Source organism: Colias philodice, chromosome 21, assembly GCF_061535455.1.
Source record: "Colias philodice isolate Cphi_HAF_F1 chromosome 21, ilColPhil1 Martin Lab GWU primary, whole genome shotgun sequence".
Classification (NCBI taxonomy): domain Eukaryota; kingdom Metazoa; phylum Arthropoda; class Insecta; order Lepidoptera; family Pieridae; genus Colias; species Colias philodice.
In genome coordinates this window covers 7,090,099-7,234,277 of record NC_143106.1, presented here as the reverse complement: position 1 = coordinate 7,234,277, position 144,179 = coordinate 7,090,099, and the positions used below count along the sequence as shown (strand labels likewise).

The 144,179-nt window shown below is 35.6% G+C and overlaps 5 protein-coding genes and 4 long non-coding RNA genes across 9 annotated transcripts; 5 read left to right on the top strand and 4 right to left on the bottom strand.

Moving 5' to 3' along the window:
- Nucleotides 1-4,840: 4,840 nt before the first annotated feature.
- Nucleotides 4,841-5,887, bottom strand: LOC149479031 (uncharacterized). The gene is made up of 3 exons (XR_016317367.1): nucleotides 5,640-5,887; nucleotides 5,318-5,498; nucleotides 4,841-4,975 (listed from the first exon to the last, which is right to left on the bottom strand). It is a non-coding gene; the product is annotated as an uncharacterized LOC149479031 (long non-coding RNA).
- A 54-nt stretch (nucleotides 5,888-5,941) lies between these two features.
- On the top strand, nucleotides 5,942-6,942 carry LOC149479030 (uncharacterized). The gene is made up of 3 exons (XR_016317354.1): nucleotides 5,942-6,162; nucleotides 6,315-6,491; nucleotides 6,830-6,942. It is a non-coding gene; the product is annotated as an uncharacterized LOC149479030 (long non-coding RNA).
- A 16,126-nt stretch (nucleotides 6,943-23,068) lies between these two features.
- Nucleotides 23,069-29,237, top strand: LOC149479029 (uncharacterized). Its single transcript, XR_016317377.1, has 2 exons — nucleotides 23,069-23,436; nucleotides 23,519-29,237. It is a non-coding gene; the product is annotated as an uncharacterized LOC149479029 (long non-coding RNA).
- Nucleotides 29,238-41,350: 12,113 nt separating this feature from the next.
- Nucleotides 41,351-45,826, top strand: LOC149479028 (uncharacterized). The gene is made up of 2 exons (XM_089708966.1): nucleotides 41,351-41,718; nucleotides 41,801-45,826. The coding sequence occupies exon 2, from the start codon at nucleotides 41,888-41,890 to the stop codon at nucleotides 44,021-44,023; it is 2,136 nt and encodes a 711-aa protein (XP_089565092.1). The 5' UTR covers nucleotides 41,351-41,718; nucleotides 41,801-41,887; the 3' UTR covers nucleotides 44,024-45,826.
- A 203-nt stretch (nucleotides 45,827-46,029) lies between these two features.
- Nucleotides 46,030-47,519, top strand: LOC149479027 (uncharacterized). The gene has a single exon (XM_089708965.1). It carries the CDS (start codon nucleotides 46,209-46,211, stop codon nucleotides 47,241-47,243), a length of 1,035 nt encoding a protein of 344 aa, XP_089565091.1. The 5' UTR covers nucleotides 46,030-46,208; the 3' UTR covers nucleotides 47,244-47,519.
- Nucleotides 47,520-55,683: 8,164 nt separating this feature from the next.
- LOC149479026 (uncharacterized) lies at nucleotides 55,684-57,891 on the bottom strand. The gene has a single exon (XM_089709093.1). It carries the CDS (start codon nucleotides 57,889-57,891, stop codon nucleotides 55,684-55,686), a length of 2,208 nt encoding a protein of 735 aa, XP_089565219.1.
- Nucleotides 57,892-64,863: 6,972 nt separating this feature from the next.
- Nucleotides 64,864-89,747, top strand: LOC149479025 (fatty acid synthase-like). The gene is made up of 40 exons (XM_089708806.1): nucleotides 64,864-64,992; nucleotides 65,352-65,544; nucleotides 66,456-66,576; nucleotides 66,909-67,112; nucleotides 67,605-67,721; nucleotides 68,066-68,244; nucleotides 68,927-69,069; nucleotides 69,404-69,607; nucleotides 69,798-69,984; nucleotides 70,176-70,338; nucleotides 70,578-70,747; nucleotides 71,064-71,215; nucleotides 71,658-71,841; nucleotides 72,173-72,321; nucleotides 73,019-73,200; nucleotides 73,346-73,465; nucleotides 73,992-74,101; nucleotides 75,357-75,547; nucleotides 75,939-76,102; nucleotides 76,446-76,691; nucleotides 76,928-77,045; nucleotides 77,125-77,367; nucleotides 78,292-78,708; nucleotides 78,856-79,005; nucleotides 79,087-79,199; nucleotides 79,459-79,609; nucleotides 81,038-81,209; nucleotides 81,495-81,607; nucleotides 81,717-81,881; nucleotides 82,036-82,208; nucleotides 84,193-84,342; nucleotides 84,506-84,712; nucleotides 84,902-85,010; nucleotides 85,703-85,841; nucleotides 85,923-86,073; nucleotides 86,281-86,428; nucleotides 87,028-87,201; nucleotides 87,565-87,630; nucleotides 88,223-88,256; nucleotides 88,736-89,747. The coding sequence occupies exons 1-40, from the start codon at nucleotides 64,864-64,866 to the stop codon at nucleotides 89,323-89,325; spliced, it is 6,891 nt and encodes a 2,296-aa protein (XP_089564932.1). The 3' UTR covers nucleotides 89,326-89,747.
- A 3,229-nt stretch (nucleotides 89,748-92,976) lies between these two features.
- LOC149479024 (fatty acid synthase-like) lies at nucleotides 92,977-118,578 on the bottom strand. Its single transcript, XM_089708902.1, has 39 exons — nucleotides 118,354-118,578; nucleotides 117,620-117,812; nucleotides 117,192-117,315; nucleotides 116,717-116,920; nucleotides 113,107-113,223; nucleotides 112,758-112,936; nucleotides 109,019-109,161; nucleotides 108,721-108,924; nucleotides 108,340-108,526; nucleotides 108,057-108,219; nucleotides 107,726-107,895; nucleotides 107,452-107,603; nucleotides 106,999-107,182; nucleotides 106,585-106,733; nucleotides 106,245-106,429; nucleotides 105,690-105,809; nucleotides 105,364-105,473; nucleotides 105,000-105,190; nucleotides 102,968-103,128; nucleotides 102,521-102,763; nucleotides 102,207-102,324; nucleotides 101,888-102,130; nucleotides 101,201-101,626; nucleotides 100,744-100,893; nucleotides 100,508-100,623; nucleotides 100,149-100,299; nucleotides 99,686-99,857; nucleotides 99,313-99,425; nucleotides 97,835-97,999; nucleotides 97,360-97,532; nucleotides 96,664-96,813; nucleotides 96,284-96,493; nucleotides 96,079-96,187; nucleotides 95,709-95,859; nucleotides 95,256-95,406; nucleotides 94,947-95,094; nucleotides 94,337-94,516; nucleotides 93,873-93,975; nucleotides 92,977-93,592 (listed from the first exon to the last, which is right to left on the bottom strand). The coding sequence occupies exons 1-39, from the start codon at nucleotides 118,489-118,491 to the stop codon at nucleotides 93,015-93,017; spliced, it is 6,924 nt and encodes a 2,307-aa protein (XP_089565028.1). The 5' UTR covers nucleotides 118,492-118,578; the 3' UTR covers nucleotides 92,977-93,014.
- Nucleotides 118,579-139,551: 20,973 nt separating this feature from the next.
- Nucleotides 139,552-141,713, bottom strand: LOC149479023 (uncharacterized). The gene is made up of 2 exons (XR_016317316.1): nucleotides 141,129-141,713; nucleotides 139,552-141,090 (listed from the first exon to the last, which is right to left on the bottom strand). It is a non-coding gene; the product is annotated as an uncharacterized LOC149479023 (long non-coding RNA).
- Between the last annotated feature and the right edge of the window lie 2,466 nt (nucleotides 141,714-144,179).

Genomic DNA, 144,179 nt, shown 5'->3' with positions numbered 1-144,179 from the left:
ATCCCCATGAGAAACTGGATCGATTGGCATCAAAAAAATTTTTTTTGAAAACTGCCGATTTCCTTGCTGACCGTACATTTTTTCAAAAATCTGTGAATGCAGATATTAAAATTTCTCAAGAATTTAAGGATAGTCTCCTAAGATCGTTTTCATGTAGCTACAACGGTTAAGGTACCTGCCCTTCATGCCCCATCTTAACCTTCCACCCTGTATATTATTTCCTTGGTGATATCGGCAGTATGTAATATAAATAGAAGTGGACCCAAGATAGAGCCCTGTGGGACTCCTCTGGTAACATTTCTTTGATTAGAATATACAACCGAGCCATCCTCCTTGCGTATTGCTACCGTCTGAGAGCGATTGCTGAGATAGCTATTGAACCATCCAACCGTTTCCTTGCCAAAACCATAAAACGACATCTTAGAAAGAAGCAATGGAATGTTAATCGTGTCAAAAGCTCTGGTGTAATCAAGAAAGACGATAACAGTGCTCATGCCCGAATCTTGCGCTGTCAAAATGTTGTCGACAACTTCAGTCAAAGCAGAGACAGTACCACGACCTTTCCTAAAACCGGATTGTAGGTCTGGTAATATTTCGTTCTGCTCCAAATACTGATAGAGGTGGTCGTGTACTATCCTCTCTATAACTTTTGACAGGCATGGGAGAATACTAATTGGCCTGAGATCCTTTGTCGTAACTGGATTTTAAGAATAGAATAAGAATAAGAATAAAATACATTTATTAGGATCTCCAAAGTACCACCACCACATAAAAAAACAATAACAAAAGCACTCTTAAAGACTATAGAAAATAAACAGGGATAAAAAAAAAAAAGAAAAAATTAAGAGCTAAAAATCTATTATAAATATTTGTGTGGCGACTGGTGACCTAAAGGGTAAGGCCACTCAGCATATGCTACGCCGCACCACGGTCGGCATAGCGCTGGTTTTCAGGGCCCAACCAGACAACAGACGCGTAAGTCTAAAGTGTCCCGAATAATAAAATATAGTTAAATAACATAAAATAAAATGAAATACAATAAAACAAACTAGAAAAAATTAAATTAATAAATAAGTGTTTTTACTATTTATATAATATTAAAATCTACAAATTAATGAAATAAACATCAATACCTATATTACATAAATAAATAATGATAAATTATATTACATATATATATTGAATGCATATTATATACAACGCAACTAAGGCTTCCCGACGAATTCGCTAATGAGGTGTGTTTTATACTTATACTTAAAAGAGTGTTTGGAAATCGACTCACGTAGTATTTTCTTTTTTTGGTATTGGCTGCACAAGCGCTCTTTGCCAAAGTTCAGGAAATTTGTTTGTCCTAAATGATGTGTTTATAATGTGCGTTATAGCTGGCAGAGTTTTGGAAATCGTGAGTTTTATCATATCAAGCGATATGTCATCTACTCCTACTGCTTGTGATTTTAAGGTTTGTAAAGCCTTAACCCTTAACACGGCAAGCCCTGAAATAATGTACCCAGATATGACCTGAATTGGTTTTAGTGATAGTAATTGATTAAAAAATACTATAGTAGAGAAAAAAATAAAACAAATTTTCCGTAAGTAGGTTTTTCAGGATGTCCGTTAAAACGGCCTTTGCCAAGAACCCTGTCTTCATTGCTGTCTCAAAAAACGGACAACGCTGTCATACAGCATATAAAATAAGAATGAAAAAAAATAAAATTCACTTTATATAACACCATTGAAAACAATTTCAAGTAGCATTTTATTGTTTTATTGTATCACAGTATTTTCACTATCTATTATAACAAAAAATTCTTCAATTTTAACTAAATACCTAACAAATTATTCTTGAGCCCTCTCGAGCTCAATCACACTATTTAGTTGTGTGGAATGTTAAATAACATTTATTATTTCGTGTCAAGCAACCTTTGGTTTCATTTAATACAAAGAATAATGGTTTTTCTAAAATGTGAAGTGATATTTGGCCGATGATTAGGACATTTAGACGAAATGCATGTGGAGGTCGAGGAACTCCCGGTTCTATTGTAGACCCAACAGATTAAACTGGTCTTAGATTATATTCGTCATTTTGAACTTAATTAAAAATAATTCTACATATAATTAAAGACTCTAAAGCAAGAAAATCCCATAAAAGTGATATTTTATTAAAGTGCGAATCATGGCAACGTCCGTTTTTTGGGACATGCCAATGGGTTCTTAGTTACCTGTATCTACGGCACTGTCCCAAAAAACGGACCAGCTATATTTCGAATATTTTGTAATAGAATTATTTGAATATTTCATAATCTTTAGAGCAAAAACAAGAGTTTATTTCACCTGAAAGTTAAATCAATGGCAATCAAACATGGAAACTATTTTATTAAAGCTATATTAACCAGAAACACAAACCATCACTAATTCCGGGAATCCCTAAATTCAACAGTCACCTAGCACACGAATCAAATGTTCTCTATAATTGGCATGTAGGAGAAAAATAAAGGATTGTTATGGTACTTTCTCCAACGTAGTCAATTTCCTAGATTTTTTGGAACGTTCAAGATTTACACGGCAATAAGTACATGTACTAAAAAAGTGACAGAAAAGCTTTAAGGGTTAAGAACAGTATTTTCAGTTACAGATTTAAATTTAAAACTGGACGTAGCGTCGCTGTATCGATGAAATTCATAGTAGGTAAGGCTTGAAAGGGCAGGTTGACTGTTTCCAGGAACATTAAGAAAATCATCATTTAGTTGATTGGGATCATTGAAATGTGGTGGTAGCTTGTTATCCTGTTTAGGCTTAATGACAACTTGTTCTTTAATATGTTTCCAGAGTTTTGGAGGATTGTTGATGTTATTATTAACATAAGATTGTTGATGTTATTATTAATATTAGTATCAAAGTAGGATTGTTTCTCTCTATGCAGGGCACTACTTACCAGTTTTTTTAATTCTCTGTAATATTCCTTATGTTTTGTGTCCTTACTTCTCCGGGCTACGACCTGTGCTTCATCCCGAGATTTCATCATCATTTTGATGTTATTCGTCACCCAAGGATAGACCTTTCGTTTCAAGTACTTCACTTTCTTGGGGGCGTAATGATGAAAAATAATTTGAATGTATGCAGTAAGAACGTTCACCATCTCGCCGACATCATCCAATTCCAAAATTGTTTGCCATCGCACTTCTTCCAAAGTAGCTTCAAAACTTTCCATGTCAATGTCCTTGAGTGACCAGGGGGGTAACCGGCACCTTTAGAATAACAGTCTTATTATGGGTACGTTTTGTTGCGTTCAAAAAATAATCTTACTTTTTTGGCACCGGGACCTTCTAAAACATATGTAAACCAATTGCAACAAGACTGTTTCGAGCGGTTTCGAGACGTCAATCGAAAAATTGGAACCGGCACGCTCTCTTTGACATTTAGCATTCTTGTTATAATGTCAATAATGACAGTTTTAAGCAATTTTAGTAAAGTTGTAAATATGGAACTTTTATAACATTATTTTGAATATTATTAAAAGAATACACATCAAATTTAAGTGAAACGTATGTAGTTGGAAATCTATTTAATAAATGAAGCTTTTAAACAAGATAATACATTTATTATATTAAAAATGCAAAATTAACATAACTACATCGGGTTGTTCCAAGAAAAGGCTTCAAACCTTTTGATTTAAGAAGAATCGTGTAAATAATTTATTATTGCGAAGTGCGCAATCATCACGAGTCTCTATGAGATATGGGGGCATCATATGAACAATCTTAAAATACAATTATAACCTACAGATTTATCTGTGTAAGATAAAAGTAATGTAAGTACCATACCCAATGCAAATCTTAAGAGTATATTTAAAAATACGTTTGTTTATGTACACATTCTCCACTTGTTATTTCTCTATATAATAAAATGCAACCCTACTTATTCTCTAAACATAAATTTTATCTAATACCTACTTTATGTAAATCTATAAAAGATTGTTTTTTATTTCTTCTTGATTCAATATATTTTATCATGTTATATTATTTATATAATAAAACACTTAAAAGTAAATCTACACTCAAATGCACTACCCATATTATACTTTTGTTAGGGATCTCATTTAATTTTGAGAAATAATACCATTATTTATTTCCAGATTCTACAATCAATTCCAAGCACTAGGGATAAGATTACCCAGCATAACCACATGGAAGCATTGATAGTATTCAAGAAGCTATAAAGTGCCAGCGCAACATGGATATATTTTTTTCAATAGGAAGCAATATCATGCTTTAAATGTATTAGTTCAATTAAAAACATATTTTATAAATCCAAAATCTTTATTTAGTCCTTTTTATTTATTCATTGACAAAACATTTGCTCCTTTACTTCTCTTGATAACATTTATATGTATATAAAAAAATGTAATAAAACGTGGAATTATTTGAAAATAGATTCAATTCTATTTAGCTTAAATATTTATTAAAAACAATTAGGTAGATATATAACTCAAATCCAAATTTGTAAGTAAATAGAATATTAAAAACACCCTTGATTAAAAAAATTAAATTTTATTTATAGTAAGTACCAGCCTTTAAAACTTAAAATGCAATAAACAAAAACTTTATATTTACATCACAATGAATAATTCCTGCACTAATAGTTTAATGGTATTTATATTTATATTTTAAATTTAAATCAATTATTGTATTTGCATAATATAGAGTAGATAAATAATTTAAAAACTTGCAGTACTTATGTATACTTTTAATTTCATTTTTATTAAACTTAAAATGAAAACAATGTAGGTACTATATTAAGGTACAATTAAATTTTTACATTTTCAGATGTATGATACAAATTACAAATATGAATATTTTAAGTGTAGACTGTAGACATGGTGGCGCCTCCCCCAACTTGAAGTTCTCACTACCACATGATCATCTCCCAAGCCGGTACTTCCTTGTTCAATGTTTGGGCAAGCCGGCAATCAACACAACTGTGAAAGATAAATTGGATTTAAACTGATTCTTTGTTGCTTTAAAATTTAATAAGTACATTTAATATGTTCATTTTTATTATTAAAGGGCTTGTCATGGTGTATGTAATTTTAGATGTTTTTTTAAACAATGTCGGTATAGTTTGTTAAATAATAAGTACTTTATTTGTTAATCATTTTTCAAGTATTTTAACATTTTAGTTGTTTATCTTGCAATTCTTAATATCGTATTAAAAAAAAAAGTTAAATGTGTAGGTGTGTAATTCCTTACAAAACTGTTAATATAAGTAGCTTCTAACCAAACATAGATAGGTTTGCTTATAAATTAATATAAATATTTACTTTTGACCAGCTGCTCTAGTTTTTGTGAACTCCCAAATCATTTGCACTTAAACTTTCAGCAGAGAATTCTATCAACTTCGTCTCAGCATAACTTTTACCTCGTTGGGAGTTATTTATGTATCTATCTTTGTCTTTGTAACTTCGGGGTCAGGGAGCTTCGCGCACTCTGCACAATGTTCTGCTGCAAGTTAAATAAAAATTACTTCAATTAAGTAACAATAATCAAAACAGACGAAATTATGCAAAAACCAAAACTTTATTCGTAAAAATATATCTCTGTAGTCTGTTAACATAAATCGTCCTTACTCGTACTTTATCTTACCTTGCTATTTCAATATTGCTTTTTCGCACTTTCTCATTTATCCAGAGATGAGATTCACATATTTAAGTTTAAGTTTATCTGAAATTTCAGATATTAATATGAATACAGAATAATTATGAGGACAGTGACATGACATTTTGATTTTTGACGTTTAATGTTCGATACAAATCATTACGACTTGGCCTAAAAGCCTCGTAGCCAAGCCATTAATCTTAAAAAAATAGACAAAACTTCGGAATTCATTCGCTCATTGGACATTTTATGCAATCGTATAGTAATCATGTTTTAAATTCTCACGGTACCAAAATAAAGTAAGATTATTTTGTGAACTCAACAAAACAAGGTTGTTATTATAAAAATGGCGGTGATTGAAAATTAAACGTCAAAAATCCAAATGTCATAATCACTGTCCTCGTATTATTATCTAAAATTTGGATAAATCAAATTGAAAAATTGCGAAAGATAAGTAATATGCATTAAAGAATGCATGAAAGAGGCATGAAAGAGCAATTGAAATAGCAAGGTAAGATAATATACGAGTAATAAATATATCTAAAACATTGGACGATTTATGATAACACAGATATTATATTTTTACGAATAAAGTATTGGTTTTTGCATGATTTCGTCTGTTTTGATTATTGTTAATTGAAGTAATTTTTATTTAACTTGCAGCAGAACATTGTACAGAGTGCGCGAAGCTCCCTGACCCTGAAGTTACACAGACAAAGGTACATAAATAACTCCCAACGAGTTAAAAGTTATGCTGAGACGAAGTTGATAGAATTCTCTGCTGAAAGTTTAAGTGCAAATGATTTGGGAGTTCACAAAAACTAGAGCAGCTGGTCAAAAGTAAATATTTATATTAATTTATAAGCAAACCTATCTATGTTTGGTTAGAAGCTACTTATATTAAAAGTTTTCTAAGGCATTGTACCTACACATTTCAGTTTTTTTTAATACAATATTAAGAATTGCAAGATAAACAACTAAAACGTTGAAATACTTGAAAAATTATTAACAAATAAGGTATATTTAACAAACCATACCGACATTGTTTAAAAAACTTCTTTTTAGACGTTTACATACACCATGACAAGCCCTTTAATAATAAAAGTAAACATATTAAATGTACTTATTAAATTTTAAAGCAACAAAGAATCAGTTTAAGTCCAATTTATCTTTCACAGTTGTGTTGATTGCCGGCTTGCCCAAACATTGAACAAGGAAGTACCGGCTTGGGAGATGATCATGTGGTAGTGAGAACTTCAAGTTGGGGGAGGCGCCACCATGTCTACAGTCTATACTTAAAATATTCATATTTGTATCATACATCTGAAAATGTAAAAATTTAATTGTACCTTAATATAGTACCTACATTGTTTTCATTTTAAGTTTAATAAAAATGAAATTAAAAGTATACATAAGTACTGCAAGTTTTTAAATTATTTATTTACTCTATATTATGCAAATACAATAATTGATTTAAATTTAAAATAAAAATATAAATACCATTAATCTATTAGTGTAGGAATTATTCATTGTGATGTAAATATAAAGTTTTTGTTTATTGCATTTTAAGTTTTAAAGGCTGGTACTTACTATAAATAAAATTTAATTTTTTTAATCAAGGGTGTTTTTAATATGCTATTTACTTACAAATTTGGATTTGAGTTATATATCTACCTAATTGTTTTTAATAAATATTTAAGCTAAATAGAATTGAATCTAATTTCGAATACTTCCATGTTTTATCATTTTTTTTATATAAATGATATCAAGAGAAGTGAAGGAGCAAATGATTTGTCAATGAATAAATAAAAAGGACTAGTTAAATAAAGATTTTGGATTTATAAATGTTTTTTATTGCACTTAAACATTTAAAGTATGATATTGCTTCCTATTGAAAAAAATATATTCATGTTGCGCTGGCAGTATGGCTTCTTGAATACTATCAATGCTTCCATGTGGTTACTCTGGGTAATCTTATTCCTAGAGCTCGGAATTGATTGTAGAATCTGGAAATAAATAATGGTTTTATTTCTCAAAATTAAATGTCCTTAGCAACAGACTACATAAGTATAATATGGGTAGTGCATTTGAGTGTACTTTTATAGTCTTATATTCTATATAGGTAAATAATAACATGATAAAATATATTGAATCATGAAGAAATAATAAACAATCTTTTATAGATTTACATTATGTATTAGATAAAATTTATGTTTAGGGAATAAGTTTAGTAGAGTTGCATTTTATTATACAGAGAAATAACAAGTGGAGAACGTGTACTTATACAGACGTATTTTTAAATAGATTTGCATTGGGTATGGTACTTACATTACTTTTATCTTACACAGATAAATCTGTAGGTTATATTGTATTTTCAAATTGTTCATATGATGCCCCCATATCTCATAGGGACTCGTGATGATTACGCACTTGTTTACTATTTAGGTACACGATTCTTCTTAAATCAAAAGGTTTGAAGCCTTTTCTTCGAACAAGCCGATGTAAAGTTCTAATATTATCTGATAACTGTCAAATTGTCAAATAGATCGCAGTTCGCACCGGTCCCAATAATTGAGTGAACTATTACGAGTGGCGTCATCAAAATTGCTAGAAAAACAAAATCAGTTTAACGCTGCAACAAGCTTGCGTTAAGGGTGTCACGGTACGAAAAGACATAGTAATGTTATAATAAGCTTGCTATAAGAGATGCCGGTTACCCCCCTGAACGTTATCCATTTTGGAGTATATTTATCTTTGGGTACATCTAATATACATGATACGAAAGCATGGTTGCTCAGGGCACTGACATGGTTAACGGACACGTGTGATGCGCGGATGTTGGTGCAGATTAGATCTAGTAATGTCTCACTACTATCCGTGAAATGAGTTGGCTCGGATATAAGCTGGCTGAGATTCTTCAGGTTCAAAAAACTGTTTAATTTGGTACAAGAAGCATGTTGCCTGTTTAAAAGATTTATGTTGAAATCGCCCAAGATTATTATGTTATCAGACCAGGCGAAGGAGCCCAGGGATTCCATAATAGTATCCAAGAAAAGCTGGACGTCAAGCCAAGGTGGTCTATACGCTGTACCTATAATTATTGTTTTACCCTGAACTGTGGTTTTTATCCACATCTGCTCGACTTGCATGGATACAGGATGCTGCAACGTTTTTACCACCATACCCTCCCTCACATAGAAACCAACACCACCCCCGCGGTTGCGAATGGATCTCGAGCGCGGTATGTGCCGCAGCTTATAGCCGGGGACTTGTGGCGCGCGACCGTCTTCGCCCTCACGAAGCCAGGTCTCGTTGACCGCCAGTACGTCCACCCGAAGTCGGTTTAGTGCGACGACAAATTCATCATGACGGGTTCCTAGAGAGCAAGGATTGATAAAACCAACCTTTAATTTATTTTTAATGTTGAAGGCAATAGATAAGAGTTATATATAGACATACACACATAACCATACGCAAAAATATAATAAATAAACTATACGATAGACAGACATTCGCACATATAACATAGGTACCTATAATACATATTATATAGATATCTGTGTGGGAAAGATTTATGTTATTAAGGGCTTGGTCTAGTAGTGCAAACAAATGCATCCTGTCATCCTATATGTAAATAATACAAATGTACTAAGGGAAAGTTGCTCCACTTAATTTTTAAAAATTAAATCATTCGTATGCATAATTTAATATTCGTAATAAGTACCAAAAATGACAATTTGAAACAATTTTCGTGAAAATTACACCGGGTGATTTTTTTTTATCAGTACACAAAATTTGCGAATACTTTTTATTGATATCTTCAACTTCATGTTTATATAACTGATCAACTTTTACAAAGAAATTTGGACGAAATATAAAAAAAATAAGCTTTCCATACAAAATGCATAACTCTATACATTTTTTTCGACCTAAGTTTCTTAGTGAAAGTTGTTCAGTTTAACTAATAAAACGGATAAACAAATTTTGTATATAATAAAAAAAAATGTAATGTTCGTGTTAAAAAATTATAAAATAGAAAAATACGCAAATGAAAACAAAAGATATTTATTTCTGACTAGCTTCCGCCCGCGACTCCGTCCGCGCGGATGTCGGTTTTCGCGTCTTCTACAGATTTATTATATTATGTATAATATATAGATTTATATTGATAAACCTAATAAATCTTTTGCTAGCATTCTGATGCTTTATCGGTTGCACTGGATTTATCTCTTTTTTTTTCAATCGCTCTTCTTTCTTATTTTCTGCAACGTTTAGTTGCAGAAGCAGAAGTCTGCTTATTTGTATTTCAAAAGTCTTATTTTTTGCATTGTATTTCAAATATTATTTTTTTTTATTTTTAACCGCATCTTCCGCATTCATGTCTTTTGCCGGAATTTTTTTTTGGAATTAGACATTTAACTTCTACTAGTCCCATTTTCCCTTTTTGATATGGGAGTGTATAAAGTAATTTTTTTAGATATTTCTCGTTATACTTTTAAAAAGTTATTATTGTCATTTTGCTCATTAGGTAAAGTAATTTCGATATCAGTTTTAAGTTTTTTGATACCTGCAATAATAACGTCATAATCGCCTGCACATACTTAACGATTACACCCTGTATACAATCCACCATCCACATTCATAATGTTTTCCTGTCCTCCTCTCCTTTACGCTGTTCACCGATACATTTTAAATGAGTAAATCTGCTACCACTGAAGGATGTTTCATTGTGATCAGCAAATTTTCACCACTGTTGTCAATTATTTGTTTTTCATTTTTAATCAGCAATTGGGAATCATCAGTTTTGTTTTTTGCAGATTTGTGATGTACCCTAACAATAATCCCTAAAAACAATACATCGAAAAGGGAAAGCATCAACGAATTATCGTTTTCGTCCTCTTTTTTTATACTTCGCGTCTCTGTTACTTGTGTTTGTTTAGTTCTCAACACCCACTGAATTTTCTATGTTATTGTGATCTTCCATTACATCTGAGTTTTGATGATGTGATGATAATCCATTCGTTTTAATATTGGTACTTAGAGTTGGTGGACTAAACTAGAAATGGCGGACTAAATTTGTCAGCGCGTCTGTAAGATCAGAATATAAAACCAACATCCTGTATTTAAGTTACAAAATTAATAATCAAACAACATGCCGCTACGTTGTAAATGACTAGAAGAAAAAATTAAAACACCTCGGCATATAATTTTGGAGTAAACAAATCATTTTCCCCGTATGGGGATTTCCCCGGATGAACTTGGGAAGTTCAAGTTCTCAATACAAGTTTATATTATATTTCGTATTTCTCAAACGAAAAATAAACATTTTTGGAACTTCAAAAAAAATATATTATAAGAAAATTTATGAGCTTACTTTAGTTTTAAAGAAATATACATCCCTTTACTGACAACCCGTAAAATAAAGAAATTGTTGCCAATCACCTTTGCAATCTATTTGGTTTCATTAACTTTATGTTCGAAGATAATTTTTTTTTCTAGTAGTTACACGCGTATTTTTTTCGTTTATTTTCCATATCGAAATCAAATGTTTAAAAATACGAATATTTGCACAAAACTAAGATAAAAATAATCAATTAACAAAAATATTAAATTTAATGAAGTAGAGCAACTTTCACTTCGGTATGAAGGAAAATCGAGCGTAGAGCACACGTCAGAACGCTCCGGCCCAAGGAGCGCGACTAAAGAAAGTCGCTAGGATTTTTCCTAATTATTTTAAATATTTTTTTAATATTTAAAGAATTATCAAAATTAAAAAAAAATTTTTTTAAAGGATTAATACTCATTGGTCTTCAACCAACTCGAATAAATTAATGGAAAAAATAACTTTTAGCAGTATTTATCAATAGATTTTGTAAGGCAAAAAATGGGAAATTTAATGAATTTATAACGTTCTAATTAGGAAAATCATAAGTTTTTCGGCAATTGTATTCAGCAGTTTTTAATAACGACTATATAAGGATAATAATGCGCTGATCAGATTGTATAAATTGTAATCGGTTGCAACGTAGTGAGTGCACAAACTTAGCTCGAAATGTCTTTGGGGGAAAGAGACTTATCTTGAAGGCCTGATTAAGGTAACATAAAGTAACTTTATAAATGTGAAAAAATTCACGCGCATTGCGTATATAACACTAATTGATAAACAAGAAAAAAAAATTCAGTTTATCATTTCATTAGCCGGGAAAAAATTGTCAAATAACTTGTTGAAAACGCAATTTTGCTAGACTGCAGCCTTAAGTGAAGAGACTATTATAAAATAATATGAAATCTCGAGGAGTGTGCAACGAGTATTGATATTCAGTTGAAATAAAATATATATTTTAGTATTACTATTCGTCACCATCATTCTATAATTTTTTAATAAAATGCACAAGTTCATAAAAACAATTACTAAGTTTTACACGAAATACATACACAAGTTCATAAAAACAATTACTAAGTAGTAATGGTAATTTTAGTAATGGTTCGGTCACACTACCAACGACGACGACGACCAAGACCAAAATTTTCATCCTGACAAAATTGGTTCAATATAAAATATTAAAATTTACCGTCATACCGGTCAATCACCAGAACGACAGGAAATTTTAATAATTTATTGAAGTGAAACTTCTTTATCGGGGGTGGACAAAAATTTTGTGAGACATTTTTTGCGTTACGCCGCGCGCGTTACATTTTTGCGTTACGCCGTACTCGTGACATTTTTGCGTTACGCCGTAGTTACTCGTGACTATATACATGTTATATTAAAGTGATCAGCAAAATCAAAGGGTTTGTTTTAATTCTAATTCCAGTGAATTTCTAAAAAAAGTAAATAAGTAATTATATCTATTTTTCTAATACTTAGGTGTAATAATGGTATTTATTTTTCTAAGTTATTTATGATTAACCTCACTTTTTGATTGTATTTTTCAATACACTAACACGAGGGTGGAATTATGGTATCAATTTTTTCTAATACTTGAATGTTGATTGTGGTATTTATTTTTCTAAAATTGTATTTAAAGTTAACCTCAGTTTTTGATTGAATTTTTTAAAACACCAACACGTGGGCGTGATCATGTTATTTATTTTTCAAGTTATTTAAGCTTAACCTCTGTCTTAATATGTATATATTATGTACTATGTGCGTCATTAATTTCTGACTGTTTCGAGATTTGGTGCAAAATAAAACAGTGTGTAAATAAAATTAAACAATTGAGTAAAAGTATAATTTCATAGATAACACGTTGAGAAGTTCCCTGTATAAATATATAATATACATATCTTGTATAAATACATACATAATATGCCTATAGATCTTTACTCAATTGTTTTATTTTATTGATTTTTTACAAATTTTATTTACACACTATTTTATTTTGCACCAAATTTCGAAACAGTCAGAAATTAATGACGCACATATTATATATACGTTTTAATATAGAATATTTTTTATTTTACAACCTTTACAACTTGATCATTAGGAATTTATTACCTCTATTGTTCGAACAAAAATAAGTTACCGACTTTAAGAACGTGCCGACAATGTAAGTAAGTACACTATTGTTTCTTAGAAAACATTTTAGGAGTATACGATAATAAAACTATGACTCACGTAAACACGTGTTTGCTTGATTGGTGTCAGGTGTTCTATTATAATTTTATGAATTCAAAATTTATAAGAATAAACCTCAAACTCTCTGTCCAATCAAAATCCGCCTAAGTCGAAATCCTTTATAAGCTGAAAACGGCAGTGGCCGGCGTAAATATTCAAATAGGTAGCGAGGAGCGAAGCGACGAGCATCTTAGTTTAACTTTTGAACTACCGCACGAGCCGAGCGAGCGAAGCGAGCGAGTTGCATGTAAATATTTAAATAGGTAGCGAGGAGCGAAGCGACGAGCATCTTAGGTTAACTTTTGAACTACCGCACGAGCCGAGCGAGCGAAGCGAGCGAGTCGCGGCAGTGGCCGGCGTAAATATTCAAATAGGTAGCGAGGAGCGAAGCGAGCGAGTCGCGGCAGTGGCCGGCGTAAATATTCAAATAGGTAGCGAGGAGCGAAGCGACGAGCATCTTAGGTTAACTTTTGAACTACCGCACGAGCCGAGCGAGCGAAGCGAGCGAGTTGCAGCAGCAGCCGGTGTAAATATGTAAATAGGTAGCGAGGAGCGAAGCGACGAGCATCTTAGGTCAACTTTTGAACTACCGCACGAGCGAGCGAAGCGAGCGGGTTGCAGCAGCGGCCGGTGTAAATATTTAAGTAGGTAGCGACGAGCGTGTGACTAACGTATTTCTTTAATATTGTATATAGTAAATTATTTTTTGAAAAATAAGGACATAAAGAAGTTTCACTTCTTACGTGTGTACTCTTATCTAGTACACGCACACATTTTTTTTTAACTAGCTTTCCGCCCGCGGCTTCGCCCGCGTTTTCAAAGGAAATCCCGTTCCCGTAGGATTTCCGGGATAAAACCTATCCTATGTCCTTTCTCGAGTATCAAAATATCTCTATACCAAATTTCATGCAAATTGGTTCAGTAGTTAAGGCGTGATTGAGTAACAGACAGACAGACAGAGTTACTTTCGCATTTATAATATTAATATGGATTGTGTTTTGCACAATTTTATTAAATTGCGACTGGATGAAAATTTTGTTCGTGGTCGTCGTCGTCGTTGGTAGGGTGAACAAATCCTTAGCAAAACATCATACGCTTATGACAATTAGTATCGATAGCGGATTCTATTCCTTTGCGTTTTGACGTTTGTCTCAGCGCTCAGGGGCCTTAGACAAAGTAACATTTAAAAAACGATAACGAAGTTAGAAAAGGCAAAAATGTATGGGATTGACATACGCCGCGTTAGATCACGTGGTCTATCTAATGTCAATCCCATACATTTTTCCTTTTCTAACTTCGTTATCGTTTTTTAATTATTATTTTGTCTAAGGCCCCTGAGCGCTGAGACAAACGTCAAAACGCAAAGGAATAGAAAATTAAATTAAAAAAAAAACCAACGCAACGAGGAAAAGTGTATAGAAAAAGGAATAAATAATTTCACAAACTTCCCGAAGATCTTTAAAAATAAATACCATTTTAAATATTTATAAAAATAAAAAACAAAGTCGTCGGGGCTGCCATACCATCATCATCATAATATATCATTTATATATATTTTTATAATGGTACTTAATTTTAAAGATCGTCGGGAAGTTTGTAAAATTATTTATTCCTTTTCCTTCGTGGCGTTGGGTTTTTTTTTTAAATTTGTAATCTTCGGTTTCTTATTTTCATGTAATATTTTCAAGTGAGCGAGACCTACCTCTACCTCCATATTACATTCCTACATCATATTGATATCTATAAGTTTGTTGCTCCTTGACATCTTTTAAGTTGGGCCGTAACCGTGCACAAATTGTAATGGACCACATGTTAGAATTAATATCAAAATATCTAGTACATTTATAATCTGTATTTTGTTGTATCTGTATCTGCTCTGTGGTTTAATATGAATAAAAAAGTCTTTAGTCTTTGAACCGCCATCCATGTGTTATGGTGGCAGTACACATTGGACCAACGTGTTGGGCCAACGGGTTGGGCCAACGTGTAGAGAGCTACTTGGCGGTATGTTGGCTTCATTAGCCTAGTTGGCGCCAATATTGGCAGGCCAACCGAATGTTGTCGGTTTTTTGTGCACACATCAAAGGATCTTGGCGCGCTCCACAAACAGCGTTCACACGTTGGTGTCTTGTTCAGTTTGTTATTACTCGTCAGCGGAGACAGTATCGTTGCGCGTCAATGAAATTTACGTTTAACCATGTTCCGATAGCGATGGCGGCGCCGAGGTTTTACAATTCGTAGATTTGTATCGACATAAAGGAATAATTTGGAATCCACGGCATGAACTACACAAAAATAAAACCATATGACTCAATAAATTAGATGTTCTGTTTTCTATTTATTATATTATTCTAGATGTTTTTCTTATCTAACTTTCATACAATGCGATAAAAAAATGAATATATTTATAAAATGAGTAAAATAGTATTAAAAAGTTACTTGTTCTTAAAAATTAAATAACAATATACAATGAGCATGATTTTGATCAAATTGTGCTTTATTACATAAATAATATTATCATTTAATAAAATAATATCTAAAATCTAATCTTTAAAGTTTCGTTTTATAGGTAGTTAAAATTAAATTAAATGTAAAATGTACACATTTTAAACATTTGAAAAAATCTAAACATAATAATGTTTTATTTATACAGTTATAAAAAAGGACAATAGAGATTGGAAAATGGTATCATCGCAGACGGCAGAGTACACTCATTGTTATTGATGCACATGAACGTAATAATTAAACGCACTGTATAAATAAATTGCCGCGGCTGCAAGAACTTCTACGGACTATGTCCATCTTTGAAGCGCCAATGCAGAATGATCAGTACGCCAATGTGTGAACAGGAATCTTGATATCCTTCATTTTTTCCCAACACGTTGGCCCAACGCCTTGGCCCCATGTGTACTGCCGCTATTATAATAGGTTATGGGCCCAGTCCCTTAGATTCTCGTTTAAAAAGTGTATTTTCGCCATAGAAGTTCGTAAAAAAGACAAAGACACGCTCAGTATTGTGTTTGATTGGATTCGTGATAAAAAACTATCGTGGAACTGTATTATACGTCGTTGTGAAGATCGGGTGTGGCTTGTGCTACGCAACAAAATGGCCGGTAGCTATTTGGTCAACGTACCGAAGCTCAAGGGTCGCGAAAACTATGACGAGTGGGCTTTCGCCGCGGAGCATTTTCTCTTATTGGAAGGCACGGACATTACAAAGAATCCGGCTGCAGATGCATCGGATGCAGACAACAAAAAGACAAAAGCGAAATTAATCATGACGATCGATTCAAGCTTGTATGTCCATATCAAAGATGAGAAAACTGCTCAGGATGTGTGGAAACGTCTAAAAATACTCTTCGATGACTCCGGTTTTCAAAGAAAAATTAATTTGTTAAGGCACCTAATATCAATACGACTAGAAGATAGTGAATCCATGACAAGTTATGTAACCCAGATTGTGGATACAGCGCAAAAATTGCAAGGCACAGGGTTTCACATTACAGATGAGTGGGTTGGCTGCTTATTATTGGCGGGATTGACTGAGAAATTTTCCCCAATGATAATAGCAATCGAACATTCCGGCATGGCAGTTAGTACCGACGTGATTAAATCTAAATTATTGGATATGAGTTCTGAAGTAGATAGTAATGGAAATGACAGTGCTTTTTTATCGAGAGGTTGGCAGCAGCGCAATAAGAAATATAGCAACACTACAGAAACGTCAGCGACGCCACCTTCGAAATCTGTCAAAACAAAAACAATTCGCTGTTATAAGTGCAAAAAGATTGGCCATTATAAAAACCAATGTAAATTAGATAAAACAAAAGAAAGTGCAGTATTCAGCGTATTCTTCATGAACTCGAGTTACAAAAATACAGATTGGTACATTGATTCCGGTGCCAGTGCTCATATGATTACCGATGAAAAACGTTTGCAAGATGTGTCATATAACAATGCTATGAAAAACATTGTTGTGGCTAATAAGACGACAGTACCGGTACTATGTTCTGGAAATACACAGATAACGACGGTGGTGGACGGTTCAGAATTCAATATTACTGTTAAAAACGTCTTGTGCATTCCTAAACTTACTACAAATCTCTTATCAGTGAGTGAACTTATAAGAAATGGAAATCTAGTTATTTTCCAAGGAGATATTTGCAAAATATTAAATCACAACAAAGTGGTTGTTGCAATAGCGCATCTCGTGAATGGAGTGTACAGATTAGACACAAAACAGGATTGTCTGTTAGCAGGAAAAGCAGAAACAGCAACCAGCATGTTATGGCACAGGCGGTTAGGCCATATAAACAGTAAGGATTTGAACAGTATGAAAAATGGCGCTGTGGAGGGGGTCTCTTTCCCAGAAAAGGCTGAAATTGACAAGTCCCAGTGTATCACATGTTGTGAAGGGAAGTTAGCGAGATTGCCATTTACACACAGTGGTTCCAGATGTGACAGTGTGTTGGAGGTGGTGCACGCAGATGTGTGCGGTCCAATGGAGACAATTTCAGAAGGAAAGTCAAGGTATTTTCTCCTTTTTGTAGATGACTACAGCAGAATGGCCTTTGTATATTTTCTAAAAGCGAAAAATGAAGCCTTTAAATACTTCAAGGTTTACAAAGCTTTAGTAGAGAAACAGACACAGAAAAGTATTAAGATACTAAGAACTGACAATGGTGGGGAGTTTTGTTCCACAGAGTTTGAAAGTTTCTTGGATAAAGAAGGAATAGTGCATCAAAAAACTAACCCTCATACACCAGAACAGAACGGGTTATGTGAGCGGTTAAATAGGACCGTAGTAGAAAGAGCTCGATGTCTTCTATTTGATGCAAAGATGGAAAAGAAATTTTGGGCAGAGGCAGTCAACACTGCTGTATATTTGCGAAATAGAACATTAGCCTCCGGTTTGCAAAAAACTCCATACGAGCTATGGTGTGGAAGAAAACCAAATCTTGACCATATCAGAGTGTTTGGAAGCCCTGCAATGGTTCATGTTCCCAAAATAAATAGAACAAAATGGGACAAGAAAGCTGAGAAATATATTCTTCTCGGATTTGCAGAAAATACCAAAGGATATAGGTTATATAACCCGAGGACGAAGAAAATAACGACCAGCAGAGATGTTATCATAATGGAGACTAGTAGAAAGCAGGACACCGTAGATGCTTTGGTAGAAGAGAAAAAGGAAGAAGATAGCCAGAGTGAAATAGATGACAACAGTAGCTCAACAACCAGTCTAGAGACCATTGTAGATCCAATGGATACCACGTACGTACCAGATCATACCTTGGATTCATCAACTTCAGAAGAATTCTGCGACAGCCTGTCAAATGAGGAAACTTTTGAAGCAGAAAGATCGAACACTGAAAGAAGGAGCCAGCGTGAGAGAAAGCCAACAGTGAGGTATGGGTACAGTAATGCATGTGTTACAGAATGTTTGGATATGCATGATGACAGTCTTACATATGAAGAAGCGATGTCCGGTCCAGAAAAGGAAGAATGGTGCAAGGCTATGAAGGAAGAGTTGCAGTCTTTCGACAATAATAAAGCATGGACATTTGTAGACAGGAGTGAAGCTGATAGAATAGTGCAGTGTAAGTGGGTGTTCAAAAGAAAGTATAAAAGTGATAATAGTGTGCGCTATAGAGCAAGACTAGTTGCGAAAGGTTTCACCCAAAGAGAGGGTGTGGACTATTATGAAACATACTCACCAGTGCTTCGTTACTCTACATTAAGACTCTTATTCGCTTTAAGTGTTAAACTTAACTTTCAAATTACTCACTTAGATGTAATAACAGCATTCCTAAATGGTTATTTACATGAAAATGTATACATGCAAGCTCCACCCAATTTGGATTGTAAAGAAAATTGTGTTCTCAAACTCAATCGAGCAATTTATGGTCTTAAACAATCAGCCAGGGCATGGAACGACAGAATAAATGATTGTTTATTAAAGTTAAATTTTGTTAAATCTAAGTTAGAACCATGTTTGTATACGAAAAAATGTAAAAAGGAGCAGGTTATAGTAGCAATTTTTGTAGATGATTTTTTCATTTTTTCAAACAGTAGTAATATGGTTATGGAATTAAAAACTAATCTAATGTCAAAATTTAAAATTAACCTGGGGCAAGTAAAGCAGTGTTTAGGTATGAGAGTAAAGATGTATGAAAATGGCTGTATTTCCTTAGATCAAGAAAAATTTGTAGATCATATTTTAAGTAAGTTTAATATGACAAATTGTAAAGTTGTTGATACTCCCATTGAAGGTAACCTAAAATTAGAAAAAAGTGTAGAAATTTGTAAACAATATCCATATCAACAACTAATAGGCAGCCTGATGTACTTAAGTGTTTTAACTCGTCCAGACATTTCCTACAGTGTGAGCTATTTGAGCCAATTCAATAATTGTTATTCCTATACACATTGGAAGCATGCAAAACGTATCCTAAGGTATTTATGTAAAACTAAATCATATGGGCTTATGTTTAGCAAAGATAATTGTAGATTGGAAGGTTTTGTTGATGCAGATTGGGCCTCAAACACTCTAGATAGGAAATCCTATACAGGTTTTTACTTTAAATTCTCTGGAACTGTTATATCATATGAATGTAAAAAACAATGTACTGTAGCCTTATCAAGTACTGAGGCAGAATATATGGCGATAGCAGAAGCCTGTAAAGAGGCGATTTATTTAAGAAACTTGTTTTCTGAAATTATTGTAAATGGTTTTGACTATGTCATCACATTATATAACGATAACCAAGGCGCTCAGAAGTTGACTGAGAACCCATTGTTTCATAAAAGAACAAAGCACATTGATGTGCGGCATCATTTTGTCAGAGAGGCTGTTGCTGGTAATCTCATTAAGATAGTTTACATTCCAACAAGTGAAATGCCAGCAGACCTTCTAACAAAGGGATTAAATAGAATAAAACATAATTATTTTATTAAGAAACTAGGTATTCAAAGCATTGTTTAATAGCAGACTATGTAATAAATAAAAGATTTTTTTTTATATAGTTTAATAAGTTTTCTGCAGAATGTTTAGATTATTTTGATAAGTGGAGATGTTAGAATTAATATCAAAATATCTAGTACATTTATAATCTGTATTTTGTTGTATCTGTATCTGCTCTGTGGTTTAATATGAATAAAAAAGTCTTTAGTCTTTGAACTGCCATCCGTGTGTTTTAATACCACAGTGGCAAAAGAAGTGGTATATTTAGGAAAAAAATTGCCAAGGGCCAGGCCTATGTGGCTTTGAGTAGAGTTCAAGATTTACAGGGTGTGGCTATCCTCTCGCTCCCATATCCCCTCTTCTTTCACAGACTTTCAACCCTTTCCTTTCCACCCTTAGTAAATGGCAGAACCGATTTTGATGTAAACTATATTATCTAATTGTACCTATATGTACACGTCATATCCTGTCGTTCGATGCTCCATTTGGTTTATTTATCTAACCACTGTCACCCCTAAAGTGCTCTATATGTAATAAACGGATGAACCGATTTCGATAAAACATTACTAATTGTAATTCACGCGTTGCTCTTTCATATTTTGATATGCCGCTTGAGTATATTATTTGACCACATTCGATTATTGTTCATTCCCACTTTTACCGCTGTAATCTGTGCTGTAATCTAATAAATGGATAAACCGAATTGGATAAAAATATAACTAACTGTACTTCACCCGTCATGCACTTTCATTTGATATGTCACTTAGGTATATTTGACAACATTCGTTTTTTTCGTTCCCACTTTTACACATTTATATAAATGGATGAACCGATTTGATAGAATATGTCTAATTATACTTTACACGTCATTCCCTTTCATTTCATATGTCACTTGAGTCAAAATTCATTTCTTTTATTACCTACCACTTTTATACCTATATCAAATAAATGGATGAACAGATTTTGATAAAATTTGACTTATTGTTACTGATAGGTCGTTCACTTTCATTTAATATATATCACTAAAGTATATTTGACAACTTTATTTTTTTTCATTTCCACTTTTACCCCTGTATACCTACCTAGGTATAATTAATGGATGAACCGATTTTGATACAGTTTATCTAAAAACCAGCGTCAGAAAATATGCTGCCTAACAAAAAAAACCTCATCTAATGCGGATTACCTGCTAGCGAGCTACGGTGGCACAAACAGATACACACACAGACACACAAAAAAAAAATAATACGACATAATTTAAAGGACATTTTATGTATAAAATTTACCTAGAAGTAGGCCTAATTTTAATTTGACCCCTCCCCCCTACTACCTCAGCTTACACCCCCACCCTTGGGGACTTTCGATATGATCACCTGGACATTTATAGAAATAACTGTAGCGTATAACAGATAACTTACGTTTTATCGTACACTGTATAGTGTACAATAGAACGCCTTAGCAAATGTTCGCCGTGAATACTTAAATGGTCATAACTTTTTTATTTACGAACCGATTGACATGATATAAACACTAAATGTTAAATGAAGATTACCACAATATATTAGTGAAAACCGCATCTAAATCGGATAAGCCTTTTCTGAGATTAGCGTGCACAAACATATAGACAAACAGACAAACAGACAAAAATTTTTGAAGTGAATACTTCTTTAGCGGCGTTGGGTATAAAATCTTAAACTCGCGTCAGGACACGTGGCCTGATCGAAAAAGCGTAAGACGGATGTTTTTTTTTGAAGTGAAAACTTCTTTAGCGGCGTTGGGTATAAAATCTTAAACTCGCGTCAGGACACGTGACCTGATCGAAAAAGCGTAAGACGGATGGATATCAAACATGCTCAACGTTAATAATCAAGTTTTCACTTCTGCCGGCACTCCCGGAGTGCAACCCGTCTTTTTTTTAACTACAGTTTTGGGTTTGGGATCGATTTAATAATAACCCCTGCTAATTTTTTGAAGTGAAAACTTCTTTAGCGGCGTTGGGTATAAAATCCTAAACTCGCGTCAGGACACGTGGCCTGATCGAAAAAGCGTAAGACGGATGTTTTTTTTTTAGCCCTTATATTCCATGCGTAAGACGGATACCATTCCAAAATATCAAACTTGCTGAACGTTAATAATCAAGTTTTCACTTCTGCCGGCACTCCCGGAGTGCAACCCGTCTTTTTTTTACATATTTTCATTGTACAGACATCACTTTTCTAGAATTTTATTATATGTATGTATGTATGTATTGATGATATTGAAGATGATGATATTGTAAGTTTAATGAAAAATGAAAAAAAAAGACGGGTTGCACTCCGGGAGTGCCGGCAGAAGTGAAAACGCGCGTAGTAGAGAGGGGATAGCTGTCTACTCTCCATCCGTCTTACGCTTTTTCGATCAGGTCACGTGTCCTGACGCGAGTTTAAGATTTTATACTCATTACAGAAAAAGTGCTCAACGCCGCTTAAGAAGTTTTCACTTCAAAAATCTTTATGGAAAAAAGTTTAAAAAGGGTAATGTAAGTCAACACGATATGTTAATTGTTATGAATACTAATCCGTAAAACATCGAGTGATATAATTATAACGAACAATGTGAATATGTATGAATGCCGGCCACACTGTATCTTTTTCAAACTATTTAAATTTATCGTCACAAGCATTTTAATTATTCTAAATAAATTAACGAATGTCATAGTGTCAAAAAATAGATAATTAATTACGTAGGTAATTGAAAGGTAATATGTATCTATAATTTAAAAAACCCTGTAAACGATCCCTCAGAACATCATTTTCTACAGCCCAGTTTTTAATATTCTTTGTTTGCAATTGTTCAAGAACTCTGAAGTTAGCAGCGTACCTACGTCGTTCAGCGGTGTGGCGGCAACACCGGTGGGACTCGGGCCTAACTTCACGTTAATGAAAAACGAATGTGCTTAATCATGGAACCTCGCGTCATTCTCTTTTCTTGTAACCTTGTAACTAACAGCACAAAATGTAATCGTTATAATTAAAATCATATTTTTTTTTTATTCTCGTTTTCATTTTAATAACCTTTAAAGTAAAGTAATAAAGGAAGAATCATCTCAATATCAAACATGGTCCATTCGGAGCCGAATCATTAATTGAAGCATCATCATCACCACATGCACATGGCGAGGAGTCGCAAGAGGATTATGCTGGATTGCCGTCGAGTCGCATCCGGTCAGGTTACGATACCCATCCTTCTTCTCTCCATCTCCTGTGCGTTTTAATTTGCGTTAATATCGTTATTTTCACGTTTCAGTTATCCGTGCACGTGTTGAGCAGCGCGGCGCTGTGCTGATGCTTAACGGGAATTTGTAAGTACTCTTGTTTTCTATAATCTGCCAAAATGAGTGACTGTGAAGATACAATCGGTGGTAATTCTAAATCTCCTCGTTTAGGTATTTGTAAAAGTATAAATATGCAGCTCGCTGACTTAAAGAGACAGCGTGGCACGTTAAAAGGCAGGCTAACATTGTTTGAAAGATATATTTCTAAACTAGACAAATCAGAATTAAATTCAAATAGCAAAACTGAATTAGAATTACGAATAGAGTCCGCTTGTACACTTTTTCAAAGTTACAATGAAATTCAGAGTAAAATTGAACAATTAGTTGAAGATTCGGATATAGCAGCTCAATTAGAATACCGTGAATTGTTTGAACAGCAGTATTTTTCTATTATGGCTAACGCGAAGTGCTTGGTAAATCCTAACAGTAGTGAAAAAACACAATCTATTTGTCATCAGGTTTGTAATAATTCTATGTCTATTAAATTGCCAGTTATAAAGCTACCTGTCTTTGAGGGTGCTTATGATCAGTGGTTGGAGTATAGGAATTCATATCTCACCATGATACACAGTCGTGATGATCTTAATGATATACAGAAATTTCATTATTTAAAATCTTCCCTCAGTGGTTCTGCTTCTCATGTTATTAGTGCATTAGAGTTCACGGCTGAAAACTACTCACACGCATGGGATTTATTAGAAAATAGGTTTCATAATAATCGATTATTAGTACAAAATCATGTCAAGGCACTCTTTAATGTTCAGGCACTACAAAGCGAATCGTTTGTTCACATTAGAAGGTTAATAGATTCAACATTACGTAATTTACGTGCATTAAAATCATTAAACGAACCCACCGATTCTTGGGACACTTTGGTTGTCTATTTAATTGTGTCCAAGCTCGATCAGTCCACAGAGCGTGAGTGGGAGACGCATAAAGGTACTTTATTGTCAAAAAATGAATCAAGAAACATTAAATTAGGCGATCTATTAGAGTTTCTTGGAAACCGAGCTGATATGTTAGAAATGATAAAAACGAATAATGTGCGCGGTGTTTCTTCTAATAAACATAACAATAATAATTATATTAACACGAATAACAATCATAAATATTTTAGTAAGCCTAAAAACTTGTCGCAACCTCTCACACATACACACGTAGTTAATTCATCTCGTAACAAATCTAAATTCGATATCAATGTAAAAGAACGTGTTTGTGTTGACTGCGGCGGTGAACATTATTTGTATTCATGTCCGAAATTCTTAAACAGGCCTGTGCAGGAGAGACATGTTCTTGTAAAAAATAAAAACCTTTGTCGTAATTGTATTCGCACTGATAGCCATTTAGCAAACGATTGTTCATATGGTCCATGCAAATTATGCAAAAAGAACCATAATACACTACTTCATACTACTTATCTTAGTTCTAGTGAAGAATTAAGTATTCCCGCGTCTATACCTAGTTCGCATAAATCAGCTGATACGGGAGTGCATTCCGAGCGTATAAATGTACTCACGTGCAATGCCGCTGCCGCTATACAACCCGTGTTGCTTTCGACAGCGCTCATTGACGTTTCTGACTCGAGTGATAATTATCACACAGTTAAGGCGCTCCTTGACAACGGAAGTCAGAATTGTTTTATTACAGAATCGTTGTGTAATCGTTTACAAATACCAATAATACAGTCCACTATACATATTTCAGGTGTTGGGCAGAGCGTATCAAAATGTTCTCACACCTGTAAAGTAAATATTCGTTCTAAAGTTAATCATTTTAATATAAATATTCAATGCTTGGTTCTTCCTCGTATTACATCAAAGTTACCTTCGTTATCAATTAAATCTCAAAGGTTTCAAATACCTAAACACATTTCACTCGCGGACCCTACGTTTAGTGTGCCGTCGGATATCGATATCCTTATAGGAGCGGATGTATTTTGGGATTTATTAAATAGTGATAAGATTAAACTTATTAATGGTCCTTATCTATATGATTCAAAATTAGGATGGATAATTTCTGGGCCTATTTATAATAGTCATTCGTTTAAGACTGAAAGAGTTCAGTGTAACTTAGTTCAGATAAATACTCAACTGAAAAAATTTTGGGAGTTAGAAGAATTGACTGACTTATCTTCTCCCATGTCTAAAGATGATCGTTATTGTGAAACGTTATTTAAAGAGACTACAAAAACGTGACAAACACGGTAGATTCTCTGTTCGCATTCCTCTAAAGGAGTCACCTGAGTTATTAGGTGATTCGTACACTATGGCTAAAAATCGTTTTTTATCTCTCGAAAGAAAGTTGGATCGTTTGCCTAATTATAAAACACTTTATAGCGATTTTATTAAAGAATATGAAACACTTGGTCATATGACTCTAATTGAAACAGAAAATATTCCAGATTTATTAAGTAAACCACATTATATATTACCTCATCACGGTGTCTATCGTGAGGATAGTTTAACTACAAAATTACGTGTTGTGTTCGACGCGAGCGCGAATACATCAAACAACAAATCGTTAAATAATATACAGTATACAGGACCTCCATTACAAAATGATATATTTTCAATTTTACTTAGATTTCGTCAATATAAATACGTTGCCTGCGCAGATATTCAAAAAATGTACAGACAGATTTTAATTCAATCGGATCAACGTAATTTACAGCTGATATTGTGGAGGAATAATCGAAACCTACCTTTACAGTTATATATGTTAAATACAGTGACGTATGGAACGGCGTCAGCACCGTTTCTCAGTATGCGTTGTTTAAAACAATTGGCTTTAGACTGTAATGATGAATTAGTTGCAAGAACAATTAACGAGGATTTTTTCGTTGACGATTTAATTACGGGGAGTAATGACCTTAAATCTTTAATGGAATTGTGTAATAAAATATCCAAGTTGTTAAAACAGGGTTGTTTTCCGCTGCATAAATGGACATTTAATTGCGACGTATCTCCTGAAATGTATAAAGACCTAAACATTGATGTAAATCATTCATCCAAAACGTTAGGTTTAGGCTGGTGTACACAAAAGGATGAATTTTATTTTACAACTAAATTTACAAATCATGACTCGATAGTTACGAAGCGTGTCATATTATCCACCATTGCACAAATATATGATCCATTAGGTTTATTAACGCCCGTAGTAATTAAAGCTAAATCATTGTTACAAAAATTGTGGCTACAAAAATTGGATTGGGACGACGAAGTTCCCGAAACCATTGCAATTGCATGGCATAAGTTTCTGTGTGATTTGCAACATTTACATACTATTAGACTACCTCGTTGTGTTATTGATGATAATAGTTACAAGGAGCTTCATATATTTACTGACGCTTCTCAAGATGCCTACGGTGCGTGCGCGTACGTTAGGTTGTGTAATAATAACGGTGATTTACCAGTTTCAGTGCATTTATTATGTGCAAAAAGTAAATTAGCACCGATAAAGATAGTAAGTGTTCCGAGACTCGAACTGTGCGGGGCTTTGGTAGGTGCTAGATTATATATTAAAATAAAACAATCTCTCCGTTTAAATTTCGATAAAATATATTTTTGGACTGACTCAACTATTGTGCAAGGCTGGTTGAGTATGTCGCCGCATTTACTTAAAACCTTCGTTCAAAATCGCGTTGCACAAATAAATGAATTAACATGTGATACAATTTGGCGACATGTTAAGGGAACCGAAAACCCTGCGGATATTATAACTCGCGGCACGACGTTAGACACGCTGAAGTATGATAGTAATCATAATTGGTGGTGTGGCCCTGCCTTCTTACGCGATATAAGTAGTAAGTGGCCAGACAATAGTAACATCTTTATTTCGCCATATAGTGAGTTGCCTGAAATTAAACATAACACTGTTCATTTACATTCTACTCAATTATTTTCAATATTTGATTTTGAACGTTATTCGTCATTTATTCGTTTGCAAAGGATTTGTGCATATTTATTGCGATTCATTGATAATGTCCAAGTACCTATTGTCAATGGCAAGGTCAATGGCATTCGTGTGCGACAAACCGGTTCCTTATCTGTAGATGAGTTACAGCGATCACTTGATACATTAACACGGTTTGCTCAACAAGAATCATTTAGTGAACAATATTATAGATTAAAAAATAAGTTATTAAATAATAGTAAAAATATTAAAAATAAATTGATATATAACAAAATAGCCGGTTTAAATATTTTTCTAGATGAATCAAATATTATTCGTGTCGGTGGTAGGTTATCTAACGCGAATGAATTTGATTATAATAAAAAACATCCCGTATTGCTTAGTGGGAAGCATCGCTTTTCAAGATTATTATGTGAATATGAACATAAACGATTGCTTCATGCTGGTCCTCAGCTTCTAGTATATTCCATGCGTGAAAGGTGGTGGATTTTGAGGGCTCGCGATTTAGCTAAACAAGTTGTTCATAATTGTATCGTATGCAAACGCATGAAAGGCAGGACATTGACCCCTCTCATGGGCAACTTACCTTCAGAAAGATTAGAACAAAATTTTCCTTTTATGAATTGTGGAGTTGATTATGCCGGGCCCCTGCTCATTTTGGACCGAAAGGGCAGGGGTGCAAAATTAATAAAATCATACATTTGTTTATTCGTTTGTTTTAGTACAAGGGCTATACATTTAGAACTGGTAGGTAGCTTGAGTACACATGATTATATTTTAGCATTAAATCGGTTCATAGCACGGCGTGGAAAGCCTTATCAAATCTTTTCAGACAATGGAAAAAATTTCGTTGGTGCTGAAAAGGAATTATCAGTAATTTTTAATAATGGTAGTGATATTTCTGATTTTCTTAGTCATAATCAAATTCGTTTAACATTTATACCACCGTACAGTCCTCATTTTGGCGGGTTGTGGGAAGCAGGAGTCAAGTCCTGTAAGCATCATTTGCGGCGGGTGCTGGGCAATGCTAGGTTAACACGTGAAGAGTTTGAAACGGTATTAACGCAAATTGAAGCCGTCCTGAACTCTCGCCCTCTGTCTCCTCTGTCCTCAGATCCTCATGACTTTCTCCCACTTTCTCCAGCCCATTTCCTGATCGGTCGACCACTAACTGCACCTATATGCGAAAACCTGACGATGATTAAGCCTACGCGATTGGGACGCTATGACCATGTGGAGCAACTTCGACAACATTTTTGGCAGCGTTGGTCGAAAGAATACATTTCAGAGCTCCAACAGCGAATTAAATGGAAAACCAACAATGAGGACCTCAAAGAGAATAGCTTAGTTCTGATCAAGGAGGATAATGTTCCTCCTTTGAAATGGAAACTGGGTCGAGTGATGCACGTCTTCCCGGGGACTGATGGGATTTCCCGAGTGGCTGAAATACGGACAGCGCACGGCATCATACGCCGATCGTTTGCAAAGATTTGCCCGTTATAACCCTCATGATCCAGCTTCACTGACGAGTGCTTCATGTTGGAAGCCTTTCCTGAGTTCTTCCAAGGCGGGCGGTATGTTCAAGAACTCTGAAGTTAGCAGCGTACCTACGTCGTTCAGCGGTGTGGCGGCAACACCGGTGGGACTCGGGCCTAACTTCACGTTAATGAAAAACGAATGTGCTTAATCATGGAACCTCGCGTCATTCTCTTTTCTTGTAACCTTGTAACTAACAGCACAAAATGTAATCGTTATAATTAAAATCATATTTTTTTTTTATTCTCGTTTTCATTTTAATAACCTTTAAAGTAAAGTAATAAAGGAAGAATCATCTCAATATAAAACAGCAATAGTTCTTCATCGTCTGTCATAGATGGAATACCTCCATAGTACATTTACATTCTGCGGGTCCAGACAGAGCGAGCAGCCTCGCGAAGTAATTGCTGCTACAAATAATACAAAATAATAATAATCTTACAGTACTCTTCCACAATAATGCTATGTATTGTTTATTATTAGATTCCTAGATTATAATTTTTAACTAATATATCATAATATAAATTATAGGTAATAAAACATTACAACGTTTGTGTTCTGCGTCAATATAGTAGGTACATACGAGTTTTATAGAGTACTAGCGACCCGCCCCGGCTTCGCACGGGTGCAATGGCGGCCGGCCGGTACCGCCGCAAACGCTACGTCCCGCAATTTTGACGTGACAACGTCTTATAATTCGATAGAGCCGCTGCACGCACGAAAAAACATGACTCATGCGGCGTTACCTCGCTCTGAGGCGTTCCATGTAAGGCTTGAAGTCACAGCTTGATGTGCAAGCGAGAGCGCGGAACGAGCGACAAAGAAGCACAATCGGACGATGTCACGTTCAACTATCGTCAGTAAACCGACTTTACAGACAACCAATTTTTTTTAAATCTGTAATATCTTCGAAAATATTCACTTAAATCATACAGTGTAAAGGGCCATAGATCTATATTAAATGAACAATGTATTCAAGGTATTTAATTGGTTAAGGATTAATGCTGTATTGGTTAAAATCGCTTCGAAAATTAGCCATTATTTGTCGTAAAAACTGGGTTAGGGTTCCGTAGCCAAAATGGCAAAAACGGAACCCTTATAGTTTCGTCATGTCCGTCTGTCCGTCTGTCCGTCTGTCCGTCTGTCACAGCCGATTTACTCGGAAACTATAAGTACTACAGTGATGAAATTTGATGGGAATATGTGTTGTATGAACCGCTACAAAAATATGACACTAAATAGTAAAAAAAAGAATTGGGGGTGGGGCCCCCCATACATGTAACTGAGGGATGAAATTTTTTTTTTCGATGTACATACCCGTGTGGGGTATCAATGGAAAGGTCTTTTAAAATGATATAAAGTTTTCTAAAAAACATTTTTCTTAAAGTGAACGGTTTTTGAGATATCAGCTCTCAAAGTCGTAAAAAGTATGTCCCCCCCCCTCTATTTTTATAACTACGGGGTATAAAATTCTAAAAAAAATAGAGGTGATGCATGCTAATTAACTCTTTCAACGATTTTTGGTTTGATCAAAGTATCTCTTATAGTTTTTGAGATAGGTTGATTTAACTGTAATTTATTATATTTGCTGCTACGGAACCCTTTGTGCGCGAGCCCGACTCGCACTTGGCCGGTTTTTTTAATAGATAGAGTGATTCAAGAGGAAGGTTTATATGTACAATAACATCCATTAAATAGTGGAGAAGTACTGTTATTTTTGAGGTTTCTAATGTGATGTCGTAAATAATTCCATTTTTTCCGCTTACATTGCAAACGCAGGCTGAACCCTACGAGTTTTATCAAAATAATGTACTAAGTATTGTACACATTGAAAAGGTCTACAGAAAAGTCCGTGATGGTATATGTCTATCTCTTATGGATAACCCACAAAGTTCATAAAAACAATTACTAAGTTTTACACGAAATACATACACAAGTTCATAAAAACAATTACTAAGTAGTAATGGTAATTTTAGTAATGGTTCGGTCACACTACCAACGACGACGACGACCAAGACCAAAATTTTCATCCTGACAAAATTGGTTCAATATAAAATATTAAAATTTACCGTCATACCGGTCAATCACCAGAACGACAGGAAATTTTAATAATTTATTGAAGTGAAACTTCTTTATCGGGGGTGGACAAAAATTTTGTGAGACATTTTTTGCGTTACGCCGCGCGCGTTACATTTTTGCGTTACGCCGTACTCGTGACATTTTTGCGTTACGCCGTAGTTACTCGTGACTATATACATGTTATATTAAAGTGATCAGCAAAATCAAAGGGTTTGTTTTAATTCTAATTCCAGTGAATTTCTAAAAAAAGTAAATAAGTAATTATATCTATTTTTCTAATACTTAGGTGTAATAATGGTATTTATTTTTCTAAGTTATTTATGATTAACCTCACTTTTTGATTGTATTTTTCAATACACTAACACGAGGGTGGAATTATGGTATCAATTTTTTCTAATACTTGAATGTTGATTGTGGTATTTATTTTTCTAAAATTGTATTTAAAGTTAACCTCAGTTTTTGATTGAATTTTTTAAAACACCAACACGTGGGCGTGATCATGTTATTTATTTTTCAAGTTATTTAAGCTTAACCTCTGTCTTAATATGTATATATTATGTACTATGTGCGTCATTAATTTCTGACTGTTTCGAGATTTGGTGCAAAATAAAACAGTGTGTAAATAAAATTAAACAATTGAGTAAAAGTATAATTTCATAGATAACACGTTGAGAAGTTCCCTGTATAAATATATAATATACATATCTTGTATAAATACATACATAATATGCCTATAGATCTTTACTCAATTGTTTTATTTTATTGATTTTTTACAAATTTTATTTACACACTATTTTATTTTGCACCAAATTTCGAAACAGTCAGAAATTAATGACGCACATATTATATATACGTTTTAATATAGAATATTTTTTATTTTACAACCTTTACAACTTGATCATTAGGAATTTATTACCTCTATTGTTCGAACAAAAATAAGTTACCGACTTTAAGAACGTGCCGACAATGTAAGTAAGTACACTATTGTTTCTTAGAAAACATTTTAGGAGTATACGATAATAAAACTATGACTCACGTAAACACGTGTTTGCTTGATTGGTGTCAGGTGTTCTATTATAATTTTATGAATTCAAAATTTATAAGAATAAACCTCAAACTCTCTGTCCAATCAAAATCCGCCTAAGGGTGCACTCACACACATCAGTCACCGTCAAGTCACCGATGACTGATCGGTGACGGTTTGTGTACGTATCCACAAACACCAGTCACCGTCATGTTGTCCGTCAGTCACGTCGCCGGTTTGACTGAATCATTGAACACATACATCAGGTTAGTCAGTGATTAGACGTGTGTCACGCTAGAGAACATGTAGCAATTGACGGTAGCACGACGCTGACTGAACTGAGACGTGACGGCACCGGGTGAGTGGGGATAAAAGTATGATACATGTATGGAAAGATTATTTGACGTGCCTGACCGGTGACGTCACTGATAGATTTCGTGCCGGCGACTGTCGTGTGGGAACAGAGTCATACTAGAACTATTGATACATATTTTTTTTTAATCCTGTCCGGTGACGTGCCGTGACGGTGACTGATGTGTGTGAGTGCACCCTAAGTCGAAATCCTTTATAAGCTGAAAACGGCAGTGGCCGGCGTAAATATTCAAATAGGTAGCGAGGAGCGAAGCGACGAGCATCTTAGTTTAACTTTTGAACTACCGCACGAGCCGAGCGAGCGAAGCGAGCGAGTTGCATGTAAATATTTAAATAGGTAGCGAGGAGCGAAGCGACGAGCATCTTAGGTTAACTTTTGAACTACCGCACGAGCCGAGCGAGCGAAGCGAGCGAGTCGCGGCAGTGGCCGGCGTAAATATTCAAATAGGTAGCGAGGAGCGAAGCGAGCGAGTCGCGGCAGTGGCCGGCGTAAATATTCAAATAGGTAGCGAGGAGCGAAGCGACGAGCATCTTAGGTTAACTTTTGAACTACCGCACGAGCCGAGCGAGCGAAGCGAGCGAGTTGCAGCAGCAGCCGGTGTAAATATGTAAATAGGTAGCGAGGAGCGAAGCGACGAGCATCTTAGGTCAACTTTTGAACTACCGCACGAGCGAGCGAAGCGAGCGGGTTGCAGCAGCGGCCGGTGTAAATATTTAAGTAGGTAGCGACGAGCGTGTGACTAACGTATTTCTTTAATATTGTATATAGTAAATTATTTTTTGAAAAATAAGGACATAAAGAAGTTTCACTTCTTACGTGTGTACTCTTATCTAGTACACGCACACATTTTTTTTTAACTAGCTTTCCGCCCGCGGCTTCGCCCGCGTTTTCAAAGGAAATCCCGTTCCCGTAGGATTTCCGGGATAAAACCTATCCTATGTCCTTTCTCGAGTATCAAAATATCTCTATACCAAATTTCATGCAAATTGGTTCAGTAGTTAAGGCGTGATTGAGTAACAGACAGACAGACAGAGTTACTTTCGCATTTATAATATTAATATGGATTGTGTTTTGCACAATTTTATTAAATTGCGACTGGATGAAAATTTTGTTCGTGGTCGTCGTCGTCGTTGGTAGGGTGAACAAATCCTTAGCAAAACATCATACGCTTATGACAATTAGTATCGATAGCGGATTCTATTCCTTTGCGTTTTGACGTTTGTCTCAGCGCTCAGGGGCCTTAGACAAAGTAACATTTAAAAAACGATAACGAAGTTAGAAAAGGCAAAAATGTATGGGATTGACATACGCCGCGTTAGATCACGTGGTCTATCTAATGTCAATCCCATACATTTTTCCTTTTCTAACTTCGTTATCGTTTTTTAATTATTATTTTGTCTAAGGCCCCTGAGCGCTGAGACAAACGTCAAAACGCAAAGGAATAGAAAATTAAATTAAAAAAAAAACCAACGCAACGAGGAAAAGTGTATAGAAAAAGGAATAAATAATTTCACAAACTTCCCGAAGATCTTTAAAAATAAATACCATTTTAAATATTTATAAAAATAAAAAACAAAGTCGTCGGGGCTGCCATACCATCATCATCATAATATATCATTTATATATATTTTTATAATGGTACTTAATTTTAAAGATCGTCGGGAAGTTTGTAAAATTATTTATTCCTTTTCCTTCGTGGCGTTGGGTTTTTTTTTTAAATTTGTAATCTTCGGTTTCTTATTTTCATGTAATATTTTCAAGTGAGCGAGACCTACCTCTACCTCCATATTACATTCCTACATCATATTGATATCTATAAGTTTGTTGCTCCTTGACATCTTTTAAGTTGGGCCGTAACCGTGCACAAATTGTAATGGACCACATGTTAGAATTAATATCAAAATATCTAGTACATTTATAATCTGTATTTTGTTGTATCTGTATCTGCTCTGTGGTTTAATATGAATAAAAAAGTCTTTAGTCTTTGAACCGCCATCCATGTGTTATAATAGGTTATGGGCCCAGTCCCTTAGATTCTCGTTTAAAAAGTGTATTTTCGCCATAGAAGTTCGTAAAAAAGACAAAGACACGCTCAGTATTGTGTTTGATTGGATTCGTGATAAAAAACTATCGTGGAACTGTATTATACGTCGTTGTGAAGATCGGGTGTGGCTTGTGCTACGCAACAAAATGGCCGGTAGCTATTTGGTCAACGTACCGAAGCTCAAGGGTCGCGAAAACTATGACGAGTGGGCTTTCGCCGCGGAGCATTTTCTCTTATTGGAAGGCACGGACATTACAAAGAATCCGGCTGCAGATGCATCGGATGCAGACAACAAAAAGACAAAAGCGAAATTAATCATGACGATCGATTCAAGCTTGTATGTCCATATCAAAGATGAGAAAACTGCTCAGGATGTGTGGAAACGTCTAAAAATACTCTTCGATGACTCCGGTTTTCAAAGAAAAATTAATTTGTTAAGGCACCTAATATCAATACGACTAGAAGATAGTGAATCCATGACAAGTTATGTAACCCAGATTGTGGATACAGCGCAAAAATTGCAAGGCACAGGGTTTCACATTACAGATGAGTGGGTTGGCTGCTTATTATTGGCGGGATTGACTGAGAAATTTTCCCCAATGATAATAGCAATCGAACATTCCGGCATGGCAGTTAGTACCGACGTGATTAAATCTAAATTATTGGATATGAGTTCTGAAGTAGATAGTAATGGAAATGACAGTGCTTTTTTATCGAGAGGTTGGCAGCAGCGCAATAAGAAATATAGCAACACTACAGAAACGTCAGCGACGCCACCTTCGAAATCTGTCAAAACAAAAACAATTCGCTGTTATAAGTGCAAAAAGATTGGCCATTATAAAAACCAATGTAAATTAGATAAAACAAAAGAAAGTGCAGTATTCAGCGTATTCTTCATGAACTCGAGTTACAAAAATACAGATTGGTACATTGATTCCGGTGCCAGTGCTCATATGATTACCGATGAAAAACGTTTGCAAGATGTGTCATATAACAATGCTATGAAAAACATTGTTGTGGCTAATAAGACGACAGTACCGGTACTATGTTCTGGAAATACACAGATAACGACGGTGGTGGACGGTTCAGAATTCAATATTACTGTTAAAAACGTCTTGTGCATTCCTAAACTTACTACAAATCTCTTATCAGTGAGTGAACTTATAAGAAATGGAAATCTAGTTATTTTCCAAGGAGATATTTGCAAAATATTAAATCACAACAAAGTGGTTGTTGCAATAGCGCATCTCGTGAATGGAGTGTACAGATTAGACACAAAACAGGATTGTCTGTTAGCAGGAAAAGCAGAAACAGCAACCAGCATGTTATGGCACAGGCGGTTAGGCCATATAAACAGTAAGGATTTGAACAGTATGAAAAATGGCGCTGTGGAGGGGGTCTCTTTCCCAGAAAAGGCTGAAATTGACAAGTCCCAGTGTATCACATGTTGTGAAGGGAAGTTAGCGAGATTGCCATTTACACACAGTGGTTCCAGATGTGACAGTGTGTTGGAGGTGGTGCACGCAGATGTGTGCGGTCCAATGGAGACAATTTCAGAAGGAAAGTCAAGGTATTTTCTCCTTTTTGTAGATGACTACAGCAGAATGGCCTTTGTATATTTTCTAAAAGCGAAAAATGAAGCCTTTAAATACTTCAAGGTTTACAAAGCTTTAGTAGAGAAACAGACACAGAAAAGTATTAAGATACTAAGAACTGACAATGGTGGGGAGTTTTGTTCCACAGAGTTTGAAAGTTTCTTGGATAAAGAAGGAATAGTGCATCAAAAAACTAACCCTCATACACCAGAACAGAACGGGTTATGTGAGCGGTTAAATAGGACCGTAGTAGAAAGAGCTCGATGTCTTCTATTTGATGCAAAGATGGAAAAGAAATTTTGGGCAGAGGCAGTCAACACTGCTGTATATTTGCGAAATAGAACATTAGCCTCCGGTTTGCAAAAAACTCCATACGAGCTATGGTGTGGAAGAAAACCAAATCTTGACCATATCAGAGTGTTTGGAAGCCCTGCAATGGTTCATGTTCCCAAAATAAATAGAACAAAATGGGACAAGAAAGCTGAGAAATATATTCTTCTCGGATTTGCAGAAAATACCAAAGGATATAGGTTATATAACCCGAGGACGAAGAAAATAACGACCAGCAGAGATGTTATCATAATGGAGACTAGTAGAAAGCAGGACACCGTAGATGCTTTGGTAGAAGAGAAAAAGGAAGAAGATAGCCAGAGTGAAATAGATGACAACAGTAGCTCAACAACCAGTCTAGAGACCATTGTAGATCCAATGGATACCACGTACGTACCAGATCATACCTTGGATTCATCAACTTCAGAAGAATTCTGCGACAGCCTGTCAAATGAGGAAACTTTTGAAGCAGAAAGATCGAACACTGAAAGAAGGAGCCAGCGTGAGAGAAAGCCAACAGTGAGGTATGGGTACAGTAATGCATGTGTTACAGAATGTTTGGATATGCATGATGACAGTCTTACATATGAAGAAGCGATGTCCGGTCCAGAAAAGGAAGAATGGTGCAAGGCTATGAAGGAAGAGTTGCAGTCTTTCGACAATAATAAAGCATGGACATTTGTAGACAGGAGTGAAGCTGATAGAATAGTGCAGTGTAAGTGGGTGTTCAAAAGAAAGTATAAAAGTGATAATAGTGTGCGCTATAGAGCAAGACTAGTTGCGAAAGGTTTCACCCAAAGAGAGGGTGTGGACTATTATGAAACATACTCACCAGTGCTTCGTTACTCTACATTAAGACTCTTATTCGCTTTAAGTGTTAAACTTAACTTTCAAATTACTCACTTAGATGTAATAACAGCATTCCTAAATGGTTATTTACATGAAAATGTATACATGCAAGCTCCACCCAATTTGGATTGTAAAGAAAATTGTGTTCTCAAACTCAATCGAGCAATTTATGGTCTTAAACAATCAGCCAGGGCATGGAACGACAGAATAAATGATTGTTTATTAAAGTTAAATTTTGTTAAATCTAAGTTAGAACCATGTTTGTATACGAAAAAATGTAAAAAGGAGCAGGTTATAGTAGCAATTTTTGTAGATGATTTTTTCATTTTTTCAAACAGTAGTAATATGGTTATGGAATTAAAAACTAATCTAATGTCAAAATTTAAAATTAACCTGGGGCAAGTAAAGCAGTGTTTAGGTATGAGAGTAAAGATGTATGAAAATGGCTGTATTTCCTTAGATCAAGAAAAATTTGTAGATCATATTTTAAGTAAGTTTAATATGACAAATTGTAAAGTTGTTGATACTCCCATTGAAGGTAACCTAAAATTAGAAAAAAGTGTAGAAATTTGTAAACAATATCCATATCAACAACTAATAGGCAGCCTGATGTACTTAAGTGTTTTAACTCGTCCAGACATTTCCTACAGTGTGAGCTATTTGAGCCAATTCAATAATTGTTATTCCTATACACATTGGAAGCATGCAAAACGTATCCTAAGGTATTTATGTAAAACTAAATCATATGGGCTTATGTTTAGCAAAGATAATTGTAGATTGGAAGGTTTTGTTGATGCAGATTGGGCCTCAAACACTCTAGATAGGAAATCCTATACAGGTTTTTACTTTAAATTCTCTGGAACTGTTATATCATATGAATGTAAAAAACAATGTACTGTAGCCTTATCAAGTACTGAGGCAGAATATATGGCGATAGCAGAAGCCTGTAAAGAGGCGATTTATTTAAGAAACTTGTTTTCTGAAATTATTGTAAATGGTTTTGACTATGTCATCACATTATATAACGATAACCAAGGCGCTCAGAAGTTGACTGAGAACCCATTGTTTCATAAAAGAACAAAGCACATTGATGTGCGGCATCATTTTGTCAGAGAGGCTGTTGCTGGTAATCTCATTAAGATAGTTTACATTCCAACAAGTGAAATGCCAGCAGACCTAACAAAGGGATTAAATAGAATAAAACATAATTATTTTATTAAGAAACTAGGTATTCAAAGCATTGTTTAATAGCAGACTATGTAATAAATAAAAGATTTTTTTTTATATAGTTTAATAAGTTTTCTGCAGAATGTTTAGATTATTTTGATAAGTGGAGATGTTAGAATTAATATCAAAATATCTAGTACATTTATAATCTGTATTTTGTTGTATCTGTATCTGCTCTGTGGTTTAATATGAATAAAAAAGTCTTTAGTCTTTGAACCGCCATCCGTGTGTTTTAATACCACAGTGGCAAAAGAAGTGGTATATTTAGGAAAAAAATTGCCAAGGGCCAGGCCTATGTGGCTTTGAGTAGAGTTCAAGATTTACAGGGTGTGGCTATCCTCTCGCTCCCATATCCCCTCTTCTTTCACAGACTTTCAACCCTTTCCTTTCCACCCTTAGTAAATGGCAGAACCGATTTTGATGTAAACTATATTATCTAATTGTACCTATATGTACACGTCATATCCTGTCGTTCGATGCTCCATTTGGTTTATTTATCTAACCACTGTCACCCCTAAAGTGCTCTATATGTAATAAACGGATGAACCGATTTCGATAAAACATTACTAATTGTAATTCACGCGTTGCTCTTTCATATTTTGATATGCCGCTTGAGTATATTATTTGACCACATTCGATTATTGTTCATTCCCACTTTTACCGCTGTAATCTGTGCTGTAATCTAATAAATGGATAAACCGAATTGGATAAAAATATAACTAACTGTACTTCACCCGTCATGCACTTTCATTTGATATGTCACTTAGGTATATTTGACAACATTCGTTTTTTTCGTTCCCACTTTTACACATTTATATAAATGGATGAACCGATTTGATAGAATATGTCTAATTATACTTTACACGTCATTCCCTTTCATTTCATATGTCACTTGAGTCAAAATTCATTTCTTTTATTACCTACCACTTTTATACCTATATCAAATAAATGGATGAACAGATTTTGATAAAATTTGACTTATTGTTACTGATAGGTCGTTCACTTTCATTTAATATATATCACTAAAGTATATTTGACAACTTTATTTTTTTTCATTTCCACTTTTACCCCTGTATACCTACCTAGGTATAATTAATGGATGAACCGATTTTGATACAGTTTATCTAAAAACCAGCGTCAGAAAATATGCTGCCTAACAAAAAAAACCTCATCTAATGCGGATTACCTGCTAGCGAGCTACGGTGGCACAAACAGATACACACACAGACACACAAAAAAAAAATAATACGACATAATTTAAAGGACATTTTATGTATAAAATTTACCTAGAAGTAGGCCTAATTTTAATTTGACCCCTCCCCCCTACTACCTCAGCTTACACCCCCACCCTTGGGGACTTTCGATATGATCACCTGGACATTTATAGAAATAACTGTAGCGTATAACAGATAACTTACGTTTTATCGTACACTGTATAGTGTACAATAGAACGCCTTAGCAAATGTTCGCCGTGAATACTTAAATGGTCATAACTTTTTTATTTACGAACCGATTGACATGATATAAACACTAAATGTTAAATGAAGATTACCACAATATATTAGTGAAAACCGCATCTAAATCGGATAAGCCTTTTCTGAGATTAGCGTGCACAAACATATAGACAAACAGACAAACAGACAAAAATTTTTGAAGTGAATACTTCTTTAGCGGCGTTGGGTATAAAATCTTAAACTCGCGTCAGGACACGTGGCCTGATCGAAAAAGCGTAAGACGGATGTTTTTTTTTGAAGTGAAAACTTCTTTAGCGGCGTTGGGTATAAAATCTTAAACTCGCGTCAGGACACGTGACCTGATCGAAAAAGCGTAAGACGGATGGATATCAAACATGCTCAACGTTAATAATCAAGTTTTCACTTCTGCCGGCACTCCCGGAGTGCAACCCGTCTTTTTTTTAACTACAGTTTTGGGTTTGGGATCGATTTAATAATAACCCCTGCTAATTTTTTGAAGTGAAAACTTCTTTAGCGGCGTTGGGTATAAAATCCTAAACTCGCGTCAGGACACGTGGCCTGATCGAAAAAGCGTAAGACGGATGTTTTTTTTTTAGCCCTTATATTCCATGCGTAAGACGGATACCATTCCAAAATATCAAACTTGCTGAACGTTAATAATCAAGTTTTCACTTCTGCCGGCACTCCCGGAGTGCAACCCGTCTTTTTTTTACATATTTTCATTGTACAGACATCACTTTTCTAGAATTTTATTATATGTATGTATGTATGTATTGATGATATTGAAGATGATGATATTGTAAGTTTAATGAAAAATGAAAAAAAAAGACGGGTTGCACTCCGGGAGTGCCGGCAGAAGTGAAAACGCGCGTAGTAGAGAGGGGATAGCTGTCTACTCTCCATCCGTCTTACGCTTTTTCGATCAGGTCACGTGTCCTGACGCGAGTTTAAGATTTTATACTCATTACAGAAAAAGTGCTCAACGCCGCTTAAGAAGTTTTCACTTCAAAAATCTTTATGGAAAAAAGTTTAAAAAGGGTAATGTAAGTCAACACGATATGTTAATTGTTATGAATACTAATCCGTAAAACATCGAGTGATATAATTATAACGAACAATGTGAATATGTATGAATGCCGGCCACACTGTATCTTTTTCAAACTATTTAAATTTATCGTCACAAGCATTTTAATTATTCTAAATAAATTAACGAATGTCATAGTGTCAAAAAATAGATAATTAATTACGTAGGTAATTGAAAGGTAATATGTATCTATAATTTAAAAAACCCTGTAAACGATCCCTCAGAACATCATTTTCTACAGCCCAGTTTTTAATATTCTTTGTTTGCAATTGTTCAAGAACTCTGAAGTTAGCAGCGTACCTACGTCGTTCAGCGGTGTGGCGGCAACACCGGTGGGACTCGGGCCTAACTTCACGTTAATGAAAAACGAATGTGCTTAATCATGGAACCTCGCGTCATTCTCTTTTCTTGTAACCTTGTAACTAACAGCACAAAATGTAATCGTTATAATTAAAATCATATTTTTTTTTTATTCTCGTTTTCATTTTAATAACCTTTAAAGTAAAGTAATAAAGGAAGAATCATCTCAATATCAAACATGGTCCATTCGGAGCCGAATCATTAATTGAAGCATCATCATCACCACATGCACATGGCGAGGAGTCGCAAGAGGATTATGCTGGATTGCCGTCGAGTCGCATCCGGTCAGGTTACGATACCCATCCTTCTTCTCTCCATCTCCTGTGCGTTTTAATTTGCGTTAATATCGTTATTTTCACGTTTCAGTTATCCGTGCACGTGTTGAGCAGCGCGGCGCTGTGCTGATGCTTAACGGGAATTTGTAAGTACTCTTGTTTTCTATAATCTGCCAAAATGAGTGACTGTGAAGATACAATCGGTGGTAATTCTAAATCTCCTCGTTTAGGTATTTGTAAAAGTATAAATATGCAGCTCGCTGACTTAAAGAGACAGCGTGGCACGTTAAAAGGCAGGCTAACATTGTTTGAAAGATATATTTCTAAACTAGACAAATCAGAATTAAATTCAAATAGCAAAACTGAATTAGAATTACGAATAGAGTCCGCTTGTACACTTTTTCAAAGTTACAATGAAATTCAGAGTAAAATTGAACAATTAGTTGAAGATTCGGATATAGCAGCTCAATTAGAATACCGTGAATTGTTTGAACAGCAGTATTTTTCTATTATGGCTAACGCGAAGTGCTTGGTAAATCCTAACAGTAGTGAAAAAACACAATCTATTTGTCATCAGGTTTGTAATAATTCTATGTCTATTAAATTGCCAGTTATAAAGCTACCTGTCTTTGAGGGTGCTTATGATCAGTGGTTGGAGTATAGGAATTCATATCTCACCATGATACACAGTCGTGATGATCTTAATGATATACAGAAATTTCATTATTTAAAATCTTCCCTCAGTGGTTCTGCTTCTCATGTTATTAGTGCATTAGAGTTCACGGCTGAAAACTACTCACACGCATGGGATTTATTAGAAAATAGGTTTCATAATAATCGATTATTAGTACAAAATCATGTCAAGGCACTCTTTAATGTTCAGGCACTACAAAGCGAATCGTTTGTTCACATTAGAAGGTTAATAGATTCAACATTACGTAATTTACGTGCATTAAAATCATTAAACGAACCCACCGATTCTTGGGACACTTTGGTTGTCTATTTAATTGTGTCCAAGCTCGATCAGTCCACAGAGCGTGAGTGGGAGACGCATAAAGGTACTTTATTGTCAAAAAATGAATCAAGAAACATTAAATTAGGCGATCTATTAGAGTTTCTTGGAAACCGAGCTGATATGTTAGAAATGATAAAAACGAATAATGTGCGCGGTGTTTCTTCTAATAAACATAACAATAATAATTATATTAACACGAATAACAATCATAAATATTTTAGTAAGCCTAAAAACTTGTCGCAACCTCTCACACATACACACGTAGTTAATTCATCTCGTAACAAATCTAAATTCGATATCAATGTAAAAGAACGTGTTTGTGTTGACTGCGGCGGTGAACATTATTTGTATTCATGTCCGAAATTCTTAAACAGGCCTGTGCAGGAGAGACATGTTCTTGTAAAAAATAAAAACCTTTGTCGTAATTGTATTCGCACTGATAGCCATTTAGCAAACGATTGTTCATATGGTCCATGCAAATTATGCAAAAAGAACCATAATACACTACTTCATACTACTTATCTTAGTTCTAGTGAAGAATTAAGTATTCCCGCGTCTATACCTAGTTCGCATAAATCAGCTGATACGGGAGTGCATTCCGAGCGTATAAATGTACTCACGTGCAATGCCGCTGCCGCTATACAACCCGTGTTGCTTTCGACAGCGCTCATTGACGTTTCTGACTCGAGTGATAATTATCACACAGTTAAGGCGCTCCTTGACAACGGAAGTCAGAATTGTTTTATTACAGAATCGTTGTGTAATCGTTTACAAATACCAATAATACAGTCCACTATACATATTTCAGGTGTTGGGCAGAGCGTATCAAAATGTTCTCACACCTGTAAAGTAAATATTCGTTCTAAAGTTAATCATTTTAATATAAATATTCAATGCTTGGTTCTTCCTCGTATTACATCAAAGTTACCTTCGTTATCAATTAAATCTCAAAGGTTTCAAATACCTAAACACATTTCACTCGCGGACCCTACGTTTAGTGTGCCGTCGGATATCGATATCCTTATAGGAGCGGATGTATTTTGGGATTTATTAAATAGTGATAAGATTAAACTTATTAATGGTCCTTATCTATATGATTCAAAATTAGGATGGATAATTTCTGGGCCTATTTATAATAGTCATTCGTTTAAGACTGAAAGAGTTCAGTGTAACTTAGTTCAGATAAATACTCAACTGAAAAAATTTTGGGAGTTAGAAGAATTGACTGACTTATCTTCTCCCATGTCTAAAGATGATCGTTATTGTGAAACGTTATTTAAAGAGACTACAAAAACGTGACAAACACGGTAGATTCTCTGTTCGCATTCCTCTAAAGGAGTCACCTGAGTTATTAGGTGATTCGTACACTATGGCTAAAAATCGTTTTTTATCTCTCGAAAGAAAGTTGGATCGTTTGCCTAATTATAAAACACTTTATAGCGATTTTATTAAAGAATATGAAACACTTGGTCATATGACTCTAATTGAAACAGAAAATATTCCAGATTTATTAAGTAAACCACATTATATATTACCTCATCACGGTGTCTATCGTGAGGATAGTTTAACTACAAAATTACGTGTTGTGTTCGACGCGAGCGCGAATACATCAAACAACAAATCGTTAAATAATATACAGTATACAGGACCTCCATTACAAAATGATATATTTTCAATTTTACTTAGATTTCGTCAATATAAATACGTTGCCTGCGCAGATATTCAAAAAATGTACAGACAGATTTTAATTCAATCGGATCAACGTAATTTACAGCTGATATTGTGGAGGAATAATCGAAACCTACCTTTACAGTTATATATGTTAAATACAGTGACGTATGGAACGGCGTCAGCACCGTTTCTCAGTATGCGTTGTTTAAAACAATTGGCTTTAGACTGTAATGATGAATTAGTTGCAAGAACAATTAACGAGGATTTTTTCGTTGACGATTTAATTACGGGGAGTAATGACCTTAAATCTTTAATGGAATTGTGTAATAAAATATCCAAGTTGTTAAAACAGGGTTGTTTTCCGCTGCATAAATGGACATTTAATTGCGACGTATCTCCTGAAATGTATAAAGACCTAAACATTGATGTAAATCATTCATCCAAAACGTTAGGTTTAGGCTGGTGTACACAAAAGGATGAATTTTATTTTACAACTAAATTTACAAATCATGACTCGATAGTTACGAAGCGTGTCATATTATCCACCATTGCACAAATATATGATCCATTAGGTTTATTAACGCCCGTAGTAATTAAAGCTAAATCATTGTTACAAAAATTGTGGCTACAAAAATTGGATTGGGACGACGAAGTTCCCGAAACCATTGCAATTGCATGGCATAAGTTTCTGTGTGATTTGCAACATTTACATACTATTAGACTACCTCGTTGTGTTATTGATGATAATAGTTACAAGGAGCTTCATATATTTACTGACGCTTCTCAAGATGCCTACGGTGCGTGCGCGTACGTTAGGTTGTGTAATAATAACGGTGATTTACCAGTTTCAGTGCATTTATTATGTGCAAAAAGTAAATTAGCACCGATAAAGATAGTAAGTGTTCCGAGACTCGAACTGTGCGGGGCTTTGGTAGGTGCTAGATTATATATTAAAATAAAACAATCTCTCCGTTTAAATTTCGATAAAATATATTTTTGGACTGACTCAACTATTGTGCAAGGCTGGTTGAGTATGTCGCCGCATTTACTTAAAACCTTCGTTCAAAATCGCGTTGCACAAATAAATGAATTAACATGTGATACAATTTGGCGACATGTTAAGGGAACCGAAAACCCTGCGGATATTATAACTCGCGGCACGACGTTAGACACGCTGAAGTATGATAGTAATCATAATTGGTGGTGTGGCCCTGCCTTCTTACGCGATATAAGTAGTAAGTGGCCAGACAATAGTAACATCTTTATTTCGCCATATAGTGAGTTGCCTGAAATTAAACATAACACTGTTCATTTACATTCTACTCAATTATTTTCAATATTTGATTTTGAACGTTATTCGTCATTTATTCGTTTGCAAAGGATTTGTGCATATTTATTGCGATTCATTGATAATGTCCAAGTACCTATTGTCAATGGCAAGGTCAATGGCATTCGTGTGCGACAAACCGGTTCCTTATCTGTAGATGAGTTACAGCGATCACTTGATACATTAACACGGTTTGCTCAACAAGAATCATTTAGTGAACAATATTATAGATTAAAAAATAAGTTATTAAATAATAGTAAAAATATTAAAAATAAATTGATATATAACAAAATAGCCGGTTTAAATATTTTTCTAGATGAATCAAATATTATTCGTGTCGGTGGTAGGTTATCTAACGCGAATGAATTTGATTATAATAAAAAACATCCCGTATTGCTTAGTGGGAAGCATCGCTTTTCAAGATTATTATGTGAATATGAACATAAACGATTGCTTCATGCTGGTCCTCAGCTTCTAGTATATTCCATGCGTGAAAGGTGGTGGATTTTGAGGGCTCGCGATTTAGCTAAACAAGTTGTTCATAATTGTATCGTATGCAAACGCATGAAAGGCAGGACATTGACCCCTCTCATGGGCAACTTACCTTCAGAAAGATTAGAACAAAATTTTCCTTTTATGAATTGTGGAGTTGATTATGCCGGGCCCCTGCTCATTTTGGACCGAAAGGGCAGGGGTGCAAAATTAATAAAATCATACATTTGTTTATTCGTTTGTTTTAGTACAAGGGCTATACATTTAGAACTGGTAGGTAGCTTGAGTACACATGATTATATTTTAGCATTAAATCGGTTCATAGCACGGCGTGGAAAGCCTTATCAAATCTTTTCAGACAATGGAAAAAATTTCGTTGGTGCTGAAAAGGAATTATCAGTAATTTTTAATAATGGTAGTGATATTTCTGATTTTCTTAGTCATAATCAAATTCGTTTAACATTTATACCACCGTACAGTCCTCATTTTGGCGGGTTGTGGGAAGCAGGAGTCAAGTCCTGTAAGCATCATTTGCGGCGGGTGCTGGGCAATGCTAGGTTAACACGTGAAGAGTTTGAAACGGTATTAACGCAAATTGAAGCCGTCCTGAACTCTCGCCCTCTGTCTCCTCTGTCCTCAGATCCTCATGACTTTCTCCCACTTTCTCCAGCCCATTTCCTGATCGGTCGACCACTAACTGCACCTATATGCGAAAACCTGACGATGATTAAGCCTACGCGATTGGGACGCTATGACCATGTGGAGCAACTTCGACAACATTTTTGGCAGCGTTGGTCGAAAGAATACATTTCAGAGCTCCAACAGCGAATTAAATGGAAAACCAACAATGAGGACCTCAAAGAGAATAGCTTAGTTCTGATCAAGGAGGATAATGTTCCTCCTTTGAAATGGAAACTGGGTCGAGTGATGCACGTCTTCCCGGGGACTGATGGGATTTCCCGAGTGGCTGAAATACGGACAGCGCACGGCATCATACGCCGATCGTTTGCAAAGATTTGCCCGTTATAACCCTCATGATCCAGCTTCACTGACGAGTGCTTCATGTTGGAAGCCTTTCCTGAGTTCTTCCAAGGCGGGCGGTATGTTCAAGAACTCTGAAGTTAGCAGCGTACCTACGTCGTTCAGCGGTGTGGCGGCAACACCGGTGGGACTCGGGCCTAACTTCACGTTAATGAAAAACGAATGTGCTTAATCATGGAACCTCGCGTCATTCTCTTTTCTTGTAACCTTGTAACTAACAGCACAAAATGTAATCGTTATAATTAAAATCATATTTTTTTTTTATTCTCGTTTTCATTTTAATAACCTTTAAAGTAAAGTAATAAAGGAAGAATCATCTCAATATAAAACAGCAATAGTTCTTCATCGTCTGTCATAGATGGAATACCTCCATAGTACATTTACATTCTGCGGGTCCAGACAGAGCGAGCAGCCTCGCGAAGTAATTGCTGCTACAAATAATACAAAATAATAATAATCTTACAGTACTCTTCCACAATAATGCTATGTATTGTTTATTATTAGATTCCTAGATTATAATTTTTAACTAATATATCATAATATAAATTATAGGTAATAAAACATTACAACGTTTGTGTTCTGCGTCAATATAGTAGGTACATACGAGTTTTATAGAGTACTAGCGACCCGCCCCGGCTTCGCACGGGTGCAATGGCGGCCGGCCGGTACCGCCGCAAACGCTACGTCCCGCAATTTTGACGTGACAACGTCTTATAATTCGATAGAGCCGCTGCACGCACGAAAAAACATGACTCATGCGGCGTTACCTCGCTCTGAGGCGTTCCATGTAAGGCTTGAAGTCACAGCTTGATGTGCAAGCGAGAGCGCGGAACGAGCGACAAAGAAGCACAATCGGACGATGTCACGTTCAACTATCGTCAGTAAACCGACTTTACAGACAACCAATTTTTTTTAAATCTGTAATATCTTCGAAAATATTCACTTAAATCATACAGTGTAAAGGGCCATAGATCTATATTAAATGAACAATGTATTCAAGGTATTTAATTGGTTAAGGATTAATGCTGTATTGGTTAAAATCGCTTCGAAAATTAGCCATTATTTGTCGTAAAAAGTAAATGACAAAAAAAAGTTATTGTGGGTTATCCATAAGAGATAGACATATACCATCACGGACTTTTCTGTAGACCTTTTCAATGTGTACAATACTTAGTACATTATTTTGATAAAACTCGTAGGGTTCAGCCTGCGTTTGCAATGTAAGCGGAAAAAATGGAATTATTTACGACATCACATTAGAAACCTCAAAAATAACAGTACTTCTCCACTATTTAATGGATGTTATTGTACATATAAACCTTCCTCTTGAATCACTCTATCTATTAAAAAAACCGGCCAAGTGCGAGTCGGGCTCGCGCACAAAGGGTTCCGTAGCAGCAAATATAATAAATTACAGTTAAATCAACCTATCTCAAAAACTATAAGAGATACTTTGATCAAACCAAAAATCGTTGAAAGAGTTAATTAGCATGCATCACCTCTATTTTTTTTAGAATTTTATACCCCGTAGTTATAAAAATAGAGGGGGGGGGACATACTTTTTACGACTTTGAGAGCTGATATCTCAAAAACCGTTCACTTTAAGAAAAATGTTTTTTAGAAAACTTTATATCATTTTAAAAGACCTTTCCATTGATACCCCACACGGGTATGTACATCGAAAAAAAAAATTTCATCCCTCAGTTACATGTATGGGGGGCCCCACCCCCAATTCTTTTTTTTACTATTTAGTGTCATATTTTTGTAGCGGTTCATACAACACATATTCCCATCAAATTTCATCACTGTAGTACTTATAGTTTCCGAGTAAATCGGCTGTGACAGACGGACAGACGGACAGACGGACAGACGGACATGACGAAACTATAAGGGTTCCGTTTTTGCCATTTTGGCTACGGAACCCTAAAAAAAAAAAACCGCATCAAAATCCGTTGGGACATAGGGACATAGGGACAGAGAACGCGACTTTGTTTTATACTATGTAGTGATAGTGAAGCATTTTATATGATCTAGCACATAATAAATTATACTAAATTTATCTTTATTTAACAGCAGTGTGCAACATCTTATAAACTTCTGGTTGCAGTTTGCACTCCGGGAGTGCCGGCAGAAGTGAAAACTTGATTATTAACGTTGAGTATGTTTGATATTTTGGAATGGTATCCGTCTTACGCTTTTTCGATCAGGTCACGTGTCCTGACGCGAGTTTAAGATTTTATACTTTGGGTAAGTATAAAATCTTAAACTCAGAAAAAGTGCTCAACGCCGCTAAAGAAGTTTTCACTTCAAAAAAATCTTTATATGGCTCTCCTCTAACTTAGAAGTCGCAATATGCATCCAATACGTAGGAGTCAATTAATTATGTTAGTATGTAAATGCAGGGAACTGTAGGGAACGTCAACAATTGCATAATTACGTCAATTTATTTGAATATCCGAACTTTAATGGACACACTCACGACACACTCATACGTTGTGTTACATTGTTATAATTGCAACTATAATTACACTCAAAAGTAAAAAAAATCACATAAAACAGTGTCAGTCAAGCCAAATCCGACTTTCGGCGCTACAGGTTACGGCGCTGAATCCACTGCGGGTAACGCAACGTGTGTTCGCGGTTCTACAGAACAACGTCTATGGATAAAACTGAAAAATTAAGATTTATTTTTGACGTGACAAAGTCTTATAATTCGATAGAGCCGGCTGCACGCACGAAAAAACATGACTCATGCGGCGTTACCTCGCTCTGAGGCGTTCCATGTAAGGCTTGAAGTGCAAGCGAGAGCGCGGAACGAGCGACAAAGAAGCACAATCGGCCGTTGTCACGTTCAACTATCGTTAGTAAACCGACTTTACAGACAACCAATTTTTTTTTTCTACGTATTTTTCCAGGATAAAAAGTATCCTATTTTACGCCCAGGATAATAAGGTATAATTATACCAAGTTTCATCGAAATCGAACCGTTAGTTTTCACGTGATGTCTTCACATACAGACAGACAGACAGACAAAAAAATTTTTAATCACATATTTGGGTTTGGAATCGATCCAATAACACCCCCTGCTATTTATTTTTTCAAAATTTTCAATGTACAGAATTGACCCTTCTACAGATTTATTATACAGGGTGACTGGTAATTCGACGTGATCCTTCAAAGGGGTTATATGTACTAGAGGTCATTTGCAACAAATTAAGTCCAGTTAACCAGGGGTCAAAAATGGATGGTTATTGAGCTATGACGGATTTTGATTTGAAAATTTTCTGCCTTTTTACCAAAAACAATTAATTAAAAAACTACTACACTGTTAACATTCAATTGATATTTTTTTGAAAGCCGAAGAATGAGCGATCAGTTTAAAAAAAAAACTTGCCTAAAACTTGCATCACCTCAAAAAGAAAAGGCTCAATAACCATCCATTTTCGACCCCTGGTTAGCTGGACTTAATTTGTTGCAAATGACCTCTAGTATAACCCCTTTGAAGGATCACGTCGAATTACCAGTCACCCTGTATGTATAGATAGCGCATGTATGTATGAATTTCTTTTCTACAGAAATTATTCTGCGCTGATTGAAGCAGTGAAAATTCAAAAGCAATTAAGTGCACGCTCTGATTGTATTTTATGCTATCATTTTAAAGATCACTACAAATTATATTTAAGAATAAAATTATTGGTACCGAACTCTACCAATTCAATTAAAATATAATTGCTTAAAAATAATTAATTAATCTATTTTTGTGGATTACTTTTGGTGTAGGTAGAAACTATAATATACTAACGTCACAAGCGCTTGCTAATCGCAAGTTAATCCCAACTTTAGATTGCCTTTTTATAATAAGATAAATTGTCCGTATTTATGCAAAATGGAACCACTCGACAAATTTCGTTTTTTGCTTTTATTGAAGAATACTCATTCAAAAGTGGTCTAAATTCTTATACAAACAAGAACCACATGATTTTTACGTTGGAAACAAGGTATACTAAAAGCAGAAAGGAACCACCAGCAACAACGAATACTTACATATTAAGCAAAACCGAACCACAGCACCACGAGACTGCTTTGTTCAAAAAAATAAACGATATTACTATCATGTTATTTTATACAAAACAGATCCACACCTACTTGGTACCATTATACATTACACATATTTCTATTAATAACAATTATTTTTAATACACAAAATGGAACCAGGTTTCTGTGGTATGGTTATGCGTAAAATAAATACATAATTTAATTGTAATTTTTTATTGCAAAAAAAAACCACAAGCATTCGGTTCTATTATGCATAAATAAATATTGTAAAACATTCTGAAACCCATCATCGCTATATGGAACCAAATGCCTTGACTTGTTACAATGCTTCTCATCTTTAAACAACGTATTTCATTACTTAAATAGCTCAAAGTGCAAAACTCCAATTTTTAAAGTAAAACGTCGAACATCTGTCAATATCTTAGATCATTTAATGATCTAAGGTCAATATAGATGACATTCAGCGAAGTAGTTCGAATACGTGACGGTGTTTTTTTCCTCCGCGAAGTAAGTTCTATTGTTTTTGTTAATAATTACCTTTAAAATTCAATGTGAAAATGTTTAGTAATAAATAAATAAGCAAGCAATGGGTAAGAAAAGCATTGGAGACGAACACCGAAGATAATAATGAAGATACAACGGGTAAGTAGTTTTATTTAATGCATTTATTTCATCTGTCATTGTGAGATGAAACTACTAAAGTCTAAACCCTGTTTTAAAAATAACTGTCGATGATCTAGGTACCTACCTACTATTTTGGTAAAATACGTTTAGATTCAGATTCAGTACAGTACATTCAGCCACATCATTCAGCGCATTTAATTATTTGTTTGATTTTAAAACTCGCGCGGCCACTGTTTTGACCGAAACAAGGCCCTAGCCTTTTTTTTTTTTTTTTTTTTTTTTTTTTTATAGTGGGGAAATCTTCCAAAGATACCCACGGCCCCCGGGGAAGGAGCCGTGGGTTATGTCGGATTCTTACCGACTAAAACCCCCACTGTGTTCCGTCGAGCCGCTTTAATGATGGGGCCGCGGGTATTTGTTAGAATTCTTCCGCGACCCCCTCGGCGGCAGCCCATCTCCAGGCCAGGCGCAAGCCAAGAACAGGAAAGGTGCCTGCTCTTCCCTCCCGTTGGCGGCATGAGCGGAACACGTCTCAAGTCGCCTCACCGCACCGGACGATGGATTACATTCCCCGTTCCACCGCCCGGTGCCCTTCGTCAAGGAGGCACGTTGCGACCGTGTAAAGCGGCCGCAACACGGCGACGACGCCCAATAAGACGTCTGCGCCGGATCGGGTCCGCGTGAGGATCCCTCTCGCGCACCCGCTCTGCCTCCTCTTTCTGCGAGATCACGCTCTCCGAGAATGCGATCACCGCACGCCAGGATCTGTCGCCATCCACCATTGCACGAACAACGGAGGGTAGAGAGAGATCCGGCCCGATTATCGCGACTAAGCGAGCACGGGGCTCGGCCCACGCGGGGCACACGGCAAGAGTGTGATCTGCCGTGTCCTCCGGGCAGGCACACCAGTGGCAGACCATGCTGGGCTCCCTCCTCGCGACTTTACACAGGTACCGTCCGAAGCAGCCGTGCCCGGACAGCATCTGCGTAAGGCGGAAGGTTATGGCCCCGTGCCGCCTGTCGCACCACTCTTGGAGGACTGGACGTATGGCCGCAACCGTCCTCTCACCCGCGCTGGGCTCCTCGAGCCGGCGTTCCCACTCTCGGAACCGCCGCTCGACAGCCTCGGCCCTCCACTCCTCTACTTCCTCGTAGGAAGGATTCACCCCATGTGACCTAGACGCCGAGACGCGGCGATACACGTCCGCTAGCATCTCGGCGTCCAGATCCCATGGCGGCGTTCCGGCCATTACGCAGGCAGCCTCAAAAGACACCGTGCGGTATGCCCTAACTACCCTGAGCGCCATGACCCGCTGCGGCCTCCGCAAGAGGGGTCTGGTACGGGCGCTCAGGGTGTCTGCCCAGATGGGGGCCCCGTAGAGGGCCATGGAGCGGATTACGCCAGTGTATAGCCGGCGACACCCACCCCCAGCACCTCTAAGGTTTGGCAGCAAACTTCCCAGTGCTCCGGCCGCCCCTACAAGACGGGGGGCGAGGCGACGGAAGTGCTCCGTGAACCTCCATCGGCTATCCAACACGATGCCTAGGTATCTCATGGTGGTGGTGACCCTGATTGCTACCCCATCCACCCGGATCTCTGCGCCTGCGCTATGTAGCCTCCGGCGACCGGGAAAGAAGATGGCTTCGGATTTCTCCAGCGCCACCCGTAGTCCCAACCGCCGGATGCGGCACACCACCTGCTCAACTCCCGTGGTAGCTAATAAAGCTGCCTCCTCGTATGTGGCCCCACGCGCAGTCACCAGAGTATCGTCGGCGTAACAAGTTACGCCAACACCTGGGAGGTTAGTGGCGCGCAGGACCCAGTCGTAGCCGATGTTCCACAGAAGAGGCCCGAGGACCGACCCCTGTGGGACACCGCACGACACTTCCCTCTCACTCCATCCATCGCGGGTTGGATAGGCAACAGTCCTATCTGAAAGGTATGACCGCAGCAGTCGCACCATGTAGCCCGGCACGCGATGATAGTGGAGAGCTTGCAGGATACTGCCCCACGGTAGGGTGTTAAACGCGTTTGCGATGTCCAAAGACACCGCCAGGAGGACTTCTCCACTAGCGGCCGCATCTTCTGCGGTGGCTCTCACGCGAGATATTGCGTCGAGTGTGGACCGACCACGGCGAAAGCCGAACTGGTTCCCGCTGAGGTCTGGTCCCACTCCCTCCAAATGGTTGACGAGGCGAGCTGCGAAAACGCGCTCAAAAAGCTTGCTCACCTCGTCAAGCAATACAATGGGCCTGTACGCTGAGGGCGAATCGCGCGGGCGCCCCTCCTTTCTTAACAGGACCAAATTCCCTGTCTTCCACCTACGGGGAAATTGGCCCCGCTCAAGGCAAGCCGAAAACAACCGCTCCACCCGGGGCCCGAGGGCTTCCAACGCTAGCACCCACGCTCGGCCAGGTACCCCGTCAGGTCCAGGAGCAGTGTTTTTCCCTTTAAGCCGCGTAACTGCCGACTCCAACTCCTCATGGGTAACGGCAGGGATTTCTTCTGCGGGCTCCTCCTGTGACGCAGGTGTCGCCGCCATCGGCGGAGGAGAATATCTTCCCCGGTCCGGGAACAGAGATACCACAACCTGTTCTAACAGACGGGGCTCGAGAGACTGAGACAGGGGCGGAGCCCACGGGCGGAGCTTCTGCCTCACCCGTTTATACGGCCGACCCCACGGCACTCGGTTCAGACCCTCGAGCATCTCTTCCCATGCTCTATCCTTGGCGCTGCTGATTGCCTCCTTCAGAGAGGTAACGCACTCCCTGTAGGAGGCATACAGTTGCGCTTCCTCCACTTCGTCCCGTGCACTCCGGCGCCGGTGCCTGGTGTACGCCCGCCTCGCAGCCACGCAGGATGCGCGCAGCTGGGCAATTTCGGCGGACCACCAATACATCGGTCTTCTGCGCGGATTAGAGCGAACTCTACTCATGGCCGCATCACACACCTGCGCCATGGCATCAGCCATCCATGCTGCATCGTCCTCTACTGTTGCGATCTGCGGTGCAGGGATCCATGCCTGAACTATGGCAGCCTCAATTAGGAGTTCCCTATCGAGACTACGAATCGACCAACGTGGACGTCCACCATTTAGGGAAGGCTCACCGCGAAACGCGGATGGCGCAGAGACGCTGAAGCGGATGTATCTGTGGTCCGATAGCGTTTCCACATCAGTTACAACCCTCCAGTCGCTAATTCGCCTTGCAAGGGGGGGGCTAGCGAAGGTGATGTCGACGATAGAGCCCCCTCTTTGCCGCACGCATGTCAGCTCACTCCCGCGATTTACGACCGAGAGATCAGCTGCGACCGCCCAGTCCTGCAGCACCGCACCCCGCGCATTTCTCACCGATGATCCCCATGCCATTGATTTGGCATTGAAATCTCCGGCTAGAAGCACGGGCTGCGAAGGAGCGAGGTCAATCAGTTCCCCAAGATCTGCCAGGAACCGCTCGAATTCATCCAGGCTACGGTTGGGAGAGAAGTAGACCCCGATCACTGTGTTACCATTGATCGAGGCCGAGACACAACCCTGCCGCCGGACTACCCTTTCCATTACTGTGCCGCCCTGCGTTACTAGCGTCACCAGTCCATCCAAGTCGGCCGCCCAGTTGTCCCGGGACGGCACGAAATAGGGCTCAGCCACCACCGCCACATCTATCCGCCACTCCGCCAGACTCTGGAGCAAAAGATCCTGAGCTCCGGCGCAGTGGTTGATATTGCCTTGGAGGAAATGGAGGAGAGCCATTACTGCGTTTCCATTTCGCTAACCGCCACATTCGCCTCGACGGGCGCGGGACAAGGACACGGCGCGGTACCTGGACCATCGCGTCCCCGATTTCCTCTTTTCCGCTTCGGGGCTTTGCAGGCCGGGCCCCCGAGCCGGTGTCCCGCGGGCAGTTTTGCATCGGCGCAAAGAACACAGTGAGCAGCTGCCGTACACCCTGCAGCCTTGTGCCCATTTTCGCCACATCGGTAACAGACGTTGCTTCGGTCTGTGGGCGACGAGCACATGGCCCTAACGTGTCCCACCTCCAGGCACCGGAAGCAGCGTTGCGGCTTCACTGCACCGAGTGAGACCCCCGCGGAGATCCATCCAACAAGGATGCGCCCAACCTGCGCCACCTTTTTTGCAGCAGCAACTGGGCAGCTCACCCACGCCGTGGTGGAACCTCTCAATCCCACGCGCAGACCACTGCACTTAACCTGGTCCGCGGGGCACTCACCCACCCGGGAGACCGCAGCTGCAACTTCCTCGGCAGCCACCGAATCATCCAGACCAGTGACCCGCACCTCCGCGCACTTTACCGGTCTGGATACCTTTATGGTATCCTCGTCCCACACCTCACGAAGTCTACTAGCAAGGGCGTCCGCCTCCTTCGCACTTGTAGTGCCCGGAATTTCCAAAATTCGGGCCCCAGTCGCGGCACGCTTAAAGCGTAGGGCGCTGACACCGATCTCCGTGAGGTTGATCTTTTGCCGGGACCCAGCCATTACAGAGGCGTACGTGACCCCGCGCGCCTCCGCACCCGGCTGCAGGGTTATGACTACAGCCGAGGACGAGGGAGAGCGGAGTTTAGGAGCCCTTTTTCGTGCTTTAGCCTCCGCCTTGCTTTTCTTCCTCTTCTTCTTCCTCTCCACCAGAGTCCACCCTTGCTTAGGCGGTTGCTGCTGGGGAGCGGATGACGTAGACGGGGCAACCCTTTCGGGACGCCGCTCCGCCTTCTTTCCTTCTTTTCCTGGATTGGCCTTTGGGGCCAGACCGGTACCCACAGGCTGTGCAACAGCCCGCGTTTCACCCTGGTTTTTATTCGCAGCCTTGGCCCTCTTAGTAGCCTTTGAAGGCGGGAGTTGAGGGAAGTCCTCGGTTAGCACTTGGCTAACCGCCATCCCCCCAGTCCTATTATCCGCCGCCAGTGGCGGCCTCACGCGCCTTTCTAGAGGTAGGCGTTCCTCCAGCACCTCCAGCCGGGCGTTAACCATTTCTCCGACCTGCCGCATGATGTTCGCGGTCAGTTCAGAGTCCGTCTGCTGCTGCTGCGCATGTTGTGCGCCCCCAAGCGCGGCTTTCATCTCCGCCATCTCCTTGCGGAGGGCTGCAATCTCCCCATGCAGCCGAGTGTTGTCGGCCTGGAGCCGCCGTGTGTCTTCGGAGGCGGTGCGCTGCACAAGTAGTGCTACCGCCTCTTGGATCGCCTCCGACGCATCCTTTAGGGTCCGTTTCGACGTCCCCTTCAGGTTTGAGGATTTAGCCTCTATGACCGCAAGATTCTCCTCAATGCGGCGCCGTAGGGCTGCGGTTGATTCGTTGACGTCGGTTCGCCCGCCGCCGGCTTCTGCGTCCGCGACCAGAGAGCTTCTCGAGACCTGGGTCTCTCGCTCAATCTCAGACTCGGGCTTGCCGCCTACAAGCTCAAGAGCTTTCCTTGCGGCAATCATTTCCGCCAGAGTCTTCCTTGCAGCCGTAGGTGTGCGCGATGTTGACGAGCGTCCCTTGCCCCTCTTGGCACTCTTCTTGGCCGTGCGCGTTCGTCCCTCTGTGGAGGAGCCCGAGCAGCTCGCTCCAGAAGACCGCTTCCGTTTCGCCCACAGTCGGTCCTCCTCGTATGACTGGACCGTCATGAGGCTGTCTACAGACGTTGCCGCAGACAGTCCACTGGGTCCAGCTTTCCTCCCCCTAGTTCTCATACGCTCCATTTGAGCGCGCGTCCCTTCCCCAATATCCGTATCACTTTGCATAATATCGTTATTGTCCTTTATCCGTTTGCCAGAGTCGTCGGTCGGTCCAGTAACTTTTGGCACCGAAGAGGCCTGGGAACCCACCTCCTCAGTGTCTTTGCGTAAGTTTTTGCCCCCCCCAGAATACGTGGGGCAGCCTGAGTTGGACTCAGGGAGGGATTCTCCACTTTTGGTGGTACCCTCCTGGGGTAGTTTATTTTTAAAACTTACCTCCATCATCTCCTCCTCTTTCCTCTAGTTTGCAGTACGCCTGCCGGGTTAAACCCGCCAGCCGCTACCTAGGGCTGGGCCCTTTCAGCTCCACAGCGGCCTCATCGGCCCCAACCCCAGTACTAGGTGATGCTGCGCACATACCATCACCTAGGAGTATTATTTAGCAGCCCTCCGGCCAGCTGGTTTTGGTCCGCGCCGGCTGATCAGCCGGTACCCCCCATATCTGGGGAACAAGGCCCTAGCCTGCGAAATTCAAAATTTTAACAAGTTTATTTAATTTTTTGCTAGGGTTGCCACTGTTGCGTATGATTTTTAGGGTTCCGTACCCAAAGGGTAAAACGAGACCCTATTACTAAGACTCCCTGTCCGTCTGTCTATCCCTCTGTCTCATGAACCGTGACAGTTAAACAGTCGAAATTTCATATGATGTATTTCTGATGCCGCTGTAACAACAAATACTAAAAAACAGAATAAAAAAAGACGTGTGGCACTCGGGGACTGCCGCGGTAAAGCATAGCATGCCTTCAAGCCACACCTCCGAGCCCGTCGGAGTGGAGAGCGTGAGGTTTTTTTCGTTACGGAATTTCTCGATTCGGTCCCCGCGCTCAAGGCCCACGATAGAAGCTATGCAATAGCTTAATAAATATTTAAGAAGCTCGGGCCATACAATAAGCCGTGATTTTTTTGCCGTTTTTATAGATAATGGTACGGAACTCTTCGTTGCGCGAGTCCGACTCGCACTTAGCCAGTTTTTTGTACATGGCGCATGTACATGCAACATACTTAGTCGTCTAGTAGGGACACGGCTTTATAAGAACTAATAATATTTTGCTGTCGCCATATACCTACCTACGTATAAAAGCCACGCGGCTTTATTGTTTTGATTTAAAGCTTTTTTCTTTTTATTACAGAAGATAACGAAGAACCTTATACGTCGCTGCCTCTGGAGAAGCTTTCTTCACCTTCTAGCGATATTCAGTCCATATTACCTACATCTCATTCCACAAGATGCACAGTTTTTATAACGGTCTCATTAGTGATGATGCAATAGAAGACCACATAGATGGACTAGACACGGTGGATTTCGAAATCCAATTTGATGATGACGTCGAATAAACGTCCTATATAAGTATTATTTTATATATTTTATTAATTAAAGCTTTAATTACGATATTATAAATACATAGTTTCATTAATATCATTAAATCCCTGGGATGTGGTTCTTTTTTGTATAAGAGAAAACCTATCAATTGATAAATGTTAAAAGGAACCACATGCACATTTTCTTAATTATCTAGAAAGTTTAAGAATATTCAGAGCAAATTTATATACACATACTTAAATAAGTAATTTATCAATGAATTTAAATAAAATAAATTTTAATTTTACTTCATCTGACAGAGCTGCAAATGTTTTTGTAAATCCTTTGATATCTCAGAAGTTCCTTTTTGCTTAAATACGGACAATTTTAATTCTTTCTGTACGATTTCTTTACAAAATAGTAACGATATAAGAAAGTAATTTAAACATGCAGTCAATGTAAATGTCAGTAAAAAATGTGTACATGGTACATATTTACAAAAAAAACTTGAGAGGTATCAAAGGACACCCAAATGAAACGAAGTTCTATGAGAGAGAGGGAGACAGAAAAACATGCGCACGCCTCATGCCTTACAACATGCTTACAACGTGCTTACAACCATCTCAACAGCTAGTCTTAATTTTTTCCGTCTAGCCCCGTTTCGCAACGCGCGATAAGGAACTTCCACAGGGAACTTCGTTCCAATAATTGTGGGGAGTCTAATAAGATGCAAAATAATGCACAACTCAACAAAACATATTCTATTTTGGTTTGATTCACGTGTTAAATAATATTATTTTGTCGAATAAGGTCATGTAAAGGTGTTTTATTCTTACTGACATTGTATGTTTAATTTGCATTGGGCATTTAAATATGTTAATTTTTTTGTTGTCTCGTTCACTTCAGTTGATACATATTTTTTATAAGAAAAAATATTTTTTTAGAAATGGTTGGCACTTGGCACGGTCATAAATTGAATTGGTTACACAAATATTAAAGACATAAAAACGTGATTAAATGCTATTTTGTGCTCGTCACTACATAGTATAAAACAAAGTCGCTTTCTCTGTCCCTATGTCCCTTTGTATGCTTAAATCTTTAAAACTACGCAACGGATTTTGATGCGGTTTTTTTTAAATAGATAGAGTGATTCAAGAGGAAGGTTTTAGTATATATAATTTATTAGGTTTTAGACAAAGCGGGCGAAGCCGCGGGCGGTAAGCTAGTTATTGATAAATGTAACATCTATTTTCCAATGATAGTACCTACCTACATAAATTTCTTTTCAAGTTAAGTTAAATAGAAGGCAGCTATCGCCATAATAAGACGAGATGTATTTTAAAATATTATTAATACGATTATATTGCGATTAAAGCGAGTCATTTAAATAAAAATAGGTTATTTTAACGGAACCCTTAACTTGTCGCATGCCCGACTCGAACTTAAACGATTTTTTTTTATTCTTGTTTTCTATTCTTGACATAATATTTAACAATTGCAAAGATTCTAAAATATGTTACACTACCTGTCTAGAATTTAATAAAAAATATTACCAAAATAAAGTTTCCTTATTATTTTACATGAGCACTGGTGATGAGAATTATAATGAGCATTTCTGAATATTCGATAAAGGAGAATGGCAAACTCCCATAGGACCCTGGGCCTGATCGTTACACTGATGATTTATGGGGATTAAATAGATAAAAATATACATCTTATATATAAAATTCTCGTGTCACAATGTTAGTCTGCATACGCCTCCGAAACGGGTGGACCGATTCTCATGAAATTTTCTGTGCATATCGGGTAAGTCTGAGAATCGGCCAACATCTATTTTTCATATGTACCACGGGCGAAGCCGGGGCGGACCGCTAGTATTCTATAAATATAACAATTATAGATCTGTTCTATTGGATAGCAAAGATATTGGGGTGTAAAGTAACAAAAATTAAGGTTAGTTTGCTTGAGTAAAATGAATAGCATTGTCTTTTTCTAGGTCCAGGTAAGTTTATTTTTTATCTACATTATTTATGTAAAAAAAAAGTAAAAAAATATTTATTCTTTAAGACACGTACATCAGTCATAATACATACATTATTACATAGTGCTTAATACAGTTTCTTAATTAAAGAAAAACGTTAAAATACAGGAAATAAAATCATTGGTTCCCGCACTAGGCAATGCCTGTCCTGCGGGACCGTGAAATGTTTAACATTAGAATTTTATAAACAGAGCGGCGATTATGTTATGGTAAAAAATGTTTTTGTTTTAAAGAATGACCTAAATCAATTAAGATGTGTGTTAAAAAAAGTTAGGTTTTGCTTCTGATTTATAAAGCACTAGCGACCCACCCCGGCTTCGCACGGGTGCAAATCTGATACTAAATACACTACAGAAAAACTGTGAACGTTGTATATAAAAACATAGCGGCCCGCTCCGGCTTCGCACGGGTATAAAATAGATAGCCGGGCGGCCGGCCGGTACCGCCGCAAACACTACGTCCCGCAATTTTTTAATCTGTAATATCTTCGAAAATATTCACTTAAATCATACAGTGTAAAGGGCCATATAGATCTATATTAAATGAACTATGTATTCAAGGTATTTAATTGGTTAAGGATTAATGCTGTATTGGTTAAAATCGCTTCGAAAATTAGCCATTATTTGTCGTAAAAAGTAAATGACAAAAAAAAGTTATTGTGGGTTATACATAAGAGATAGACCTATACTATCGCGGACTTTTCTGTAGACCTTTTCAATGTGTATAATACTTAGTACATTATTTTGATAAAACTCGTAGGGTTCAGTCTGCGTTTGCAATGTAAGCGGAAAAAATGTAATTTTTTACGACATCACATTAGAAACCTCAAAAATAACAGTACTTCTCCACTATTTAATGGATGTTATTATACATATAAACCTTCCTCTTGAATCACTCTATCTATTAAAAAAAACTGCATCAAAATCCGTTGCGTAGTTTCAAAGATTTAAGCGTACAAAGGGATATAGGGACATAGGGACAGGGAAAGCGACTTTGTTTTATACTATGTAGTGATTTAAATTAATCGATATCGAATACAATTATTCGATTATATTTTATTTTTATTGAATTTAAATGCTTTATAAATCAGAAGCAAAACCTAACTTTTTTTTAACATAGATATATTCGACTATTTTACTCCTGACAACACAAACATCTCTGCTTGATAAGACCGGTAGTGAACACATACATTATCTTTTTTTTTCAAAGATTTGTTTTCCCATAGAATCGGAAGTCAATATTTTATATTTAATAATTAAAATTAACATAATGAATTTTAAATATATTATAATTTCTGTAACAGTTAGGCCCAGTTTCGCCATTCTCCTTTTCCAAATGAAACCACATAACATAACAGAAAATGAAAAAAAAAAAGACGGGTTGCACTCCGGGAGTGCTGACAGAAGTGAAAACTTGATTATTAACGTTCAGCATGTTTGATATATTGGAATGGTATCCGTCTTACGCATGGAATATAAGGGCTAAAAAAAAAACATCTGTCTTAACGCCGCTAAAGAAGTTTTCACTTCAAAAAAAAGACGGGTTGCACTCCGGGAGTTCCGGCAGAAGTGAAAACTTGATTAATAACGTTGAGCATGTTTGATATCCATCCGTCTTACGCTTTTTCGATCAGGTCACGTATCCTGACGCGAGTTTAAGATTTTATAACCATTACAGAAAAAGTGCTCAACGCCGCTAAATAAGTTTTCACTTCAAAAATTTCAAACAAGCTTCTAGAATCACTATAATTATGTATCGATGATTGATAGTAAAGCGGGGTATACGCGGGTCGATTTTCGTCGTGCGGCTAGTCGCTTCACAAATCGCCTCATCAAGCCGCATCACTAGCCTATTTACACAGGTGCCTAAATCGCATCGCATAATGTGTCATGGTTGTCAACCATATGTCTATGTCGTGGCCATATCGTAGATTTGCTCATTTCATGAAATGGCCAATTTAGTTTGGCCAGATCGTTAAATCGTCAACGTTTCATGATTTGGTCATCCACGTTTGGCCAGATCGTATAAAATATCTTAGAGAGTCCATAAAACATTAAAAAATTCAGAATATTTTAAGAACTTGTATATTATCATTTAAGTTAGTGCCGCGGTAGCGCCGGCGAATACCAGAAGCGAATGGTTTTTTCAATAGAGAACAGTTAGGTTAGGTTAGGTTAGACTTTAATAAACAACGCACGAGCCGAGCGAGCAAAGCGAGAGTGCCGCGGCAGCGGCCGGCGAGTGCCAGAAGCGAATCGCTTTTTAAAAAAGAAACAAAAATGGTCGCATTTCGTGAAATGGCCATCCACGTTTGGCCAGATCGATGATCTGGCCAAACGTGGATGACCAAATCGTGAAACGTTGACGATTTAACGATCTGGCCAAACTAAATTGGCCATTTCATGAAATGAGCAAATCTACGATATGGCCACGACACATATACGCCTGCAACTGATCGTTTTACACGGTAGATTTAAGTAACCAGAAGCATGCGGCCGGTCGCCGTGCGGCCAAAGTCGGATGCTATCCAACTTTGGGGCTTGCAGCTTTAGTCACTTGCGACCTAGTCGAATTGCCACTTAGACAACGCAGAAATCGTGCGGCTTCAGTCACCCGTGTAAAACCCCGCATAATGATATACGGAACACGCCAATTTTTGTAATCGTACTTGGATTTTATTTTTATTTTGCATATTTATGTATGCTTAATCAATTCAATTTATTTGTAATTTAATGGATTGGCTATAAAAATAAAGTTCCCAGTAGGTACACTGCCATACTTCTTTGATTTACGGGGTGAAATAATTTTGATAAGGTATTTTTGCTGTTATCATACGTTCATTACTTTCTCGATTTCGATTATTTTTGCTTGATGTGCTTCTAAGTTTTAAAATACATGTTCTATGTAAAGGAAAAGGATTATATCATAACAATACATGTTCAGTTTGAGACCGATAATAATATAATTAGTTAGTAGTTAGTACCTAGTTCCTGCAGTAGGATAAACAAAACATTATTTTACGCTCATCATGTACCAAGTTCATTTTGAGGGACTTTTCAGTGAAATCATTTCAGTCCTATTCAACAAGCTTATTTTGTACTAGTTCCTTTGCATCATCATCTAATATTTGTTCATACTTCTGAGAAAGTAATTACATATGCTTGTGCCATCATTCACCATGCTGGCCCAGTATGGGCCATCGGGTCATCGAAAATGTTTTTTGGGCATGCTCTTTCCCCACGACATTTTCCTTTAACGATACGAACAGTGGTGAAATGGATTTTAATACAATTTCATTTTTTCTACGTCCATCCACATTCAGACCTTCTTAATACCTTCTTAAAATGTTGCACGCCTCATAAGCGAAGCGTTGAGGTGGGTACTACTGTCACTTCGCGCAAAACATCTGATTTTTCAAACTTAAAATATCTTTATGTATCATACATTGCACTTGTAAGATAATACATACACACACATATTAAGAAAAAACACTATTTTTAACATTCATGATATTTTTGATGTCATTTTTGTTATTTAAACTAGTTAAAAAACAGTTTAAAAAAGTTCTGTCTTGGACGTCCGTGTGTCTGTATGTGCGGAGGATTTTCTTGTTAACACGATAGCGACCGAAATACTTTACTAATCGAGTCTTTTTTTTTCTCTTACGCTTGAGTATGCTCAGGAATAGAACCCTTTCATTTTTCAGGGTCTGATTCGATGTGGTTTAATTGTTATTAAATAAACAAAAATAATAATTAATAAATAATTATTAAAAAAAAATTATGAGGCGTGCACTTTTGGATTTTCCAAACTATTTAAATATATACGATTTATAACTTTTATGCCTAGAAACATGTCGCCCAAACCTCAGAATGGTTCTCAGGATGAAATATCGGCTAATGCCATCGTTATCAGCGGGATGGCTGGACTCTATCCGCAGTCGCAAAATGTGAAGGATTTCCGTGAGATACTCTATAATAAGGTTCGTAGCTTTTTTCTAATAAAATAATATGATGTACCTACCTATGTTTTTAACGTACAACATAAGCGTACATATTTTCCTATTGAATTATAATATCTTAAAACTAAAATCTCGGAATTAAGTTTTTAGGTTGTTATGGAAAGATTATATTATTATGGACTCTATATTAGAAAATTCATAAAAAATACATATCTGATGAACATTAATTATAGCTAGCAAGTTTTACCTACAAACAACAGTGATTTATCTGGAATTGTCAATTTTTTTAAGAGATTCTAAATGATCTAAATTTATAATAAAAAATAAGTTCTCAGTAACTACGAGCTTAATAATTTAAATTACAAATATCAATTCTAAAGGTAAATCCAGTAACATCTGAGGATTGTCGCTGGAAGTATGACCACCCTGAAGTTGCGCAATTTACTGGAAAAGTGCCCGGATTGGCCTTATTCGATGCCCAGTTCTTCAAGGTCCACTACCGTTTGGGCAATACCATGGATTCCATGTCTAGAAAAATGCTTGAACAGGCATTTCAAGCTATTTATGATGCTGGTTAGTATGTTCTTCCTGTGTTTAGAATCTTATGATTCACGAGAACTATAACGAATGTCACGAATCTATACTATACTAATATTATAAAGCTGAAGAGTTTGTTTGTTTTAACGCGCCAATCTCAGGAACAGGTCCGATTTAAAAAACTATTTCGGTGTTGAATGGTTCGGTGTAGCCCATTTATCGAGGAAGGCTATATATAGGCTATATATCATCACGCTAAGATCTGCCGGAACGGAGAAATGCGGGTTAAACCGCGGGGCGTAGCTAGTAAATTATTAATTTGAGATTAATAATTTAATTGTTATACTTTGTAACATATTTTATTCAAAATAGATAATAGCGTTGTAATAAAGATCAGTCAGGGTCATTGTTTTTAATATTATTCAAAGGTTAAAAAGAACAAAAGAACCGAACAAGAAAAATGTAAATGGAAAAAATTAAGTATGAGTAACAATACTGTCAGTCAATACGTAATGCAATCAGTTCAAACAATTACATATTGTTAGAGAACTTGATTAATTTAAAACTTCAATCGATAAAATCAAATGTTTTATTCGTGCTTTAACTTATTTGATCAGGAAAATATGAGAATTTTTAAAAAAATAGAAAAAATTCTATCGACGCGTGGCAGAAAGACGAGTGTTCGAATCCCCAAATTCTTATATTTTATTTTATTTTTCTTAATTATTATTAAAAAATGTTGTGTGGTTTTATGAAACCACGGTAAAAGTGAAACTTAGGCACAAAATTATCGTATTTGTACGATAATTATCGTACGGTTCCGAACACTGCTTTATACCTACTCGGCAGCCGACCGTCACGCGACATGCGCTACACAGACCAAAAAGTTTGAGACGATGTAATAAAAGTTTCACTTTAATATTTATTTATTGCATATAAATTTCTAGGAGTGAACTCGGATCAGCTAAGCGGCAAAAAAGTTGGCGTATATGTTGGATCGTGTTTCTCAGAGACGGAAAAATATGTCTTCTACATTGCCAATACGAAAACTGGCTTTGGTATTATGGGGTACGTTAAACATTTTACATTAAAGAATTACAAAATAAAACAAATTAAAATTAGAACATTATATTTTCTCATTAGAAAATATTTAAAATTTTATATTTTGTTAATCTTCTTCATTCATATATATAAATTTTTTATCCCACACTGCATTTTACTTTAATAATGCTTATTTAATCAAATATAATTAATTTTTTCTGTCCATTAAGGCTGATTCATTCTCGTCCAGTATCCAGAATTTTCATTGATATTTTACTGATCCTGCGACGGAATCCAATTTTATTGGCACGAACTACTCCATCAAGTAAATCATCCATAAATTAAACAATAATTTATAGATCCAGCAAAAGTATGTTTGCCAATCGGGTCTCCTACTGGCTGAATGCGAAGGGCCCGTCGATGTCCATAGACCAATCCTGCTGCAGCTCTGTACTTGCTATGGAGCTGGCGTATCAAGCCATGAACCGTGGAGATGTGGATGCAGCTTTAGTTGGAGGCGCTAGTTTGTGCTTGCTCCCACAGTCTGCTGTGCATTTGAGAAGGTATAAGATATCATCTGACTGACCGGTTGGCTTGGTTGGTAGTGACCTTACCTTCCAAGTCAGAGGTTGTAGGTTCGATTCCCACCCAGGGCAAATTTTTGTGTGATGATCGTAGATGTTTGCTATGTGTCTGGGTGTTAATTATCTATATATAAGTATTAATTTAAAATTATATATGTATGTTTATTAGCCATCTAGTTTCCATAACACAAGCGGAGGCTTAGTATAGGATCAGATCGTGCCCTGTGTGAAAATTGTCCTGAAAATATGTATTATTTATTTATTATCTGCTTTGTTTGAAGTAGCTGTAATGATGGAATACTGCAGTTAAGTATTCTATGGCATGATGTTATTTCCTACCTTGCTCGATAAAATCTAACACAAAAATAATTTTCGAATATTGAGATCCTGCGCAGAACCTTCAAACAAACAAACTGATTAAGTTTAGGTATAGAATAAGACTAAATTCATAAACTGTATTTTTTTCTCTAGAGTGATGCTGCTGAATAGAGACGGAAAGACACGATCTTTTGATAAGAACGCAAGTGGATGCGCCAAATCTGAAGCTATCAATGTGTTGTTCTTACAGAAAGCGAAGGAGGCTCGTAGGTAAGTTAAAAAACAATAGTACACACATCGTTTTCACCTCTAACCTACTTCGTTTAATGTAATATTAGTATAACAATCTTATAGGTCTAGGATATTATCCTACTATATTTAAGATTGTCACCTTTTTTTTTATAGTGGGGAAATCTTCTTAGATACCCCCGGCTCCCGGGGATGGAGCCGTGGCTATGTCGGATTTTTACCGACTAAAACCCCACTCTGTTCCATCGTGTTACATTATTATAAGTAAAACAGTCAACTATACAAGACTATTTTTATCGAAACCGTATCAAATATTATTATTCTACTGACACTATATTATTGATTCAAAAATTATTCTTCTGCAGAATCTACGCCGAAGTAGTCTACGTGAAATCTGAGTTCTCTGGATTTGTGATCGGACAGAACGGCCCCAGGTACGGTTTCTACCGGGAGCCAGAAAAGTTAGAGGGTTTCTTGAAACAGTTCTATATAGAAGCCCAGGTTGATCCGAAAGAAGTTCAATATGTGGAAGCTGTTGGTTCTGGTACGATGGAACATTTATATTTTTGGTTTTATGGCATTCAAATGCTTTTTTTTTATAAATATAAATTTATAAAGAATAGAAAAAATTCGATCACGAGGCGGGACTCGAACCCGCATCCTTCGCGCCATTCCGGGGCGGATGCCTCACCAACTCAGCCACTCGTGACCCGCCCGAGTGATCGAATTTATTCTATTCTTTCAGTTTTATGTGTCTATTATAATACATATAGTTATTTATAAATTTATATTTACGATGGAACATTTTTATTTTATCTATTATAATTTTAGATTTTTCTGTTATTTTTTTTTTGTTTCTATAGCTTAATTTTAAAATTATTTCTTTCTTTCAAAATAACTCTTCTACTAGTTTGTGACTGATTATGATAATCTTCTTATATATAAAAATGAATCGCAAAATGTGTTGGTAAGCGCATAACTCGAGAACGGCTGAAACGATTTCGATAATTCTTTTTTTATTATATTCCTGGAAGTACGAGGATGGTTCTTATGTAGAGAAAACGTAAACATGTACCACGGGCGAAGCCGGGGCGGACCGCTAGTATGTTATAAATTTAAACAAATAAATTAATATCGTGACAATAAAAAATCTGTCAACTTTGGCCAATATTATACTATTTATAATATTAATTTTAAATATTTATTTGATAAACTTTCCTAAACAGCGACACCGGAAGCAGATAAAACTGAATTAGAAGCAATCGATAGAGTATTCTGCAAGAACAGAACTAATCCTCTTTATGTTGGAAGCGTGATGTCTAACATTGGATACGGTGAAGCAGCATCTGGTGTATCTGCTATTACTAAGGTTATCTTATTTTCTGGACTATTGCTTATGAAATTTCAAGAATTTGAGGAATATTTATTTACTATCCACAATCTGGTCATAAATAATATGTAAGTAAAGTAGAATAGAGAGTCGCGGTGTTTTTAAAAAGACAGAAATACATGCGAGTTCTTTAGAGGAAACCTTTGTCGACAGACAAGCTGTTCCTTATAAACATCCTGTTGCCGATGGTGTAAAAAAAATTAGAATAAGTAGAATTAACTTAGTTTTGAAGAAATTGGCATGTAATACTTAAGAAAAGTAACAGCAATAAAGGCTATTTTATTTTATTTTATAATGTAGAATAATGTTTTAGGTGCTCCTTGGTTACGAGAAAGGACTACTAGCATCAAACCTCCACTGTGACAATCTGAGAGACGACGTAGAAGGAATACAGAAGGGAGTCATGCGCTTTGTGACCGACCACCAGCCTTTCGGTCGTGGATACACTGCTATCAACAACTTATCCGTCACTGGTGTTAACGCTCATGTTCTTCTTAAGGGCCATTACAAACCAAAGGTATATTTACTAGCTAAAATTTTCTTTCACGTTTTTTTACCTCCCCATTAATTGATAGTGACTCATTTATTCAGTAAGTATTAGTAACTCACTGAATAAAACTGAATCAACCATGCATAACATATTGACACTACAATGTAGGATTGATGAAAAAGTGTGATGTACCTATAACATTTAATATAATTTCTAGGATCTGAACAGATACAAATCTAACATACCGCATTTAGTCACGATATCTGGAAGGCAACAATCTTCAGTGGAGAAGATATTAAATGACTTGAAGTCCCGTCCCGTTGACCCTGAAGAAATAACACTCCTCCATAGCATTCACCAGAATAAAATTTCTGGACATATGGGAAGAGGATATGTTATTCTTGGTATGTATTTTTTTAATAAGAAATAACGTTTATATATTGTGGTAGACAGTAAAAACTCAAGAATTCAAAAGGAAGATTATGAGTTCAAATCAAATAAAGCGAAAATGATTGAACCTTAAGCATTTGCGCTTACGAAAGTTGAAGATAGTATCTTCAACCGTCATTGTATAAAACTTCTTCTTGTTTTCTAGATACCAATGAAAACAATGAAACTATCACTGTAACTGAAAAGGCAGACTATTTCGACGATGTTACGAACCCGTTGTGGTTTGTGTACAGCGGGATGGGCTCGCAGTGGACCGGGATGGGAGCCGAACTCATGCGCATACCTGTCTTTGCTAAGGCTATACAACGGTGTGTATTTGTCATGTTTTTATTTTCAAGAGCGATTACAGTATTGTAAACATGGTCACTGGTCAGTGTTGGATGTTGTCTTTTACTTTAAGCTTCCGTATTCCAATCAAATTGTAAGTTTCTGGTACAAAATAGTTTCTACTGGTAATAGACAGATCGATAAAATATTGATGAACGTCTTTATATTTTCCCTACTCTGAGATTATTTTTACAATATACAAAACTTTTTTTGCTTTTAGTTGTCACGAAGTGTTGAAGCCCAAAAGAGTTGACCTTATCAATATATTAACTTCATCAGACAAGGCAATCTTTGAGAACATTCTGCATTCCTTCGTCGGAATTGCCGCCGTTCAAATCGGTCTCACAGATGTTCTCACGGCGTTAGGAATTGTTCCTGACAAAATTATAGGTATTTTAATTTTTTTGGTGTTAAGAAGTAGTTCTTCAAAATTGTATCAGTCAAATAACCATTAATTAAATTCTGAAAACTTATTTTTTTTTTTCGCATTCGTCCATTATTCTTTTCTTTTGATATTTCATTATATTTTTGCCATCTTGTATGTTTATTAATTTAACCTTCTTATTGATAACTACTTCAAACGGACTTTACTGAACTATAACATTTTTTTAGAACATGAATGTATTTTATCCATTTTATTTTCTTTATTTTTTTATTTTTATTCTGGACTAGTAGTTCATTAAATGGAGACAATTTAATTTTCTAGGTCATAGTGTAGGCGAGCTGGGTTGCGCGTACGCAGACGGTTGCCTCACAGCAGAAGAGACGATCCTCTCCGCGTACAGCCGCGGGCTCGTGTCTGTACAGACACCGTTTATTAAGGGATCTATGGCAGCTGTTGGTTTAGGTTATTTAAAGGTATACATTTTACGTGGTAATATTTGGCTTACGTACACGGGTTTATTAAAAATCCGTTTGCTGTAACTCGAAAATAATCAGAAACAATAAAACATCTATAAAAAAATTGTGCTCTTAGACTACCAACAAGAGAATATAGATTACTAGCGGTCCGCCCCGGCTTCGCCCGTGGTACATATTATTTCGCAATAAAAGGTAGCCTATGTTCTTTCTCGGGTTCTAAAGATTGTCTGTGCCAAATTTCATCAAAATCGGTCCAGTAGTTTATGCGTGAAAACCATACATACATACATACATACATAATTACAAACCTTTCCTCTTTATAATATTAGTATAGAAGTATAGATGACATACGATGGTTGTATGGTATTTGGGCATATTTCAACTTGCTGTTTCAATTTTATTCTTAATATTTTTAATAAATTGCGTTTTTATGGTCTAGGTTGCCAAGATGTGCCCTCCAGAAATCGAAATCGCGTGCCATAATAGTTCTGAGTCCGCTACAATATCTGGACCAGCCGAAATTATGGAGGAATTTGTTCAATCTCTCACTGCAAAGGGTATATTCGCTAAAGAAGTGCCTTGTTCCAACATAGCTTACCACTCAAGATACATTGCAGAAGCAGGTAAGATTCTAATTTAACGGAAATTAATGAACTGAACACGAAATACTTTGACGTTTCATTTTAATTTGTGAATAATAATATTGACTGCTTTTTTCTCATTTCAAAACATAGTCGATCATTTTGATCAATTGATCATATCAATGTTATTAGAAACTCTTAAGAAATAGCTGTGTAGAGTGAAATGGAGAGTTGCTATAGACACTTAAAAGGAGTAGAGAAAAATCGATAACTGCGGTTTAATTATCTAGTAGTAATATGCTTTTTACATATGTAAATTAAATACTCTAAGTGCTCTACTTCTATTGCATTAATATAATTCGTGTGTTTATAGGTCCTGGTCTATTGAAATACCTAAAGGAAGTTATTAAGACGCCTGTGGCTCGCTCTAACCGCTGGGTATCCACCTCTATACCACAGGACAAATGGGACTCGCCGCTAGCCAAATATTCTTCAGCTGAATATCACACCAACAACCTACTTGTTAGTATTAGTATTAAGTATATTCATAAAAATCCTAATTGCCAAAAACCCCATAAGTAGGTATATACTGTGGCAAAACACGACTGTGTTTTTATTTTGTACAGAGCCTTAATTAAATATTTGCCATGCCATTTGATAAACTAATGGAAGTATTTTCAATTCGTAGAGATTTATTTTAAAATCTAGAGCTATTTATATTGACACCTCATAGAAGAATTTTTTGTTTTTCCTTAATGAAGATGATTAATGAAGTAGAATTGCGTATATTGTTTCATTGATCGACCTATATGTATTTAATGTACTGAATAGATTCAAACAAAGTATTCTTGCAATTAAATTAATTAAATTTTCTATGACACAGGTTAAACCTAGCATAGGGGTCATTATTTACTTATGGTGTGAAAAAAAATGTACCTACAAATTTTAAAACCAGTCTGTGTACATATATCTAAATAAACTTTATTTTATAAAAAAAAGACGGGTTGCACTCCGGGAATGCCGGCAGGAGTGAAAACTTGATTATTAACGTTGAGCATGTTTGATATTTTTGAATGGTATCCGTCTTACGCTTTTTCGATCAGGTCACGTGTCCTGACGCGAGTTTAAGATTTTATACCCATTACAGAAAAAGTGCTCAACGCCGCTAAAGAAGTTTTCACTTCAAAAATGTCACCTAGTTAATCAATATTATTAACAGAAGCCAGTGCTATTTGAAGAAACATCAGCGCTGATCCCAGCCAACGCGGTGCTGGTCGAGGTGGCGCCGCACGGGCTGCTGCAGGCGATCCTCAAGCGGTCCCTCACAAGCTGCGTCAACATCCCGCTGACCAACCGTGGGCATAAGGACAATGCGGCGTTTATGCTTGATGCTATTGGCAAGTTAGTACTGGTTTTGAACCCTTTACGCAAAACTAGGGAGTGATATAGGATTTACATGTCTGTGTGTTTGTGCGTGTATGGATGTGTTATCGAAACTCACGAACGAATGCACCAATTTCAAGTTTGTATTTTTGTTTATTCACAGACTCTACATGAAAGGATACAATCCAAAGATTCAAGCATTATACCCTAAAGTGGAGTTCCCGGTATCCACTGGCACCCCCATGTTGGGACATTTGATTGAATGGGAACACAGTGAGAAATGGTAAGCAATTAAATTATATAAAAACTATTTACTGCGAAACAGTTTTTATAAACATTTTAGTATTTAAAATTATCTTGTGATCATGCTCAATGCATGATCGTGCATGTATTGTAAAGAATGGCAAATGCAAATAACGAAAGAATACAAGACTTTCGATTGCGAAGGCGGGATTACGGGTGGTGGAGAGGCTAGGCGTTGCCCCGGTTTGGCAAAAAGTTGCGGGTTCGAATCTCACCTCGGGATCGAATTTTTCTAATTTTTGAAGTGAAAACTTCTTTAGCGGCGTTGAGCACTTTTTCTGTAATGGGTATAAAATCTTAAACTCGCGTCAGGACACGTGACCTGATCGAAAAAGCGTAAGACGGATGGATATCAAACATGCTCAACGTTAATAATCAAGTTTTCACTTCTGCCGGCACTCCCGGAGTGCAACCCGTCTTTTTTTTTAAATGTCTCCTTTATAATACAAGGTTATAAAGAAAAGCTTCAAAACTAAATATTAAATGATTGACGTGTTATTTTATAGGGCAGTACCTGTGTACATATCAGCCTTGAAGAAGACAGCCGCTGCATGCAACTATACTTTATCTCTACACGACGATGAACACAACTTTTTACGAGGACACGTTGTTAAAGGTAAATTTAAAAAAAAAATAATAAAATAAAATAATAATATGATCAAAAAACAAAATTCTGATTGACTGATCGGTTGGCTTGGTTGGCGGCCCTGCCTTCCAAGCCAGAGGTCGTGGGTTCGATTCCCACCCAGGGCAAATATTTGTGTGATGAACAAAAATGTTTGCTCTGTGTCTGGGTGTTAATTATCTATATAACAATAATTATTTAAATTTATATATTACTAGCGGTCCGCCCCGGCTTCGCCCGTGGTACATATTTACGTTTTCTCTACATAAGAACCATCCTCGTACTTCAAGGAATATAATAAAAAAACATTTATCGAAATCGGTTCAGCCGTTCACACGTGATGCCGTGATAACGCGAAACGGGTGGGGACCCGCCGCCTTTTTATAGCTCCCGCCGCGAAGCGCGTCGAACGCGGCAACTGATACACACAAATAATCCTTATGGCATGATTCTGTATTCACGCGCGATGACTTATAGCGTATTTCATGTATAACTTTGGTGTTTCTACACCGATTTACATGATTCTTTTTTATTGAATAGGTAATAATGTTAACTTTTTTTAATTAGGGACGAGTGAGAGTGTTGTAAGCGTAAGAGTAGACAAATATAATCAGAAAGCTCCGAATTGCTAAGCTATTGAAGTTTCACGTGTTATTGTGAGTCAATTTTAAAAGATAGACATATGCTGTCTTGGAATTTATTTTTATATAATAATAATAATTTAAGAACATTTGTGTCATACATGATTTCTATGTAGCTTTAACCATTAAGGCTGCACACGCGACGGAAGCTTAAAAAATGGAGTAACTTCTCCCGTTTTCCCAATATTTCCCTTCACTGCTCTGCTCATATTGATCGTAGCGTAATAAAAAGTACATTATAACCTGCCCAGGAGTATGAAGAATAATTGTGCCAAATTTCGTTAAAATCCATCGTGTAGTTTTTGTTTCTATAACGAATATACAGACAGACAAAAATTTTACTGATTGCATTTTTGGCATCAGTAGCGATCCCTTATCACCCCTTCATAGTTTTTTTTTAAATATATTTCATGTACAGAATTGGCCTCTCTACAGATTTATTATAAGTATAGATGTATGTTTATCAGCCGTCTGGTTTCCATAACACAAGCGAAAGCTTGGTATGGGATCAGATCGTGCCGTGTGTGAAAACTGTCCTGAACTATTTATTTGTTCATTATGAATCTTGTCTATTAGTCATAATAATTATGAATGATAACTTACAGGAAAGAACGTATATCCATACTCCGCCGCTCTTATGGCAGTATGGGACACATTCGCTATGAGTCTAAATTACAAGAGAAAGGGTGTCTCCGTACAATTCAAAGACGTCCATCTGTTTGTCCAACCGAGATTGCACGATAAACGACCCTTGAAACTTAGCGTCAGTCTCCATCGAGGAAATGGAGTTTTTGAGGTAAAGCATAGGTAACTCTTAAGAAATATAATATCTAATGTATGTAATGTTCAAGCAATGAATAATTGAATTTATAATTTAAAATTTTGAATGTTTTAGTCGTCGGATTCGTAAAAATGTGTACTACTAATACATTAATATTATTTAAGAAATAATAATTAGATTAGTAGTATTAAGAAATCAGTTCATTCATTTATTTACGTTAAAAAGAGGAAGAACACGAACTTTTATAAATAAGATTATAAGAGATTTCATTATTCAGAGATTTCTTACAATATCAGGTACATTCGTAACCTTTATGTTTACACCGTCAGTATCTTTCATTAGTGTAATATAAATAATGTAATATGTAGTAATATAAATAAATTAATAATAAAGCGATTATCCACAGGTAGCAAATGAGGATATTATAGTAGCTAAAGGAACGATATCTTTAAATGAAAAGAGCAATGACATCTATCGTCTGTTAGTGTTCCCAGTTAAACATGAAGATACGATAACACTAAAATCTGACGACATCTACAAATTGCTCTACGCACGTGATTATAGCTATAGGTTGGTTTATTTAATTTATTTCGAAAAATTCAAATATACATAGTATGTGGAAAAACATAAAGTAGATGATTGAATTGATGAATAAGTAGATGATAAACCATTTCTGCTTGCTACACGGTGGAGTGATGACATTCGTAGTATTGTTGGTCACAATTCACGACAAAGAGCTAAGGCTCAGTGACGTGCCTTAAAAGAGACCAATGTCCAGCAGTGTATAACTCTTAAAGGCTGAAAATGATGATGATTTCTGCTTGCTCATAAATGCCAAGTTTTGAATTAGAAAATCATAATGCAATAACAATAAGAAATATTCTTATAATGATGTACCTTTAATTATTTTCAGTGGCGCATTCCAATCTCTGCAAGGATGTAACGATAGACTCAATGAAGCTGATGTGACGTGGCAAAATAATTGGATTGCTTTTATTGATGGATTGATACAACTTAATATATTACGCCAATCTGGTGATGAAATTTTGTATCCAGATTACATAAGACGGTTAACCATTGATATTGAAAAACATAAAATCGAAAGCGATGGGGTTGATGTCTTAAAAGCTGCTTATATGGACACATTTGATTACACAAGGTTGGTTTAAATTCAAACATTTATTCACTCAACTAAACTTCTAAAAGAAGCGCTTTTCGATTGTCGTAATAAAAATATTTAGCACCGGGTAGCAATTTGTACAGAATATGTCGGATATAATTATATTATTTAAATTTAAAATTGTTGTTAATGATAATAATTGTTGTTTAATTAATATATTATTCATTGTATTTTGTACAGTAACGTAATACTATTAAATTTAATTATTTTTTCAGATGCGGAGGAGTGATCGTAGAAAACGTCAAATTCCGCGAATTGTCTGTTTTGAAAAATAATAGCATGTCTTTAAAAGCATTGCAGTTTGTACCCCATTTCTCAAATGATCGAACTGATGTAAGTTCTTGTACATCTTTTATCATATTATTTACATTTTATTATTTTTGTATACAATTATTAATCTTCACATTTTTAGGAAACAACGGCGCTTTACATTTATCTTCAAATCATTAATGAGAACATTAATAAAGAAGAAATATCCGTGTTTGAATGTGTTGACGACGTTACTTGTAAATCGAAGTTCAGTGGTGTTGACAAAATCATACAAGACATTCCAAAACTCAAGGCTAAATATTCCGTATTACAAGAAGAACATATGCCTGAAGATTTGGACAACATTGATGTTATCTTCGTGAACGATTTATATTCAAACGAGAAGGTTATAGCTCCTTTTTATTTCACATTTATAATTTTTTATTAATCCTTAATAAGATCACGGAGAAAATAAAGAAGCGACAACATTACATAAACATATATTAACAGTTCAATATCACTACATAGTATAAAACAAAGTCGCTTTCTCTGTCCCTATGTCCCTATGTCCCTATGTCCCTTTGTACGCTTAAATCTTTGAAACTACGCAACGGATTTTGATGCGGTTTTTTTAATAGATAGAGTGATTCAAGAGGAAGGTTTATATGTATAATAACATCCATTAAATAGTGGAGAAGTGCTGTTATTTTTGAGGTTTCTAATGTGATGTCGTAAAAAAATTACATTTTTTCCGCTTACATTGCAAACGCAGGCTGAACCCTACGAGTTTTATCAAAATAATGTACTAAGTATTGTACACATTGAAAAGGTCTACAGAAAAGTCCGCGATGGTATATGTCTATCTCTTATGGATAACCCACAATAACTTTTTTTTGTCATTTACTTTTTAGGACAAAATAATAATGGCTAATTTTCGAAGCGATTTTAATTTTTAACCAATACAGCATTAATCCTTAACCAATTAAATACCTTGAATACATTGTTCATTTAATATAGATCTATATGGCCCTTTACACCGTATGATTTAAGTGAATATTTTCGAAGATATTACAGATTTAAAAATTGCAGGACGTATCACGTAGCGTTTGCGGCGGCACCGGCCGGCCGCCCGGCCATATATTTTATAGCCGTGCGAAGCCGGAGCGGCCGCTATGTTTTTATATACAACGTTCACAGTTTTTCTGTAGTGTATTTTGTATCAGCATTGCACCCGTGCGAAGCCGGGGCGGATCGCTAGTTTAACATAATTTACAATTACAAACTCTCAAATTATTAAGAACATAAATTAAACTCCTTTTACGTTTTACAGTTACGTGCTGCACTGGGTAAAAAAATACTACCGAATACATTCATCATCAATAAGGAATCTATCAAACCCACCAAGCAAATATCACCCCTATTTACCGTCGTTTGTAATTATGACATTGGAAATCAATACATCCAATTAATTCAATGGAATCCAAAAGCAACTGATACTGCTGGAACGAGTGTTTACACGCTTGAAAGGGAATCGGATGTAGAACATCTGTACTCTACTATTAACATGCTGCCAGTCCAGCAAAGGATCCTTCTGATAGCGTCATACCCAACTATATCGAACTTGGATAATGCAGCAGAAAACATACGCAAGACTGGACGCTCTGTTAACGTGATAGTGATCAATGACGAACTGAAGGGCACTGAAGAATTCCCGAAGTGTAATTTAGCTAAAGTTATGCTCAATCACGTAAGTTATTTCATAGTAACAGTAACGGAAATTTTCATAGCTCATCCAATAAAATTTCTGGCGATGACTCTCTTACAAAAGGAAATTTCTTAACCCATAGTTTGATTTCAAATTGTACCATATAACTTTTAAATTATATGTTTCTAGGGTGAATGGGGTGGCTTATACTATTTACCAATAAACGAGTTGCCAGAAGCAAATAATAACGTGATGCTGCAAAGTGCACAAATAGGAGACATAAATTCACTAGAGTGGGTTGAAGCACCTGCACCGACCGGTGTCGGAATTAATGTAAACGTAAGTTTTCGTTGTTTTCTTTAAAAATATTATAATTTTGATGCATAAATAGTAATGAAAGAACTGTATCGCTTTTCAAAGGTACATTATGCTGGTGTTAATGATATTGATATCAAGAGGGCATCAGGCGAAGTTAGTTATGCAAAAGTAAAGAAGAATTGTTACGGAATGGACTTCAGTGGTGTAACAGATAAGTTAGTTAAATAAAACGGATCCCTAACAAAGACAACAATAATAATAGTACCCACAGAGCAAATAATAGTACTAGGGGCATTTTACGTAGATCAGTTGCAATACAGAGTTATATCGATTTAAAAATACCTGAAATAAATGTCAGTAAAACTTTGATTAGTTTTACTGACATTTATTTCACTCTTTATTTGACTCAACCAAGGACTCAACCAATATATAGAAATGTAAACATCGTGTATTAACTAAACATATTTTGTCCAGAGGTGTACGCGTAATGGGGTTAATAGAGGGTGGAGCTATCAAAATTAGAGTGAAGGCAAACCTAAATCTTCTGTGGCCGGTTCCAGAAACATGGAATTTGGAAGACGCAGCAACTGTTCCTCTAGCGTATGCTCAAGCATTTTATTGCCTGGTGAGTTTCTTGTATTGTACTTTCTGTTTCCAATTGCTTTTGTTTTTACTTATGTTTGAATCCAGACATGAGTGATCAATAAATTGGTTAGATGATTAGTTTTATTTGATAAAAGACAACACATGCAGTAACGTGTTTACGGCGGGCCGCACACCAGCGCCACATGCTACATGCATCGAACATTTACGTCGCCACAATCAATGCGCTACAATTCAGCTTGCTACAAATGTATTGTATATGCGCACATCGGAAGCACAGTTGTAGCGTGGCACCGCTTTGAGAATGTCGACATCATCGTCTGATGACGACGATTTTTTGATGTGGCGATTGAGAAAAAAAAGACGTTATTGGGTTCATCCGTTTAATCAAGATAGTACAATTTACCGGAATTTCAAAATTTCGCAAGAATTACAATCCGACGAAGAAAAGTTCCACATATATTATCGGATGTCTGAAAACACATAGAAGCTATTTTTTTTTTCAAAAATTCTTTATTTGGAACATAATAATAAATTGTACATAAACTTAAATTACGATGACATCCGTAAAAGCATAAGAGCTGTGGCACGGATGCCAACGCCCACCTCCATAGATAAAATAAGTTCCATCTTAATAATGTAACAAGTTTAACAATAATATGCAAATTAAGTCGGTTAAAAATAGAAAAATAAAAAAGTAGTACAAAATTCCAGATAGCAGGTGAGGTAGGTAATATTAGGCGCGCCGCACACCAGGCATACACTTGTATCTCGATAATTGTGGCGCCACATTTGAAACGCGACACATTTATCGCCCCCATATATTTGTACGCGAGCGCACTTTGTGGCGAGACGTTGTCCGCGCTACACGAATTCAAGATCGAACACGTTCGTTATTTGTAGCGCCACACCAAGAAATCGTCGTCATCAGACGATGATGTTGACATTCTCAAAGCGGTGCCACGCTACAACTGTGCTTCCGATGTGCGCATATACAATACATTTGTAGCAAGCTGAATTGTAGCGCATTGATTGTAGCGACGTAAATGTTTGATGCATGTAGCATGTGGCGCTGGTGTGCGGCGCGCCTTAATCAACCTCTGCAATAAACTCAACGTAAAATTCAATGTTGTCTTTCATTTTTGCAAACTACGCGACACAAAAAACGAACGTCTCGCCACAAAGTGCGCCCGCTACAAATGTTTCCTCGGTGTGCGTGCTCGCGTACAAATATATGGGGGCGATAAAATGTGTCGCGTTTCAAATGTGGCGCCACAATTATCGAGATACAAGTGTATGCCTGGTGTGCGGCCCGCCTAACCATATTTTGGGCATTATTATGAGAAATATTATGATTGCGAACCCATTACAGACTGACATCTATATTATAATATTATTTATTAATATTTATTTATTATTTATTTAATTTATATATTTTTATTTATTTAAGGCTATCAAGCAAAAACTATTCCCCGGAATGAATGTTTTGATCCACGGTGGTACTGGCGCTTTAGGCCAAGCTGCTATATCTATTTGCCTTGCTCACAATTGCGAAGTGTTCACAACCGTTAGCGATAAAAGCAAGAAACACTTTTTGAAGAGGCTGTTCCCAAAACTGAAAGGTAAATTTTCAGTTCTTCAGACATCCGTCCAACTGTTTTTCGAGAAATGTTTGCTTAATATATTTAATTATAGATCCGGTATTTTTATTTCATGTTTTTGCTGATAATTTTACTTAACTTATAAAATTTGGGCCTTGTATTTGCCTAATTCATATTACTTATATTTATTTCATACTACTTCGTTCAAGTGCAGTTAAAAAAAAATAGCAAATTTTATATCCAATTATGAATCGAAGTGCAAATCGAGATTTTTTATATTCTTTCTAATGAGGTACAATTTTACAGATGATCACATCGGTAATTCAAGGGATGTTACATTTGGAGATATGGTTTTATCTCGCACTCAAGGCTATGGATGTGACATTACTCTTAACTGCGTCAAAGGAGAACTCAAAAATGTAAGCAGAAATTTTATGCGAAATTTTAATCTCATGGTAACGATCCCAAGCGTTTACGAAGAATTAAAATAAATAATGTATTTTAAGATTTTCTTTATTTTTCTTTAAGATTTCCATCAAGTGTTGTGCAGCGTCTGGTATTGTAATAGACACAGGAATGGTTCAAACTAATGAAAACTTCTCATACGGAATGTACAATATGACAAAAGGTAGATCATTTGCTGCCGTCGACATCTCGTCCATCTTTAAATACAACAACGAAAGTGATATGAAAGTAAGTTTTTAGTCTTAAACAAGGTAGTGAAATAAATTAGAAATGATTTTTTCTTCTTTCTTTGATACAGACGTGCAAAATATGTTAGAATTGCTTACACCTTTTTTTGTCCCATGGTCTGATGTATATTGTCTAATAACAAGATTTTATTTAGCGCCTCCAAGTGCTGATCAGCGAGGGCATAGCGCGCGGCTACGTGCGCCCGCTGACGCGGCTCACGTTCGCGCCGAGCGACGCGGCGCGCGCGTTCCGCCTGCTCGCCGCCAGCCGCCACCGCGGCCGCCTCCTCATCGACATGAAGCAGAACATACCCAATACCGAGACTAGGTGAGTTGTAAACTCAAACTTAAACTCAAACATTTATTTATTCAATTAGACTTCTTAGCAGACTTCTCTCCTGTTAGCTCAATCCCTCCTTTTGCCCATACTTGACTACGCCGATGTGAGTTATGTCAATCTCTCCGTAGATCAAATAAACAAACTCGAACGTCTACAAAATCTCTGTATACGATTCATATTTGGTCTACGGAAATATGACCATGTATCTGAGTTCCGGTCTAAACTCAAATGGCTACCGATCCGATTTCGCCGGGATGCTCATGTGCTGCATCTTCTCTATCAGGTTATGTTTAACCCAAAGATGCCGAAATACCTAAAAGGAAAATTTGTCTTCAGGGGTAACAAAGATGAACCAGTTCGCTCCACTGAAATGTATCGTTTACGAATGCCTCAACATCTTACTTGTTTCTACGATACATCACTCACTGTTCAGGCTATTAAATTGTGGAACGCTTTACCTGAGCCAATAAAAAAGGCACAGTCATTGAATAAGTTTAAAATAATAATACGCGATAACTATCATTCTTCTTGTCGTACTTAATAATCTATATTGTATTATATCTTTGTCGCTTTATATATTTACTAGCAATGCCCTGCGGTTTCACCCGCATAGCGATAGCGATAGATCGTGACAGTGAAAAGTCTACTATAGGTCGGACTATAGGTTTAATAAATTTTTAATCACATGAAAATCACCTCGTCCCGCACTACGGCCTGCGCATTGTATTGAACAGTATACCTACTATTTTCTGTAGATTGACACTTTTAAAAATTCGTTATATCTTTTGAATGGAATATCCAATTTTTTTCATTTAAAAAGTATTTTGCTGGTATTGAAACAGTCTATAATAAAACATCATTTGATGGGATAAGGATTAATATATGTGTATGGATAACATGGTTTGATTACTGTCGGCACTTCTATTTACTTTGAAAACGTAAAAAAGTTGTTGTAGTAACATAACTACTGAAGATGGACATATGGTATCGCGGACTTTCTTGTAGATATTGATCCATTCTTTAATACCGTAGAACATTTTTTTGTTCTATCTTCAATAGATTCCGCAGCGCACGCGATGACAGAAGTTTTATTGAGGAATTTTTTACACCTTGGGTTACATTATTGCATTTTTGGTAAGGATCTCTAATTTTTATGAAAATGCAATATAGCCTATGTTGCTCAGTGAAGATGCAGCTTTCTAATGGTGAAAGAATTTTTGAAATCGGTCCAGTAGTTTATGCGTGAAAACCATACATACATACATACATAATTACAAACCTTTCCTCTTTATAATATTAGTATAGATTATCATGTTTTTATGGCTTTAATTATTCCTTCCTATACTTTTGTGAATATGTATATATTATATTCTTACATATTATATTTATGCTCTGCCCTATTCCTCTCCTCTAACTAATTTCCTTCCGTACTCCGGTTGTCTGGAAGAAATCACTATTTAGCGATAAGACCGCCATTTGTTTTAATTTATAATTAGATTAAGTTCATATTTAAGTTATCTAAGAGCAATAAAGGATAAATAAATAATAAAAATTGGTTGTTTGTAAAGTAGGTTTACGATCGAGATGTTTACGTGATAACGTCTTATTGGTGGCAGCGCTCGAGATGAGACGGGAGATCAGTCCGTCTCTCTCTCGTTATACCTGCGATCGCGCTCGTGAGGTTTTGGTGTGACACAAGTTTCTGAACATGTCACCCGACTAAAACGATTTTAAAAACGTTATCACGTTAATAAAATAAAATTAGGCTTCTTTTAGAAACATTTTCGAATCGTCATTACATATTTTTAACATTTACCAATATAGTAAATAGCATAGTGCGCAGCTACGTGCACCTGCTGACGCAGCTCAAGAAAATATTGTAATATTCTGACTTTTCCAGACAGTATCGTTATTGCGCGATTACTATTTTAATCTGTGTATTTAGTTACAATTTGTAATTTTAATATTACAGAATAAGCAGTTCATCGAACAATTATCACATCGTTATTTCCGATAACGAGGTCCTTGCAATTCGTCTTATTGAACGCCTTATTGAAAAAGGAGTGAGAAAGGTACAACTGATTTGCTCAAAGAAATCAAACAGTTTGGTACATAAGATAAGGTAAGTGTAATATATAAAAATGCCAGAAATCGGTTTAACGTGCGTCTATCGATGATTCACATCAATATTATCAAATCCGATGGTTTTTAAATTATTTTTCTTTACGCAAAACATCTTTGCTTTCGATGTAAACCAAGATTTCATTTAACTTGTATGTTTTCAGAGCATGGGAAAAATTAGATGTTCAAATTGAACTCACTATAGAGAGTGTGTGGGAGAACAATAATAGTTTCAATGAATTAGAGGATAATCTTGCAAATGAAGTTGAGGGCATTTTCGCAATTATCACGAATAACAGCAATTCGGAAAATGTTGTTTCTAGTTTGGCTAATTTGGATGCTAAGGCGAGGAAGGTCGATTCCAAATTAAAGTGAGTACCCATTTATGATACTAAAATTTCACAGGAAAAAATACGAATCAACCTCAACAACTTAAACAATAAATGTTTCTAGATACTATAGAAATTATAATATAAAGGACATGAATTTTTTTTACCAATTTTATTGTAATAATCTTACCTTTTTGTTAGTCTTTAAGTATTCATAATTTTACGTTTCAGATACTTCGCTGTGATCAATGAAAATCATATGACTGGAGAAAAGATTTGTTTAATGAGACGTAATTGTAATCTGCCAGCCACTTTTATCAAGATTCCGTTACTTAAACAGGTATTCATACATACGTATTAGTAGTATTAGATGATAAGCTATTTGAAAAAAAGATCTTCAATTCGACGTACGGTAGACCTCTGCAATGATCCTGCGGTATTCCCGAATAACTACGACACTGGACTGGAACCTTCATAAATGAGCGTATTTGTCCTTAAAAGGCTGGTAAACCTATTTACAATTATAGAAGTAGCTAGGCATGTATACAGGGTTATTTGTAAAACACCAGCAACCTCGCAGGACAAGATAGCTAACATCATAAGTAACAACATTTGTTCTACGACTTTTGGCATAACGCAATAAATTATTTTTAAATGATTTTTTAAACTTTTATTGTACTCTCCTAACATTTGTAAGTCTATGGTCTATTCATTATCGGATGGACGACGCGACGCCCCCTTCCCCCTCTCATTCGCTTTTTGTTTATGTAATTTTTGGGAGGCGTAGAGTTTATAATATTCAAACGGAAAATTAAATGAATATTTATTTTTGTATGAAAATAAAATCTAACAAATTATCAAAAGTCGTAGAACAAATGTTGTTACTTATGATGTTAGCTATCTTGTCCTGCGAGGTTGCCGGTGTTTTACAAGTAACCCTGTATATCTAAAAATCGACAAATGGATTAAATTTAAGTTGATGGTTTATTAAAAATAGACCTATAATATAAATATAAACATAATATTTTTCAGAATGACAATGGAGAGTCGCTGTCAACTAATAATATCATCGATACTATTGAAAGAGCAATATTATCCGAAAAAGCTACCACCATAGCGCACATTTCTTATCCAAGTACACATTTACTTCAAGAAATTTGTATATTGGCAGGTATGACCCAAGAATCTGATATTAATAATATAATATATTTTTCTTTATTGAGTGGTGGTCTAAATCTTTGTTATATTGTAGAAATAAAATTGCCAGAAGTAGTTAATGACGATACAACCTTACAACAGTTACAAGTTGAGCCAGAGAAAGCATTATTGCTGCAAGCTTATTTAAGAGACCAGTATGACACATGGTTTGAGAAGGATACAATTCTGAATCTAACCATTCAACAGTAAGTTATACAAGTTTATGCCAGACTAGTATTTTGACTAATTATCTGTATAATTACCCATCAATATTATCGTATCGTGTAACTTTTGATGTAACAAACAGACATGCTTCAATACAAAACCAGAAATAAACTTCAATACCGATGTTAGTTGCAACTTTGTTCAAACAAATTTAATTTTATATTTTCTACAAAAATATTTTTTTACAGATTACGTGAAATACAAGAATCGTTACTTGAAAAAGATTTTGAACAACCAAAAGGCTTGGCCACGTTTTACTCAGCCGTGGATCGAGACGAACTTTTGGCTACAACAGAAATGACTTTCTTGCCAACCTTAACAAACAGTGTTGCTATGGTAAGAAATTCAACTGTGGTAATAGCCCAAATTCTCAATAATGCAACGCACGCAAACGAAATTATTATTAAAGCTGTTGTTCTTATTAACACTCGTCGTCGTGGGCCAATGCTATTACAGACGGTTTATGGTGTGATGCTTGAGCAATGTTGTCGGTTTCATGTCATTATCAACACTAACGGACCATATAAACATTTCAGGACAATTTTTCACACACGGCACGACCTAAGCTTTCGCTTGTATTATGGAAATCAGATGGCTGATAAACATCTTAATATATATAAATCACGTGTCATAATGTTTGTCCTCAATGGATTCCTAAACCACTTATGACTTAACCGATTATAATAAAATTCGCTCACCATGTGCAGTTCGATCCAACTTGAGAGATGGGATAGTTTAAACATGTAGGTACCACGGGCGAAGCCGGGGCGGACCGCTAGTACATATATAATCATAAATAAATACTTATATACATAATTAACACCCAGACACAGATCAAACATCTATGTTCATCACACAAATATAGGGCAGGGTCACTACCAACTAAGCCAACCGGTCAGTCAAAATATATTTTGTTAAATATTGTATGATAACAGGCTCACAACGAGTTCGACGCCAGCCAAGTGTTCCTGTGCATGGTGCCAGGAGTAGAGGGGAACCACGCGCGTTTCTCCGTGCTGTGCGAGCGAATCAAGTTGCCCGCGCTTGCGCTGCAACCACCAATCAGATACCCCGAAGACCTTCGCACAATGGCGCAGCGGTTCGCTGACGTACGTATAATTATTCACTATAAATAAATCTTATAGGCCCTCGTTACAATGGACAGCCCTACGATTGGCCCAACAATGCTTGTCGCTATTTTGTTGATCATGAATAGGTAATCTACAATGACGGCCGATCGTAGACATTTATGCCCTTTCACATACACATTATCGTGATTAATTCATCTACGCTAGCCATTGTGAAGAGGGCTCATTAAGAACTAAGAACAACACATATTGACACAAAAACGCTAGTCTTTAATCCGTAAATTCAAACATTATTGTTTCGTAAATTATACTTATACATATCAGGTTTTGTGACATTGATAGATGGATTATAAGATGTTTAATCTAATTTTAATATTATTTCAGAGCTTCTTGCAATTGACCGAACTGAAGAAATTCTATCTTCTTGGCTTCGAATCTGGTGCGATCGTTGCTTTAAGGCTTTGTCAGATAGGACGCGTATTTTAGCGCTGCGTAGTAGCGCTACAGCGTCCTATTTTAACGTCGCGCGAGGCTTCGTCAAACAGAACGCTTTAGCGCGCGTTAGGACACAGCAATTGATATCATTAAAGCTGCATGTTGTTTACATAATTATTACTTACGAAAAAAACAAGGTACAGCGATATTAACTCCGGAGTCGGAAGAATTTTTTACTTACCAGTTTCATTAATTTCTTCTCCGATTTGTGCCCACAATTTTGCCTTCATTGATATATCTTTATAGTTTATATGAACTATCCTTCGTAATATATATTTTCTAACCAATTCTATCAAATTTTCGGTCATTATGCAGTATTTTATTATTATTTTACGTCTATTAACGCCGACGCTAAAATAAAATTTGTAAAAAAATACAACACCCGACGTTAAAGCGTCCTAACGCCGCGACAGAGCGTTGCGTACTGCTAGCGCCGGCGCTCTGTTTGACGGTATTCTACGATGGTAGTAGAACACATCTTAGCGTCATATCGCGGCGTCAACTTAACGCTCTGACGCGCGCTAAGTACGCGTCCTGTCTGACAAAGCCTTTAGAGATGGCTGCTATTTTGGAAAAGCATGGTAAGATTTAAATGAAATAATGAAATCAAAGAGCAACAATGATCAATTATTACAGTAACGGAAGGCTCCGCAAACTTAAACGGGTTTTTAAATTACTGCGTGATGTGGCTACAGTAAAACTATTAAATCAAGTATATTTTGCTCTGGCTCAATCTATACTCAACTATTGTATTTCAATATGGGGCGGTGCCAATAAATCTAAAATAATATCTCTTGAGAGGGGCCAGCGATGCTTATTGAAGGTCATGTTCCACAAACCAACTAGATTTCCTACAGAAGATTTATATAAACATTGCGGTCTCTTGTCTGTTATTAGTAAAAGAAAGAAAGAAATAATTTGAATTTGAATTTGAGTTAATAATTAAAATTAGATAATATTCGAATAAAAAGTATACTTATTATTCATTATAGCATTTATGAAAAGTATGATTAAGGGAATAAGAAAAATAATTTTACTAAAATGTATAATTTACTTTTAGGTCTAACCGGTGTTGTGTTTTGTCTGGGTGGTTTACCAAATGAAATCCAAGCACAGTTTGAAACACAACTAATTGAATACAAAGATGAAAATGCGTTACAAGAAGGAATATGCAGGCACATGATGACGCTGATCACTGAAAACAAAACAGACATGTTCGAGAACACGTTCCAAAAAGCAACGACTTGGAAAGAAAAATTGAATATTTGTGCTCGTAGTCTCTTAGGAAAAGTGGAACATTCAGCTGAATACACTAAAGAACTAATTGAATCTGCATACTCCCGCATCGTTCATGTTCGGAACTATGTGGTTGAGCCTAAAAAACTGAAATCGAAAATTATCTTAATGAGGCCTAAAATGGATATCTCTGATAAATTCCAATTGATGGTCGAAAAGGATTCCCTATCAAAGTATTCTGAACAGCCAATTATTGAATATGAATTAGATGCTCCACTAGGGTACGCCACTCAAGATATGAGATGTGCTGCAATTGTCAATAGACATCTCGAGGAAGGTATCTTGAAAGCTTTTGAACAGAAGAATCTCTGCGAAACCTATGTTCTGAATTTGGATGCGACTTCAATGATTTAAAATTATACAATAAACAAGAAGCAAATATAATATAATATTATGAAGCTTTTTATTTATAAATTTTACATAGGTGATGTGAATAAAAATTAGGGTTGTTGAGTTTATACTTTGTTTTATTTTTCCAAAAATAAAAAATATGCTACAGAGTTAATGAAAGTCCTTGCCCTATGGTGTTAAGCTCACTTTAAGATGCGACAGTTAAATATTATCTATAGTTCTATACATTAACAGTATTGAAAGATATAAAGTTTATGAATTTGTGAGTTTGTAACGTTGTATGCTCTTAATCTACTGAACCAATTTTTTTTTGCCAACAGCCCCGTTATGCCCCGAAACGATCATGAAAGATACATAGATTTTATCAGTCCTACTTACCAGAAAGCAGTGGACGATTTACTTAACTCCACTAAGCAATGAAATCCATCACATCGCTTTGTGGTCGCATGAGTCAATAAATAACTGCAGGGACAAGTTTCTTTAGTAGGGTATCCTTTTAACGATTGATTATGAAATATTTTTATATTTTATAGTCTTCTTCATACATACCTACACTGCAATAAACAACGATAATTAAAAATAAAATAAGTACCACGTTTTTCCATAAATATATTATTATTATGGTCTTGTTAAGACCCATTGCAAGTTATATTAGAGAATGAATTCATGCCTCTCGTATCCATGTTCCCACGGTTCTTTTCCATTGTTTGTATTGTTGTTATCGTTTCATAGTTTTTGGCGGGAAATCTTTCAACATAGAAGCAGGATTTGGAAGATATAGTTTTATTAATGCAAAAAAGCTATTTTGACTGCTGATGTGGACGGATGTGTTGACAATTTAAAAACATAAATATCTGCTAAATATCTGTTACAGTGCCACAAACTTATCTGACCCGGTGGCAAAAACTGGAACTACGTGCCGCCATTTTGAAATGTCACATTTTCACAGACTTTTCATACGAAATATTTTGTTTATATAAAAGAAAGCGACATCAGTGACACCTGTCACCGGGTCAGATAAGTTTGTGGCACTATACTCCCTGTGGTTACTCCCAATTTATAAACTGATAGATCAAGGTTTTAGTTATTCTTCAAATTTACATAATAAAATATATAATTGAGTAAATATTGTTATAAATTATATGTTATTGCTTATTTGTGTACTACTTCATCACTACATAGTATAAAACAAAGTCGCTTTCTCTGTCCCTAATGTCCCTATGTATGCTTAAATCTTTGAAACTACGCAACGGATTTTGATGCGGTTTTTTTTAATAGAGTGATTCAAGAGGAAGGTTTATATGCATAATAACATCCATTAAATAGTAGAGAAGTACTGTTATTTTTGAGGTTTCTTATGTGATGTCGTCAAAAATTACATTTTTTCCGCATACATTGCAAACGCAGGCTGCCCAACGACTTTTATCAAAATAATGTACTAAGTATTGTACACATTAAAAAGGTCTACAGAAACGTCCGCGATGGTAGAGATAAACTACGATAACATGGCGCGCCCCTCCAAAATACAAAACGTTTGAAAGTATTTGTGAAAGTATTTACAATGCACCACCAAGATTCACAACGCATGTGTGCGTAATGAGACGGCCGTCAAACAAAAACAAATCCACGGATTTGTTGCTCGACTAGTCACGCTCTAATCGCTCATTATTATTAGTAATGGCGCTGCACTGACGTATTCTATGAAAACGACACGTGCGTTGTCTTGGGCGCTCGGCAACTTATGATTAGTTGACCAACAAATCTGGACGTAAAGTACTAAAGACGAATACGTACAACTACATACAAACTCCTTCGTAAGGATGTCACTACACACATTGAAACAGTAATTTGGAGGGGCGCGCCATGTTATCGTAGTTTATCTCTATATGTCTATCTCTTATGGATAACCCACAATAACTTTTTTTGTCATTTACTTTTTACGACAAATAATGGCTTATTTTCGAAGCCATTTTAACCAATACAGCATTAATCCTTAACCAATTAAATACCTTGAATACATTGCTCATTTAATATAGATCTATATAGCCCTTTACACTGTATGATTTAAGTAAATATTTTCGAAGATATTACAGATTTAAAAATTGCGGGACGTAGCGTTTGCGGCGGTACCGGCCGGCCACCCTGCTATATATACAACGTTCACAGTTTTTCTAAGGCAGTTCAATAAAGAAACGAATCTTCAATGGCGGCGCTTATCATTCCCTCTCGCTTACACACGGCCGTACGGCATGCAAAAAAAAAATGGAAAAATAAAATCACTAAAATGTATTTGATTTTCCCTATAATAGTTTTTATCATAAATTTACAATGACAATTATGCATTTGCGAAAGTAAATAATGTTTTATTGGAATTTGACAAAATATGTTCTTTGGGAAAAGTTGTTCAGTTTTATGGGCTCATTACAAATATTATGGGGATTTTGTTACATTCTGTATACGTAAATATGATAATTCATATAAATACACAAATACCATAACAAAAAAGTTTGTCAACAAACAATTTGAAATAATCTATACATCCATACAAATATTATAAAGAGGAAAGGTTTGATTTTTTGTTTGTTTGTTTGTTTGTATGAATTGAATAGGCTCCGAAACTACTTGGCAGATTTGAAAAATTCTTTCACTGTTGGAAAGCTACATCATTTCTGAGTGACATAGGCTAGGTTTTATCCCGGAAATCCCACGGGAACGGGAACTATGCGGGTTTTTTTTTGAAAACGCGGGCGAAGCCGCAGGCGGAAAGCTAGTAATCTATACAAATATTATAAAGAGGAAAGGTTTGATTTTTTGTTTGTTTGTTTGTTTGTATGAATTGAATAGGCTCCGAAACTACTTGGCAGATTTGAAAAATTCTTTCACTGTTGGAAAGCTACATCATTTCTGAGTGACATAGGCTAGGTTTTATCCCGGAAATCCCACGGGAACGGGAACTATGCGGGTTTTTTTTTGAAAACGCGGGCGAAGCCGCAGGCGGAAAGCTAGTTAATAAAATAATTATCCATTTACGTTATTTTTATTTTCTTTTTTGCTGACCCTACCATACGTCAGTGTCAGCTTTGGCCGCCATTGAAGATTCGTTTCTTTATTGAACTACCTAATATCATCATTGCACCCGTGCCAAGCCGGGGCGGGTCGCTAGTAATTTATACGTAAGACTATTATGGCACGCCCCGGACACTCCATACAGAATCATCGTTTTACCAGTCACACTGTAGAGACTGCAAATGTGTGTGTTAACGCTCTATGGTTGGCACATTTTTGACTAGCGTAAAAAAAATTCGCGTTTTTCTGATATAATACATCCGTAAACAGCACAATAATCAATATCTAACCATTTTCTACGAAAAACGATAATCACAAATCCAAAATAATAAAATTACTTTGTCCCTGAAGAAAAATATGGACCATTTTTAGACTGATCGTGCGGGGGAGGTAAGTTTTTAATTTTGGCGGGAGGCGGAGAGTGTCCGTTCTGTAGCGTTTAGCTACTATTATGTATTCTGTGATTATGGATTAGTTATTAGTATGCTCTTAGTATGTACCTATAATACGTTTTTGTGGATCAAAGTTTAAAATTTCGTTCTGAAGCTACTTCCAAAGCTACTGTGGTAGGTAATAAAACTAAAAATAAATTCATAAAACCGTTTATTTATTTAACATAAAGTGAACTAATTATCCATAGCAGTGGACATAAAAGTATCCGCATTCAGTAGGTACGTCTCACATAGATTCTTATGCTCAAATGCTTCTAATATATCTTCGTCAAGATGTCTGTTTATTATTCCAGCACAACGCAGATCTTGAGCTGCGTAAGCTAATGGTGCTTTAAGTTTGTATTCAACTATTGGCTGCACAGAATAATCCTGTAAAGAGAACTTTTCCAACCAATCACTAGGTGTCATCACAATTAGCAGCGATCGCAATTTCTGCGGCTTCGATGAATAATTTCTCACTTGTACAATACGTGAATATGCTGTCTCTATGAGCTCTCTAGTATATTGGGCAGAATGATTGACTCGTCCTCTCAAATCACGTAAACAGCTATCTACTTTTTCTTTCCAAGTTGGAGCCTTCTCAAAGTCTGTTTCTAGTGAAGCACTCCTTTGCCCCGACATAATATTCACCATGTGTCTGCCCACGGCTTCCTGAAGCGATGTCTCATCTTGAAATTGTTGGAGTTTTGAAGCGAATAGCATTTGAATATCGTTGGGTGCACCTCCAATGCAATATACTATACCCGTCAGACCTTAGAACGAAGGAAAATAGATTTCATTATTTAATTTTGGTACATATAGATGGCATATTATGTAATATGTATTGTACATGATATTATTTCAATTTGCAGCATACATACACAATCAATTTACACATTCATAAGGAATCAAAACTTCTGACTTTTATTGTATAGAGTAGATTTATTCGTTCCAACATATCTTAGTACATAAATCAATGGAGACTATTATCATTAAGAGAATGCCGTACTTTATTTAGTTTTCAAATCAGTATCTAAGTACTCATTTCCTTACCGTTTTCCTCCAGAATGGCTGCCATTTCTAAAGCAATGATGACTCCTGACTCGTAACCCAGTAGATAGAAGTTTTCTTTTAGTTCGGTCCGTTTTAATAGAGTCTAGAAAGATCCAGTCAGAATTATACATTATTAAATGGATATAATAATCTAAGACCATCTGTTGAAGCTTACAAAATTATTGAGAATTATTGTATCTTATTTAGTCCTTGGTACAATGGTTAATGCGTGATTGTAGGACGCAGAAGGCTGATCACCTACTTGCCAGTAAATAAAATCGATCAGTGAAACAGAACATAGATACACGGAAATTTACATCCATTCAAATTTCCACGAGTACAACTAGTTATTTCTTGATAAATACGTATGAGTTCCTTAAGTATATAATGTATATTTTTATTCATAATTAACTCACAGAGTGCTACTTTTATTAGCTTATGTTTTAGGTAATATTCTTTAATACCTTAGCAAAGCGTAGAGCAACATCTTGTAATGTTTCATTTTTAGCCATTGCTAGACCTGGTTGCAGCACCAGAGCTGGTAACTTTAGTCTTTCACACATTTCCGAGAAGCGCTTGTAGTGTCCTTCCACTCCAGGAACAATACACAGGAACTTTTGACTTGAGTCGAATTCATCATCACGCTAAAAGTATAATAAACATTATAATATTAAAAGTCTTATTGGCTTTTTGGCAATTGTTTGATACGAATTACTGAAGAAGAGAATGATAAGAAATAATAAAAAAAATATATGATTATAACGTTACGGACGCAATGAGACTTTGCTATAATTTTATAGAATGATTACCTCTATGAAACTACATTATTAAAAATAGAAAGAAAAAAATGGTTGCCTGTAAAGTCGGTTTTACGGGCGAAAATTTTACGTGACAACGTCTTTTTCTCGATCATAGTTGAGTGGGAGAGAGACGCAAGGCATTCGGCGGGCCTCTCTCTCGTTCGGTGACTCATCGTAACGTTACCGAGCGTACACTTTTTCATAAGTGACTCCCAGTCGCAACCTAATTTAAGACGTTGTCACGTCAAAAATCAGTAAATGAATAAGGAAATACCATAGATGTGCTGTTGGTCAATGTGGACAAAAAGGCCATCTCAGTTGTAGCAATTAGTTCATCCGAATCTACGTAAGAATAAAACGTTTCCAAACCCGTAGTATCTTTATACTCTGATTCATACAACAGTTCTTCTATTTGGTCAATTCTAAAACAGAGATAAAATATATCAAGAAGTAGGTTATTTGAATTCTGACGTACATTAAGTTATAAAGCTAGTAAAATATTTTAAAATATAGGCTAGTCATTTGCATTCTGACTGATTCTGAAGTTGTATATTTGTAGTTTATAATGGTATGGTAAATATACCTTTGTATTGTTAGATCGGATATTTCGTCTTCACGGTAGGATATATTGTACTCATTTTTCAAACCAGCTTGCACGGCCTGTGCTCGGTCTACATCCATGCCTAAATCTGACAGAGTAAGGTTCTCATCTATTTCTACTGGAAGTTTAACTCCTGAAAATATAAATTTAAATTTTGTTAATTTTTCCTATTTTTACTGTATGTTTGATGGTTTGCCTGTTTAATAAGTGCTTAAGTAATCGGGTTTAATAATATTGCAAATAAGAATTCTCTAGGTATTTTCATTTTCACTTTTATTCAAATTTTAGTTAATGAATAGAAAATTGTAAATATTTTGACACATTTTACATTTAAAGTCTTCTAGTGAGAGATGTATGACGTGTAGAAATAATAGAGGTATGAAGTAGGCTGTAGTAGGTTTATGACTGCTATGGATGGAAATAAATTGAACCTACCAGCCCATTTAGCAACGTCGTCAATCAAAGATTTGTTATCTGCTGGTACAAGTTGTGCTTTGCTGACTGCTTCTTGAGATATCAAAGCTTCTTCAACTGCATCAATAGCACTTCTTATTGACATTTGATGCTGGCCATCGTTGAGTTCATTCTGATAGCAAATTTAGTTAGTAAGAGATTTATTAATCTTCTTTGTATGGATAAATAAAATTATATAATGATCGTTTAGAACATAAATATTTTATGAGTTTATACTCATAAAATATATATTACCCAATACAATATAAAAAAGTAGTCAAAAAATTAAAAAATTAAATGTCGAGTAAATAATTGGGTTATAATGTATATAACTTTGACACAAATATAGTACCTTTAATAGCGACGGAAGTCGAATGAGAGTAGCAGGATAACCATGTTTTGCCCTCAATAATGTTACCTGTTCGCCAATCACATTTTCGTTGTTTATGATAGCAAAATACCTGAAATAGGTAATATAAAAATTGTAGCGTTTCCTTTAATATTTTCATTATTTTCATAATATTTATGAAAAAGCGTAAAAATAAAATGTAATATACCTTAGCTGAGGACATAATACTCTCGTTTGTGAATCCAAATCTTCCAAAAATTCATTTACTTTGTCAAATTTGTTATCATTCGTAAGTATGGCATATACTCCTTCAATGTTATTCTTTTTATCGTCTTGTAGAATATTAAGAATTATATTTTTGTCGGCAATATCTTCTTTTTCTTGTATTTTCACCTCAACTCCCGTTTTTCGCCACATTCTGATAGTGAAAAAGTGTTCATAGAGTTCTTATATGAATAACAATAAAACCACAGAATAAAATTAAGAAACTTCAACCCATTCAAATTCAAATAATAGAACAAAAACTTATAATATAAAAAACACTATATTCAAAATTGATCACGATAAAAATCAAATAGTACTTTTTACCTTATTTTAAATAGCAAGCTTTCAGATCGACCTTCGTAAATAAGTTTCAAGTTGCGGACTCCTCGGTCGACAAGTCGGTCAACAAATTGCATTGCTAGTACATCACTGTCCGATAACACTATGTGAGCATTATTTGGAGAGCAATTTAATCTGAAACGTAATCTTCAGTCGCAATTATGATCTTCCAATAAATCCGGAAAGATTTTGGAATTAGTAATTAAATAAATACTACTAATTATAACTATCTTTTGTTGTACAGTGTCACCGAAAATCAGTGCTGAGGAATTATGTCTCATAGCATCCCCTTTTGGCGCAAATAACGCACGCATAATATCTATTATTATTATACCCAAACAAAAAAAATGTGTGCGTGTACTAGTGTACACACGTAAGAAGTGAAACTTCTTTATGACCTTATTTTCCAAAAAATAGTTTACTATATGCAACTTTACAGATATAAGTCGAATCAAGCGTGGTAGGGATAAGAAAAAGATGGCGCGTAACGGAAAAATGTCACGCGTAACGAAAAAATGTTACACTAATTTTTTTTCCAACCCCGATAAAGAAGTTTCACTTCAAAAAGTTGTTTTTGTTTTCCTTTCTTCCTATTATTTTAAATCATTATTTGTTATGTGTGATAAAATAAATGTTTATCTTTCTATATTCTTTCTTCTTAGTTAACTTATGGATTTTTACCTTGCTTTTTCCATACAAATGTCCTGTTTCATATCGATCAGCACTCGACCGCGATGTTTGCTAGTTGCCACCAAATTGAATGCTCTCAGGACCTCGTTAGGACTGTACACTACACGAGTCAGGGGTCGCACGTAGCCTCTAGCTATACCTTCACTTAATTGCAATTGAAGTTGCTGAAACAATCATGAGTTTGAATATTTATGGTCCCTTGCAGTTATTGTTTTAAAAGATTTTCGACGCCTTGTAATCAGAATAAATGGCATCTATATTTTTTTTCTCGTTAAAACTTCATAATTAGCCGTATCAATGATAATCGCAACTAATAATCATTGGATTATCCAGACAAGTAGAAAGTTGTGGGTAATCGAGATTCTCATCAAGGGAAGAAGTATGCATGTATATTTTATGCAGAAAGCAGTTATTTTAAAATCATACATAGATCCTTCTACTTTAATTACCATGCACAAGTACATACCTTTCTTACAAATTCCTTTCCAGGTTCAAATATTGATGAAAAATTAATTATTGTAAATGTTCTGCATATTGTAAGGCAGTGCATTCCCAAGTTATAATCCTCACGACTGCTTATTAAACTTGTATCTATTGTTACACCAGATAGTGCAGAGCATTTCAAAGTTGCCTGTAAATAATATAGTAGAGTGCCTGGGGGTCTTCACCTCGGATTAGAGTTATAGTGAATGAATTATTATGATCGATGTGGGATATTGTTTTTCAAACTACAAATTGCAATGTTTACAATGTCGGTTATACCAGAAATCCTTTTCTGGATATCTCGATAATAATCGGTTTTCTGGACGGCTATAAAATTCGTGATGGATTCATTCAAAGTTGAAGTGTTGATGTATGAAATCTGACTACGCCGGCATTTTTTTGTATGGAGATACTACAAAGACCTCGTCTACTCGAGAGAATGCCGGAGACACTTGCAGCAAAATATCATTCGGATTATTATAATTTGCTGAAAAATTCAATTCACCTCAGTAATGTTGAAAAGATAATTAATCTAAGTAGATGCAGCAATGGAGCAAATATACAAGTACCTACATAGAAGAGAATGATGATTGCCAATAAAATTTACCATGCGAAAGTTGAAAAACGTCATCACTACAGAGCATATCCCGGTAGAAAAAAACTATTAAAAAACGACTAATAAGAACGCTTTCACGATGATATTATCATTTCAACTAAATATTTGATGTAAGCAACAAAGTAAGTAATTGTAATATATTTAAATAAACAGATTTGGTACTAATCATTTTTTTTCTTTTCATTAGTCGTAATTAATTACCTTATTTTTTAAATGTACTCAATAGAGTACGTTTAATTTATAATTAAACCGGCCGAGAAATTCCATTGTACATAGCAGTTGTGGCTCCGCTCTCCCCTCCACGTTTTTCTATCTGTTCGAGATCCCTACTGCTATTTTTATACACAGGTGTCTGAAAAATATTCCTATATGTCTACTCGAATAAAAAAAAGAAATACTGTTTAAAGTGAAAATATATGGTCAAACATTAATTTTTCATAACATTTTTTTTAAACAACGAAACAATGGAGTGCACAAAAAAAATTTGGGTAAACATTGCAATTTATAGTTTAAAAAACAATATCCCACATCGATCATATTAATTCATTCACTATAACTCTAATCCGAGGTTATACGGTTTTGAATGCTCCAGGCACTGCACTATTAAACTACAATTATTATCTTTACATATTATAGCCAAAGCATTTCTGTAGGTACAACAATATTTTTTTCTTATGCAATATGGATTTTTATAGGCCCCAAAACGATGTCTAACTGTTAAAAATACTTTTTTTTCTGAAAAATCGAAAATTCATTATGTACAACTTCTATACTTCTCGCGAGCCAAGCCACGGCGGTATAGCTGCCTAAGCCAATCATTATTAATGGGATAAAATATACATTACCTTTTTCAGTTCACCCTTGAGGCTGCCGAGAACTATGTCGCAGCCTGTTCCTTTAGTACTTGAGAGAACCATATCGCCAAATGTAATATCTCTCGAATTTCCGATGTTTTCTTCTGCAAATACAACAGATAATTTTTCAAATAACAGTTCATTTTATCGTCTATATTAATTTGATAACTGATAAACCATGATTTCTTATAGCATTATTGTTTACACTTTACAGTTTAGGAAAGTGATGACGCTAGACGACCTATATAATATCAGTGTCATTTTTCCACACTGAAAATAATACTGCTTTATGACATCATAGTACGGGGGCTAATCTTTGGAATATGGTTCCACAATTTTATAGCTATTTAAAAATGTAAAGTACCTTTTAGTTTTGGGAACAACTTTTTGAGGAAGCGTTTCTTGCTACAATCGCTCACTGTTGTATATACCTCACAATCGTAAGCTAAACATATGGATATAGCAGCCTGTCCTAAAGCACCGGTACCAGAGTGAATTAAAACTTTGATGCCGGGAGCGAATTTACCTTTAATATTCTGTAAACAAACCATTCAAATAAGCAACTGAAATAAAAATAATCTAATATATTATATGAATGAAATAACCAATATTTTGAAACATATACATATATTTTTCAAATCAATTAGAAAGAAAATAAAAAAGTTTGTTACACCTTCAATAGTAAAATATACATTTAAATACAAAAATAAAAAATACAGATATAATAGCGAAATAACGAATAAGAATAAACGAAATTGCTCTATCTTCTTTCAATTAGTGTAAGAAATATAACAATTTAACTTAAATAATATAACAATATAACTTACCAAAACGTAAAGTGCCATACAGTAGGCCAAAGGAACGGTTGCTGCATCTTCGAGTGTCCAATGTTCTGGCACGGGCCACAAGAGGTTTGGATTAGCTTTAATTTCATTGCTCACAGAACCTCCATTGATCATGCCCATAACTTTGGTACCACTGCAATGAAAGTACATTTATAATTCACATGTTATTTGAGAAATCAACAAGTCTCTAAAAAGGTCTCGTAGAACATTCTACAGCTTAAAAAAGAACAGAATTCGTTATCTTTGAAGTTTATAAAGTAATTTGTAATGTTATATTGTCGTATTTTAGGTCTTCATTTGATTCAAGGAGTAACGTATTATATCTTAATTTCTTTACATACTTTTTGGTCACTCCACTGTAGTCCAATCCATAATAACCTTTAGTTGTGTTTTCACTGAATGGAATTATACCATAAGCCCTCTTAGCATCCAGATCATTAATTCCAGCATAATGAACCTAGAAAATAATATCAATAGAAGTTATATTGATGGTGAAGGTAACGCAATAATGAATATAAATAGTAGCTAAAATAATGAATTACTTTATTATTATAAGGAATGTTTCTATTTCTCTTACCTGAACATTTATTCCAGAGTCAGAAACTTTAGGTGCTTCGAACCATTTCAGTGACTCAATATCTCCAAGTTTTGAACTTTGTAGCATAGCGCACTGGCCCGTGTGAGTCAGTTGTCTTCCTGGAACGTAGTACTTACCTCCCCAAACGCCCTAAAATAATAAAAAATATATATATAATTGGGTGTTTGAATATTTTTTTTGTTATAAATGGAAAGATTATATATTAGTTTTATAACAAAACTATTTTTTTTGCAATAATTCATAAGTTATTTCACAATAAAAATTAATATTTGAATCCAGTACCGAAGACACGCCGACAACTTCCGAAGCGTCACCCGAGCGCGTGTGACGTCATAATGTTAGTTTTCACTCATTGCAGATAGAATTTAATTTTATATGTACTGTATGAGGATAGGCGGAAAATTAATTTATATATCAAAAACCATGGAATACGTACGTGGTCCAAAACATTAACGGCCAAGTCAGATTCAGGTAAATCTTCCATAAACTGACCTTCATTGAATTCATGGTTAATTATACATAAATTCATAATGCGTCCATGCATCCTCCATTGCTTTACCAAATTTTCCAAATAAGATATTGCTGGATATTGAGCAAATACGAGAACTCTTTGTTTTACAGGTAAAGTATCCAGTAGGGATCTTAGATGTAATAAATCGGATTTGTCTGTGATAGTAACAGCTCTTGTTTCTGAAGCGATATTTTTTGGATTCCATTTGATTAATTGTATTTTCTGATTTTCAATTACATGGTCGCAAATTACAGTGTACAAAAAAGAAGGTCGCGTTTTGGCTTCAGCGCAGTATTCTTTATTAATGATAAATGTATTAGGAAGCAGAATTTTATGAAGTTCTTTGCACATCTGCAATCATAAGTTTTATTAAATACTAGCGGTCCGCCCCGGCTTCGCCCGTGGTACATGTTTACGTTTTCTCTACATAAAAACCATCCTCGTACTTCAAGGAATATAATAAAAAAAGAATTATCGAAATCGGTTCTGCCGTTCTCGAGTTATGCGCTTACCAACACATTTTGCGATTCATTTTTATATATAAAATTTTTTTTACTGATAATATAATATTATAATAACATCCAACAAGGACTATTCTCAAAAATTCATTACCTTATCATCACTAGATAAGTCGTTGACAAAGAAGACGTCAACTTTATGCAAAAGCTTTTTTCTTTCTGGCAAAATTAGGTGTTCATGTTCAAGAAAGTTAATTTTAACATCAGAACTTTCGTTTTTCATTTCATTAAGCCAGTCAAATTTACCAGCGTTATTATATATTTTAACCGCAGTTATTTCATTATTATTCACATTTTCAGCGACTATTTGAAGAAGTACACATAGCGCAGATGCTTCCTAAAAATATTAAGTATCATATTAAAATATTATATTTGAAAACCTTACAAATGTGTTTTGGTGTATTGTCACCTACATTTAACTGGTTATTTGTTATATGTGGTACAAATTGCAAGTACTTAATGGCAATGCTGTCCTGTTTTGCCAAAGGCAAATCAAGGAATCTTAGATTTTCTATAAGGACCCCACCACACCTGTAAAAAAACTGTGAATTAATATGTGAAATTTTAATTAATTACAATTATTAGCTCTCCGCCTGTAGCTTCAGCTACGCATGGTCTTCGAAGTAGGTAGGGCGTTTTATTTTAGCAAAATATTTAATATTCTCAATTAACCATGAAAATATTCATAATGTGTATTGACAATAATATAGGTACTTGAATAACGTACCTAGTACAGTCGTAAACTTCAAGAACATCAGCTGTTAGCACTTTGCTGTCGGAATATATCCTATGCTCGTCAATATTTATATTCATCATCCTTATGGAGTCTAGTTGCGACACGCTACTATTTGGAACTCGTAATGCATTTAACTGTAACAGACCATCAATCAAGGTAACCCAATTTTTCTTCCAATGAATGTTAGCCTCGGTTAACGACTGGTTTGCTTCGTTAATACTCTGGAAATCGTCCCTGAAATTAAAGTCACTTTGTTAATTGACACATTCCTTGATGTATTGTAAGAAAAATGTTTTTAATCACTGTAGAAATTGCCATTAATTACACGAAATATGCTCGATTTGAGAACCACTTTCGTTTTTGGGATGGTACATTGGTTGTAATTTAGCCTATGTCAATTAATGAGAGTATAACTTTCTAAAAAAATGTAAATTTTACCTGTAGTGATAATCGCGGGTATAAAGTAATTTGTAGATATCTTCAGTCTGGAGGGTCAATGGTTCTTTGTGTTCAGCTGGAAGCTTGAATAGTCGATGGCTATCGCTCTTTTTGACTACTTGAATACTTCCAGTAGCTACGGCAATATCTTCATTAGTAACCTGTAAGTAGTATTGTTTTTTTTAGTAGGTAAATACAATTGTATCATCTTTTTTTTTCGTAGATTTAATGTTACAGCTAATTTTTTCAGCTTCTATTAAATTTAATATTTGAATAATCGTGTTCTATAAGTCGTGTGTTAACTTTGTAATTGTGTCTACATTATGTTCGAATTTAATGAAACACTTTTTTTTTTTTAATTGTACAATAGGGGAGCGCTTGGCCACAATCTCGCCTGATGGTAAGCTGAGATGTGGCCTAAGATGGAGCGCGCTTCCCTAAAATGTACCTGTTCACTCTCCTCTTGAAGACCTCCAAATTGTACTCGTCGGGGAACACAGATTCAGGAAGCATGTTCCAGTCCCTAGCGGTTCGAATAAAGAATGACGATCCGAACCGCTTTGTCCGGGTACATGGAACGTCAACCATGTGGCGATGCCTAGAATCTGTACGCCACGACGAACGATGGAAAAATGGGGATGGCGGAATTAGGTCGTGCAATTCCGCAGCGCACTCTCCAAAGTGTATCCGGTAAAAAACCGATAAACTTGCCACTCTGCGACGGTGGGCGGGGCTCTGGAGTTTTTTGCCTACTAGCTCATCGTCGTTTATTAGCCTCTTGGCACGCCTCTCTATCGCCTCAAGTGTCTCCAGCTGGTATTTGGCAGATCCATCCCAGAGGTTAGAGCAGTATTCCATGCACCTGTGCTTGATAGAGGTTGAGCAACTGTCCCGGGCTAAAATACTGCCTCACCTTTGCCAGTATACCAAGCTTTTTTGAGGCTACTTGGGCTTTTGATTCAATGTATGAACCAAAAATGAGAGTAGGCGTTAAGGTGATACCAAGAAGCTCGAGGTGGTCAGTTATCGGTACGGATACACTTTGGAAGGACGGTGTTAGGTTGAATGGACTCCGTTTAGCGGTGAATAGACACGCCTGGGTCTTGGTCGCATTGAACTTGACCAGATTGGCCTCGCCCCATTCGGAGACTGCCTGTAAGGACAAGTTCATGCGTTCGACCATCGCCTCCCGTAGAGACTGGATTTGTGCCGTACTGGCTCGCGCGCTGGATGCGTATCTCTCCACAACGGTGCTATCGTCTGCGTACCCATAGATACCGGGTTTCAGCAGATCGTTAATGTGTAGCAGGAATAGTGTTGCGGAGAGAACTGATCCCTGAGGGACCCCGGCATTAATAGCCAATTGGTCGGACAAGCAACCGTCGACGACTACTCGAATCGACCGGTCTCTCAAGAAATCTGAGATCCATGCGCAAAAACCAGTAGGCAGACCGTACGATGGAAGCTTGCCGATAAGACTATCATGCCAGACCCTATCGAAGGCCTTCGAGATATCGAGGGAGACTGCGAGTGCTTCACCATGATTCTCGATGGCCTCACTCCAGATATAAGTGGCACACGCTAGAAGATCCCCAGTGGACCGATTTCGGCGAAATCCGTATTGGCGGTCACTGAGTAGATCGTTCGCTTCTAGGTGTGCCATTAGCCTGCTGTTCAGTACACGCTCCATAGTCTTGCAGAGTATGGACGTGACTGAAATTGGCCTATAATTGGAGGGGTCGGCACGACTGCCTTTTTTGGGCACAGGCTGCACGTTGGCGAGTTTCCATGATTTCGGTACTTTTCCAGTCATCATCGAAAGGCGAAAGAGGCGTGTCAAGACAGGAGCGAGCTCAGGCGCACAGGTTTTAAGCACTATGGCTGGTATTCCATCAGGGCCACTAGCTTTGTTCACGTCAAGATTACGCAGCGTTTTCAGAACCTCAGTCTGAGGGATGCGAATTTCTGGCATGCTCACCTCGCATCCAGGTAAACTGGGAGGTTTGGCGCTTGCGGGAACACAATTGTTTACCTCAAAATTTCCAGTGCCTCTATGTAGAGCTACAGTTAGGCGTAGTTGTCTTCTGTTGTGTAACAAAGGCTGAGATAAAAACAGAATATTCTGGAACTGAACCGATATACTCTTCTTTTTCTGCCCCAAAATCATTGCTAGAGTGTCCCACACCGCTACCAGGGCAGCAGAGAATGGGTAGTAGTTTTTGCCTGAAGATAATATAGACATATAGTTACTAGAACGTTATTAAGTTGCTAAATTTTTTTTTGTATAGCCTATTGTATAAATAAATCATCACACTGATATTATTTGATGCAAAATTTGTCACTTTAAGGTGCCATAAAACATATTATTTCTCATTATACCGAGTTGTTTGTGTTACCTTTGATAATATGTCCGCGTAAATAGCTGTGTTCATCATCGTGTATGGAAAGAATGAATTTGCAGGCCGCTGCCATCTTTCTATGTGCAGACACGTACAAAGGTAGAGTCCTATAAATGAAATATTGGATTTATCAGACGACCAAAGTAAATTATTTTAAAACCGTAGATAATATCATTATAATGCTGATGTGGAACGTTAAGCTTTGTTCAAAGTATTTGTTTTTTTTTGGTCTATTAAAAAATTTCTAAACAAAGCTGATACTGAAAATTTAGGATTCAAAGTTATAATATAATAAACTTTTATTTTACTACACTTTACTATACCATTTTTCCGTTTGTGCCCATTCCACCAAGTGTCCCAGCATCGGTGTTCCCGTAGATACAGGGAATTCTACTTTCGGGTAAAGGTTATGTATCTTTGGGTTGTATCCTTCCATATACAAACTAAAAAATCAAATAATATACATGTTAGAAAATATGAATTTAAATTTTATTACTCGGTAGATAGGTGCGACTGGTCGGTTGGCTTGGTTGGTAGTGACCCTGCCTTCCAAACCACTGGTCGTGGGTTCGATTCCCACCCGGGGCAAATATTTGTGTGATGAACATAGAATATGTTTGCTCTGTGTCTGCGTGTTAATTATCTATATAAGTATTTATTTAAAATTATATATGTATGTTTATCAGCGATCTGGTTTCCATAACACAAGCGAAAGCTTAGTATGGGATCAGATCGTGCCGTGTGTGAAAATTGTCCCGAAATATTTATTTATTTATTTATATTTAAATATATTAGTGAATATTTCAATGTTTTATAGCGTTGTTGATTACTTTGCAGGTTTTATTATTGTGAATTTTACTAAGTTAATCTTAACTTACTTTCCAATGGCTTCCAATAAATGAACGACATTATCGGCATGGCCTCGGCGAGTGAGTGGTATATTTGTACAGTTAGGTAAAGAACGTTTCAGGATTGCTTGCAGAAGACCGTGTGGTGCTACTTCGACAAGCACTGCATTCTTTGGTATATTATGTTGAGATGTCTCCTCGAATAGAACTGGATTCTGGAGAAGATAAATATGATTTCTAGTAAATTAAATTCAATTTATTCAATTTATCAATTCTATGAATTTTCTCTCAATAATAGCTGCCAAAAGAACATCTTAGATATACAATAATTATGATACGTCTCTATGGTGAAAAAAAGAATAAAAATTACAAGCAAGTTATTGGTGTGATATTCCGCTGAGGAGTATTTTGCAAGTGGCTCGTTCCATCGTTCTTCAGGAATGGATGTTGATACCCAGCGTTTGGAGCGCAGTCGCGGAGTCTTTATTACTTCGCTTAAGTATTTTAAAAGACCAGGTCCTGAAAAAAAAAATAAAAGACGTGTGGCACTCGGGGACTGCCGCGGTAAAGCTATTGCATGCTATGCCTTCAAGCCACACCTCCGAGCCCGTCGGAGTGGGGAGCGTGAGGTTTTTTCGTTACGGAATTTCTCGATTCGGTCCCCGCGCTCAAGGGCCGCGATAGAAGCTATGCAATAGCTTAATAAAACAGGAAAATATACAGATTTTTCATATATTGTAAAACAGATCGTATGCGAAAATGATAAACGCATCATTATTTTTACCTGCGTCAGCAATATATCTTGAGTGATACGCGATGTTGGAACATGGGACTTCCTTAGCAAATATGCCCTTCGCGGTCAGAGACTCAACAAACTCCTTCATAGCATCTGCTGGCCCTGAGATAGTCGATGACTCGGAACTGTTGCGACATGCCACTTCAATTTCAGGTGGACACATTTTGGAAATCTAAAAAGAAATTAACTTTAAATGAAATTCATACCTTTTTCCCTCAATTCGACCGTAACTTTCTATTCTTATACAGTTCTAATTCCAACTACAATCCCAAAAATTGACTTGATAGTAAATGGTGACACTAAGAAGAGTTTTCGTAGATATAGCTCTAGGGAGCAATTATTAATGGAAGATAGGGATTAATAATATTGACGTTGGTAAAAAATCTAATTTAATTGAGGTCGAGAAAATATTTTTCATTGTTTGTGATAACTATAACGCACCTGTTGATACCCAATTCCAACAGCCGCCATAGATCCCTTAATGAACGGTGTCTGCAAAGACACGAGCCCGCGGCTATACGCGGAGAGGATCATCTCTTCCGCTGTGAGGCAACCGTCTGCGTACGCACATCCTAACTCGCCTACACTGTGACCTGTGTTTTAATTAAAGTTATTTTATTGAGTTATATACGTATAAGTTTTATACTTATTTAGGCTGAAAACAATTGACAAGCAGAGTCATTACAGTAAAACAAAGAAGAAATATTTTATTTACCGATAATTTTATCAGGTACAATTCCCAATTCTGTAAGAACATCAGTAAGCCCAATTTGTACTGCAGCAATTCCAACAAACGAATGTAAGATATTGTCGAAGATTTTCTTGTCTGGTGAAGTTATTATATGGATTATGTCCACACCCTTTGGCTCGAGCACTTTTTGGCAGCTGTAAAAAATTTCCTCGTAAGTAAGTAAAATTAAGATGGGAAATTTTCATGTCCACTGAGTTGTGAAAATTTTCAATGGTTTGACAAAAGACATTGTTAAAAATTAGGAATTTCTTAATTGAAAAATATACTTGAATGTAACATTAATCGCGTAAAGTACCTTTCTATAGCTGCGGCGAAGACAGGTATGCGCATGAGCTGCTTCCCCATCCCGGTCCACTGCGAGCCCATCCCGCTGTACACGAACCACAGCGGACGAGCCGCGTCATCGAAGTAATTGGCTTTTTGGCTAAGGCTTACTGTCTCATTGAATTCATCTGTGTCTAAAATATTCAAATAATTTTACAATGATCAAATCAGTTCTGTTTCAATATGCCAGTGTAAGTTCTGTTAAAGAAAATAAGCGGAATTAGCATTTAAATGCAACGTTTAATACTACTTACCTAATATGATATATCCTCTTCCCAAGTGCCCACTGATTTTAGTCTGGTGAATGTTATGGAAAAGGGCAAGTTCCTCTGGATCGATGGGACGGCTCTTCAAGTCCTCTAATATATTTTCAACAGCGGACTGTTGTCTGCCCGAAATAGTTACTAGTCGCGGAATGTTGCTCTTATAGCGATTTAAGTCCTAAAAACCATATACCAAATTTACCATGCAAGTTCAGACTTGTGGTTTTTTTATACCTGATCGATAGTGAAAAATGAATTTAATATTATTTTTTTAATAACGAACTACCCAATGAAGTTTTCCTCACTCGGCTAGATATAATGTGGTTATACTAAATAATAAATATTTTCATTGTACAATAATAAAAAAATTGCCTTTGGTTTATTGTGCCCACGTAGTAATACATGAGCGTTAACACCAGTCACTGACAATCCATTGATAGCAGCATAACCACCTCCAATCGACTGGTGTTCAGTCACAATACGCATTTTCCCCTTCCTCAATGCATCAACATCATTTCTTGGATTCTCACAGTTAAGATTCGCTGCAAGTTTGCCATTTTCATAACCCAATAGTACCTGAATTAGAAAAAGCGACATTGTTAATGCCTCTGGTCATAAATATTTTATTTTACTCTATAAATTTTATATCAATAATAAGAAAAGCTCGTACTTTGGTTATAGCAGACACTCCAGATGCTGCCTCCCCATAGCCAATGTTAGACATCACACTTCCAACAAAAAGTGGATCATCACGATTTTCACAAAACACTTTACCTAAAGCTTCTAATTCTGCTTTATCTGCTTCGGGGGTAGCTGTTAGAAAGGAAATATATTAAAATGAAATGAAATGAAATGAATTTATTCGCAAGAAAAGTGGTAATACAATGGTGTTATGAGAGAACTTGTTCTACACAATTCGCCAGTCACAGTTGGCATGCGAATAGTTACATTAACTAAATTTTAGAGTGCTTGTTGAAATTTTAAATTAATATAAACTATAAGCATTCATTAACGATGATGATTTGCACAATATACAGATACATACAGTAAGGAAACTTCATACAAAATGTTCGAAATGGCTCCCCCCCCATCAAGCGTGTTTACAAGGGTATTGAGGGGGATCGATAGTAGCGGGTGACACATCCACAGATTTTGAATATATTATGGAAAAAAGTTTAAAGTGATGTCAATTCACATTAAATAAATATCGATTGTTTCAGTTTGTAGCCCTTTCAATAAATATATTTGTAAGTACCATATCTGACTACAAGTTAAAAAGAGACTATTTTTTAATTTCTATAGATATGGCAGTATGAGTTTTATATTATGTTGACATATTTTCTATCAAAATGATAGCTACAAATAGTACCTATTAGGAGTCCAGTCTGTTTAAAGATCGCATCTATTTTTTACGCAATCTAGAAGAGCACGAAAATATAAAAAAAGGAAACCTTAAAAAAATCTTGTTTAAATTTATGTGCATAATTACGTAAATATTAGGGAAGAAAAAGATAGATATTATAATTATTGTATTTTTATCGATACGTGGCGTCTCCACTTTGTCAAGCACTAAGCCTGTCAAACTATTTTCTTTTTCTTCCTAAAACAAAAAGGTAGAGGTTCTATGCTCGTATAATAATAATTTTAATTTATTTTTGCATATTTTGTGTTTTTTAATTTAATTTAATTTATCGTTTTAAAAATAATTTAGTAGGTATACCTACATACAAGTATTGTAAATTCTGGTTTAAAATAATTATTGAATATATGTATAATACAAATATCAAGCATTATAAATAATTTAGGTACATTAAATAGCCTTCGGCGTCCATAACAAAACTAGATTTCGAAATATAGCACTGATAAAAACGTATTTACTTTTACAAGCTGTATTAATTCGGATTGTTTCTTCTTGTAAATTCATATTTAGGCTACACCATTTTTGTATTTTAACGGGTTTTAATCTCCAAATTACCACAAAATCAACTATGAAAAAAAGCAAACAGAAATATACAGGCCGAATTGATAACCTTCTCCTTTATTTTTCAAGTCGGTTAAATATCAAAAAGTAACAGCCCTATAGCTATACGTCATAATTTCATGGGGGGGGGCTTAGTTTCCTAACTGTATGTACGTAGTATATATCTGTCAACTGTGATATTTGCATCAAAAAAATTCATTTAAATTATATTGGCATTTGTCAATTAACCAGTTTTTAAGTTTAAATTTAAAACTATTTAACGGTAGCTCTCTTATATTTTTAGGTAAGCCGTTAAATATATTTATGGCCATGATATATGCATTTTTTTTACATAATGTTGTTCTGTGCTTTGGTATTATCAACCTGGTCGGGTCTCTCTGGCCAAGTTGACAGCTCTTCCCTGCACTATTGAAGATCTTGTAATGTTTTTTCACGAAAAGGGCAGCCTCCAACAGATAAATTCCAGTTAACGTCAATATTCTACATCTCCTAAACAATGGTCTGCAGGAATCCAGAGGAAATGCGTTACAAAGTGCTCTTATGCATTTTTTTTGACCAATAAATACTATAATGGCGTCTGTCATTATTTTTACTGAAGAAATTATAAAATCTCTTATAGATTGCTTTTTCAAAGATTTTAGAGAAAATTGAAATCAGGGTAATAGGCCGATAGTTGCCCATTTCGGTTTTATTTCCTTTTTTTATGTAGAGGTTTTACAACTGATAATTTAAGTGCTTCAGGGAATACGCCTTGATTAAAGCATTCATTTATAATATGCTCTAAGACATGCGCAATATTATTTTTACATTGCTTAAGCACCAATGTACACACAGAGTCATAGCCAACAGCTTTTGTATTTTTGAGTGATTGTATTATGTTTATAATTTCGGATATATCAATTGGTATTAAAAATATACTATTGTTTACTGTGTCAATATTATATCTATAGTCAGAATAATTATTAATAGCTGCATTTTTGTCATCATTAGTCAAGTTTATGAAATAGTTGTTAAATTTATTTGCGATAGTCAAAGATTCAATAATGTCTATGTTATCAATTCTCAATTTGTTAATGCAGTTTGGTGTCAATTTTTTTTCGGAATGGCAATTTTTTATCAAATCCCAGGTCGCTCTTATTTTATTATTAGAGCGTTTTATGTATTTTTCACTTAACATTCTTTTCGAACAATCAATACAGCTTCTTAGTGTCTTTGAGTAAAATTTAAAATTATATTTCATGTCCATTCTTTTTGTTTTGTAATACTGATACCGAAATTGCCTTTTTTTGCACTAGCTATTTTAATTCCTTTAGTTGCCCATTTTATTCTTGTAGCACGACATTTGACGATTTTTTTGTAAATCGGAAAACATAAGTTGTACAAAAGACAAAAGAATGTATGAAAATTATTAAAGGCTTTGTTAGGATCGTTTTCACTAAAAACATCATTCCAGGAGAGGCAATTTAAGTATCGTTTGAATTTGTTAATATTATCTATTGAGTAATCACGTGATTTGACGAAGTAGCAAGAAGCTTATATCTAATACACTGGAGATTTCAGTATGAACATTAACTTGTAACAAGAAAATATGGCCTTGAATGACGCCTGTATGTTTTTTTATACCTTTCACACCTAACTTGGCAGTAGTAATTATTATTTTTTTCTAATGTGTTCAGTTCAAAATGTAATATTTGACAGGTATCATGGTCTGATAAAAATAGTTGCATAGTTGTACCCTCAGCATTTTCGCATGTACTGGCTATGATATCAATACACGAATTCTGTCGTGTAGGATTGTTTATATTTATGCGAATATTATAGTTTTTAAGTATGTTTTTAAGTTGGTTGCTATTATAATTACTTTTTAGAATATCAATATTAAAATCACCCGTTAGTATTATGTTTTTCTTGTCTTTTAGATTTAAATTTATTTTACGTAGCAATAATTTAAGTTTTTTAAAGAATTGTACTATAGTAGAATTCGGTTTTCGATAAATGCAAATGACACCTATACAGAGTTATATCAACTCCACAACATTCGAATATTTTTTCTTCTGAGTATTGATTACATATGTCAAGGACCTTAAATTGTAAGGATTTTTCCACGAGAATACAAGATCCACCACGTTTTTCATTTTTTTTGCAAAAAGATGTTGCCAATGTGTAGTTTTGTATCCTAACATTTGATTCTTCTCCACTCTTAATAAATGTTTCTGTTAGGCAGATAATATTTATTTTGTTTTCTTGTAATTATAATATTATTAAAATGACATAAATTTATAACCGTCATAGTTTCCACCCAAAATACAACGAATTCAACGCTATATAACAATCAATAGAACTTTCATATATAGTACCTATGATAATATTCGTTAATCCAAGCCTTTAAATTATTAATTAGATCTAATGCATTTCATAAAGGTCTCACCAGAACCAACTGCCTCGACGTATTCAACAGATTGGGGAGGCACATTTGCTTCTTTGTAAAAGTTTTTCAAGAACACCGCCATGTCATTTGGTTCCCGGTAAAAACCATATTTAGGTCCGTTTTCACCTTCAAGTAAACCGCGGAATTCGGATTTTACGTGAATTACTTCAGCATATATCCTATTAAATAAAAAATAATATAAAATATTTTATATTGTAGTTTTAAAGTATTGAAATGCTTTATAAATATAAATTTAAATAATAGTAAAAAAAGCGATCACGAGGCAGAAATCGAACCCACGCCTTTAAAAGTGTGAGTAAAAAAATAATAATTTATAAACGTTCCTTACCTCAGTGCATTTTTTGCCTTCTGTAGGAACAAAACATTGACGGCTTCAGATCTTGTACATCCACTCGCGTCCTTATCAAAGGATTTTGTTTTTCCATCATTACTTATGGGAATGATTCTGGAAAATCATATAAGGAACTCATTTTTTTTTGTTTTATCTGATATTTATTTGAATTCATATCAAAGAAAGTTGTAGAATTTTTTGATACCAAACTAATAAACTTCAAAGCCGGGTTTGGAAACTCTTTCACCATTATGCGTAACATACGAGTATATTAAAACATATTTCGCTCATTTGCGACAAGAACGTGTTAACCCTTAAATTGTCACCCCTAGATAACTTGTGTGTATAATGTCCAAATTTGGAGGATGTGTTGGAATTAGGATAGAAAAGAGGAAAATGAAAAAAAAAAATTAAAAATTTTAATTTTTTCTATTGTTTTCATTATGTCACATAAAACGGACATTGCCAATTATATGTACATGTTCGAACCGTCACATATAACGGACATTGCACATTATTCCTGCAACCGTGGTACATATATACAATGCACATTTTCAACTCTGTAATTCAAAATTATTATCAAATTATAATTATGGACGATCTAGTATAAGCTTTTCAAACATCTGTCTTAAAATATTGGTTAAAACTTTAACGATATCGTTAAAAATAATGGATTTAAAAAAACGACACTATCAAAAGTTACAGCATAAGAATATGCTAAGAATTGGAATAGAAATAGTATTACATAGCCTGAGAACTTATTCTAATACACCAAGAAAGTCCTCTTCCCATTCACTAAATTGTACAGATTGTAATGTGTTTGCTTCATCGTATGCAAAGAAGTCGTATACCATGCCTGAAGTACCAAAACAAACAGGAAATTTATATCGCTTTTTTTTGGATTCTTTGGCATATATATCCATTTGCTGCCAATATTTTTAATTTGTAAGGTATTATTATTTAAATTTTCAAATATTGGGTGGTATTTCTGGTAAGTAACATGATGCTGTGGCCGAAGAACTACTGAGAAGTAGGGAAGATTCATCTCGCACTGCATGTAATGGCTGTAATTCTGCAGCAATAATATTTTGTTGATGGTAAAAATTCTGACTTTTTGGGTCTTTATTGTTTCTCAAATCAATATGTCGTATAATTCCGGAGGTATGGTGCTGGGAGTAAATGATTGACACTGTTATCATAGTGAAATCACTCCCGTAGGTCTACATTTCCTTCGAAATCGTCATCTCAACTCAACGCCAGACTCTTCAGCTTCCGCCAGAGGTAGTGAGGGAATTTTTTATTGAGTGCCAAGTCATGCTCCTGTAAAATATAATAAAAATAGAGAAAAATATATCAAAATGATGACGTTGAAAATGGAGGGCCTTATTGGCAGCGTCCGTTACATAGGACATGTGAAGAATACCCTAGTGTATACTCCAAGTTGTCAACGTCCGTTTTATGGGACATCATAAACAAACTAAGATTTTTATAACAAATATTGTAAAATATGTAAAAATTATGTCAAAATACTATACTTACAATCGTATTCTAACTAATAATATAACATTATAAGCAAAATAGCCAAAATACTTACAGTTATAACCAATTTTATCAGGCGAGTCAAAAGATCCGTTTTTTGCAAATTTCAAATGGTCACCATTCGCGACTGTACTTCGCTTCGCTAACGAAACCTGCATGTACGCGAAGGACATAGCTAGTACCTTCCTAATATACCAATTGGCAATGCCTAGGTCTACTGTAACAGCGCCAGCATGTGTATAAATACTATGTCCTTTAAAACGGACGAAATCAATTTAAGGGTTAACGAGCATATGTATCGTTATGGAATAATGATACAGTAGAATCCGGCGCATCATTTGAATTTTTTGAATTTGATCACGCTCTACTTGCTGCTAAAACGCGATATTTCTAGCTCCAAAAATGACCGAGTTATGAGGGAAAAGGTCGGTGACTATCGGTTTAGCGAAATCTCTTTTCGCTCTTGAATTTAATGCAAGAACGGTTTAAGTCAGTTAAGTTCGCTGCTCCCTTAAGAAGGAAACTGTTGCCCGATTGCGGTAAAAACGTAACAGCTTATTGTATCACGGTTTTGCTGAAAGGTAAGTATAGCCTTTTTTTTTTTACTGATTTATATTTGCAGCTATAACGGGACATTTGGATGTGGGTCATTTATGTAGTAAAAATAGTATTCGCATGCTACGGTTTACATAGGATTGTGCCGTTGTTGCTGAAATAAACAATGTTTTTTGTTGGTTAATTTAAGATGTTCCGTTACAGTTGATAATAAAAGTACAAAATGTTTGGTATTTATGTTGGTTATCTCAAGTTAACACATTCTTGATAAAAAAGAATACATTTTTACAACGAATACACTACAATGTTGCATTATAAATGATAAAAATGTTGTCTTATTACTTAATTTATTTTTCAGATGGAATCACGGTCTAGGAAGCTTGTAAATCTTGTCCGAGAAAATATTCATTATTAATTTATTTTAGCATAAATGAGGAAAAAATACCACTGAATAAAGAAAAATGAAAAAAAAAAATACAAATCAGTTAAAAAATGCAGGACAGTCCTACGAATCGAAAGCATCACAAAAAAACTGTGCCACCCCGTCAACTAAAAGAGAATCCTGCAAGGAAACCTGCATTTTCAAGTGTCAATTTTTTTTCCGAAGAACAACACCGTGAAATACTGAAAGATTACTGGAATTTAGATCAAGAAGCAATGGATAATTTTAAAGCGATTTTAACCAATACTGCATTAATCCTTATCCAATTACACATTGTTGATTTAATATACAGATCTATATGGTATTTTCGAAGATATTACAGATTTAGTATCAGGATTGCACCCGTGCGAATTCGGGGCGGGTCGTAATATTATAATTGCCAACGGTTGTGAGTAAAAGTAAAACAAAAAATGTTAATGTCTGGTTTTAATTGTATATTTTTTTTTAAATATGTATATTACTTGTATTTCAGAGAAAGTTACACAATAATTTCGCAAAAATATGTTTCATTTTGTAAAACAAAATACAAAAATAAAAAGATTTCTACTACAGTAACACGTTTTAATTAAAATTGCCCATACATTTAGATTACTGATTATCAATAAAACGTAACAATACGACATAACTTGTAAAGTTTTAGATTTTTATTCAATTTTTTTTTTCAAGAAAACTGGTACATATCTGTTTGTAATGCAATACTGCACACTTTTTACAAGAAAAACGCAACAAGAAGGGCCCTTTCTGGAATAAATAATCATAATAAATTTAATAACTGACTTATTGTTCTGAATACAATTTGATTAATAAAAACGATAACGTTTTAATATGTTGTATTGAGCTGAATAGTCTAAGCATAATAATTAAAAAGTTACAGGAATTTTAAACTTTAAAATGCGTTTTCCCAACAATTGAGATTTTGACTTTGTCACGTTATAGAAGCAAATGAGCGATTTGGCCTTTTTTGTACCTCTATCTCGGAGCGGCTCGTTTATGAAACGAATTAGATTGAATGTTAAAAGAAATATGTCTCAATGTTATACAAAACATAATTTTGTAAGTTGGACAATTTACCGTCCATAATGCACAGAAGTCTGTGGATGCAAGCAAATATTTGCCCCACCAACAATAGCAGAATCGATTTCTCCGTGCTTAATAGCCTGGTATGCCAGGTCCAAAGCGACAGTAGAACTGCAGCAGGCCTGGTCTACACTCATCGACTGTCCCTTCGCGTTCAACCAGTAGGAAACTCGATTGGCGAACATCGATTTATTGCATCTGAAAGGCAAATAAACTCACTTTAACTAACGAATTTTAAACATCGAATTTGTTTTTTTATTGTCATCAATTAAGCTGGGAAAACGAAGCTTTGAGCGGCACATTCTTGAGAGACGGCAAATGGGGTAAATATTATTTTTTTTGTCTTATAGAAAATAAATAAGTCATGTGGTGAATAAGTGCAAGTGCATTGTACTTCTTCTCTATTTTTGTTCCCCTATAGTTTCACATTTTAATACAATGGTAGTTATTGACTATGTTAATAACTTACCCTGCTACACCTAAGCCTTTATTTATGCTAGCTCCATAATAAAAGAAAGTTTTATCGGTTTCTGAGAAACAAGTACCAACGTAGACTCCAACTTTTGTGCCAGACAGTTGCTCTGGACTCACACCTAAAAGCAAATACACTTAATATAGATGAAATAATTTTAAATAGTCGAAAGTTGAGACACTCTTCTTGTGTGCAAATCTTTTTCGCATTCACGCATGCTTATATGCATGGCGTAGAATAATTTAAATAGATTTTTGACATGTGGAGGAAGGAAGGTGGAATTCCTCCATCGAAAAAGGGGGGATCCTTGACCAGTCTACTCGACTGGCTGGCCGTTAAGAATGAATGATGTCGGAAAGTTGTATATGTGCTCTGTAGCGAAAACATTTCGCTTGCGCGATTGAGAGCGAGGTGTCGCTACAAACCTGCATCATAAATAGCATCGTATGCTTGTTCTAGAATCTTCCTCGCCATGGCGTCCATGGAGTTTCCGAGGCGATAGTGCACTTTGAAGAATTGCGCGTCGAAATACTCCAGCTCTGGTACTTTTCCTGTGTATTGAGCTACCTCTGGGTGGTTGTACTGCCAACGAGCATTTTTCGTTGCCGTTGGATTTACCTGATTATTAAAAAAAAAGTTATATTATTTTAGTTATTACTATTACTTCATTGTTACTTTTTGACGTGACAACGTCTTAAAATGAGGTTGCGACTGGGAGTCACTTACGAAAAAGTGTAACGCTCGGTAACGTTACGATGAGTCACCGAACGAGAGAGAGGCCCGCCGAATGCCTTGCGTCTCTCTCCCACTCAACTATGATCGAGAAAAAGACGTTGTCACGTAAAATCTTCGCCCGTAAAACCGACTTTACAGGCAACCATTTTTTTACAGTAATTAAAAATTTAAACAAAGTCGAGAAATAGGTACAATCATCACACCATATTATGTTATTTATAATATAAGATTTATAATAAAATCTATGTCAATATTATAAAGATGAAAGTTTTTTGGATTGTTATTGAAATAATAAAAGGAATACTGTAAAGAATAAAAACAGACAGATGACATGTTTTAGGTAAATAATTAAATTGTTATAAAAAGATACAAGCATTCTTACAACAGGAAAAGAAGAGCAAAGAAAAGCAAGAATTCAAGAAACCTTATTGTAAAGAATATCGCGGTACTCTTTGACGTTATGCGAGTCAGGGTAAAGGCCCGCCATTCCGGAGATGACGACCCTATCTCCAGAATCTGCGGTGCCTTCGGAGCTGGATACATCTTGCGGTATTGGCGCCATGTTATCTGCTAAATACAAATATTTAGTATATAATCGATTCTAATATTCATCATCATCATTATCATCAGCCCATATTATGTTCCCACTGCACGGGACACGGGCGTCCTGTGAGGGTTCAGGCCATAAACCACCATGCTGGCTGCATTTCGAAAAAATTATATTAAAATATTTGTCATGACTCATCAGATACATTAAAGTGGGGACAACGTTCAACGTTCAGTCTCGTGTTGGTATCCGTGTATGCGAAAATAACAATAATTAGTCATAACTTGTTTACGTGTTTCGAACAATTAGACGTAACAATTCGTAATTCACGCTTGCTCGGTTCGATTACCGGCTGGGTTGGGCTCGGTTTGAATATAAGATTAAGATGTTTCTATGGGGATGACTTCTTCAGATTATGAACAAGCCCTCTTTTTTTAAATAAAGATTTAAAAAAAAACGTTCATCGTTCCCCTACCTTTTTAACTTCGGTTGAATCAGGTTAAAACTACACTAACCAATAGCACAATATACAGATACATACAGTAAGGAAACTTCATACAAAATGTTCGAAATGGCTCCCCCCCCCCATCAAGCGTGGTTACGAGGGTATTCAGGGGGATCGATAGTAGCGGGTGACACATCCACAGATTTTGAATGACAAAGATACATAGTATAGAAAAGTGATGTCAATAACTTCACGTTAAATAAATATCGATTGTTTCAGTTTGTAGCCTAACTATATTTTTGGTTTCGGTATCTATTGTAAGTATTCTTTTAAAAAATATTCAATCTACAGTTTTGACTTTCCTACGATTTTATTATATGTATAGATATTAAAATAACCACCACATAAATATGCCTTTATTCGAAAAAAAAAAATACAAATTATTTACTGAAAAATACTTTCGTCTACTACGACTAATTCGGAATTTATTGTTAAATTTTAAGGTGTAAAATATTCTCAATCATAAGAACAGTTTTTTTAAGTAACTTATGTTTAATTCGTTGTAAATTTATTCAGCCACTTTACAGTTTATGTGTTCTCTCAAAGCAGCAACGAAAATGTTATCCATTTTCTCGACATATTGAACAAAATCATCTGGTGGTATAATTGGTATAGTTGAATTTAAGCAGCCGAATATTGCGCAATTAGTATGTGGCATTTTTAAAATGATCGCCGAAATTAACTTATTTACAAGCACGTGTTCAAATTAAACTGAAATAATATATTTCACCAAAATGTTAAAACAATAAATACATAAAAGATAGATATTATAATTTTTGTATTTTTATCGATACGTGAAGTCAACAATTTGTCAAGCACTATTAGCCTGTCAAACTATTTTCTTTTTCATCCTAAAACAAAAAGGTGGAGGTTCTACGCTCGTATAATAATAATTTTAATTTATTTTTGCATATTTTGTGTTTTGTAATTTAATTTAATTTATCGTTTCAAAAATAATTTAGTAGGTATACCTACATACAAGTATTGTAATTTCTGGTTTAAAATAATTATTGAATATAATATGTATAATAAAAATATCAAGCATTATAAATAATTTAGGTACATTAAATAACCTTCGGCGTCCATAACAAAACAAGATTTCGAAATATCTTATCATATATATATAGGATAGTTTAAACATGTAGGTAGGTACCACGGGCCAAGCCGGGGCGGACCGCTAGTAGCACTGATAAAAACGTATTTACTTTAACAAGGTGTATTAATTCGGATTGCTTGTTCTTGTAAATTCATATTTAGGCTACACCATTTTTGTATTTTAACGAGTTTTAATCTCAAAATGACCACAAAATCGACTGTGAAAAAAAAGCAAACATAAATATACAGGCCGAATTGATAACCTCCTCCTTTATTTTTGAAGTCGGTTAAATATCAAAAAGGTAACAGCCCTATAGCTATAACAGTGCTTACGTCAAAATTTCATCGTAGGGGCTTAGTTTCCTAACTGTATGTACGTAGTATATATCTGTCAACTGTGCCAATAGTTTGAAAAAGAAATACGGTTACAAAGTCAAACAAATTCTGAACGATTTGGTGATGCATCGAAGTAACAACTTCTGCACGATAATATTAGATATGCAAAATGCTTCTTCTTACCTGCTGGTTATTGAGGTTAAGAATACACTATTTTCCAAAAAATCACAGTAACGACTGTGATCTATTAATTGAATGATTTTCTTTTAAATAGGTACGTGAAAATATGCAAACACCTTTTTTATGAGTGAATATATATAATACTAGCGACCCGCCCCGGCTTCGCACGGGTGCAAACTGCAATGCTGATACAAAATACACTACAGAAAAACTGTGAACGTTGTATATAAAAACATAGCGGCCCGCTCCGGCTTCGCACGGCTATAAAATATATAGCCGGGCGGCCGGCCGGTGCCGCCGCAAACGCTACGTGATACGTCCCGCAATTTTTAAATCTGTAATATCTTCGAAAATATTCACTTAAATCATACGGTGTAAAGGGCCATATAGATCTATATTAAATGAACAATGTATTCAAGGTATTTAATTGGTTAAGGATTAATGCTGTATTGGTTAAAAATTAAAATCGCTTCGAAAATTAGCCATTATTATTTTGTCCTAAAAAGTAATTGACAAAATAAAGTTATTGTGGGTTATCCATAAGAGATAGACATATGCCATCGCGGACTTTTCTGTAGACCTTTTCAATGTGTACAATACTTAGTACATTATTTTGATAAAACTCGTAGGGTTCAGCCTACGTTTGCAATGTAAGCGGATAAAATGTAATTATTTACGACATCACATTAGAAACCTCAAAAATAACAGTACTTCTCCACTATTTAATGGATGTTATTATACATATAAACCTTCCTCTTGAATCACTCTATCTATTAAAAAAAACCCCATCAAAATCCGTTGCGTAGTTTCAAAGATTTAAGCGTACAAAGGGACATAGGGACATAGGGAAATAGGGACAGAGAATGCGACTTTGTTTTATACTATGTAGTGATGATATTAGATTAGATATCAGGAATCAGAATACATTATGTGTAATTAATTTCTCGTAGAAAGATAATAAAACATTCAAATATGACTCTGTTGAAGATCTTCGATTTGATGGTGTTCATCTAATTCTAACCTAATATGATTTTAAAATTTAGTTATTATTTCTATTCAGTGGTTGAGGCGTGAAGACAGACAGACTTTCGCATTTATAATATTAATTACCTTGTTAGGCTTATGTCAAGGGGCAGTAGGTATTATGGCACTAGACAATTAACATAAAGGTCAGTCTAGTTAGTAATAACTTACCAGAATTAATGCAATATTTACAAGTCTAATGAAGACTGCGTTCATGTCTAACTAAATTTGAATATATTATTTTAACGAATTTTACCTGTTCATGAGTGCGATGACAAGGTTCTATTATTATTAATATTCTACAAAAATGAAAAACTGCCCATGAAGTTAGTGAAACGGTGTCGAATTCACCTGTAATCAATAATAATCACTACATAGTATAAAACAAAGTCGCTTTCTCTGTCCCTATGTCCCTATGTCCCTTTGTACGCTTAAATCTTTGAAACTACGCAACGGATTTTGATGCGGTTTTTTTAAATAGATAGAGTGATTCAAGAGGAAGGTTTATATGTATAATAACATCCATTAAATAGTGGAGAAGTGCTGTTATTTTTGAGGTTTCTAATGTGATATCGTAAAAAATTACATTTTTTCCGCTTACATTGCAAACGCAGGCTGAATCCTACGAGTTTTATCAAAATAATGTACTAAGTATTGTACACATTGAAAAGGTCTACAGAAAAGTCCGCGATGGTATATGTCTATCTCTTATGGATAACCCACAATAACTTTTTTTTGTCATTTACTTTTTAGGACAAAATAATAATGGCTAATTTTCGAAGCGATTTTAATTTTTAACCAATACAGCATTAATCCTTAACCAATTAAATACCTTGAATACATTGTTCATTTAATATAGATCTATATGGCCCTTTACACCGTATGATTTAAGTGAATATTTTCGAAGATATCACAGATTTAAAAATTGCGGGACGTATCACGTAGCGTTTGCGGCGGCACCGGCCGGCCGCCCGGCTATATATTTTATAGCCGTGCGAAGCCGGAGCGGGCCGCTATGTTTTTATATACAACGTTCACAGTTTTTCTGTAGTGTATTTTGTATCAGCATTGCAGTTTGCACCCGTGCGAAGCCGGGGCGGGTCGCTAGTTATTATTATTATGAAAACAAACCTGTCTGCTAATCTATGTAGCCTAAGATGTAGCCTATAGGCTACATAGTGATATATCACTACCACAATTCTGACTACCACATTGATTACAACGACACCACATAAATCAAAATATGTCCAGCGGTTTGGGGTTGCCAAAGAAATATGCATAGGTACATACTCTACTTCTTTAGTAGTCGGGTAAAAAAAACCAAATGATTTCCTACTGTGAGAGGGTTATCATCTGCCTTACTCTACCTTAAAACCAGTTCATTTTAAAACAATATACATTTTCTGCATACGATACATAGTATAACACACAGAACATATAAAGAGAGGTTAGAATGGCATTAATTCGCCGTTCGTATAAGAACCGGTGTCCCCCACACAAATCCGCCCCACCTTTCACCTCCACTACATTTGTACTCTAATAAATATGAAGCTTACGCACATATTTGCAATTTCAAATCTAGCCAATCATAGCGCCGCGCGATCACGCGATTTAAAATGGAACGAATCATACGCATGCACGCATAACAATGTAAATTTTTATAGCTTATGTGTGAGTTTGAATGTAAACTTAGCTAGTGCTTGACACTATCGATAAACTGTTATCGATATTGAATTATTGTTATTGAAAATCATCATCATACGATTGCTGTGATTAATTACAGATATATACAGGGTGTCCCAGAAGTCGACGTCAAGCCGAAATTTTCTGAAAGGTAATGCCACACCAGTTATCAGAAAAATTGAAAAAAAAATTTAAGTCATGTATTTTTGAAGTTATGGATTTTTTATTTAATTTCAGAAAATGTACACCATGTGACAGTTTTTTCATTCCTGTTGTTACAAATATTTACTTTTTGCCAATTTTTTTTCTCTTCCGTCATCCCGAATAGTGCTTTATGTAACCTGTGATCCTAAACCCTGTGCCAATCACTCCAACTTGTAGGAAAATGTCATTTTATACCGTACCAAGTCTTCAAAATTAATTTTTCACACTACTTCATCTGATCGTCCTGAAAAAAAATGTACTACTCCAGTTTGGCAAGTAGCTTTAAAAGTTAGCGCATTTAATAAGGATTCTAACGCGGTATAACACTTACTCCATTATATCTTAAATCGGCCATAAAAAATTTTTTTGTTAAACAAAGTCTGTTTTTAACAATTTTTTTGAAATTACAAAAAACGATTCTAGTGTACCCAAAGCGTTCCTAATGACGACAACGTGGTTTAAATAAGATGGAGAGAGACATTCCATAAAGTGTGAGTGAGATAGATAGTGACGCTAGAATTTCGGCTTGACGTCGACTTCTGGGACACCCTGTATATATGTATATGACTTGTATATTTTATTTTAAAGGCATTGTACAATTCTATATTTTTTATCGCTTCCAGTGCCCCAGTCCAACATGGTAGTAAAACCAAGCAAAGAAAATAAAACAAATGATACTTTTATAAAATTTATTGAACTTGGAACAAAATGTATTTATTGAACTATGTTTTAGTAAAAAATGTATTCGGATATCTAAATATTTCGGATATTTAAATCGGTTACATGATTAGATGTTGGGAATTCACCAATTTGATGGAATGATATTATGTCGTCAAACAATGTAGTACCGACAAAATGCCGTAATGTTTTCGCAACTAAAATAATATTTTTTTTTTACATTTGTTAGTCTCTCCGTGAACTGTCGTATGACAGCAATCCTCCTTTATCTTTTTTATCGATAAATTTGTGCATAGAATCCCTTGAATTTGACAAAAGTGCACCAACACAGATTTCACATTTAATTTTTTTTATTAAAGCGTGGACCACGTTACCTGCAATGTAACCTATAACTTGTTCGCTGAAATCAGAGAAACATAAATTGACAGGTATATCTTCGTTTATAGATTGAGTGGTCAAATTTATCCACTCGATTGCTGAACAATTTAAAAAAAATTGGTTGTCTGTAAAGTCGGTTCACTGACGATAGTTGAACGTGACAACGTCCGATTGTGCTTCTTTGTCGCTCGTTCCGCGCTCTCGCTTGCACATGGAACGCCTCAGAGCGAAGTAACGCCGCATGAGTCATGTTTTTTCGTGCGTGCAGCCGGCTCTATCGAATTATAAGACGTTGTCACGTCAAAAACGATATATTTTCTAGTGCAGTACAGTTTCCGCTTCCAAAATCTTTGAGTTCTATGTGAACTAATATTTTTTTATACGCAGCGTTAAATTGTCTTGCTGTAGGATTATTATTCGCGCCACCATGCGACCTTATGTTGCCAAAAAATAATTCAAGGTGGCCTTGACTAGTTTTGTAAAATGGAAAAAAAATTAACTGACCAGTTGTGATTAGTGTTTTGTAAAAATTTTTTACAGCTTCGGCACATCCGACAAACCCTAAAAATCTGACTTTTCTTTGACTTAGGGTTAGTAATGGTCCTTGGTCACATTTTAAATTAGCAATATATTTGATGGCCTTGTCTAGATATTCGAAAATTTCGGTTGCGTTCCCTTCATTAACAGCTTTCTTAAAACCATACTGTGACATGCTTCTTGAATTAAAAATATCAAAAAGATTATTTATTATTCTTAAAAATCGTGTTGTTGGTGCATTTATTTTTTATTTATTATTAGTTTCTCTAAAAATGGGTATATTAAGATCTTCGCGACAGAAATCTATAGCATCAGCGCTCAAACTAAACAACTGAGTTGCCAGTTTCACCTTCATTTTTTGATTTTGGTAATGAATGTGTCAATGTCTTAACTTATTTGATAAATGCAATTTTTCTTTTTCTTGAATTTTGTTTAGTTCTTCAAGGTACGACCACTTTATTTTATTTCCATCTTCGTCAATAAATACTTTGTAAACGTGTAATACAAAATAACACTTATCCAAACGAATTAAGGGCGGATCCAGGATTCTTTCCTGGGAGGGATGCAAGAGGCAGAGGGGCACATAATTCAACAATAATCTAAAACAACAAACTAGAATTATCTAAACCTAAGATATTTTGCTATATACCTCTACTACTGAACTAAGTAGGCTACAAAAGTAAAAAACCGCCCTTGATACTAATGCATACATAATACATACACAGTACACACACTTATCCGTTACTTTAATACTTATACTATAAATGCGAAAGTAACACTGCATGTCTGTTTGTATAACTATCCTTTACTCTGAACAAACAACTATATAATTATAATTCTGTACTTATAAATTTTACAATAAATAAATAAATAGCTATTTACTTAAAATACTACATGTAGCTATAGAGGATGTTTATATTTTATTGTAGTATAGATACCTGAAATGCGTTACGTATTAATTTTATCATATGTGACGGATCTAATATTACGGACGACGGATATAATATTGCCATAATTGGGTACTTTGTGACCGGATCTTCAAAAGTCATATTTTGATTTTCAAAATTACAGCCCAGGTTTTTTAACATGGCTATATTAGATGCGCAGCCATCAAATGTGAGGGAAACAATTTGTACTCCTGTCTCATGCATCTTTTCGAGACATTGTTTCACCAGCTCTGCTCGTTGAACCCCGGTTACTCCGTCAACGAGAAAATATGCGACAGGCACCTTGAAATTACAATTTATCACGGTTACCAAAAAAACCAATGCTTCTTTAGCCTCAGTTACACAGTCACCTTCTAAGCCGCTGCCGATATCTACGTGGCCGTTGAGTTTTGTTCCATTCCACTCAATTCGCCGTCTAATAGCCATTTCATCAATGACTAGACCAACTATGATCGGATATTTTGTCATCTTCGATTTTACTTTTAATGCTGCAAAAGATTCACTTGTGAAACCTGGTTCCCCATCAATACTTGAGTACCATTTTCGAAGCGTGCGTACATGAGGCAAGCATGTATTAAAAGTATCTCGTACGTAATTGTAAGCCTTTGGTGAATAGTAATGCAAGGTTAGTGCAAACGTGCGAAGAACTTGAGAATAATGCTGTTTAGTACCACCACCAGCTTTATCTCTAGAAATGTAGCGATTAAACAAATCTTCCACCTAAAAACAAAACATTCATGATCCAATCGATATATGGCAGAGCAATTTAAGGCATGACATGCATGCGATTGAAAATAGTCATTGGATTTTAGTTATTGCAGCATGATTTAAGCAAAAAATAAATAAATAAGAAATACGGTTTTACATAACTAGTTTAACGAATTAAATTACCGGCAAATTTGTGTTTTTTAGTGTACTCAAATCCTCATGCCTTATTAAACATTTCTTTTCGAAGTCATTAATTTTGTCATCCATCTTAAATATTTTTTTCTTCAGTCGACGGTTTTGCGCTTGTATTTTCTTTATCTGTTTTCTTTGTCTTTTTATAACGGCATCTTTAGAAGTTATTATTTGCTTGAGTTTTCTTTTCCTTGGTGTTGAAGCATTAGAACCATAGCAAGAGGACTCGATAAACTAAAAAAATAAAAATAAGAAGCTACTGTATAGTGTTAGCGACAGCCTCCCGAAAAAATAAACCTCGTATTTGGCCCATGATTCCTTTTTAAAGTAGGAAAATTATTTTCTCGGTAAAACACAACAATTAAATTAGATGGCCTTGTCTGTATATTAGTACTGCATAAACGCGAGACAAAAAGCTAGCAGGTTTTTTTTTTAATTTAAAACTATGTTAAATTTTAAGTAAAATCATATATTTTGTATTATTTACAGATAAACTACGATAACATGGCGCGCCCCTCCAAATTACTGTTTCAATGTGTGTAGTGAAATACAAATATTTAAATATTATATTATTATTATTTTAATAATATAATAATTAAATTATTAATTTTTATTATTATATTATATTATTATATTATTTATTATGAATTTCACAAATACTTTCAAACGTTTTGAATTTTGGAGGGGCGCGCCATGTTATCGTAGCTGTTTATCTCTACCTACCTGTGATTTTTCTTCGGATTTTTCTTTAATTGTTAGTGTTCCTGAAGTTGATGGTGCATTGTTCTCAATTTCCTAGTAAAAAAAATGTAGATTGTATTCGTGTTTTAACTTGAGTTACATAACATTTTACATTTTAGGTATACAGATTAAAAAATTACCTGTACTTTTACTCGTTTTATTATATCGTCGTAATTATTCTTCGATTCGCTAAGATCGCACTTACGTGTTTTAGTATCAATTATATCACCCGATAAAGTACTTTCTTGAGTCTGAAAATATGTATAAAAGTACAAACAGTTACGCCTTTATTTCTTACGAGGAAGACAGTGTGATACAGCCTGATAAAAAAGACGTTTAAACCACGTATAAAAATTGATAAATATTAAGGTTAATTTCAGATTCAATATCTTTATAATGATATTGAATCTGAAATGAATTAATGATTTGTCAGCCCTTCGCCCAAATGCAAATTTGCGATACATTGAGAACCTCGGCTCTCTCAATAGATTTTTAATTGCTACCAGTCCATTACGGAAAAAATAAAAGTCTTGAGTATTTAGTTATGTATTAATAATTGATCAAACGTGATACTCACGAGAAACTGTATTTTTACGATTTTTTCATGTGGTATTGCACCGTCTAATAAATATTTCTTCCCAGACGCTTTTATATCATAATCATTTTCAGTGAAATGTGCAGAGCATATAGTGCTATATTTAGTAGGAATCCAGTCAACTCTGCCTGTTGCAGCGATCCACTTTGCTCGTATAAATGAATCTTTCGGGAAACTAACATTAATTAAATTCTATTAGAATAAAACAAACAAACAAAAATTCTTTATTGTGCACCACAGAGAAAAGTACAATAAAATATGAAAATATGGAATCATATCTAAAATTTCATAGATGTGGTATTTGAACCTAGGAACCCTGGTGTAAAGTGTCGCTTCACTAACAATTTGAGCAACCGTGTAATCAACGCCAATTTACGTACAGCGACATCTATCAAGCTATTTAACAATTGTACAATATGTATATACATATTATTATAGTTACACCTTTTTCCCTTACGAGGTAGGCAGAGCGTCAAAAGCCTAGAAAACGACGTCTAAAAAAATAAATATTCTAAAAATAATATAAACAGAAACAAACTTGTAACAAGAATATTTTGCCCCAAACTTAACTGACACGTATAATTTAACAGTGTTACGACGTGTAAAATACGTTAATGTTCCTTCAAACTATATTTCAATGCATAAAATATTAAATTTATCTGGCCACAATTACATTATATAAGGATATTATTTTTATCTTAAATCATAACTTCGAAAAAAATCTATCGATATCATCTTTTACTACGCCCAGCACTAGAGCGTAGAGCTAATACCGCGTTGCTACGCACTACATTACGCGTTCTAATTGACGTGTTGAAAATGACGAGCGAATGCAGCCCGCAATGTATATTTTTGGGTAATGAATTATTTGAAGGACATTTTGAAAGACTTATCCCATCAAAAACATCCTGTAAAAAACCCAAGTCTCGCGGCTCAGTCTTTTTACCGTCAAAAGTTGTGAGATCCATGTAATACCAAGTCGGTTAATCTATTTAGTGTCGACTTGAAGGACCTTCTGTCTTAAGTTATTACATAAGTTATTATCATGCCAATATTAAAAATATTTAACGTTTTAAACAAATAGATCGACTTGGACATCGCTTGATTTGATTATTAGTATGTATCACACAACACAGCACGACGGGCCAGCGACCAACAGGAACGAGAGTTTCAATCGCGTGAGGCGCGAGAGACTAAAGAATCTAATATAATATTGTAATATTCATTTTGTTTTCATGCGATGTCCAAGTCGATCTATATTTTGTTTAAAACGTTAAATATTTTTAATATTGGCATGATAATAACTTATGTAATAACTTAAGACAGAAGGTCCTTCAAGTCGACACTAAATAGATTAACCGACTTGGTATTACATGGATCTCACAACTTTTGACGGTAAAAAGACTGAGCCGCGAGACTTGGGTTTTTACAGGATGTTTTTGATGGGATCTCACTTCTTTTTGTAGAGCCTTTCTTTTTGATACCATCTACTTCTAACGAATTTTGTTAAAGGTCTTATGATATTTTCTTATTTTTATATGTAGTCTTCCTCTTTTTCTTTTCCGGTAGGTACTACTTCTTGAGCCAGTCTGTCTGTAAGGAGGCTAGTCGCGCCAACAATTTATATATAACAGATTTAAATTATAATATATTGTTTTATTAGATTTTCGTACTTCAAGACATGTCCAATCATGTGTTTTTCATTACGTCGACCATTTTACAAGTAATAATGTTGTTCAGTTTCATGGGCTAAACACACCCTTACCCACCCTATACCCCCTCCCTTGCCTCATATGGTAGGTACCTATCTACACCTATTAAATTTATAACCACCACCAACCACCAACTGCATAAATAACTTTGTAATCCCATATATTTATATGGGATTACAAAGTTATTGATGCAGTTGGTGTATTTGGAAAACTGGACCGAAATTACAAAATATTTAAGTTTTCCCATGATTAAGACACTAAACTCTATATGTATTCCAAATATGAAGCTTCTAAGTCTGCTAGAAGTGCCTTGGACTTTTGATGATCGGTGAGTCAGTGAGTGACAAAATTTAGAAACTTTAACAAGTTGTCATTCTTAAACTACTGGTTCAAATTGACTGAAATTTTAAATATTCCGTGTTTATACAATGCCGGATTAGTTACTGAAGATTCAGGTTTCTTGCTTTATCCACAACCGAATTATAGGGGGTCGAAAAAGGCCCGAATTGCTTCGAGAAAAGGATGGTACGGCCGTGCCGCTTTTTTTTTGCTCGACTTGGCGGGGGCACTGCCGTGCCCCCAGATACTAAAATATCGTTGTTTTTTTACTTACCGATGAAAAGAAATGCTTCCTTTGTTTAAGTTAAGCACTTGGCTTCTTGCACGGCAAGTAACTACCGCACATGAAGGAATCCATACTTAAATGCGAAAGTAACTCTGTCTGTCTGTCTGTTACTCAATCACGCCTAAACTATTGAACCAATTTTCATGAAATTTGGTATGGAGATATTTTGATACCCGAGAAAGGACATAGGCTACTTTTTATCCCGGGAAAATGACGCAATCCCGGAAATCCCACGGGAACGGGAACTATGCGGGTTTTTCTTAGACTGCGCGGGCGAAGCCGCGGGCGGAAACCTAGTTTTCTTATAATTTTGTCGCAGCGTTCGCAGTACTTTTCTCCGTTGCAGATAGCGAGTGACTAAACAGCGCGATCGCGTTTAGTCACTCGCAGCAGTGCTCATATCCTTGGCGCGTCTGCCCCGCCTACAAAGCCTTTCTAACCTCTCTTTATATTTTCTGTGGTATAACATAATATATCCCAGCCACACTATGCCACTCGTCCTGCTACTCGTCCTGCTCCTCGTCCTGCTCATCGCGCTGCCGCTCGCCTCGATATTGCCATCTGGCCACACACTGCTCTACTCGCGTGATTAATCGCGACGCTCTTCACTAGGGATGGGTCGTCGACGTATTTTTCATCAACGAGACAAGATCGTTAAATGTCGCTCATCAACTAGTCGTTCAACTAGTTAAAATCTTCGACTAGTCCATGTGTAAAATAAATAACTATCTATAACTCTGAACGAAAAAAAACACATTCTGGTGCTATTTATTGATTTTTCCCGCGCCTTTGAAACCCTTGATCATGAGAAACTAATATATAGATTGGAGGATAGTGGATTGGCCGGTACTTTACTGGCTTGGTGCAAAAGTTATCTGCAAAATCGCAACAACTTTGTCAGAATTGGTAGTACGTATAGTGATGCTACAAAGGTGGACATGGGAACAGCGCAGGGTTCTGTGCTGGGCCCCTTGCATTTTCTGGCATACGTGAATAAAATGGGAGAAGCAATAGAACACTCCAAGATATTTCAATTTGCTGACGACACATGCCTTTTAGTATCCCATAAAAATGTTGACACAGCGATGAATTTGCTTCAAGATGACTTCGATAACCTGTGCAGATGGTGTCATGATGCTGGATTAGTAATAAATTCACGAAAAACGAAATTAATGCATATCAAATCTCCCCACATAAACGGCAATCTATATCAAGGTATAAAAAATCATACGCATAAGTGTATGCATTGTAAACCACGTGCGACAACTTGCGAATGTGAAACTGTTGAGGCTGTCGACTCCTACACTTACTTAGGTGTAATAATCGATAACAGATTCAACTGGAGGATGCACATTGAAAAGGTGTGCAATAAACTTCGATCTTTTCTGGCAGTCTTGTATATTATTAAAAACAGATTACCATATAAAACAAGACTGTTGCTGTACAATGCTTTTGCTGATTCTATAATATCATACGGCCTAAGTAGCTATGGTAGGACTTATAAAACATATATGCAAAGGATTCTGAACCTACAAGTTCGAATTCTCAAAAAAATTGTGTCGCCGCAAATAAAAATAAAATTTAAAAATGACATACCTAAACTTTTCAAACATTGCAGTGTCCTGCCAATTAATTATAAATTTGAATTTCAGTTGCTCAAAGAAAACTTCTTCAACACAAAATATCAAACATTAAATTCACACTCTTACCATACACGGAACACTACTCTTAATAAATTAATTAAACCATTCTCAAAAAACATGTATGGCCAACGACGTACCGCGTTCTTGTTACCAGATATCTTGAATGGGTTGGATATTAATTTAAGAAATTGTATTACCAAAATAAACATAAAACGTAAACTTAAGCAATATTATCTAGACAAACTGTAGTTGATGTTATAGTTATAAGTATCTATAAAAAAAAAATACTGTTATTTTTGTGCAATCTTTAGACTCAATTTATGTATTCTACAGTTAAACCGAAATTGTTTTGTTTAAATTATTGTATACGAACATTACTATAAACCTCAGTGGTTTTTTAATTCACAACTGTACACTAATATATCTGTAAACCTATTTTGTTTCTGATAATAAAAAAAAAAAAAAAAAAAAAATATAAAAATGAATCCCAAAATGTGTTGGTAAGCGCATAACTTGAGAACGGCTGAACCGATTTCGATAATTCTTTTTTTATTATATTCCTTGAAGTACGAGGATGGTTCTTATGTAGAGAAAACGTAAATATGTACCACGGGCGAAGCCGGGGTGGACCGTGGACCGCTAGTTATTAAATAAATTCTTAAAACAATAAATTCTAATCTCAATAAAACAATTAATAAATGTTTATGCTTTCTTACAAAAATTATACTCCCTAAAAAAAGTATTACTAAAAAACTTATTATCGTTTGTTTTTATAGTTTAAATTCAAAACATTGGTCTTGTAAACCAAAAATATATTTTTTTTTAAACTTCAAAGAAAAGAATTTATTCATATCAATAAGACTGTTTTAGCCGTTGAATTCAACTAGTGCATTGGTGAGCGATGGACTAGTCGAATCGTTGAGTGTACATATAGACGGTTAATTTAACTAGTCCGTTGATTCCATGACGCCCATCCCTAATTCGCACTCGTATTGCCGGTCCTTTGACTCGCGCGCAAAAGCCCACAAAATAGGGAGCAGTGAGCAGGACGATGAGCACGACGAGTGGCATGACGAGTAACGTGGCCACACTACGTCCCTGCCTACTTCCCTCGTCACTTCCCATACCACTCGTCGAGTCGTGTGGCTGGGGTATTAGGCTAATTAACAATAAAAAAGCATAAGTGGCATCCGTTTTGTATAGTTGATGTGCACATAAATAATACTCAGGATGAGACCATACATATTTAATTCAGTTTATAGTAGAGTCTTCTCTTTCTTATATAATCTATACTAATATTATAAAGCTGAAGAGTTTGTTTGTTTGTTTGTTTGAACGCACTAATCTCGGGAACTGCTGGTCCGATTTGAAAAATTCTTTCGGTGTTAGATAGCCCATTTATCGAAGAAGGTTATAGGCTATATTTCATCACGCTACGGGTAACAGGAGTGGAGCCACGGGGGTGAAACCGCGCGGAGCAGCTAGTTTTATATAATCTTATTGAAGTGAAAACTTCTTTAGCGGCGTTGGGTATAAAATCTTAAACTCGCGTCAGGACACGTGGCCTGATCGAAAAAGCGTAAGACGGATTTTTTTTTTAGCCCTTATATTCCATGCGTAAGACGGATACCATTCCAAAATATCAAACATGCTGAACGTTAATAATCAAGTTTTCACTTCTGCCGGCTCTCCCGGAGTGCAACCCGTCTTTTTTCATACAACATAATGTCAAAAGAATCACATATCCGTATGTTGTCAAACGACTTATAACCAACAACAAAGATAATAAGACGGACAGACCGTCACACCGCCCCATAGTTTTAATAGTAGATATCAACCTCAAATAAATATGATGAAGCGTATGAACCATAGAAATCTAAATAACAAGACACATAGAAGTGCTTTATTGTCATAATTCGTATGAAAACCGCTGTCGCCAAAATCAACACATTCAAACCGAAAGCTAAACAGTACACACAAGTAAACTATGCCTTTTATTGGACAGCTCGATTTTAGTGAAAACTAACTTAACTATTAAATTAAGCTTTTGAATATGTATCCTAACGCACGAATTTACGGTTTATTTTAGAATAACATCCCTAAGTATATGAGACTTTTTGCTCCAATACGAACAAACGTGATAATAAGAATGGTAGACTGTGTCATTCATTGTTATTTCGATTACTATGGTGACACTCGTAATACTTGTAAATATTCTATAATTTTAAGGAAAAACGGCATTATTTCTAAAAAAAAATATTTTCCGATGAAATATTATTCCTTTATAAGTATAATTACAACTTGTGGAAGAATTTCCGCAATGGGAATTGCTGAAACACACCATGTATACACTCATACGTCTCCAGAGCAACTGAACAGTGACGAATGCAACTGGTGATGTGCAAATCACCTGAGTGGCGACAAGGTCACGCACGCTTACGACTTCTAGTGTCTTGTTATTTAGATTTCTATGGTATGAACGAATCTCTGAAGCAACCTTTGCTAATTGTGTATCATGATAACCTAAAAACAAAGAGAAAATATTTAAAAATCCCGCCAAGTGCGAGTCGTAATCGCGCACAAAGGGTTCCATACTATGGGGACCCCCTTAATATATTAGTATTTGTTGTTATAGCGGCAACAATACATCATTTGTGAAAATATCAGGTTTCTAGCTATGACGGTTATTGAGATTCAGCCTGGTGACAGACAGACAGCGGAGGATTAGTAATAGGGTCCCGTTTTACCCTTTGGGTACGGAACCCTAAAAACTAAACAATAAGAATAAGAACAAACTATAATTGGAATTGTTCTGGTAAATGTTCCTAGAAATTGTTTTTCAATAATATCTGAGTAGTATCACTAGTAGAGATAAACTACGATAACATGGCGTGCCCCTCCAAAATTCAAAACGTTTGAAAGTATTTGTGAAAGTATTTACAATGCACCACCAAGATTCACAACGCATGTGTGCGTAATGAGACGGCCGTCAAACAAAAACAAATCCACGGATTTGTTGCTCGACTAGTCACGCTCTAATCGCTCATTATTATTAGTAATGGCGCTGCACTGACGTATTCTATGAAAACGACACGTGCGTTGTCTTGGGCGCTCGGCAACTTATGATTAGTTGACCAACAAATCTGGACGTAAAGTACTAAAGACGAATACGTACAACTACATACAAACTCCTTCGTAAGGATGTCACTACACACATTGAAACAGTAATTTGGAGGGGCGCGCCATGTTATCGTAGTTTATCTCTAACGCATCTTCGCTTAAGTATGGGAAACATTAAAATATTACCTTTTCTTAGAAATGGTCGGTAAGAAAAGTCCGATACATCTTAAATAATCTTCTCTTATATCTGTAATGATTACAAGTATCGATTCTTAAAGTTATCTAATGTAGAAATATAAATTACTAGCTATTGCCCGCGACTTCGTCCGCGATTCCGTCGTTTTAATACGTCATTCGTCGTTTTTTGAAGTGAAAACTTCTTTAGCGGCGTTGAGCACTTTTTCTGTGATGGGTATAAAATCTTAAACTCGCGTCAGGACACGTGACCTGATCGAAAAAGCGTAAGACGGATGGATATCAAACATGCTCAACGTTAATAATCAAGTTTTCACTTCTGCCGGCACTCCCGGAGTGCAACCCGTCTTTTTTTTTTTTAAAGTAGCCTACCTTCTTCCTCACGGTTCAGTGGTTTTGGTGTAACAGACATAATATTAACGTTCATATTATTTTAGTAGGGAAATATTATACCTAATATGTCAATCTACAGTACTGTTCAAAAATATCACAATACGGAACATCTACATTCGTGGATGGAGCCTGGGCACAGTATTACAATATGGGTGTTATTTAAACGGTTAGCAAAGTATTGGTATATTTGTGAGCAGAAATATGTAATTGGTAAGCTAAAATTGATAGTTATAAGTTTCGGTTCACAGTAGTCTCTAGTGTACTTTTTAATATCTGAATGTTTGTGGAGCTCTGCCAGTGACACCTGCGCCACCTGAGCCAAAACTTTTATCAGACGCTTTAAAGCTCAAATAAATGAACTTAATTTATTTTTAAATGTCTGATTTTTGATATGTTATTAAAATAACTATTACAATGTTATATTTAATCAGTCAGACAAATTGTAATGACCAAACATCCCCTAAACACCAAAATTACTCAACAAACATTCAGACATTAAAAAGTACACTAGAGACTACTGTGAACCGAAACTTATATGCTTTAGAAAATGAAATGTTTTTGATTAGGTACCTAGCCGACCCTTAGCCATTGATGATGATGACGCAAAAAATACAAAACAGCGCAGTGACAAAACATGACTACGGAACCCTACTTTATGCGTGGTCCGACACGCACTTGGCCGGTTTTTATTATAGATATGTTAATTGTTCTATTATATGTAAAGCGTGCGTCTTGTAGTTAGTAATAAATATGTATTTATGAATACGATAATTTGAATAAATAAAATAAAAAGTACCTACCTCAGGGGCCCTAGTCTGTACAAATTAGTCGGTAATTACCGATAACTAATTTATAGTCCCGTCTTCAGCAATGAAAATGATGTCGCTTAATACCTCTCCCCAATTTGATGGAAGTATACAATGGATACATATTTGTTTATAATTTTTATTCTTCACAAAACTTTCCGTTATGCGTCAAAATATTTATATAATAATAGCCTTGTAGCAATGCATTTTTATCTAAATTAATAACATCATTATTTCAATTCCGTAGATATATGAAAAATAATTAATAGAATATAGATTTCATGGATTTGGAAAATCATTTCTTTGCAACACATTCGAATATTGTCAAAACAAATTATTCTTTGACATTGTCAATCGTTATGATACCGACGTTTGATCTCGACAAGATCTCGAAGGCCCTTCTCCCATTACGCTACCGGTATCCTACACGTCCGCGACTAGTATAGTTGGTCGCTTTTGCGTCGCGTTTCGCGCGTATCTCTTCGGAAGAAAGATAAAAAATTCTTATCATCATGTTGTAGTTCTCGTGCGGCTATAAAAACTATATATATAAATAATAAAATAATAATATATGGATGAATCCAGTACTTCCTACTTTTACGTCGTCACTGAAATCGCTCGACATAGCGTCCGTCTACAAAAACGAGGCACAATAATGATGAATTTAGTCATTTTTCAGTCGCTTAATATGCGAGCATCGGGCAGCGAGCAATTATCTAACTAGTATTCTACTCGAGTATCGTATTCTAGAAGTATCGAAATGGGAGAAGGGCCTTACGGTTTGTGTGGGTTTGTAGATACGGTTGATAATATCGGAAACATCTGTGGGAAACAGTATAGATTATTATAATTTTATAATAAATAGAAGATATTTCACACTTCCGATGCTATATGATTTAACGCAATATTTTTTTCTCTTATTTAATGTTATTGCAATTAAAATAAAATAAACAAATAATGTTTTATTTTTAAGATGGTTTCAAAATTTTATTGAAAATGTTAAGTAGCCTCTTATATTATATTAAATAAATATTAAAATAGTGTACTGCTGTCTGCATTTATTCAGCCTAAATTATTGCATTCATATATTCGATTAATTTCTTTCTGAACTTCTAGGATAATAAAATTATACAGATGAATACAAATAAAATAAAAACGATCCAATTACGAAAAAAAATTTTTAGAAAAATTTAATTTAACAGTTTATAATAGCTTAGTTGAAAATTTGGCTCAAAACCATCGTCTCTCACCAACATAATTCTAGTAACTTGTTCATCTGTAAAATATAAAATTTATAGATAAATATTTATATTTGTTACATAAATAATTACCAGTGAACCGCTAAATCAATTGCATATATTCATCCTTTGCTTATTAACTGTAATAAAATATACAATGATGCACATAATAATACAAGCTAAAAATACAAGTGATACAAATTATCCGTTCCGTCCTAAAACTTCCGTCCGTTTCTATGATGTCTTAAAGATTTCTCGAAAGGCTTTCGAATTGAGCAGAATTATCTTGTAGATCTTTTAAAGTCTTTTGATTAGAATTTTATTGCACTTCACAAATAATTACTAAACTAAAACTAATAGCTTTAACTATATAAAAACATAAAGCAGACTGATATTTTCTTAGGATATTTGTTATCCAATAGATTTATAGGAGTTTTAAGAATATAATTAAAAATTATCCTCTTGAAAACACAAAATTTATATTTATTTTGATAGAAATATTATTTTGATTGATTGATGTCAAATGTCAAAAAAGTAAATAATAAGAGCGAGCGCGCACGAGCAACTTTGTCTCCGCAACTTTTTTGTCTCCGCAACTATTTTGTCTCTCCCACCTATGGGCCAGTATGAAAGTGCGCGCACGTAGCGACGCCACTCCCCATACAAATTGATGGGAGAGACAAAATAGTTGCGGAGACAAAGTTGCTCGTGCGCGCTAGCTCTAAGATTGCCATACATGGAATTTTGGATTCCATGAATATATTGTAATAAATAGAACATTAAGGCAATTACACGGTTCAACGACCTTAATGATTCTGTCACTACATTTGAATTTGTTTTTTTAACCGCCCTCTATAAATATACATCGTTGTTGAAGTAAAAGTGACCAAAGATTATGGAATTGTATACTGTATCGTATTGTATCGTAATGTGTTAGTGGTTTTTACCTAATTTATGTTTTCTCTGAGAGGCAGTAACATATTACATTTATGAATAGTAAATATTGTGTACTATGTATGTTGTAAATGTAATGTAGGAAGACTCATCTTTCAACATTAACCGTTATAAGCAAAGTCTCTACTACATGACCCATTCTGGAGACCTTAAGATGACTAAGCAAGTAATTATAAGTTCTAGAGTGGGGAACAGTTAAGAAAACACCGATTTAGAAATTAATTTTATTCAACACGGACTCTACTATATTCTGGAGACCTGATGATGACTAGGGTGGAGAACATCTCACCTACAGAGATATAAAAGATGGAGTACATTATTTGACGTAATTCTATAGAACGGCCTCTACCATGTCATGGTGTATCGAATGTTAATGGTGACCAGGCAAATATTGTATTTAGCGTTCTCTGTATATCTCTTCATACCTAGTAGGAATATATGCATGCAACCTACACACACCGAAAAAAAATAGGGGAACGGACAAGAAATCACGTTTTTTTCGACTTGTTATGTATTTTGTAGTTAGTTCGGGGTTAATTTTTTAAATCCTAATTTGAATGTTGGGTTGTAGAATAAAAACGCCTTCGTGACAATTCATATTTTATTATTCCTTCACTTGGTACATTCACTTGATAGTTTTCTTAAATCCATACTAATATTATAAATGCGAAAGTAACTCTGTCTGTCTGTCTGTTACTCAATCACGCCTAAACTACTGAACCAATTTGCATGAAATTTGGTATGGAGATATTTTGATACCCGAGAAAGGACATAGGCTACTTTTTACCCCGGGACTTTGGATACGTTTTATCCCAGAAATCCCACGGGAACTATGAGGGCTTTTCTTTGACTGCGCGGGCGAAGCCGGGGGCGGAAAGCTAGTCTTACATAAATCACAAGGCACGGCTATGGCACTTATAGACCGCACTGGTCGGCTGTTTAAGATCAATTGGCTCGCTGATCGTCTCTTCAAAAAATGTAAGCGATCGACTGACAACTAACCAACTGGAGGGGAGGTTAAGTTGTCAGGCGGTAGATTAAAAATACCAGAAAACCTTGTCGATGGAAATGTTCTATGTATGATTTTAAAATTTGTAACACGAATCTATTTCTTTTTTCCTCGGAGAGTCACTGCAAAGGAATTATTGTTATATAATTTATATTTTTATGAATCACTAGCTTTCCGCCGGCGGCTCCGCCCGCGGTTTCAAAGAAAAACTCGCATAGTTCCCGTTCCCGTGGAATTTCCGGGATAAAACCTATCCTATATTACTCGTGGATAATGTAGCTTTTGAATGGTGAAAGAATTTTTAAAATCGGTCCAGTAGTTTTTGAGCCTATTCATTACAATCAAACAAACAAACAAACAAAGTTTTCCTCTTTATAATATTAGTGTAGAAGAAATCATCGGTTCACCCAGTTAAAAGTGCGGAGGTAACGGAACCAACAAAAAATTCAGTTGAATTGAGAATTTCGTCCTATAATGGCGTCGGCTAAAAATGTTGCTATACGTTTATGTCAGTTTTGACTTTCCTACGATTTTATACAATAATATAAAATTAAATGATTTTATACAATATAAAAAAAATTGCTGATTTTCGGCGGTATGGCGACCATTTGGAACTGTCTGAAAAGTATGGCATGGCGATTTTCGTACATGGCTACTGGACGATGATTACCTGTGCAAAAATTAGCCTGGTACAAATGGTTGAATTTTTTTTTAAATCAACGCATTCACGTTGGTATTGTGGGCTGTAAATTACACCGGAAAAGTATGGCATGAAACTACCGCCTACTTCTTTTTTATGGGCTATCGGTAAATCCTAAAATTTTTGTGTTACAAATCGTTTGCCTTTCGTAATTTATCCGACGAGTTCGACTAACGCCCACGCGACTAGTCTGCCGGTACCACTGTTCTGACCATGATTTTTCTTTTTGTCATTGCGTACTAAGACCACTGTAGAACCGGCATCCTGTTACAAATGACCCAAAATTTTGTGTCAGTATCTCCCGGCTTTGGATTGTTTTTGACCCTTAAAATATACGATAGAACAGCAATTAATCTTTTTTAAAAAATATTCAAGGCACAGGGAAAGTCTGGTTAATGTTTTATAGGTATGTGTTTTCTGATAATTAGGTTGTGTGTTTTCTGATAAAGTTTTACTGTCAAAAATTATCAACACTGGATATTATTCAATGACGCCTTTCAAAAACAAAACTAATTTACAAACAGATTTTTATATCTTTACATACCTATTTTTAACTTTCATTTCATGAACTGCTCATGTAAATACCTATTACAATCTGGTTTAATTTAACAAAACATTCAATTCGGTGAATTTTAGCGTTATTTTGCAAAAAAAACCGCACGTACAGTCCCCCGTCCGAGTCGAACTGACACCGTCAAATTTCGTCGAAAATATGCAATAGAGGTGAGGTTTTATGTGGGTTTTATTATAAATTCGAGTTTTTTCTTGATAATTTAACGATAATAATGAAAATTGAAAAAACAATCAATACAAATTGTTACAAATATCATAACATATTTTTTGGTATAAATTTCATGTATAAATATGTAGCCGTTTTCCTAACAAAATGCGTTTTATGTTCAAAAAGGGGTTGATTTGTATGTATTTTTTTTTATGTTTAGGCCGTTCTAAACTGAAAAGTAAACAATACACTTTGTTAATTATATCCTTGAGTATCACATATATTTTTTTTAAGACAATCGTACCAACAGTTTCCTCAACAAAATTCAATATGTTTAAGGTCACAGTTTAAGGTGTTTTTCGGTTTTGACCATAGTGATCACCTTAATTAAACGATTGATATAAAAAAATATCGAATTTGATTAGAATTAAATTAACTGCCATGTTTTTTGTGCATAACATGTGCTTTTTTCATATGCAATTGTATTTGTAATAAAGCGAAAAATTTATGTAACTAATTTCTATATATTCCATAATATCAAGGTAAATTTCTTGGAAAAACAACACTAAATTTTTTAGGTCCATACTATAGTTACTGAACATCGTTAGTTACCGACCGATTTCGGTCGAGATCGATGTCGACTAATGTGTCGAAACTACGCCTACAGGTTTATGTAAGTTTCATTATCTTGGCTGACAATATGAAAAAGAAAATCGTGAAATAAATATTTACCTACCTATTATCTTACGTCAATATTGTCTTCCTTAATAATGAGGGAAGTCCTTTTTTGGGAGCTATATTTTATTTGTTTTAGTAGCAACCCCTACTTGTCTGACATTAAAGACCTAATAAAATTTAGTTTAATAATCTAAGTTTGCGTTTTAGTTGTTATTTATGTATCTGAATGTTTTGGAAAAATAATTTCGACATATACGTTAGATAGTTATGGTAATAGGTTTGTATCTAAGGTTTGTATTATAAAGTGAGAATAAAATGATCTTCAATGTTTTTGGCGAGTAAGGATTAAAAATGAGAATTTAAACTTATGTAGTTTTATTGTAAAACTAGATTTCCGCCCGCGGCTTCGCCCGCGTTTTCAAAGGAAAACCCGCATAGTTCCCGTTCCCGTGGGATTTCCGGGATAAAACCTATCCTATGTGTTAATCCAAGTTACCCTCTATAGGTATGTGTGCTAAATTTCATTGTAATCGGTTCAGTAGTTTTTACGTGAAAGAGTAACAAACATCCATACATCCATACATCCATACATCCATACTTACAAACTTTCGCCTTTATAATAGTATTGTAAAATTCATGCCTTTTGCGTAAGTTTTAGAAAGTCTCAAGTTCCTATATTGTGAGGGACTGTAAGACTCACATTGGTGGAGGCTTCCACCCTATAATTGTGCTGGGGTTGGTGAAGAAAAAGACCAAATGCTGCTTATTACTATACGACGAGTCTTCTACCGCAGAGTATACTATGTGTTCTGAGTTATGCGAGCGTGCGTGCTTTTGGCGCGAAAAGTGGTTATATTTATGTGTCGATTACAGGTGTTAATGCGTGCGGTAGGAAAACTCTCGCGTAGTACTCATTTATTTCTCATAATTTCTTATATCTATTACATTATATTATTTACTTATATCTATTACATTATAATACTATTTACTTATGCTAAAATAACAACACCAATAATCATAAACTTTATTTGTCAAACAATCTATAAACTGTAAGAATTATACGAACACTATTTTTACTATCTATTATGTATCACACACTATTTTCTCTTATATACTATTACAATTTACGAACATAACACATTTAAATCAGTCTTAAAACATTCTATACAGGTTAACACAGCTAAATACACGAAAAGAACATTACATATACATTATAGACGATTAAACTTGTTATGTAAAACAAATGAACTTATAACACAGTTAAACTATTATGAAACGAAATAAACGCTCTATATAAATGAAACTTAAAGTAATAACTTTTACATACGTTTTTATATTGTCGCGAACATATATGTTTGCGTCAATGCGTGAACTTCTGAATTGGTCCTGCTCCTTTGGGATTTCCGTTATGAAGACTATCCCTACGTCCTTTTTCAGTTTCAAATTTCTAATTCAAATTACATTTATTTGCAAGAATGCAGTTACCTACAAATATAGGTGTTGTTATTAAAGTTTACAAACTACATAGTGCCAAATTTCAACCATATCGGTTCCGTGGTTTAGGCGTGAAGAAGAGACAGACAGAGTTACTTTCGCATTTATAATATTAAATAAATCAGTATGGATTAATATTAATAGGTATTTATAGTAAGGAAGTATCAAGTAAGGATAGGTACTTGTGGCATAACAGATATGCTTAATTTTGATAAAACATCATTACAGTCAAATTCAGTCAAATCTATAAGATTACCTTTACAAATTTGAAAAACTTATGAGACAAAAACCAAAAACCAAAAGGGCGGAGCCTGGGCGAGCGGATAGGTTAGTTTAAGGCGATTAACACACGGTGCCGCGTCCCGCCGCGGTTGGCGGTGAAGCGGTTCTCAAGTTGCATTGGCTTCTATTAAATCCGTTGATACCAAACACACATACACCGCCCGACCGCGCGGTCGAACGGTCCGTTCCTCGTAGGGATTCACTGCCAACCGCCGCGGTGCGCGGTGCCGTGTGTTAATCGCCTTAGTATCAAAACGCATAAACATGGTACCTACCTAGGTACAAAACGAAATAATTATGATTTTTCAATAAGAGCAATAGAATATTGAAA

Coding starts and splice junctions, on each gene's coding strand:
- LOC149479028 (XM_089708966.1), top strand. CDS start 41,888: ATGAGTGACTGTGAAGATACAATCGGTGGTAATTCTAAATCTCCTCGT.
- LOC149479027 (XM_089708965.1), top strand. CDS start 46,209: ATGCGTGAAAGGTGGTGGATTTTGAGGGCTCGCGATTTAGCTAAACAA.
- LOC149479026 (XM_089709093.1), bottom strand. CDS start 57,891: ATGGAGGTAAGTTTTAAAAATAAACTACCCCAGGAGGGTACCACCAAA.
- LOC149479025 (XM_089708806.1), top strand. CDS start 64,864: ATGTCGCCCAAACCTCAGAATGGTTCTCAGGATGAAATATCGGCTAAT. Junction 79,006..79,086: donor GTGTCGGAATTAATGTAAAC/GTAAGTTTTCGT, acceptor CGCTTTTCAAAG/GTACATTATGCTGGTGTTAA. Junction 81,882..82,035: donor ACAACGAAAGTGATATGAAA/GTAAGTTTTTAG, acceptor GATTTTATTTAG/CGCCTCCAAGTGCTGATCAG.
- LOC149479024 (XM_089708902.1), bottom strand. CDS start 118,491: ATGGCGCCAATACCGCAAGATGTATCCAGCTCCGAAGGCACCGCAGAT. Junction 105,191..105,363: donor ACGCGGACATATTATCAAAG/GTAACACAAACA, acceptor TATTATCTTCAG/GCAAAAACTACTACCCATTC. Junction 100,894..101,200: donor CCGTTAATGTTTTGGACCAC/GTACGTATTCCA, acceptor TTATTATTTTAG/GGCGTTTGGGGAGGTAAGTA.